Raw genomic sequence first — 141,934 nt, forward strand, 5'->3', positions numbered from 1 at the left:
GGATACGTGTGTGTGTGTATGTACAGATGTGTATAGCTTTATGTAAATACACTGTGAGAATACAAGTGTGATATGTTACAGAACAACTGGGAATAGTGGGATGTAAATAGGGAGTGAGGTATAAATACAGCCATGTACTGGAAAAGGCTTCTGATTTAACGAGGATTCGTTCAAAGATTTTGCCGTACAGTTAAAAAATGAGTAAAACACTACGTACGCGTGTAAAAGTTTGAGCTATAATTTGGATTAGTCCTCTACAAAAGAGTTCTACACTGAACAATAGAAATTAAATGTTAATATAACATTTTAGATGTCAAATTTGATTTTAAATAACCATATATTTGGTTAAAATAGCAGTACCTTTAACTAGCAGAGGTTAGTTTTCTACATATTTACACACTACCAGAGGGGGATTCGTTTATTTACAGGTGGGTAGCAGCATCTTAGAAACCACGACTGCTTTAAAAATTGAAGAATAAGTCGTGCCATCATCATTTTTTTTTTTTTTTTTTTTTTAATATTGTTGAAGAAATCTGTAACATTATCTCAGCAGCGACTCGGAAAATTGCTTGCCAAACAGAATTTAGAGGTTTGAGATCCAGCTGAGCTCAATGTGTAGTCGCAGAAGCCATTTAGGAAGAGGAGGAGGCAACAAAAGTAAATTAAAGTTGGGCTGAGAACACTTCGGAAGAAGAGGAATTTAAAGACTACAGAAGAAGATTTAAAAGAAAGAAGAGGCTGAACATGCTGCTTGACTCCCTGCAGTGAATTTGAATGTGTTTATGTGTTTTGTTAAGGGGTTGATGGGTTGTTTTTTTATCTTTGTTTTTGTGTGCACCACTGACATGTAACAGAGTGTTGAACAAAATTAAATGAAACCACAAAGTGTGTGCTGTGTCAAGACATGACCACGACAGTGTCTTTTACTGGGACATAGATAGGATGCAGTGGTGCACCGGGATCATTGGCGGGGAGGGGCTAGAACCTCTAGAGGGCCGTGAGGCGGCCGGTGAGCGCCGCCTGGAGCTCGGATGGGAGGAAAACTCCAAGCTCTGTGATGATGCCTCCTGTGATGAGCTGGTGAGGGGTCACATCGAATGCCGGGTTCCACACCTCGATGCCTGCATGGAACAGAAAGGAAGGTGGAAGATGATTCAGAATTAGGCCGGGGGTGGCTCTCATGATGGTTTTAGCAACAATTTCTTTTAATCAAATGCAGAACTAAATTACTTAAGATACTATAGCACCTCTTCATCAACAGCTGTTCATCAATAAAAAAGAAAACATACATAAGTCGCATTTATTTAGAAATTTATTTCACAAAATCCAAGACCAAGAACAAACATTTATTCTGGAAAGGCGTGTTATTCAACTACACAACAGCACATGAAACAACAGGCTGAAACGGCTAATTTCTTAGTTAGCCTACAATAGAAAAGCTCTGCTGCAATAGTTTTCAGTTGTTGTTGCTCTTCACAGAAGTCATATCGTTTTCTTCTTCCTCTCCCTCTTTCACACGATAACAGTAGCTAACAGAATTATATATCGTTCTGTACCACCTGACGGGACACTCCAACTTGTGCGAAATGTTGACATTTTCGCATTTCTGACTGTTCGTGGCTTCCGTAGTTGTAATAGCGCGCTTAGGCGGTGAGGTTCCAGAGAGCACTACTCGGTTGCTTGCATTACATTAGCGCACCACTAGATGGGAGTAATTCTTACACACTGGGGCTTTAATGAACAGCTGATTGAGGTGCTGAGAACGTACAAAAATTTATACATCACATTTGGCATTTAAAGACATCGACATGCACTACTCCGCCCTGCCACTGACGAAGTTTCACGTTAAATATGAAATAACCAGGTCAACTGTTCATTCCACATAAAGACACAGAGTTATCACAAGCCTACAACGCCCTCTTGTGGCTGTGGACGGTAATGCTCACTCCTTGGTTCATGTCAGTCGGAACGTTTAAAACATGTTAAAATTATATAAGTTACAGGACCAGCCAAACTATGAAAAAAGCGTGACTTGTAGTCTGTAAAATACAGATATAACAAATGCCGTTTTTTTTAGCAATTTTCACGGTGTCGTTTCTGCAGAACAAGCCCAAATCATCAGCCCTCCACCATCGTGCTTGACAGCAGGTTTGAGGTATTTCTGCTGATATGCTGCAGATAGTTTTCAGCAAAATTGCTGCTGTGCATTATGAACATTTATCTCCACGTTGGTTTTGTCTGTTCAATGCCCATGGTTCCCGATGCAACTGTGAAGCTCTGCTTCCATTGTTTCTCTCTTTAGTTAGATGAAACTTCTAAACAATCCATGCAGTTTTCAGTCTTTTCTAATTAAACAGTCATGAACTTTAACATTTAACTTGATAAATGAGGTTCAAAGAATCTAAACTGAGACTCTTGGTTTTTTTTTTTTGCAGTTTCTCTGAGCTTTGCTAAACTTTATATGCAGTTTCTGTGATGCTACTGATTAGTTTGTAAACTTCTTTTGAAGATCCAGTTTACTGTTCTTGTTTTCTTTTTTCTTGTTGACTTACGCTTATTGTTGCTTCCACCTTTTATATAGTTTGAGGTAATACCAAGATGGTTGAGCATGTAGGTCTGACTCACCATGAACTACAGCACTTGCAATATAAGGAAAATATAAGTGCAACAGTGTGGCTCACTGATGGGATTATTCTGGACAACAGCAGAGTGCCACAAAGGATTAAATTCATTCACAGCAAAGCTTAAAGGTCTATAATACAACCGAGGAAAAAACCTAAGTGTTAGTCTAAAACAACAAAACCAAATCTGTCAGTAAAATGTAGCTCGGAAAAACCAGAGCTGGAGCCGCCACACAGAACACAGAAGCTGGGATTACAACACACAAAGAAAGTAACAGCAATCTAAGGCCCTGCTTACACCAAAAGACAGATAGTAAAATGCACAATTTTTGTTGTGTTCTGGCCTCTCGTTTACACTGTAACAGAGTTTTGGGAGGATAAACCTGCAAAGATTTGACGACTTCCAGTGTGAAATTTTCTTGCAAGGCGAGTCCCATCAGTGCAAACTGGAAGTGAAATCTTTTGGCGACGATGACGTCTTTCACGTGCACTCAGACCCTGCTTAACCCGCGAAAAGCACAGCCATGGCAGACCTCTGTCATGGCTGTGCTTCTACATCTTTTTAATTAATTTGGTCTGTTGAAGCAAAACCTTTTTCTGGTAGAGAATTTATGCCATCACCAAAGACTCAGAGGTGAAATTGCCGGGTGACACATGTTGTTGTGTTGTGTTTTGCAATCTTATCAGGACGCTGTACACAGGTGTGTCACTGCAAAGTTTCACTGCCTACTAGAGGTCTGGCATGCACACCACATCGTTTCTGGTCCTCTGCGTTTTCTCCTGCACATAGTTTTCAATCAGCTGTTGTGTAAATGCTTTTTTCCCCCAAAAAACACAAAGGAAAGATATTTGTGTTTTGTGTGGAAACATTGTTGTGTAAACAGGGCCTTACTCGGGTTTGGTGAGAGAGCCGTTACACAGCAACATCTTTACACAACAAATTTCTTCTTACTGTTGTATTAACGGTCAAAGTGTTGAATATTTATCCTATAATATTAATGAGACAGATGATTGCCTTGGACTAAAATACCCGACGGACTTTAAAAAATAAGGCAAAAAATACTTTTAAAGTTATAAGGCAGGTCTGAAAGAATGAGAGAAAAGATGGAGATAGATGAGAGAATTATGCATGACACCACTCCTTCCTCTCCCTCTCCTGGGCCAGTGTCCTCATTAAAATGAGCTTAATTACTGTGATGTCACCCAGAGCCTCTCAGCTCTGGCAGCGTAATTAGAGATTTAATGAATCACGTCAGCTCTCACAAGTTCACCTAACACATATAAAAATCTACTCTGACCAACACCCACCCTGAAGACTTTATCAGCTGTTTGAACTCTTTCATATGTGGTAACTTTAAGCAGCTAAATTACCAGAGGAAAAAAAACCCTAATGAGCACTCACATGCACACTAACTGGCCTCAAAAATGCTTCTCCACAAGTAATAATCCTGTTCCTCACATGTTTACAGAGCATGTATTGTCTTTCACTCTTAAACTTTTGTTTTTTCTTCTTTTGACGCACATCTGTTTTTGTCACTTTATAGTCTTTAAAAAAAAAGCTTACCAGGGGCAGCGATGGGGACGCCATTTATACTGGTGAGCTCCTCAGGGGGGCGCACTTCGATGATGATATCCCTGCCGCTTTCCAGGCTCAAGTCACACGAGGTGCTGGGCGCGGCCACATAAAACGGGATCCCATGGTGCTTTGCAGAGATGGCCAGCTGGTATGTGCCCACCTTGTTGGCTGTGTCACCGTTGGCAACCACCCTGTCAGCACCCACCACCACAGCTGAGGGAGGACAAAACAACGTGGATGCGTCAGTGAAAATACAGTGAAAATGAGGAACCATGTTGCACAAACACACCTGTGATGTCCATTTCTCTCATGGTGAGAGCAGCCATGCTGTCTGTAATAAGCGTAGCAGGGATTCCCTCTGCTACCGCCTCATACGCCGTCAGTCTGGAGCCCTGGTTGTACGGCCTCGTCTCCGTGCAGTATACGCGCTTCAGCCGGCCCAGAGAATGGAGGCTTCGCACCACGCCTACAAACAGTCAGCATTACAGTCACAGTGATAGAAAACTTTGCACAATCCCCCCCCCCCCTCTGTTCAGATCCAAAACGGCAGTCTCACCCAGTGCAGTCCCGTATCCAGCTGTGGCCAGTGAACCGGTGTTGCAGTGTGTCAGAATAGTCACGGAGTCCCTCGGGACACCTGATAGGATGTGCTGGGCTCCATAATTACCGATCTTCCTGTTGTCATTGACGTCACGCTCCAGCATGTCTTCGATCCAGGCGATCACGCTGGGGGAGAGGGGGGCACAAGAAGAGGATTTATCTGACTCTGCTGTTTTAATGTATCCATCGAGTCCACAGCTAGTTGAAATTCTTAGTTCAAAATAAATTAAATCCTCTGGATGCTGAAGAGAGTAAGGCCTGGTACACACATAACAATTTTTTTTTATCTTATGAGATTTTTTATTTGGTCGAGACCTCACACGTGAAGATAAAAAAATCAGTTTTTAATCGTGTGTGGTGTGCTCCGAAAATGTAATCACAGAACAACACACACGACGATGCTGTCCAGCAAGTGATCTACAATCTAGTCCTCCGAGCCGGACAAACGTCGAAATGTAGAAGAAGAACCATAGCAACAACCGCTCTGTGATTGGCTACATTCCATTCCACGTCACCACCCACGCAGTCGTCGGGGTTCCTCAGAAATCGGAGCTGAAATATTAAACATGTTCAATATTCCCAATTGTCGGCTACGACCCATTTCAAACCGGATTATTGGGACAAATCGGCTCGTAACACACCACAGACCAAATGATAATTGGACAGGGAAATCTCACGATGATCGGGCGTTTGCCGTCCGAGGTCGGGATGAGGCAAAATTGGGACAAAAACAGTCCAAATATTGTTATGTGTGTACCAGGTTTACCAGGACATTACATCAACCTTTTATGTGGGACATATGCTGAATTCAGTATCAACTGGAAACTTTTTATTAGCATATTCTTACAAGGAAAATAAGGGGAAAAATACAAAAAGCGCCAACAAAAGTTACATTTCCTTGTTGGTAACTCAGATGAGGTTTGTGTGTGCTGATATCAAGCCCCACTTTGACAACACAGCTTCTAAAATTAATGTAAATGTATGGAATTTAAGCAAATTAATTGAAACGAAAAGTGACAACAGGACACAGTTCCTGACTAAACGTCTGACCTGTATAATGATACTTGGTACTTGATGAAGATAAATCACTTCCTCATCTGCAAAATAAACTTATTATAAATACGTGTCCACCTAAAAACCCAAAAACATGACAGCAACTCAACATTTCTGCACTTTGTTATTCGTTACTATCGTATTTTGAATGATAATGTTGAGACATACAGTAGCAGTTTGCATATGTGTACTTCTCGAGATAAAGAGGAAAAGAGTGGACTGGTCCTTTAAAATGGACAAGCTGGTTGATATTAACTGTAAGTTTGCATTACAAAATTATGTGCAGATGTATGTACATTTATCGCAAGTTAATGAAGATTTGTTTTGTGTATTAATGTGCACATTGGTCTCAATTTAAACTTTTGCTTCCAGTCAAATTCAGTCAAAAGGACTGAAAAAAAGAATTTGATTTGCAGTGAACCGTGGCCAACCCATCAGCAGGTCAACTAATGTTTCTTTATAATGACACAGAACAACATTACCAGAAGGATTCAGACTAACACAAACATGTTCTGGATGTGTTGCAGTCACATTTAAAGCTGCAATGTGACACTGAAAATAAATTTGGCTGCTTTCTTCTGCTCACTGATGACAATTGAACAGGATTTCTGTGCTCTTTGCAGGAATTTGCATCTTCCTGCAACTAAATTCTTATGGAGGTGCAGCAAAATATTCACCACCACCTTTTTGAGTGTGGCAACTTTAACAACTTTTTCAAGCATACACCTGGAGCTGGTGATTAATGAAAATGTGTCAAAGCAGCTAAACTACGGATGATACATCCAAGGGGAAGAGCTAAAGTTAGATCGACTTTACTAATGCAGATTTTTTTTGTTTGTTAGGGTAAGTGATTTTCAAAAGGTATCCTTCTTTTCTTTTCCATCAACATGACCATAAGCAGTTGGGTTCATTCCACCATAAACCTGCATCAGTCATTGTTTTAATCCCACCTTTCTCTGAGCTGCTCCGAGTTCTTCTCCATGCTCTCGTTCTCTGCAAACTCCATCAGCTCGCGTGCAGCACGGCCCATGTTGACGGCGGTTGGCCTGGCGGAGGTCAGATGACACAGGGACTCCCTGATGAAGTTCACAGGGTCATCGCCACCGGCGCCTGCCCGCAACTCCACCGCCAGGCTGAGACAGCCGACGATGGCGATGGCCGGAGCGCCACGCACCTGGAAGAGGAAGGGACAGGATGGTCAAGCTCTACCCTTTTTTTTTTTTTTTAATTATTTCTTTTCAGCACATATTTGTAAGTGACTGAGTCAGAATTTGTTACATCAGTCTTTACTGGAATGATATGATCTGTGTTGAAGTCATTCCACTCTGCCATTATGACATCACCCCCCTCTTTGTGGCACATCACTTTACACATGCAAAAATAATCAAAACTACCAGCAGTGTATGTGGAAGAAGGAGATTGAAATCTGCTCAGATCTGCTTTAAAACCAGAAAAATATCCCCCATCTGTTTCAGAACTTTAACATCCATCTCAGCATCTCTGAGGGATTCAGGTATGGAGAGATACAAGAGCTGGAGGTGTCACTGAGTGCAGCACGAGACCAAATCGCGAACAAAAACCCTGGCAAAGGTCATTAATAATTCATCAATAATCTCTCCCAAAGAAAGAGAGGGGGGTTTTCATGGGTGGATGGCTCTGCAGATACCTGCTTTATCGCACATGATAATGTGGAAACTATAAATAAAGGATGGTTTGGGGAGGTGCGGGGTTGAATAATCATATGGCCGTGGGAAGGTTGATGCAGGTGCACCCAAAACAAAAATACTGTTAGAGGCCGACAGTGGGAGCACGGCGGCGGTGAGAGTGTGGCAACGCATGCGAGCGCGGCGATGGAGGCACAAAAGAGCCGATGGAAACACATGCATGACGGGGGATAAATGCACATGCAAGCGGGCGCGCGGGGCAGCCGAGAAGAGGAGGACTGCATAAAGGGCATGATCGCCTCCCCCCTTACCTTCATGGACTTGATGGCCTCGTACGCGTCCTGCACGGAGCGGATGTCATCGTACACGGTCTGGTGTGGAAGCAGCAGCTGGTTGAGGATCTGCAAAGAGCCGGTCCGGTAGCGGATCGCTTCCAGCGTCATGACCGAAAAAAACGAAGAAGAATGGAGGTGGTGGGGGGAAATAACACCAATGGGCCGGTGGCGGAGGGGGGTGCGCACACACGCACGCGCTCACACACAACCTCACACTCACTTTCTTTCACACACTCGGACAAACACGTTGAAGTGACCGCGGCCTGGCTGTCGGCAGTCTTGGGAAGCGTCGTAAAGAGAGAAGGAAAAGTATAGCAGGAGGAGGAAGAGGAGAAGGTGCAGGAGGGGACGGAGTAAAAAAATAAAGAATAAAGAAAAAGGAGAAGGTATGCTCTTGCTGTATGAGAGGATAAAAGGGAGAAGAGTGAAGGAAGGGCAGGAAACCTTCACACACTGACAGACGAGCAGGAAGACAGACACGGAACCACGTGTTCAGCCGAGCAGGAAGCCCTCGGTTCGGTGACCACGCCCACCAGAGTCTCGCGGGTTGCCCAATTTTGATCAAGGCTCCCCTCCTCTTGTTTCTGTGCACCATCCCCCCTCTCATCTTACCCCCTTTTGTCTGGGGAAATTTCACACTCACACACGTTATTAGCATAACACCAAAGAAGCAGCCCCCCCACCGTAACAACAGCAAGCACGGATTGATAAAAGGGTCTATTTTTGGCTCAGATTTTTATTGTTGTAGCCAAAGTCTTGGAAATTCTTTCTCCCAAAAAGCCCACTGATGTTGGTTTAGCTTATCATTGCCAACCATTGTTTCCTCTAATATATTTGTTTTCTGTATTAAAAAGATAACCAGAATCTGGTTTATAAGCATTTAAAATTAATAATCAAAGGTGCGCTTTTGCAAACTGATCCATCACATCAGTACATTGGGAAGAGTGAGGTCAAGATTATATCTTTCAGGTCAATGACAACACAAACTCAAAGTAGTTGTTTCACCATTTTATTCATGTTGACACCAACCTCATACATATGATAATAAAGCCTTAACAATCAGGCCGTCACACATTCCCACTTTGAGCAGCACCAATCATCATGGCTAGCACTTAAAAATAGTGACAGGGCATATTATGCTGTATATATTCCATATATATAAATACTACATTTATATCGACTGATTAAAAAAATGTTACAGATTCAACAATGAATTAATGCATTTGCTTGATCAGATCAGGACAGCCTTAACAAAAAATGAACTTTTTAAAAGACAATGGAGAGTAGAACTAAAAACAGAGGAGGAAAAAGGAGAAAAAAAACAATTAAAGTAAGGAGTGTGTGTGTGTGTGTGTGTGTTGTAAATGCAAGAGTGTGAGTCACCAGCAGGACAAATTTTAACAATATGTCCTTCTTTCCCTGTCCTACCACACTGAATGCTGATGAGCTTGTTGTCATGACAACAGGATAGCCTCAGTGGCCAGGAGGTTATTTGAAGAGTGGGGTGATGCGGATTTGTTTGGGATGAGATGGGGGTCAGAGCTTTACTTTTTGTTCTTTAGTCGTTGCAATTATTTTATTTTTCTTTTTTTAACCAGGACATACAGCTGCTACATTCATGAATGTGGTATCCATCACTTGCATGATAAATCTCCATATTTGTGTTGACTACAGCACACAAAACCTTCATTTACAGCCTTTTACTGTTTATGAAAGTGCTACATGAGTCAAACAAGGAAAAAAAAAAAAAAAAAACATTGTTTCAGCTTCAGTTTTGCAAGCTACTTTGAGTTTTTAGTAAATGATTGTCAAGTTCAGAATTAGAAATGAAGACAGTACATCTGTCATTTTTATTACATAACTGCCAAAATAGTTTTGCATACCTGCTTTGATTTCATTTATCTATGTGAAACATTAAAATTAAATGAACAAATGTCACACTGCAATAATCATGTTCCTGTTGTTTACAACCTGCACCCCCTTCTCTGCGGTTTCACAGCAACTACTGTTCACCTTGAGGACCTGCAGCCAGAAACAGCCAAAAATGATAAATAAAAACAACATAACTCAAAGAAAAGTACCCTATTGTCAATTATGTCTTGCACCTAAAAGTGTGTGGTGGCATATTTTTCTTCAGGCTGTATTTCCATTGTTTCCTATTATTTAGCCATGGACACAAGCCAGTACCGACACACAGGACAATAGATAATATACATCGCTTTGATTTGCCAAAGTTATGCTGATTTGTTCTGCGACTGCCTGAGATGTCCCTTTCTAAACACACGATTTGTCAAGAAACAGAACTGAGGCTTTACCATGTTGGGGTGTTGCTTTTGTTTAACAGAAACCTGATCAGTCTGCCTGCTTTGGACTCTGAACTGCTTTTTGATGAGCATCTACTGACATCAATGTAATATATTTAGCTGCAAAACCCACCAAAGACCCAAGTATCACAGAGAGTAGATAAACTGAAGGCCAATATTATTATTATCATCATCAATTTCTAGCAAATGGTAGTGGTCAAAGTTGTCAAAACAATTAATATAAATCTAATGAAATGGGGGAAAAGGAAAATAGTTCAGTGAATTTTTTTCTATCAAAAATGATTAAAGACTACAATTAATCACCAAACCCTAAAAGTTAGTTGCAGACAAGATTTTTTAAATTAATTTTCATTTATATTTTCAAGTAGCTTTTGTTCTTCATTCATTTCTGAGATGTAAAAAACCTAAAAGCAAACCCTTGAAAACAGCTTCAAATGTGTAAGCACTGATTGTCAAAGTTACATTATTAAAATCTATCCTAACACAAACCTTCCCAGATGAATCAGTATCTAAACAGCAGGACTGCATAAATCCATCAAAGACAAATATTAATGAGGACTCATTTGGCTCCAAGTCAAGTTTTAAGAGCCTGTTAAACGATCTTTGCGCTACACTAAAATTAATGGAAATCATTGCACATGGGAGTATGGAAACTGCATTCCATACTGTAGTATCTATCACACAGGATGGAAACTGATCCAAAACAGGGTTGTGTTAAAAAAACAAAAACAAAAACAAAAAACTGGAAAAATGAGCCATTATGTTTCTTTAACTGCTGTCCCAGAATGAGCAAAGGATTATTACTCCACTATTGGCATCTTTGTGTTTTGTCCATATAAAAAGATCCGCTGATCAAAATAACATACACAGAGTCAGAAGAAATCTACTCTTGATTAAAAAAATGTGAGAGGGGGAAGGAGTGTTACATAAAAATCACTGCACTTTTGAGGGCCAACTTTAACCAGGATTATTTGCTAATGGAGCGAGGCGGATTAATTTGCACACGTGATTATCTGATGTCACATGACTAAAAGAAAAAAAAAAACTATTAGTAGAGTTAGCAGGCATTACAAACACATTAAAAAAATCACAACAAGAGTCTGGCTGTCTTTAAAGAAGTCTGCTACATCCTGGCTGGACGTAAACTCAGCTGCAGTCGGGTTGGCAGGTTGTCAAACATACAGAGGAAGCATCTGTCAGGAGTATTAACCACAGCTCAGAACTGTGGCATTTCCCAGATTACGTTTTTGTACATCTAGTGTTGTAACAAGTGATTCATTCCAGGACGTCTATGTTTGCCACGCGGACACATGCTGCAGCGTCTTCCTGTGCTGCAGCTGGAGATGTCGGTGGGACAGTATCGTTTTTGTAAACGTCAGCAGATTGACCCCAGCTGTTAATTATTTTCTAACTGACAGGAGACGGGACTTAACATTGTTTAGTGGGACAGCCAAATACATAAGATGGAATAATCTGAGCGTGTGCAAAAAATAAGTGTGAAGATGAGGAAAAATCGAGAGAAGAAACAGCTGATGAAGACGCAGCAATCCCTTTGCAAAGCTAAGCTTCTGCCACATCCATAGCACTCTGAAAACACCTCTTCTTCCAGCCCCTTAAAGCAACTTGACGTCTACATCTAGTCATCTCCTTTGTGACATAACACTAATCCTTCATTATGGGATGTAGATGCTGGCACCCTGAAGCCCCTCTTTTTACATTTTAGATTTTTTTTTATTCCCATATCACAGAACTCCAAACTGAGCAGATTATTGTAATCTGGGAACACTGGTGCAGACAGATTAGATTAAGCTCATTACACACTTAAAAGGTGGCGAGAAAGGGTTAAATCCACCTCAGTCTATTAGTTAAACACACCTCAGAGCACACACACACACACACACACACACACACACACACACACACACACACACACATTTTTGGTCATCTGTGAACACCAAAGGAGCTGGTGGCAAATGTAAAACAACGGATTTTCCCCTGGTAATTCCCAATGAAAAGCTGCAAAAGAAGTTTTCTGTAGTGTTTAAGTGCAAAAAGTCTGCATCTCCCTCAGCTCTTTGTCTTGAAATGCTTTCTTCTTCTGTGTCCTTTTTTACAGCCATTTGTTTTTTTCGTGGCAGGAAACTACTGACATGTGGGAAGTTATGCGAATGACAGAATTAGCGGGTTGGTTCATGCAGTTGTCTTAGACACAAGCAGCATAAAGATCACACTGAAGGTGCTTTTTGTACCAACTGTAGCTTTTGTATTTGAGTGTGTATGAGCGAGGAACAGAGATAACAGTACTCCAGCCAAGTCCCGACTTCCTTCTTCTCTCATCCAGTGCGTTTCCTTTTCAGCGATTCCAGCTGAGTTAGAGAAAAGAAGAAAATAAGAAGATCAGAGAATGCAGGGTTTTCCATACATGTAAATTACACAACTTTTTAATATTCTGATATATAAATAACATATATATGTCTGAAGCCATGAATAGCCAGCTTACCTCACTCTCTACCATCTTCATCCTGCCCAGTGCATCTTTTGCAGCATCCTATTAAAAATAGAATAAACATTTTTTTTACAATCCACACACACATTTCAGCAAAAGCATCCAATCCCGAGCCTGCACTCACCCTGTTGCCTTGACTGGAGAATTTCTTCACGGACTCCGAGAGCCCTTGCGTTAAGCGCCGCAGCACGTTTTCATACTCTGCACATATGATGGGAAATGTGGGTTAAAAGATGACACAGAAATGTCATGTGCACCTATACTCAGAAATGTACATGAGAACATCACAAAGAGGAATGTCATGTCATAATTGGGCCTTTTTTGTAATATGAGGGTAAAAAAATGTATAACTGGTACAAAGGTTTGATGCATTGTGGGTTTCATGAAATTTACAGTGAAAAATTATACATTTAATCTCCAAACTATCTATAAAGACACTTAGACTATTCATTCAGAGGTGTTGAAAGTTTAATAATGATCCACAACTTCATGTTTGTAATCATAAATGACCGTAGCTGCAGTTTCAATGACCAACACACAACACGGTGCTCAGTGCAGAGCTCAGGTCATGTCAGGAATGCCTCTTTGAGCCATTTCTAATCAACGTCTAAGATCTGCAAACACATGAGAACAAATTACTGCAGCATTTTACAAAGGTGTAGAAGAAGGACCAAAACTGTTTAATTCAGATGGTCAGAAACACCTGAGATTCATCACGGCGCAGGTCTTTAATGATGGGAAAGCTGCAATAGTATGCAATTTACTTCACCATCATCTGAGAGGCTGCTGTCCAAAATACAAGCCACCGCCCCCAAATCAATATCTTTAAGCTCAATTAAAGTTTGCAGCTGAATACACAGACAGTTAAACACTTTCCAGAGGAAGGTTTAATGGTCAGATGAGACAGCAACAGAGAGTTAAAATGAGGGTTTCAGTCCTAAGAGCCGTGCTGTTAATCATGGTGGTAGCATCAATTTTGCCATTGAATCTGGTAGATTGCACAACAACACTTTTCAGATTTTTCAAACCATCACCTGGACATCAAGACATGACAATCTTCTGTAACAAACATTACACCTGATGGTCAAGCAGACAAAGTTGGCTAATATTATGCTTTAGGAAAGATCCCAAAGTCGTGATCTCAGTCAAAATGTTGACTGATGTCAGGTCTGCTCCAGGAATGAGTCAAACTGAACCAAACTACCAATCCTGCTAAGAAGAGTGATCACACATTCAAACACAATTCTGAAGCTTCCTAAGGATTCCTAAGAAATTCAACTTAACATCAGGTGTTCTGGATTTACATTTCTAAGACTGGATCTTCTATCTAGCATTGATTTTCAGAATAAATCTACATTTGCACATTTGATTTTTTCCCCCCCTTTTATTCACCACTTTTTTGTTTAATCATTGAAAGCTTAAATTTTCCATGAAGTTCACATTGACATTAAATGTAAATAAACTTTTTAATGAGATTGCCTTACCTGTGAGCATAGCAGAAGAGCCTCGTTCCAGCATTGCTTTCTGCCACTGCAGTCTGTGTGTGATCTCTTTGTGTTGATGGATGAGGTCGGATGGGGGATCCCGCCGATTCTTTCGGTAATCTGTGATCTGACAGACAAACCAAATAAGCGAAAAGACCCTTCATAACTTTCAGCCATTACAAACGTAAGTAGATAAATGCAGACATACCTTCCTCTCCAACCGCTCCTTGTCATAGTTGAGGAGGCTGAAGCTGTGGAGTTTATACTGTGGATCCGAGTTGTTGGAATGACTGCTTCTGCTACTTGCTTCATGTTTGGGTTTAGACCGAGGAGATGGAGCCTGATCCAAACAGAAACACACAGAGGCTTAACTGAACTGAAACAATCAGCAAACATAGAAGGTTTAAGTTGGATCCAACAGGTGGATTTCTTGACTGTTATGCACATTAAGCCGTTTTTGTTTTGGTTTCAGACAGATTTCTTGTAAAGGACATAACACATGCCTGGAAAAGCCCTGAAAGTTGTCACTGGTGGAATTACAATCAAACATGGCAACATGCATATAACTGTTTGCCATGATTAAATTCAGGATGATTAAAGAAAGATGTCATAGATAAGGTATCGTGTGTTTAAGAAAAGAAACGTAAGTCTGATCAAAAGTTTTTATAAGACTCATGGAAAAAAAGTCATAACTGCAGGTGTTAGTTAAGCATAGTAATTTTCCATTACAGTGGTGGGTGGGCAAAATTGCACTAGACTGCTTACTGCAATACACGAGACATTGTCTGATGTCTGCTATAACCAGATTTCTCCTTGTAATTAGGTTGCTTAAGTGCACATAAAAGCAGTCAGGCTAATGGCATAGCTTTTATATCATTTAGAAGCCTTGCAGAGGAGCTGCAGAACACCAGCAGATTATTCAGAGGGCAGCAGATCACATTCTGAAATACAAACAAGTTAGTCCAAACAAATTTAAAATGCAGAGTGTCTTGAACATTTTCTCTAAGTGATAGTCAGCTGTCAGCTGCTGAATGGCGGATGCTGCTCCACTTTTTCCACTCTGCCTCTGTAATGTTGCTGTAACTGCAGCTGTTAGCTTGCCTGCTGCTTCTCACTCACTGGACAGCACAGGTCACACACAGCAGTCAAATAGATCCAATCTTCACAGAGCAACACTGTCAACACTCTGCTTTATGTAGTAATTATGTGGCTGACTTGTATCTGACACATTATCAAAATGCACATGCAGAATCTGCTGGTAACCCAACTCGATCATGACCAAAGTTACAAACACAAGTCTCTAAAACGGTGGTCCATGTCTTATTAAGAGTACTGTATGTTAAAACATTCAATTTTAAAACCTCTATTGTACAAATCATATTTATGTCTACATAAACGTTTTGTGTAAATCAAGTAGCAACTTGCTAGCTAACCTTGCTTCCACATAATAATGCATCTTCCCTTATTCCCAAAAATTTGCAGAACTTGGGATGTTTATTGAAAAGGTGCAGTATGTAAGAATTACTGTGGTAAAGATGGGCATAGAAATTTCAAATGCAAAGTACAGTTGTGAATGGATGGTAGGTCTAAGGGGCCAAAATACTTTCATACATAAACATGTTTTTATCTGTGTCTGGATCCAGGTGACTACTTCAACGGTGTGCTCATGAGTACTACTACATGTGCCTTTTAAGGCGTTACTTATCCCAAATGGTGCTCTAGTACCTATCAAAGCTGGTACTACAGTTTTAAAGCTGAGAGGGTTCTCACTTCACACAATGCTGTTTGTCCATTCACAGACACCATAATAAAAATGATGGCACAAATATTGCAGCCGCCATGAATGTAAACAGACAAGTTGATATGCCTAATTCTAATACCAATAGAAACAGTTTTTAATTATATATAATACTTTTCTGTCATTGACCTTTGATCTTGTTACATGCTGCACCTTTAAACTGCAGACAGAAAATGAGAAGAAACAAAGAAATTTAGTAAAAAATGAGGCTAAATTGCAGCAGCAATACCACAGAGCTGACAACGGATCCACTCACAACCAGATCTGTATTTGGGAGGTTGAAGGGCACTGACATGCATGCACCTGCTAGAGTTACTACACACTGGATTAGTTCTGTAAAAAACCAGCAACACTGCAGCTGTTTGAGAGAAGAATACCTATTCAGAGAAGAAAGGTTTCAGGAGTAACTACTGGTTAGAGAACACTGGCTATTTTCTCCTATTTCATTGACTTGGTGGCCGTTTTAAATGGCTGTGTTTGGGTGCGTGGTTAATAGCATGTCTGTGATGTGAGATGGATAACTCTACTGACCTGCTCCTTTTCTTTCTCTGGAGGAGAAAGTGGCGAGACTGGCTCAAGAACCAGCCACTTCTCTGTCACTGGATGCAGATCAACTCCTGACACAGGGTCTCTGATCTTCACCCTCACCTCCAACTTTCCACCTGTAGCTTTACGTCCATCCATCACCTGTAAATACACACAATGTCAGAGAGAGCTGGTGTACTTGTGTGTATACATTAAGTGAAAAACTCACTTCTATGATCTCTCTGACGTCACAGTGGTTTTCTAGCGCCTCCAGCTTCAGCTGAGCCGTCCCAACTACTTTGTCTGTTTTAAACAGACCCCTGTAAACACACAGGGAGACAACTGACAAAAGGTACAGCACACATGGTAATTACAGCATAGAACATGTAGATAAAGAGATGAGCAAATCCTGTAATGTTACCCTTTATGGACGATTTCAAACTTGATGCCCTTGGACTGAATAACCCGTTTGAAGCCTCTGTGGGCCCGGTTAATGTTAAGTTTGAACTGCTCTTTAAACTCTGGACTACTGGTGTTCTTCACTGTGCTGGTTTTGTCCCTCTGGGCCTCCTCCTACAAACACACACACACGTATGAATTCATTAAAATGTATCTACATTAAAGCGCAAGAGGAGGAGAATCTGCAGTCAGTGAGTGTGAAAGATTCTTACTGTGCTGGGAAAAGGAAACTCAAATTTTACGCTGGCATCCAGATCATTAGGGGAGAAACCTGCAGGGTGAGAGGTGAGTGAGAGTGTACACAGATTGTCAGATTACTGCCTTGTCATTTAAAAAAAAATGTAGACGGCTTCTGGACCTGGTGGAGCTGGTAGGTTGATGCCTCGGATGATGTACAGCATCAGTTCATTAGGTGTCAGGTTGGAGTAGATCCTATGTCAGAGACATTGAGGAGTCAGCATCACAGAGCCAAACAATTCTGACTGTTTTATGAGTCAATGCCAGAGTCATATAGCTGATATCATACTGGAGCAGAGGCAGAGTGAGTCACAGTGAGTCATTCATGTCCCACTCTAGTGAGGTAAAGCAATACTTTTCATGTCCAAAGGTTTTTAAACTAACTAATAAATGTGCAGAAAATTAAACTGGAGCAATCTGATGAAAGAGCACTCTAGAGATGGATGAACTGTAATTCTGTGTAGGGCTCAAACCCTGACACAATACCAGGAAACAGCTGGAAATAAATTAAATAAATATGGTTGAAGTTTGTGTTCTGTTCTTTAAATGAATACATTTCATTGTATGGCTCTCAACAGTGAAAAACATGTCTGTCTTTACACTATAGGGTGATCTAAATTTAATTTAATTTCTTCTCATTTCTAATTTGAAGAGAGGAGTATTTTTTTAATGAAAACATAATAAATGTAATCATACCTGTCTTACAATTAATTAAATATAGTTCAGGGTTTTTCCACCTCAAAGTAGGATTCAAGTGCTTGTCATCTTTAATATGAGCAATTTTCCAGCACTTCCCCACAGTGATAGACTTAACATTTATTGAAAATGTTAGAGTTTAAGTTTAAGTATTATTATTGATAAGGCATTTTTATTTAATTAGCTTTTAAGGAAGCCATCCATCGGCTTGTTGTTAACACAAAAGTTCAAACATTTGATTGTCTTGACAACAGTTTTACTGTCTTCCAGTAGTTGTCAAGATAAATAACTACAATATTAAAACATCTGCCTGTGTGAGGCACTAAAGAGATGCAAGGGGATCCCTACATTCATCCTCAGGAAACCCCAAAGTCTAGATCAAAGAAAAACAAAGAGAAAAACTGGATAGAGTGACAGACACTGCCATCAAATAAAGGATCATATATCTGATCTGAATTAAACAGACTGACTTGACAGAGTTGAAGGTCCTTTCCTCTGTGTGGCACTTGGGGACTGGTTGACCCTTGGCATGGGCATTCTTCAGAATATCTATACTGTTCATAGACTCCTCAACTAGCTTTTCAAACCTGAAAAGATAGAAACATGGATCGTACACATAACTCTTGCACCATAACCCATAAGTGTGATCTCTGTACAAACAACTGTCATGCTGCAGTGCACAAAAAAAACAAACAAACAAAAAAAAAAAAAAAAAAAACAAATTGTCAAAGGACATGTGTTAAAGAAAGATAACACATTATGTGAGCCAGAGTGTATAATATACGTATACATATTACGCGACTTAGGAAAAAGAATTAAGTGAAGGAAGCATGTGGAATATGGAGCATGACATGAAACACTGGGCAGAAAATCTGTAAGATCAATCTGATAAAACACCCCACATTTAAACCGAAATGCTTAGCTGAGTGATATTTACTGTATACAAGTGAAAAATAACTTAAAGTTATATGTTAATTCAATCTGATAAACATTTCTTGTGGCTTTAAAGCATTGAAAAAGATCTAGATTTAACATTTGTAACTGGTACTGCTAATCTGCCCAAGTGGAGAATTGAATGTTAACTTAAGTTTTGCTTGCACTTTACATAAATTAAAGAGCAAGTTTAAGATTCTGTAGCAGAAAATACGATTGCATAGCTGATAAAAAATCATAAAAACAAAATGCACCAAAAAATTGTGCAAAAAATAAATAAATAAATAAATAAAGGTATTTCTTACTTTAGGGCCTCGGCTACGTTGCCCGTGAGGGTGAACTGCTGAGAGAGGCCCAGACATTTCTGTGGAACAAGACCCAGAACAGGTGAGAATTTATTAGCAAAGGAAAATAAATCCTTAGCCTTTTTAAAACCCAGCTTAACCACATGAACGTAACATCAGTATGTCTATGGCTAAACAGACTGAGTTTTAACCTCATGCTGCTTTCGTAACAGATCCATGAGACCACGGTACTTCTCACTGGAGCGAGGGGAGACAGGGGAGGTCCGGGAGCGAGTCAGTGAGTAGTCTTCCTCACTTACTGGAGTGTTTGGAATCTATTGGTTTCAAGGACATTGCAGAAAAGTGAGTGTGAGAGAAAAGAAAATAAATCTCTCACTTTGAACATGAAATAAAAACAAAAGGCATAGTGTGAATCAAAGGAGAAATAACATTTTTTATATAATTTTCTTCAATATCCTGTCATTTTAATGAAATTAAATTACATGCTTTGGTCAAAATACCACAAAAACAAAACGCAACTGCCCCCTTACTCTGTTCTAACCTCTTCTTCAGTGGGGTCTGCCTCTGTTAGGATCAGTGTTGCACAATAACCCTTTAAACATGTTATTACAATATGACAGAGACTACAGTAAGTACCCTGAGTGTTTAATAGCACACAAAGCAAGCTCAGCCTAGCAAACATCAAATTGACACTTGACATGTAATTTGATCCTTCAGTGCATTTCTCTCATACTGCAATTCAACCTTAACATGTTGGCATTGATTGTTGAAACACCACTGTAACAGCCAGCTGGCAGTTTTGTTCCCATAAAAAACAGCAAAAGAAAGCGATAAAGAAAGCTGGGCAAGTCTAATCCGAAATAAAATCCACTGCAGTTCTGAAATACTCAAAGAGATATTTTAAAAACGAGGAGGCCCAAAATCAAATGAAACGGATTGTATTTATTCAGAGTTTCTGAGTTGGCTGGAATTTTAGAAACAGAAATATACACTCTGAATGGCTCTTTTCTCATAATATATCCTCATTTAATAAAACAATTTATTATTAATATTTTTGTGGGGTTTACAACGCAACCTTGAGAAACAGCCAATGGTTTTGCTTTAAATTCTAATTAATTCTCTCTTTTTTAAATCTGTCAATTAGAGATGAATATCTGCTTCTACACTTGTGTGATATCCTGCTGACAAAAAACAACACAAAGCAACAGAGGCACAGGCATAATATTCTTGGTAATTACACTGTGGGACTGAGTCATAGGGAAATAAATGGATTATATGAAGCAAAATAAATAAAAATGAGCCAAAAAGAACAAAAAAAAAAAATCACATGGGATAAGTGGCAATGATATGAAATATTATTATATTATTAGTGGAACAGCATTGAAAATGCACACACACACACACACACACATGCATGCTCCTGTATGGAAGGAAACACACAAAAGATGGTATTTTGATCTCGTTTCCTGTCCACAAACTTTTTGTGTCACATTATATTCAGCTGCTGCAATGATGTCTTCACCCCCCTTAAACATTTTGTTTAAGTTTATACACTAATTTGCTTGTGATAATAAATCCATAACCTTGGTGATATCAACAGGAAGGCCAGACTTGGCAGCAGTGATCATGGGGTCCAGTCCCTTGGCATGTCTGAGGTGCTGTGCTGCTCCAGACATGTCCTAAAATAAGCAGGTAACAAATGTATGAATACATCCACTCCAGGGCAACAGATGTTTAAGGTTCAAAGAAAACATCTGTGGTCAGTCCATCTTAAAAACATAATACATATTAGGAAACAACATTTGTAGTAAAAAAAGTAAAAATTAAATAAATAAATAAATAAAAATTAAATAAAATGATAAATTACCTTCATCTGTTTGGAACGCAGTGCTGCACGCAAAAAAGCCTGTCGTCGTAGCAACAAGAAGTCCACTTGCTGCTGAACTAAAAAGACAAAAGAAAAAAAAAACCTTTGTCTTGTACAATTAAAAGGATCATATGACATGTTTTAACCATGTAGACAGGCAGGCATGTGCAGGGCCTTGAACAGACCTTTAGGTCCCAATTTTGGAGCTGAGGATCCTCCAGGGGGCTGAGGAGCAGGAGACTTAGCTTTCTGGGCAGGTGGACGCACTGCAGGCTGCAGGAAGGTAGGATCAACAGACAATGAACAAACTGATGCAAGAAGACTGAAGGGGAGACTGAAAATTCTGTTATGTAAGCTGCAGCAGCTACAACGGCACACAATGAAGCATTTCTAAGTTTAATCCGCACACAATCAGGTTTCCTGACTGCACAAACATAATTAGACCATTTGGTGCTTTAATCTTTTTTTTTTTTATCCCAACCTTGGCAGCCTCTCTCTGTCCATCCTCTTCTTCACCTTCTGCTTCTGCATCCTGATTTGCTATTTTCATAGCAGTTTCCAGGACACCTATGAAGTTCTGCTGACTCCCCTCTGAGCCCTGAAGTGGTGGACAGCCTACAAGAGAAAAACACACATGAATAAATATGTCAAACAATCCTCGAGGCAAAGCCCAGACACACACTGCATTTAGAAAGTTACCTGGTGGCACAGGTAGATCAGACAAGTTGACAGGTCGGCCCGCTTTATGTGCTCTTATGGCATCTTGATATTGCTGTTAAATAAAAAGAAAAAAGAAAAAAAAAAAAAGAGAGAAGTTGAAGAAACTGATTTTTCACCTTCAGACAGACACTGTTCTTGGCTGTGTGTGTGATTGCTATTGCATACACACAAACACTGGATGTGCAAATTAAAAATATAAAGTGTATGTTTTGCATATGAACATAAAAAAAAATGACAGAACTCCTAAATGGAAAAAAACAAACACACAAACACACACAAACACACACAAACACACACACACACACACACACACACACACACACACACACACACACACACACACACACACACACACACACACACACACACACACACACAGTGTGGTTTTACTCCAATAAAAGCAACATACATTACACTCCCCACAAACATTTTCTTTCCTTTGATTAAAGGTCCAAGTTATCAGCTGTTAATGCAACCTGCAATCATTTATTTAACTTGTGCAACTCTGTAAAATCACAATTACAATCCATCCTACTGAGATGATGCATTAAGGTTTAGAATAAGATGTAAATGGTTTTTTGCTTGCAAGTTCCATGGGGAGGAAAAAAAAATCTGCCACTTTTGAAAGATACCAAACTACCTAACCTAACAAACTAACAAAACTTACTACTAAAAAGATCAACTCTTAAAGTACTTGTCATTCTTTATAATGGCTGGGTATTTTATGCAATGCCTAGTATGTAACAAGAAACACAATTCATACCTTGCCTGAAAAGATCATCTATAAAGTGTAGAGGCAATATATAGAATACATTGAGTACATTGACAGTAAAATTTCTGTTAAATTATCTCGTGAAATTCTACCAGAGGTGGGTAAAGTGCAAATAGAGGTTTAAACTTTTCTTGGCTAGAGTCCCTGTACAGGGGGCAGCATGAGGTTTGTGCAGTACAAAAGATCTTTGCACACACTAGGAAGCAGCAATCCTAACATGTAGTATACCAAAATGATGGCAAGAACCTTGAAAGACTCTACCAAGCACTGCCATGCAAACAAAACAATTCTAACCACAAGCAATTTTGTGGGGACGAAACAAAAACGTAGCCCAGAGTCTTGAACAGACCAAATCACACAAACAATGTGTCTCTTGATAACAAAGACATCTGTCTCGTCATTGTGGGACAGAAACTCTGCGAGCTAACAGCCAGAGAGTAGCAAACACAAAAATCACAAGGTCACAGATCATGTCTTACTTTTGCTGTTTTATGGTGAAAAGTTTTATTCCAGCTAAAAAAAAGGAAAAACTCAGCTACTGTAATGCGATTTCCTACCACTCTGCCTTCATTTGAAATGATGATAAGCATCTTGGTAATTTCCATGTAGATGAAGGCGGTTTTATAGTAAAGTATTAACTCTGACACAGTAAAATATTATCTTGATTCTACAGTTCTTTAATAATCTCACACGTATCATCTTCTTTTTTTTAGATCAAGATTATACACATAGTCCTTGTAGTTGTGAAGATATACTTAATTCATTTTGTGTATGTCATTTCAGACAGGAGGCAGAAGAAAAATAGGCCTGGTCATGAAGAGGTGAACTGTCTACCAGATTAATTTGCCTTACATTTAAAGGACACAGATCACATGAAGGACAGTGAAGTTGTGACATACACAAGCAATGCGTTAGCTCAATCTAGGGAGGTGCCCATGGTTTGTGGGGACGGTTTGAAAGAGAGCGACTCATTAAATTGGTACAAAGTCATTAAAACTTTGAGAAGTCCTGTTTTCAAGATTTCTTGATAATTGTTGTTTCATGAGTGCATCTAATTTAGAGGTTTAAAAACTTAGTCTCAGTGATTTTTAACAATCCTGATTTTTCTTCTAGGTAAAAACATGATACTCACTGTTAGACTTAAAGCAAAGGAGGGAATGTGCTGTTAAAATAAGTCACAGAAGGCATTCAGGAAAATAACAGAAACACGCCACCAAGCAGAAGCACAGAGGAGTAAGATTAGAGACGAAATATAAAGTATTTTATAAAGGTGAGACAAAAGACATAAGAACAACTTTCCCTTTGAAAACACTAGTCACAATGTTTACAGGGAACATACTTTCAAAATGCGCTGGTGCATGCGAGCCTTGCGTTCGTCTCCTTTGCTCTTGGCTCCCTCTGCTGCCTGCTTATAGATGTCCATCCTCTGCTGAAGGGCCTCTGCCAAACTACTGGGAGCAGGAAGGTCTTTACAAAGCACAAACAAAGAGTCTGAGATATAAACGAATGATAAATAAATAAATGTGTTAGACAGCATCAGAACAGTTGGAGTCTTACCAGCGGTGGGCACCTGGGTGGGTGCAGGAGCAGCAGTAGGGGCAGCAGGAGCAGCAGGTTTAGATGAAGACTGAGGAGGAGCTGCATGGTGCTCTGCTACAATGTCTCCTGAAGATGAACAGAGAACAAGCAAGGGCAAACATTCAGTACTATTAGAATTTAAATGCAAGTCTAAAAGGTTAAAAGGTTCTGTTCTAGACCTGGGATGATACTTTCTATACAGTCCACTCACAAAAATATTGCAGAGAAAAGAAGTTTTAAAATGAAGGAAGTCAGATTTTTTTTCTTGGAGCCACAGAGCAGCAGCACTTTTATTATTGTAATACAGTATTTAAAATATCTCTTAGTATCTCAAAAATAAGTCAAGCTGGTGCACTAGAAAACATGCTGCAAAACATCTCAGCACTCATCCACAGACAAGGTGTTTAATTGCACAATGACTTTCCACCTGATGCAATCTGTCTGTGCTGCAGTAGTACTATGTTTTATATAGTTGAAAAATTATATTTTGCAGCTACAATCAAAGTCAGAGTCACAGGAATTAAAATGTGGGGTTATTCCACTGGGGAATAACCTGTACATGGGGCGGCTGCTCAACCAGTTGAGCTACACACCTCCCCAACCGGCAACAAATTTGTGTGCAAAAAGGTAAAATAATTCCCATGGACCTATTCCTGCATATAGACATGGTCCATTCATTTCAGGGTATCTTTATTTCTAGATGTTGTTCTGAACAATTGTCTTTTTTTAGTTTGTGTTGCCTCTCCGCTGTCAATCACATCAGTGCACAATCCAATGACCACATCAAGGCAGGTGGTTGTGTCACTGGACAAGACTGCTTTTCTGTCAATTTAAAAAAAAAAAAAAAAAAAACAGACTCAAATGTTACGGTACAGCACTGGTCACCAACTTCGGTCCTTGAGATGTACCATCCTACGGGCCTTAGAGCAGGGGTCTCCAACTCCGGTCCTCGTGAGCTACTGTCCTGCAGGTTTTAGATGTCTCCTACTACAACACACCTCTGCACAAGCCTGTTAATGACCCAGTGATCTGAGTCAGGTGTGTTGCATCAGGGTAGAATCCAAAACCTGCAGGACAGTAGCTCACGAGGACCGAAGTTGGAGATCCCTGCCTTAGAGATTCCCTGATGTAACACACCTGGCTCATATCAAAGCTGGTAAAGAAGTTGACAAGATGTTGGAGAACCTTTCCATTTAACACTAAAACCTGCAGGATGGTAAATCTTGAGGACCAGAGTTGGTGACCACTGCTGTCTGTGTAAAGATTTCTCAGAAGTTTTGAAAATTCTATATAAAAACAAAACAAATGTAAACAGTTGCATTGCTTGGATAAAGTAATTGAAGTAGTTACATTTAAATAACATTTAAACAGAATTATTTGTAATATGTGCTCATTCAAGTTCAACTGCATAAATAAATACTGTTCCCCAAAGAAGACCACATGAGGGTGTTCAATCCAAAATATGCTTGTGACATAATAATTACAGAAAACATATGTTTGAGACAAGCATGTGCCCAAACATTGATTTGAGATATTGAGACTCTTTTATAACTTCTTAAAATTTATAAAAAATTCAATGGTTCATTAACCAACATTACTAGATTAAACTAATACATACCAGTGGGTTGGTAACTGCAAGTAAAAAACCTGAGATAAACTATTAGTTAGACTTACCAGGAGGAGGAGGAAGTAAGCTCAGCTGTACTGGTTCACCTTGGTCCAGTGCTTCCAGCAGCGAGTCGAGATTCTGCACGGATGAAAGACAGCATTGTTACAGCTGACTCTCTGATGACTATTCACAGACAGATTTGTTCAAATCAGCTGATATTGACAATGTTACCTTTGCAGTGAGGTAATGCTGTTTGGCCCGGTCAATATCACCGTTCTGTTTGGAGTGTATGGCAGCCATCTTGTACTCTCTTTGTCTGGACAACACAGCCTGTTTCAGCTCTGAATGAAGTGACACACATTCACATCAAAATGACAAGGAGAATAAGAAAGCTAAGCAATTAGTTTTTAAGAGTAGCTAATTTTACTGTTTATGGTTTAAACACTGAGTTATATAATTAACACTTTATATAATGTCAAATACACAGATCTGATGTGAAGTATCAAAACCACAGAATATATTTTAAAATAGTCTGATTAGCAATTAAAAGACCTACATGGAATTGTTTTAATGAAGAAGACATCATCAAAATTCAGTGACTTTCACAAAGCAGCACACCCTGTTCTATTATGCATGTTTACCTGAGTGCTGGGCATCTGGCTGGCTGGGAGTAAGGGGAGAGATAGCAGGTGTGTCTGGAGTGATGGCAGCAGCAGGCTTTTGGGGAGGGGTCAGAAGCTTTGGCTTAGTGTTCGGAACGGTTGGCGCAGCCTCTCTCAGAGGTTTCTGAATGGAGGAAGGGGAGGGCATAAGTGCTGGCCCTGGCACTTCTCGTTCCTTCTCTGGTTCATTTGACTTTCCCCCAACAGCAACAGGGGGAGGGATCTCTTCTTCATTTATTGGCTTTCCTTTCTTGACAGACGTTAACATGGATTGTAAAGTCTATGTTTGAAGAAAACAAAAAAAACAGTACGTTTTAAAAATTAAGGAATGTGTATGAAGTTGGACGAAGAAGGTGTTTATCCTTTGCTTTATCAGTTTACCTTTAACCCTCGGTCATATCTTCGAACTTTGCTAGTCTCGCCTGCTGTCTTGGAGTTGCATATGGCAGTCTGATACATTTCAATGCGCTCCAATAGGCGGGACTCCAACCCAGATGCACCACTGGGAGCACAAGGAGAAGAGTGGGATGTGATGCTCACTTTCGGAGCAGTGGGTGTGGCAGCAGGAGGTGTTGGAGCAGGAGTGTGCTCTTCATCGTCTTCCAGAACTTCATTCAATTCTGCCTATGTATAGAGACAGAAATATACTGTATGAACACTGCAAATGATAATATAGTAGTTCAACAGTCAAGCTTAGCACAATAATATTGTGAAAAATTAGAAGATTAGGTATGCAGCTTGCAATATTTGCAACCTCTTTGAACATCTGTATTATTTCTTCAGATATTTAGTTTGTGAAATATACATAAAAAATGGGAATGTCACGATTTCAAAGTAAAGCTCTCAGATAGCATTTCTACATCTAAATACAAGCAGAAACATTTTAACACTGGGGGGAATCAATATGGTATTTTTGCTTGAATGATATACCTCATTGTCAAACCAGCTACAACTAACTGATAAATTCAATCCAATAGTTCAATGTCTAAACATAATTAAAAGTGTATTTGTTTGTGTGAGCTACCAGGAGATCTTCATCATCATCCAAATCCTCATCCCCCATTTCTTCTTCATCCAGATCTTTCATACAAAGAGCTGTCATTCGCTCAATTTCAGCCATGGGAACAGGAGCTAAACAAACGTAAAAACATCACAAGCACCAACCAACATGTCAAATTTTAAGAACAAGCAAGTGTGTGAGGACATTAGTTGCCTGCTGTCTTCCTCACCTCTCCCTTCACCTTTTTTCCCTTGTGGTCTCCCACCTCCTCCCACCAGACTGAGGAGCTCTGACTCAAGATCCTCATCATTTCCATCATCATCCATCCCTCCATCTGGGGTAAGGTCAAGGAGCAGCCCCATCTGACACACAGATAATCAGAGAGTTGATGAATCATACCCATTGCTCTATGTTAGCAGAGGACATATTGTGTCATTAGAAGAGGTGACAGGTAATACCTGTTTAGCACGCGCCGCCCCTTGACCCCTAGCAGGGGGGTTTCGACTGCGACTCATGGACTGTTAATTCCTTGAAGTAAAGGCTTAAAACATTAAATTTAACGTTTTATAACCAAATGTAAGTACAATAAAAACACGCGATACTAAATGTTCTTCAAGTTAACGTCTGTGCTTGTGTTAGCTAACAACAGCTAATACAATACACAGCACAATTCACGTAGCTACTGAATGTAGACAGGTTGTTTACCTTGACAGTTTCACGGAGCCTGGTTTTCGCCGAGTCGCTTAAGCAAATGGAAAATCGCTTAGAAACAACAGAGGACAATACAGAACAAAAATGCGAGCAGAGGTCCACCTATTTTAACGTTAAATTTGAGCTATCAAAGCAAGATCACTAAGCTATGAAAATTACTTCCTAGACTGTGTCTCCCGTGGCAACGCGCTTTACGGCTGGACGAAACACGCCCACTGCAGACGTAAAATTCCAACGTAATGTTCAGTCTGTCAGGAGACAAAAAAAAAAAAAATTCAGGTGGGTAATTTCATATCCGTGGAAAAGAACATTATTTTACAATTCATTACTGACCGCTTACCAGCTACTTTGGTTATTGACGGTAATGAGTATAAATTAACTATTTAAATCTTAATTGGCAAGTTGATTTAGTATTATTCATACTTTTCTCTTCATTGAGTAAGCTAAGTAATTTCATTAGCTAGCTAATAAATATGTGTATTTTGACTAGTAGGATACCTTCAGTAGATTGTATTTTCTTTATACCCTGCTTTAAGGTATTTAGGTCAATTGCTTTTAACCCTTTAGGAAGAGGAGATGGTCAAAGGGAAAGCACAGCTCAACAGCAGAGGTATTGTCATATACCAGGATCCAAGTTGTATTATGATGATCGATTATTGTTTAATCAAATTTGAGAAATTTAGATCCTGAGGTGAATTAGAGTATTTATTTGCTTATTAATATATCTGAATTTATGTACAGCACAGTGCAAAAGTCTTGAGCCACACCTCATTTCTTACAGGTGCCGGGATAAAAGGAAATAAGTGAATCAGTTTTTTAAACATATGCAAACATAAATAGAAATACAGCATATAAGGCAAAAAATAAAAACAAACAAACAAAAAACAACAACAACAACAACAACAAATTAACTGAGTTTATAAAGCTCTAGCAAGCTCAAAGTCAACATATGGTATGAGCACCTTTATTCTTTACCACAGCCTTTACCGTCTTCGACAAGCTTCGGGAATAGTTCTCCAAGTTTCTTCAAGGACTTTCCAAAATCTTCTCTGGATCTTGGCTTTTCTTCTGTTTTCTGTCAGGATGATCCCACACTTAATCATTAATATTGGGGTTCAGACTCTGAGGAGGACTCATCACTTCATATAATCTGCTGCCACTAATTTTCAGTCTAGTTCTAAATTGGTCATACCTCAAACTATGTTATCTTTGGCTCTTTTTTTTTTTAAGATGCAAATGAAGAAATGGGAACAAATGATGTGTCTCCCAGAGGCAGCTAGTTACAAATTACTTATTGATGTAGGTTCTTTGCTGAGTTTTCTGCTATGCGTAGACAGAAAATTTATTCATTCCAGCAGCTAATGTTCAAAGAAAAACTTTGAAAGACATTCAGAAAGTTTTAAAAACTTTTGTTTAAGACCCCTTTAAAAGATTATAAGAAAGTCTGGTTTCCTGTGAGAAAAATGTAGAGATGAGGGATGGCTTAAGACTTTTGTATTGTAAGTTAAGTTGCATCAGGGTTGGAGTTAATTAGCTACGACTCCCACTTACAGTCTTTGACTGAACAAATGTGTCCTTATGTTTTAAGAGGATATACCTCCACCCCAGACTCGATCACTCAGGTCAAGAAAGAGGGAACATCAAAGTGATGAAGCTCCTGAGACTGATAATGTTCCAGCTGCTCTCCATCAGAAGGTATTTAGATAAACAAATCAGAGCTCATATTCATATCTCATTGAAGCAAACTGACAAGCCGCTATCCATTTTAAATTTCAGGAAAATGAAGAAGATGTCACAGGGATCGTTGCTTCACTGCTAGAATCTCTTCTGCAGGAATGTGCAGCAGTCACAAACCAACAGAATCAGGCAGCAGAACAAATCTGTTTTAAAAAAGTAGAAAAACATGCAGAAACATCAAAAGTAAAAACAAATATGGCAGCCACAAGGCAAGAAGTGGAGACTTTTACCAGTTCCAACAATCATTCTCGGCTGGAGAGCTGTGGATTACATACTAGTAATGATACACAGAAAAGCAGAAAGAATAAGGAAGAAACAACATCCGAGACATCAAACATCTCGCCGAACCAAACACCTGCTGATCAACTCCAAGTCATCTTGCCAATCTCTGAAGATGCTGCTGAGTCCTGTGCAGCTGCTTTGGAGAATCAAGTAGACGGAGAGGAAAATTCAAGTTTGGAGAGAAACCAAGATATCAGCAAAGACCAATCCAGCACCATATCTTTGAATGATGTCAAGGAGCCAGCAGTGGCGTTACCGGCCAAGAAGAAGCGAAGGATGGGGATGTGTGGTCTAACAGAGAAGAAATGGAGTCAGTTTTTACAAGCACAAAAGCATGAAAATGGCCTGAACAGAGGAGAGAAAGTTGAGAACCTGATCCATAATGAAACTGCTGACTTTATGATTTTGGAGGAGGATTCATCATCCACTTTACCACCCTCACCTTTGTGTATCAAAGCAGGCTGCATCACAGATCAGAGCGAGGCAGAGCTAAAACTTCAGTCTGGTCCCTGTGGAGAGAATGACAGGTCAGGATTACGTTATATCTTGCATTGTAATGTTGTCATTTTAATGTTTACATTTTCATGACAAACTACCAAAGGTGGGAAGAAATTATGTACCACTGAGATCATTTTAGCTCTATTTAAGGTAAAAGATTTGGTTAAATATATTGAAAAGTTGTTAAAGTGAAAGTATTTGTCATTAGTCCTCACATAGATATTTGTAGTTTAACACTTTTATGACTCTAAGGCAGAATTTAGTTTAAAGTAATAATGTCATTGTTGTAAACCCCGTAGGTGTATTAGTTATCAACAGCATTTTGCTATTATCAATTAACTTCTGACCAAGTTATAAACACTTCTTCAATAAACTTGGAAACTTTGAGAAAAGTGAAAATAATTCAAAATCCCTGCAGTATGTCTGTAACATACAAAACAGATGTTCTGTTGCAGTAAAATTAATAAGTGCAGTTTATTAAATTCTTTAATGACTATATTTTTGTCATTACAGAGTGGAAACTGAAATCCATTTCACTGTCACCACCTCAGATGGGACCGGTACGTCTGAAGTAGACACAGTATCTGTTACAGAACCAACAGCTAACCCAGAGTCATGTCAGCTTGTAGAGAAAGACGAGGAGGAGGGGCTTGTTGAGAATCTGGACATGCCGGAACTCAAAGAACCTACAGCTGAAAATTTGGCTGAAATGTGTAAGACACAAATTAAAAAGATGGAAGAAGGACCAACAGAAGCTCACTTAAGTTCTGCCATAACCTGTCACAGAAGTCAGAAAGAAGAACCTAACAACCAGAATGCAGTCAAGGCTGCTCTTCCACAGATGATCGGCACAACCGTGACAGATGACAGGAAGGAAGAGGTGACTGGTGCAGCCAATTGTAATGCCGCTGACACCAAGTCCCGAGGACCAAACTGCGACTCTGTGGAGCTCTGCGAGGCTGCAGTGACACCTGGCGTCCCAGAGAAGGAAAATAATGTGAGTGGTGGAACTGCAGTATAATCTAATAACCAGAGGTGCTCTTTATCAAGCTAACTTTTACTTCTTCAAGCCTTTCCTCCTTCCACACCCCAGAAATCTTTCCCTCTCCACCATATTTGAATTTTTTAGTCACATAAATATGTGACTTTTTTTTTTTAGTCACATAAATGTAGGAGAAATGATACAGGAGATTACCGTTTTTTTTTTGGTGACATAATTCTCGTCTCTACACATTCAGACTTAGGCAAGGCAAGGCAGTTCATGTACAGGACAATTCAAAGTGCTTTACATAAAACAAAAGCATTACAGATATTAAGAAATAGTAAAAGGCAGCAACACATAGCAAGAATCACAATAAAATAATAAATTACATTTAAATGATTAAAAGCAAGATAAGTTAAAAAAAAGTTAACATGCAGATTTCATGCATAGGCGCATGAGAAAATAAATGTTTTTAACCTGGATTTAAGAGTTTCTACATTTGGTGAAAATTTAATCTACACTGGCAGTTTGTTCCACTTGTTTGCAGAATAACAGCTTAATGCTGCTTCTCCATGTTTAGTCTGGACTCTGGTCTGGACTCTAGTCTGGACTCTGGTCTGGAGTCTGGTCTGGAGTCTGGTCTGGACTAGTTGACCAGAGTCTTTGGATCTAAGAGCTCTGCTAGGTTTATATTCTCTGAACATATCACAGATGTATTCTGGGCCTAAACCAATTTGGGATTTGTAAAAAATCTGAAGGGTTTTAAAATCCATTCTGTGACTGACTGGAAACCAATGTATAGATTTCAAAACTGGTGTGATGTGTTCAGATCTCTTAGTCCTGGTTAAAACTCTAGCAGCAGCGTTCACTTAGACAACAGAACTTTAGGTTATTTACATAACCCCGATTCTCTGAGTAATATGAGCGAGATGTCTCACTATGGGATGCAAGCCTCTCTGCAGTCCTCAGAAGCATTAATCTCATTACGCCAACCCTGATTGGCTGATGAACGTGTAAACGTATCCGTCCACATCACGTAGTGCCATCTGCCTTAAATAGCTCATGCAGACAGACCAACTCATTCAAGATAAGCGCCTCTTCTCACTCGCCCCAGCAAGAAGGGTTGTCTGGTGAGACATCTCGCTCATATAACTCAGTTATGTAAATAACCTAAAGTTCTCTTTCATAATATTCCGCTTGATGTCTCACTATGGGATGTGGTAGCTTCCGTATTGCCAGACAAGCTTATCTAGCGTCCACCAACCCACCAAGAAAAGAAGTCTGATCCGGTCAGAACAGCAAAACTGTGCGTGCCACTCACGAAGCAGAGACGTCCAGCATAAAGAAACGGACAAAGGTGAGAGGCGAGGACCAACTTGCCACCGCACAGGTGTCCTGTACGGAGACCCCTCTGAATAGGGCCCAGGAAGCGGCCATGCCCCGAGTCGAATGTGCCTGCAAGCCCCCAGGAGGCTGCAAACCCTGACTCGTATAGGCCAAAGCAATCGCCTCCACCACCCAGTGTGACAGGTGCTGCTTTGTGACAGGTTTTCAGGAGACGAACAACTGATCGCTCCGCCTGAGACCCCCAATCCTATCCACATAAGCGCGCGGTGCGCGCACTGGACAGAAGGCATGTGACTGCGATTCCCCTGACAAGGCAGGGAAAACCACAAGATCAATAGAAGAACATGAGCCCACCACCTTAGGCACAAAAGCTGGGTTGGGCCTCAAAATCATTCTCACACCGCCTGGGAAAAACTGGGCGCATGTCGGGTGCACTGAAAGCGCATGGATGTCGCTGACCCGCTTAGCTGGCGCCAGAGCTAGCAACAACACCGTCTTGAGGGAAACATGTTTTAAACCTGCCCCCTCCAGTGGCTCAAAGGGAGGGCCCTTAAGGCCCTCCAGAACCACAGCCAGATCCCACGGTGGTACCAGCGGTCTGGACACAGGAAGAAAAGGAACGTGGCCGTGTCTATGACACCACTCCACGAAGACCCCCCACTTAGAGCCATACAGAGATTTAGTGGAGGGGCCCACTCTGTATAGTGGAAATCACCCGCTGTGGGAGTCCCACAGCTGACAGACACTCAGGAGCCTAGCCCACAGTGCCAGGCGTTCCGGGTGTGGGTGGAAGACAGTTCCCCTCCCCTGAAGTAACAGGTCCCTGCGCACAAGACGCAACAGGGATGCTTGTGTGAGCATCCTGAATTTGTATTTCCGGAGATATCTGTTCAGAGCACGAAGATCCGGGATAGGGCGAATCCTACACCCCCTGTTTGGGGACCAGAAAATACCTGGAGTAAAACCTACTCTGACACTGTGCAGGAGGTACAACACAAATTGCTCCCTTGTTTAACAGGGAGTTGATTTCCGCTTGTAAAACGTGAGCTGACTCCCCTCGAGCCTGGGAATGCAAGATGCCGGCGAAACGAGGGGGAACGGTGGCAAACTGCAACCTGTGTCCAGCCTCCGGAACCACCACCGCAGCAGCTCCCTTCTCCTCCTCCTCTTCGACTTCAGCACCAGGGGAGGGGAGATAGGGGTCCTGTCCAGACAGGCTAACTTGGCGGGCTAGCCGTCTGCGGAGACTCTTCATGGTGAACACCGAACAGTGTTGACAAGAGCTGGGAACATTGATAGCCAATCGGGCATGTTCCAGCCCCGGGCAACTCGAGCAGACCTGATGTGGGTCTCTGCTTGATATTTTGTTCCCGCAGCGACAGTGACGAGCCCCAGAGTCTCCGATCCCTCTGGTGTGTGGGGTTTTAGCCTCCATTCCTCGCGAGCTGGTGTGCAGGCAGGGAGTCGAGGCAGCTAGCTGGTGTGCTAACCGTGGGGAGGCCTAGAAAATAGCTGGTGTGCTAACACTCGGTGCTCGAAACGCCGTGGTGGGGCGACAAGGGTAGTGCGACCGAACCGTGGAGGGGCAAGGAAGCACTATGGTCTGGTTTGACCAAAAGAGCCAAGAGTCCAAGCTAGGTAGCGCTCGGCGACCGAAGCCAAGGATCAGTCTGTGAACAGTTGAGCTTGCTAGCCGTGGACGCGAGATATGCTCCGAGTGAGAAGAGGTTTTTGAATGAGTTGGTCCGTCCGCATGAGCTATTTAAGGCAGATGGCACTACGTGATGCAGACGGATACGTTCACATGTTCATCAGCCAATCAGGGTTGGCGTAATGAGATTAATGCTTCTGAGGGCTGCAGAGAGGCTTGCATCTCATAGTGAGACATCGAGCGGAATATTATGAAAGAGAACTGTGGATTTCTCAGGTGGCAGCTTTGGCTCTCCTGTCTTCACATCTCTCGCTGTACTGGGAGGAGTTAAGATTCAAGTGAAGCTTTTAATGATTTCACTGGTGTGATCTGATATATCAGTTTAAATCAAGGATAATAAGCAAATGGATAAATACAGTATTTCTGTGTTTTGAATGTAATGTGTAACATAACTTTGCAGTGATATTAAGCATTATGATAAAAATTGGTAAGACTGACTAAAAAACAAAAGTTATTGAATTCTGAGGGGAAATCTAAATAAGTTTACATTGAAAGGGTTAAAATATGTTGAAAGGAAATATGTTTTTGTTGCATACAGTGTGATCTTGATGAGCCTGCTGTTGGTACTACTACTGTGAATGCTGAACACACTCAGACCAGAAACCCAGATGACACCTTTGGATCTGGATGCATAGACTACGTGTCTGACTCACAGCTGAACACCATTATTCTCAAGTAAGAAAAATATAAATTGGGTTTCAATTCTTTGAAAAATCTGACAATGTTGTCTGAACAAGACAGAACCTTGTTTTCAAAAAAGTTTTAGAGTGTGCAATGTAAATAAAAAATAATGCAACCATTTTATAATGAATAACTAAGTTATTGAAAATGGTAAATGAGTGAATAAATAATGTGGATTTTTTTTTTTAAAGAATAGAATAAGAAATGATTATTTTGAATTTAAAGCCTGCAACATGTTTCCAAACAGTTGTGAATGAGCTTGTTGAACAATGTATTTCATTATCTGTTTTAAGACCTTATTAGACAGACAGACAGACAGACAGACAACTTTATTTATCCCCGAAGGGAAATTGCGTTGTTACAGTAGTCCAGTAATAACATAAAAAAATCCAGAGTGGAATAAGTTAGAGAAAAAAATATAAATACAGAGTGAATTGGCAGATAAAGTGCAGTGGCAAGATGAAGTAATAATGTAAATAGCTATCAGATATTGATATGTAAATATGACTATGTAAATAAAGGAAGTGCAAAGATAATACAGAATGTTGAATGATGTGCAAAGGATACAAATATTATATTATCAGAGCGACAACTATAGGTTGCAGTAAGTACAGTGATTGACTTAGTCCAGTTGTGTGATCATGTCTCTGGCAGAGGTAGATGAGTTATGGAGTCTTATTGCAGCAGGAAGGAACGATCTCCTGTACCGTTCCTTAGAGCAGCGGGGTTGGATCAGTCTGCTGCTAAAACTGCTCTTTAGCTTGTCCAGTGTGTTATGGAGGGGGTGGGAGGGGTTGTCCCTGATTGCCAGCAGTTTTGCCAGCATTCTCTCCTCCACCACCTCCTCCAGGGTGACAAGTTTAGAGCCGACAGCAGACTCTGCCTTCCTGATCAGTTTCCTCAGCCTGTTGGCGTCCTTTGCCTTGATGCCCGCACCCCAGGACACTGCAGCAAAGAAGATGGCGCTCGCCACAACAGACTGATAAAACATCTGCAGCATCTTATTGCAGACGTGAAAGGACCTGAGCCTCCTTAAGAAGTAAAGCCGGCTCTGCCCCTTCTTGTAAATGGCATCTGTGTTGGTGGACCAATCCAGCTTATTATTAAGTGTGACGCCTAGATATTTGTATGAGTCCACTGAGTCCATATCTGTCCCATTGATGCAGACAGGAGAGGGCAGAGGCTTTTTCCTCCTAAAGTCCACCACCATCTCTCTCGTCTTCGCCACGTTCAGCAGTAGATGGTTCTCCCCACACCACCTCACAAAGCGGTCCACCAGGTCCCTGTACTCCGCCTCCCTCCCCCCCTCCACACATCCCACAATGGCCGTGTCATCAGAGAATTTCTGCAGATGACACGATTCAGTGCAGTACTTAAAGTCTGATGTATATGTGGTGAAGAGGAAGGGAGACAGCACAGTTCCCTGGGGGGCCCCAATGTTACTGATCAGACGATCAGACACACAGCTCTGTAACCTCACAAACTGCGGTCTGCCCGTCAGATAGTCGTCTACCCAGGCGACGAGGGGAGCACTCACCCACATGTCCAGCAGTTTGGCCTTCAGCAGTCCAGGCTGAATGGTGTTAAAGGCGCTGGAGAAGTCGAAGAACATGATGCGGACTGATGTGTCAGGTCTATCCAGGGAGGAGTAGGCCCTCTGCAGCAAGTAGATGATTGCATCATCCACCCCAACATGGGGCTGATATGCAAACTGGAGGGGATCTTGTGATTGGCTCACCAGTGGCCTGAGGTGCGCCAGAACCAGTCTCTCCATGACCTTCATGGTGTGAGAGGTCAGTGCTACTGGCCTGTAGTCCTCCAGTGCAGTAGGACGTCCTTTTTTGGGCACTGGGACCAGGCACGATGTTTTCCAGAGCACTGGCACTCTCTGAAGGCGTAGGCTCATGTTGAAGAGGTGCTGGAGAACTCCACAGAGCTGACCGGAACATGCTTTCAGCACATAAGGGCTGAGTCCGTCCGGTCCAGCGGCTTTCCTCTGTCTGAGTCTCTCCAGTTCTCTCGTTACCTGGCTGGATGTGATGTGGAGTCCAGACTGGGGGGTAGGGGGTATAGCAGGTTCTGAGGTGGATGTAAGCAGTGGGCTGGGTGGTGGAGGTGACAACAGAGGTGCTAAGAGGTGTCTGCAGCCGGAGGTGGGGAAGAGCTGTGGGGGCTGTGAGGAAGTTAGTTGTTGGAAAGTGTGACAGCAAATTGCTGCAATTTTGAAAATGAAATGTTTCATTAGACACCAGTTCTCACCAGTTTTTCAATAGGAGGGAAATAAAAATCTAAAGACCTTACCAGGTACCAGTACCAGGTTGGACACCTTTTGCTTTCAGAACTGGCACAGATTCAACAAGTTATTAGAAACATTCCTCAGAGATTTTGCTCCATATTGACATGACAGCATCACACAGTTGCGGCAGATTTGTCTGCTGCACATCCGTGATGAGAATCTCCCCTTCCACCACATCCCAAAGCTTCTCTTTTGGATTGAGATCTGGTGACTGTGGAGGCCACTGGAGCCTAGAGAACTCATTGTCATGTTCAAGAAACCATTTGGAGATGATCTGAGCTTTGGGACATGGTGCATTATCCTGCTGGAAGTAGTTATTAGAAGATGGTACACTGTGCTCATAGAGGGATAAACATAGTCAGCAACAATACTCAGGTAGGCTGTGGTGTTTAAACAATGCAACGTTGGTGCTACAAGGGTCCAAAGCCTGGCAAGAAGATATCCTCCACCCCTTTACACCACCAGCAGCCTGAACTGTTGACATAAGGCAAGATGGGTCCAGATGGATTGTTTACACCTACCATCTAAATGTAGAGCTAAAATAGAGACTCATCAGACCAACAACATTTTCTAATCTTCTGTTGTCCAGTTTTGGTGAGTCTGTGTGAATTATAGCCTCAGTTTCCTGTTCTTAGCTGACTGGAGTGACACCCGGTGTGGTCTTCTGCTGCTGTAGCCCATCTGCTTCAAGCCTGGAAGTGTTGTCCAGAGGTGGTTTTCTGCTTACCTTAGTTGTAACCAGTGGTTGTTTAAGTTACTGTTGTTTTTCTATCATCTCCAACCATTCGCTCATTCTCTGACATCTACAACACATTTTTTATCCAGACAACTGCTGCTTACTGGATATTTTCTCTTTTTCTGACCACTCTGTAAACCCTAGAGATGGCTGTTTGTGAAAATCCCAGTAGATCAGCAGTTTCTGACATACTCAGACCAGCCTGTCTGCTGCTTAAATCTCCTTTGTTCCTCATTCCAGTGCCAAGTTTGAACTTCAGCAAGTCATCTTGACCATGTCTGCATGACTGTTTGCACTGAGTTGCTGCCACGTGATGAGCCGATTAGCTTTTTGTGTAAAAAACCAATTGAACAGGTGTACTTAACAAAGTGTATAGTGTATATTTCTTAGCTTACATGTCAATGTACTAATGTTTAATCACCTATCTTATCCATCCAAAACTTTGACCATTTGTCATTCAGTGAGGAGGTGGTGAAGGAGAAAGAGGAAGATCATTTTTCTTCAGACTGCACCGAAGATGCCACAGGCCTGATCTGTGGGCTAATCGGAGAACTGTCCTCTCTAAAGTTAGTACACACCATTCTCCTTTTCCGTCTTATATATTTTTAACCTCTTTTCATTTTATACCTTTTCCCTCCCTAACATTCTTCTGTAGCTGGCTCCTGTGTCTACTCAGAACAACTTTTTTTTAACTATTGGCCACTTTAATCCACATTACACCTGTGCTCTAATTGGCTCAAATATTTAATTTGTCATTAGTAAATCTTCTCTGCCAAAATACTGAATGTTAAAGGTTTGCAGATTACACACTTTGAACTAAGTCGTGGCTTAATTTACGCAAAAAATAAACCTTTAGGCCAAAACATCTTTACTGAAAGTGGAAAAAAGAAAAATATTAAATATTCTATTCTCCCTATCACTCATTAGATATCTACAATCTTCTTGTGCATTTGTTAGAAAAGTTAAATATTGTAAAATAAAATTACTTAAATTGTTCACAAAACTGAAAAACTTCCTTTTTTTCCCCCCAGTCGAAAGGTCATGGCTGCTCATCGAGAGCTTGAGAATGTACGGCGAAGCAGTAAAACCTCCAGGAGCTCTGCACGTTAACTTCTTTCAAGTGCTTGCTGCCCTCATCTTACAGTTTCCCTATGAGTTCATGGGTAAAAAAAAGTCACAATGACAGTTCCATATTTCACTATCAAAAGGCTTTCACTCTTTAGTTTAAATTTCCAGTTGCAACATTTAGTTTAATGACATTGTTCTGCTTCTTCGCAAATAAAGTGTTGAAGCCAGTCTGTCTGCAGTGTTTCATCCAGAGTAAATATGCTCTAGACCAGTGGTTCCTGACCCATTTTCCTCCATGCATACACTAAAAAGCCATGGACCTCCTGCCCCACCCCATGCTGAAACCATGTTTGGTTTTATGCTTTCAAAAATTAGATTCTTACCATAAATAATGTATTCTGGTCGAGTTCTGTGCTTCGGTGAAGCCAAACTTTAATTAACATATAGCCTAACCCTTTTCCCTTAAAATACGGACAATTTGGCTTTTAATGTTCAAAGCCTCAGGTGCCCCCTTTGCTCATTGGGTAAACCCAGGTTGGGAACCACTACTCTCTCAAATAAAACATGTAAACGTGCAATGAGAATGCAAACACAGATTTAGCCATTTTAGACATTTATAACTTTAAGCATACAAACGTTCACATTTTCATTTTCTCTTTTCCCTACAAATCGCTGGAATGTTTTTTTTCCCAATAGAACCCAAAAATAAAAACATACCTCAAAAACAATAATTTCACACACCTCAGCACAAGAGCAAGTCACACATTAAAAGATTAAAATAGTCCCATGATATTAACGCAGGGTATTTAAGTTATTTCTGATGTCTGTGGAGGTCTTGGGTTTGAGTGTTAGAATCCTTAAATGCATCAACAGGAATTATGAAAATTGACACCAGTTTTAAAAAGTACATAAAAACAAAACCTTTCTTTTGTAACTTGTTTTTTTCCTCCGTACTCTCCTCCCAAACATAATATCTGGCAGTCGTTCTTCAAAGTAAAAAATCCAAACACCAAACAGACGCTGGGAAAGTAGGCTTGCAAAACACCAGCTGGAAATCAACCCCAATAGGCCTTACAGAAAACATGCCAAAACATGCAAAAGACTAAATAATAAAAACACAACAAAGCACACTTTAAATAATAATGCCAATATTGATAATACGAATAATACACTCAAAAAATGGCTGCTGTCTTCTGTGCGGTGTCTTGTTGCGACCTGTGGATTCAGCGTCTTGACTTGACATACACAGAGCTGTACGTGCTGTCCACTTTGGGACAGAACCGCTTGGTGTGAGCTTTGGTCCCCGTGGCTCCGCATTGAGGACACACATACTGCCGCAGGTAGGGACATAAGACATCTCCTACCTGGTTCTTCAGCCAGTGGGATCCGTACACCAGCTCAGACTCCCCGTTGTGCTTGCAGAAGCTGCAGAACATGCGCTCAGAAGAAGGAGGCAACGCTGGCGGCTCGGGAGTTTTGAAACGACTCGTCTTCTTGCGGTCCTTTGGCCTCCTGGGACTCATCAGGTTTGGCACTGGCTTTAAATCCCCTGCGTGCGGCGCATCAGGACCGAATGAATTTAATGCGTAGCGGAAATTGTCGGCCGGGCGCTCAGGTACCATTAAGTCTGGCAGCGAGTATTCAATGTGGACTCCTGACGCCTCTTCTCCGGTGTCATTCTGGCAGACTGCGTTAATGTGCATGGTCATTAGAGTTTTGCTCAAATCAACAGGCGGCGAGGGATGAGCCTTGCACTCTGGAAGGGAGGACTCAGCAGCGGTGTTCCGACCCAGGATTTCTCTGATTGTGTCCGACAGTCCCATATAATCCCTCCAGGGCTGGAAACTTTTGCTGTTTGGATCCATGAAGCGCGGCGGGTGATGGGAGAGTCCCCACACCATGCCGTTCAATCGAATAATTACTTCGACTTTACAAGAATGAGCAAAGAACTGGTGAAAAACTGCGATGGACGCGCACCAAAACACCTGATTGGTAATTAAACACAAGTGGTGATCAAACGCACCCGTTCATTGGCTGCCGGGAGCCCATCACATGGCCGCATGCACAGCACGTGAAGATCTCTGTTTCTTCCAATCAAAAAGTTAATGGCGTGCGCCAAACATATGGAGCTAAATTAGGGCCAAAATGTTTGTTTATTTGAAAAAAAGTTTTGAAATTAAGAAAATTTAAATTGAAAATGAAAGTCAAGTTGTTATTGTGAACTTTGAAAAAGAAATAATTGTATTCAAGATAAAACAAAGTGTACCAAATGTTTATAATAAATTTAATTACAATTGGATTATGTTTAGCATTTTTTAAACAATTTTTTAAAAATTAATTTTTCATATTGATTTTGTTTTCCATGTTTGAGCTTTTTTTTCTATCAGCTTTAAAATAATCTTTTTTCAAATTAATATTCTTTCTGTAATGTTCAAAACCTTATTTACAGTTTCAGATTTTTATTTCACCTTTAGATCATTTTTTCAAACCTTCAGATTCCTGTTTTTCAGTTTCAAACTTTTGGCCCTGATCTGGCGTGATGGGCGGGGCTAAAGAAAATAAGGGCGTGAAATCATGACTGACAGCACAACTCAGTTGCCTCTAACATGTTGCCTTCAGGAAACGTGGAAATTGGCAAAATCTACGAAACACCTTCTGCACATTATTATTATACAGTTGATAGAAAATACATCATGTGCCACCAGTAAAGCTCAGTTATTAAAGCTGTTCCAGTTAGTACTGTGTCCAAATCACCCTGTAAGAATGATAAATTATTAGCAGTTTCCTCAAACACACGCTAGAAGTTGACATTTCCCATGCCCCCCAAAGTGACCTTCAGTGAACGTTGTACTTCCCTGAAAGATGGCGTCCTCTTCGGGTAACGATGTCGGCGCGAACAATCAGGTAAGTGTTTAATTTTCGAATAATTACACCGCGAAATAGTTCTAATTGTTTTAATATTTGTGACACAACGAGATAAGTAAAGGGAGAAGTCCAGAGTATGCATGTGCAGAGCCGTTAGCACCATTGTAACTTGAAACCTTTGATTCTCGTACCTGTTGCTCTCGTCAGCCGACATCGGATTTACTTTGTAGATTGATTGATAAGGACAGGCGATCTTTGAATGATAAAATTTATATAAGTATAATATATAATAAGTATAAGTTTCTTGTTAATGGGATGTTTGCTAATGGTATAGCCACAAAGGAAATTGAGAGAAATGGAAGCTGACCATCCCCACAAATATGCAAACTTTTGCACTGACTTGATTACAAACACTGATATGTATTATTAACATAATTAGGGACCTTTTGAGGGTCTGTCAAGAGCTCATTTACAACTATCAGTATTGCTGTAGGAGCAGCTGAATACAGCACAGGTCCTTCCTTAGTCTTAATACAACACAGAAAATTGTAGAAAAGCAAAAACTGTACCAACTATGTAGGTTTTTTTTTTTTTTTTTGTTAAAAAAAAAAAGATGATAACAATTGAGTCCCTGCAGGATCTTTGTTTATGCAACATCCCATATTAATGCTTAATGTTAATGCTTACTTATTGCAAGTTGTACAGCCCTCATAATTTCCTTATGTTTTCTCTACATATGGATTACCTTTGCTGATATCTGTTTGTCAGAATGTCAACTACAGCTCAACAGTGGCAGCAGCTGCACAGAACCTTATTACAGTGCTCACTCAGAACCCTTCTCAGGGACAGCACCAGCCAGCACAAGGAGCTTAGATTGCAGCCAATGCTGGAACAACTTAGGGAAGGTTTGCAGCTGTATGACCTTCTTGAGCTGATTAAGCAGCACCCAGATACCTGCCAGCCTCTCTTTGTCCAAAGGGAAGATGTTAAAGTGAGTCCAAACTTAGTTTCTTCTTAAAATGGATTTGTCTATAAAGTATTTACCTTTTGTGACACAGAAAAATATAAAAGATTAAATAATTTGCTTTGTAATCTAATCATAGGTTAATGCAGAGTTTGTCATGGCATCCATTCACCCTCAGCTGAGTGAAAAGGGAACCACCAGGCATCAAGTTGAGCTGGAGATGCTTAATTTCATCCAAGACTTTCCTTACGAATCATTCTTACAGGGTGATTTGGACACAGTACTAACTGGAACAGCTTTAATAACTGAGCTTTACTGGTGGCACATGATGTATTTTCTATCAATTGTATAATAATAATAATGTGCAGAAGGTGTTTCGTAGATTTTGCCAATTTCCACGTTTCCCGAAGGCAACATGTTAGAGGCAACTGAGTTGTGCTGTCAGTCATGATTTCACGCCCTTATTTTCTTTAGCCCCGCCCATCACGCTAGATCAGGGCCAAAAGTTTGAAACTGAAAAACAGGAATCTGAAGGTTTGAAAAAATGATCTAAAGGTGAAATAAAAATCTGAAACTGTAAATAAGGTTTTGAACATTACAGAAAAAATATGAATTCGAAAAAAGATTATTTTAAAGCTGATAGAAAAAAAAAGCTCAAACATGGAAAACAAAATCAATATGAAAAATTAATTTTTAAAAAATTGTTTAAAAAATGCTAAACATAATCCAATTGTAATTAAATTTATTATAAACATTTGGTACACTTTGTTTTATTTTGAATACAATTATTTCTTTTTCAAAGTTCACAATAACAACTTGACTTTCATTTTCAATTTAAATTTTCTTAATTTCAAAACTTTTTTTCAAATAAACAAACATTTTGGCCCTAATTTAGCTCCATACAAACATGCCATACGTCTCGTGCGCAATTGGGGACAGGCTGCACTTAAAAGACTTTAGTCCATTTTCAGTTACCGCATTTGGTTTGTTAATGTAACAAAATTAGGGAGAGGGAGAGCGAGAGAGAGAGAGAAAAGATATGGCATCAGAAATTTTATGCCAGGATTACACTGCTGCCATTTCAGCAAACATTTGTGATTTATTGGAGCTAGAGGCCTAGTTACAGTTTTGAAAGCACACTCATTTAATTACAAATTTATATAGCTAATTTTGCTCAGTGATTTAAAAAAAAAAAAACATTATGAAACCATATAGGTAAATTGAGAGCAAATTATAATTAACAATGACGACCTGGCAACTGTAAAACGTAACATTGGTTTTAAAATAATAGATTTTGTGGATGGAATTTAATTTGAATATAGTTGTTGTACTTTAGAGAAGTCACATGTACTTTGCACTCCAAAGCACATATGATTTATTTAAAATTAGTACTAATAACAACAAATAGTACTAATAACAATGAACATTAGATTTGTGTGTCTGTATTTTCTCTTATGCTAATTTCCAGTCCCAATCAAATCAAAAGCAAAGTGCTTTAATAAAGACAAATTCCGAATCTATCTATCTATCTATCTATCTATCTATCTATCTATCTATCTATCTATCTATCTATCTATACTCTGACTTCTAGTTTCTGTCTCCTTAACTGAAACATCAATATAAAACCATAACTAGAGATAAACATCTGGAAATAAAAATTTGGCCTGACACTGAGGTGAGGAAACAATATCTGTCCACACCAGGAGCCGCCTCACCAAGGACCACAGATGGCATCACCATAGGAAACCGTCCAAATGAGGGCATGCGGGGGCCCCACACCACAGCCAGGGCTGCAGTGCAGGACCCCACCAACCACCCCAACTAGTGCAGTTTCTACAGCAACGACCCGCAGACCAAGTAGACATCGCCCCTATTGCGGAGGATCCCCATGATGAAATCACTGAAGTTAAAAAGTTAAAACAAGATAAAAAATAAACCTAAAAACAATAAGAACAAATAAGAACCCCCCCCAAATAAACCTAAAATAGTAAGTACATAACAAATAAGTACACACACACACACACATATATATATATATATATATATATATATATACATATATGCTTATAAGCTCTGCTATAAGCTACGCTAAAAAGGTAGGTCTTGAGCCTCTTTTTAAAAACATGAACAGTCTCTGCAGCACCAGTCATACAGTGACTGGACAGCTCGTAGGGGTCCAGCACTCCATACTCCTGGAAGACCCCCACAGGAGTCCCCAGGGGACACGGTCAAACGCCTTCTCCATATCCAAAAAGCACATGTAGACTGGTTGAGTAAACTCCCATGTCCCATCCAAGACCTTGTAGAGTTGGTCTGCTGTTCCATGACCAGGACGAAAAACCACATTGCTCCTCCTCAATCCGGGTTTAACCATCCAACAGACCCTCCTCTCCAGCACCCCTGAATAGAACTTGTTGACAGATGCACCCAATTATTGTTTTGTGTTTTGTAGACTTGCGACCATTCTTGTTTTATGTTATTGTTTATTGATTTGTGAATGTGTATTTTCACTTCCTAAGTTTTTTGTCTAAGATTTATTGGTAAATTTAGTTTCTGTGCTTTACACGAATCTTGACTCAACGCGGAACCGTTGTGAAGTTTGGATCTTCCAACAGACCTTACCAGGGAGGCTGAGGAGTGTGATCCCCTTGTAGTAGGAGCAAACTCTCCGGTCCCCCTTTTTTGAAGAGGGGGGCTACTGCCCCAGTCTGCCAGTTCAGAGGAACTGTCGCCAATGTCCATGCAATGCTGCAGAGGCATGTCAACCAAGACAGCCCTACAGCATCCAGAGCCTTAAAGACACTGGGCAGACTTCATCTACCCCTGGTGCCCTGCCACTGAGGAGCTTTTTAACCACATCAGCGACCTCAACCCCAGAGATGGGAGAGCCAACACCAGGGTCCCCTGACTCTGCTTCCTCGTCAGAAGACCTGTCAGTGGGATTGAGGAAGTCTTTGAAGTATTTCTTCCCAAGTTGAAGTCAGCAGCCCCCCATCCCTACTGTACACAGTGTTAATGGAGCACTGCTTCCCCCTGGTGGACCAGAATCTCCTTGAAGCCGTCCGGAATTCCTCCTTCAGCTTGACGACATCCCTCACTGCTACTGTTCACCAATGATTTTGGGGATTTCCGTCAGAACAGGCACCAATGACCTTACAGGTACAGCTCCAGTTGGCCGCCTCAAATATAGATGCACAGAACACAGCCCACTCTGACTTAATGTCCTCTGCCTCACCCGGGATATGGTCGTAGCTCCATTTTTCCATTTAATTTAAACTTCATGCATCATTTTTGTCCTTTTGAGAAAATTCTTCCTCTTAATCATCATTTCAGATGTGTTAGTGCTTATGGCACATTTTTTGGCAGCGTCTTTCTTCACAAGTTTTATAATACTGCTGTTAATTTCATAAACAGCATTTCATGCATAGGCCTACAATGCGTCTGATTTGAATGGTGAACAGTAAAATGTCCTATTTTACTATTAACTAAAAAAATGACACCCTGACATCACAAAATGTATTTCGATTATATATCTTTTAGATTAAAACAATGTGGGTTTTACGCAACTTAATGGGACACTATGGTCCCAAAACAAATTATGACAGGGATTGGGGTGAATGACAGCATCATCTTCTCTTGATACTGAGCTCGGTCTCACCTGAAAAGACTGGAAGCACTGTGAGAATCATTGATTTCTTCAGGGCTTTCAGCACCACTGCCTAACAAACTGGAGCACACAGGGGTGGATCTGCACCTCACAGCCTGGATCCTGGTCTAACTCATCAACCTTCTATATTATGTCAGGACATAGGACTGTGTGTTGGACTAGCTTGTCTCCAGTCCTCGGGACCTCCCCACCAGCAGTGGTTCTTTCCCTCTTCATTCTCTACTTTGCAGACTTATCCACCTGTAATCCACACAAGTTCTCTGACCGTTTTCACAGCCTCACAGATGAAGATGGCAGGGAGTATGAAGAACTCATGCAAGGTTTTGTGGACTACCTCCAGATCAAAGACAGAAAACCAAAGGACTAATGGAAATGGACCAACTCCTTTCCAGCACCAGTGAATATACAGGGAATGGGCATTGAATATAAGTACCTGGGTGTTCACTTGAACAATAAACTGGATGCTGAGCACTTTACAGGAAAGGCTAGAAAAGACTAAGGTCTTTTGGAGTGCTGTGGGTGCTTAAAGACCTTGTATAACTCTGTAGTGAACTGAATTGAAAGTATTACTTGAACATAAAAACAAATTAACAGGAAAACAAAACCAAAAGGAATATACAAAAAATGAAAAGTCTTTGTCCAAAGGGAGCAGGAAGAAGCCAGTGCTTAATGAATCCCACCCCCTCGCAACACACCATGAACTGATATACCTAATATACTTATCACAAAGATCTATGGCTCAATATCAATGGTATCAATTGCAATGACATCAGTAATGTAACTACTCATACACAAAAACTTACATTTTATAGCCCCCCCCCCCACCCCACCACCAGCTCTCTGGTTGAAAAGATTTGGGATGTTGAATGTTAGTACATGTTTTAACTTTAAACATGATCTGTGCTGTGAAGAACTGAGCAATACAGAATATGGAGTGAATTATAATAGAAAAGCAACTTAATTTATGACTGCAATGTTTTTTGATACTTTGTGTCTAATGTAAGGCTTCCAGAGTTTATCAAGTATTAAAGTTGACATGCAGTTGGAGTGTGATGGCTAAGCTACATACAGTATATTTAAAGAAAAAAACAGCAGTGAAAAACATAAAATCACTTTATTATGTTAAAATAGGAAATATAGTAATACAATTTAATTTTTGGGGTGCACCATCAGTACTCTATTAAAATGACAAGTCCATATGTTGAGCCCAAGGTGAGCAAACTCTCCTACATACCCCACTATCCCACATCTCCAATTGGTGGTCAACATCTCTGGACCTGAAAGAAAGAAGTGAATAGAAGGCGGCAAAGTTAAATTAGAACAGCCAATCCAATGTAGTTTGAATATGAGCAATTTTGATTTATAATAAAAAAAAAGGAAAGCCATGGATCGTATAGATGACATTTGCTAATGCGTACTAGTGAAACTCAAACATGCATTTTATTGAGGCAATGTCTACAGTATTAGTGCAGTTAGGAAGATTTTAGGTACTCTAACATGGAAGCTGAATGTCCACCAACCTGCCATCAGACATATTGAGGGCAGCATACAACTCAGGAGTACTGGGGGTTTGCACTCTCACGGTTCCCTCATGTAATCCAGGAATGGCCACATTGCTGGAGTCAGCAGATGATGGAGTAATGGGACGACAGCCAGACATGTTGGCGGGTCCCATGCAAGAGAAGTCTGAAGTCACATGTGTATTTGTTTTATTTACAGACAGACACCATTTTACTACATTAAAAAGCTTAACCTCACTCACTGAGGACAGTGCTCTCTCTGCTGCTGTTTGGCACTCCTTTGCACATCAGAGGCGAGTCACAGAGATATTGCTGCTTTACAAAAGAAGCTTTCTGTTGTTCAAAGTCTCGGCGCTGTAGATGCAAGAAAAATAAGCATGTCCCCAATAAGAAGTAGGATTTATGCATGAATGTGCTATTTAAATAAGGAAACACTTGAAAACCAAAAACAAAAAAAGAACTTACAGTTCACACACTAATGGACACGATGTCCCAAAAAGGCCACTACATTGTTGTCTCACTTTCTTACTTCGTGGCTTAGTCGGATGGCGGCATCAGTGAAAGCCTTGCGCTCTCTTTCAAAAGTCCTCTTCTGATGATGCAGCTCTCCCCAGCACATCTGAAGACGCTCCCACTCTTCCAAAAAGTAGGAATCCGAGAGTTCAGAAGGGACGGGAGATGCAAGGCTATCCTATAGGATTAACCCAGAATGGATCTCTGGGTCTGACATGAGTAAGATGTCACTTAAAGATACTGATAAGTCATACCTGCAGCAGTTGCTGCTGTAATCTGACAAGTTGGTGACTCCCTCTAAGCTCAGCTTCTAGTTGAGCCAGTAGCTTGTCATGGTCGGTACCAGCAGCAGTTTGACCTGCAGACAGTGAATTCCTTCGTCATCACTGGTTTGGCCAAATTTAAACATTTACATTTAACTGCTTTGAAGCTTTAACATAGAAGTTTACCATCAGACAGCACGCCTTGCAGTTTCTTCTGTACTTGCCTCCAACTCTGAACAACTCCTCCAGTCACATGTTCACCAAGTGCCACTTCAGTTTGATCCAGCTTTTTATCTCCATCTTGGGCCACATTTGCCAAGTCTGACAGGGACTAATACATTGAAAGTATTTGAGATGGTTTTCAGTGATTTCAAGAAACATTCAAAGTCCAAAATAAGGGGTTAAATAAGTACTTTTTAGGGGGGGCAAAAGTCAATCATTTCCAGGGTCAACAATAAATTACAATAGTTATACTTTGATACGATTCCATACCTCCTGAAAGTCATTTTCTCTATAGGACTTTTCAGATTGCAGTTAACTCACTTGAAATGATCCTTTTTGGCTACATTTCCTGTGACATTTGTTAAGCTCTCTCCTGACCTGCTCCATATCCTTTCTTAGCGCATGCAGTAAAGTGGTTAGACTGTGGCGTAGCTTCATCGCCTCTCTTAGCTCTGCCTCTCTGCGCTCCAGCATCAGCTGAAGCGCTGCTTCTTCTCGTCTACAAGTTTGCGGGGGAAAAATAAAAAAAAAAAAAAAAAAAAAGTAATGACTGAAAAGGGCAAAAAAATGAAAAGTTATGAGAACTGCCTGCCTGCTTACCTTGCTGCAAACCTGAGAGATTTGTTCAACTGCTCCCTCTTGCCCCTGCCACTGGGTGGCAAGTTTAAAACTTCTAAGGCTGGATAGAAAAAGCACGTGTTAGATGTTTAAGCCATAAGCTAAAACATGATTGTGGATTATTGCGTGAGTTTGACAGGAGTCTCACAGGGTCCTTTGTCTCTGGGTCTGTCAACCAGCTTTGATAGCTTCTCCTTCAGCCTATTACTGAGCAGCTCTCGACGTTTTAGCTCAGCCTCCTGCTGGTTAAATTGGAGCTGCAGACGGGAGCACTGACCGGAAGAAAGAGCTTTTTAAGAAGAGGACAGGACATATTCAAATAGTGATCATTCACACATCCATACACCTCACCTTGACCCATTCACATCTCAACATGTCCTGAAGCCTGGCCACATGCTCATCCATCTCTTTCAGTTGCTCCTGCAAGATATAAGATTACTTTTCCTGATAATCTGATGTTCTAATCAGTTAAATTAATCTAATGTTTCCCCTCACCCTGAGAGATTCTCCTTGATCAATGTGCTCCTCTCTCTCTTTCAACCAGGAGGGGCTCTGAGGGTGCTCATTCAAGGGCTTGCTATCCATTCGCAGATAGGAGTCTAAAGTGTGGCATACAACAGAGAAACACAATAAAAAGAAGATATTGAATTTAAAAAAAAGGGGGGGAAGGGGGTTTGAAGAGTTTAGATAATAAATGTGCATTTCAGGTAGAAATTGAGGCAATTACAACAGTAATCCTGCTCTTCTTCAACTTTCTTCGGGCCAAACCTGGAAGCCATCTAGCTGCTAAACTCACACAAAGTAATTTTACACATACAAATTCAGATGGTGTGCATATATTATTCCAGTAAACACGGTTTCATAATCATTTACAAATATCCATACCTGAGGAGCCAAACCTTCCCAGCTGGAAGCAGCTTCTTTTATTTCCAGGTGACAACACTTCTAATTACTCACAATGGACCATGGGTTGATGTTTGGATGAACTAATCAGGTTTCCTCCTAAAAACTCATGTTCAGGTTGATTATTGTGTCAAGAGATCATGGACTTGAGCAAAGTTGACATTTAAACCTTCATTAATATCTTTAAAACATAAGCATTACAAACATTTTGATATAATTTTCTTAGATCTTTACTTAGGCCTTTTCTGGGGTAATTAGCCAAAATGTCCACATGGGAGGAGCAACCCCTACACAGTGACGCTTCCAGACTGTTTCCTTTAGGTCAGTATCTAAATCAGGAATACTCAATTTAGTCCCATGAGGGCTGCAGGTTTTCAATCCGTCCTTGCACCAACACACATGAATCAAATTAATAAGTCATTGTGAAGAACTTCAAAAGTTGTTGGATCCATTTGAGTCAGGTGTGTTGGAGTGGTGACTAATTGAATACCAGGAGAACTGCGTCCCTCATACGACCAAATTGAGTATCCCTGATCTAAATCTTCCATAGAGCTGAAACACTATTAAATGGCTAAATTCCTACCATGCCAGCATGTGGAATCACTGAGTCAAATGGCTGAGTTCTCTTCTTTTTTTTTTTCCAGAAAGCACAAAGAAAATAAAAACAGGATGCATTGCCTTTTTTTTTTTTTTTTTTTTCTTCTTTACAAATATATCACATTTATCAATAAATCGGTCCAAGCAAGTTCACTTAGTGATTCTGGTGATGTCCTGCAAATTTCTGGCATGTCAACACAAACACATACCATAGTACATTTTTATTAGATCAAATAAACTGAGTTCAGCAGATAACTGTCACAAATGAGAGCCACTCTATCCAATTACCTCTGATTCTTCATGGATGATATTAGTGAAAATGCTCCAATTCATGTGACTGCTTTCACTGAAGCACTAAACTGAGGGCTTATGTCATAAAATGCACAGAAAATTTGAACCACATTACATGTTACATTCAAATATTTTTCTTCTTTTGCTATTTGCACACAGGTTTGATTTTTAAAACCACATGCAGCATTTTATCAGTGTCTGGAAAAAGTCATTTAACTTTCAGAAAGATACAAGCTGACAGCAGTAAAGGATTTGGTTGATTGGAGTGTGAATCCAGTGTGGAAAAAAATTAAAGCAACAAGCCACTGCAGCACGATTCATTAAATACATACAAAATATGAAGGATTTCAACAGGTAGAAACATTTTTGCATCTAAAGTGAATTAAACTCGCTACCACTATCCAAACTGTGAAAGGCCTTATTTTCTTCACAGAGATGCAACATGTACACAAAAAGAAAAGAAACTTTAACAGGCTGTTGCATATATTTATATATAGAAAGAACATTGGATTAAAGTTAATTCATCAATCACATACCCTTAGCAGATGGGGTTACTCTATGTTGTAGTACCTCAAGATTAACATAATGCATTTAACATAGTCTCTAATATGGGAGCAGCTGAAGGCACCAGTTTCGTTAAAATGGTCCTGGGATGTCAGCAAAACGTTACTAGTTTTTCTGTAGTGTTTTATATGACATGTTTCTATTCCTTAACAGCACCTGGATTAAATCTATGTGATTATTCCTTTGCATGCCACTCAAAATAACAGAGGAAAGTTCCTGTTTTACTGACTGAATACAGACCATGTTGAAGTCAGTAAATCAAGCATGGACATGTTGAGCACTGGGTAAACCAAAATTAATCATTAATCAGGTTAGTGTTGAGAACATTTTCTGTTCGTCATTTGTTGAACATGTAGAGTTTAGCTCTGCTTTAAGGTAACAGATGGGAGTTGTGATACCATTAGTTTTGGCAAACAAATGCCCCCTCCCCTTCAAACCCATGAGCACCATGTGCATCATCTCAAGATGAGGTGTTGACAAATCTGCGTTGACATCATTCAGAAGTGAAGAGAGAGTTTGCAGAAGAATCCAGAAATCCTTCATGTTCCTCGTGCTGCTGACAGAAAACAGAGAAAATTGAAGAAGACTTATTTTCATGGCTGAATTATATTCTGCTCAAGTGGTTTAATGTCAAAGGGGGACCTTAACCCCTTGAAATCCTGCAGTTTTCTCATTGTGGACCAACATTTTTAACTGAACTACTTTTTTTTGGCCCATTGCTAATGTAACAGGACTGGTTTTATTACTGGAGTACAGTTTAGCTTCAAAGATTTGCACCTGGTCTGAAATAAATGTTTACTGAATCTACAGTTATGATTGTAGTTTGGAATGATATGCATCATTCAGATCTCAAGAATTTGAGCTTTTCAATGATGTAGGAAAAGTGTAGGTACTTAGAAGGCAGATTGAGTAAAATACATATTTATTTGTCATGTTCCACCCATGGGACGTCTGGTACCAAGAGCTTAATGGAAAAAAAATATTTCATTTTATTAGTAACAGCTAGTGTGATGACAAGACAAAAATGTAACTTAAAAATGTCATAGTGTTACATACCAACTACAAAACATTACAAGAGGATAACTTCACTTAACCACTTATACATATACAAGTGATTTTAAACTAAGAGTAAGCTGTTTGTACTAAGCAACATTTCCTATTTTGTAAGACAACAAATCAAAACAAATTAGCAGGGATATGTTCTCTTTCTGGCCTTGATTTGCAGCTATTTGAAAGAAAACCTGGGCTAAAATGCTGAGCCGAACAGGAAAGGAAATTCTACACTGCAGCAATTTTCTTGAAGAAAAATCTACCGTGAGAGTTGAGAGTCTTTCTGGAGAACGAAGTTCCTTATATATACTAAAGAAATAAACCCTAACAGTGACTGACAGTCATCTGGCTTCTGTCTCCAATGAAAAAGGGTACAGTTGGTTTTCCTGTTTCATCAAATGAACCTTTGCATTTATTGGCTTCATCTATAATCAGCACTTATATAAATATAACACCCAGGTGGGCACCTGAATTTTCACTGGGTGCTATATGCTTCAGGCTACAGGCATATGCAGTGCCCTTATTTAGATTTGATAAGGAAAAAACAAGTTTTCTAACTGCAGGGTCTCACATGGAGGCATAAGAGTAACATGAGTACAAATCGAGAGATAAAGAGAGACATGATGGATCCAATTTACCAGCCGGCATGGAAGCCGGCAGCTCAGTCCAAGTCTTGAGGACTGAGTCCTCTGATCTGACCAAAAACATACTTTTTGTGTGTGTGTTTGTTTGTTTGTTTTTTTTTTTTTTTTTTTCTTTTGCTCCCAGAAAAACATTACTTGGCTGTTTTGGTCCTGAGGTACAGCTTTACAGGACTGTCCCTAAGAAAAAATTAAAGTGAGTAACTTCAGTTCTCTGTAATAGAACTGAAACAGGAATAAACCAAACAGGAATACTGGGTTGTTTGCGACTATCTGAAGCAAAACTAGCCACAACTTCAGCATGTCCTGATCCCTCCTTTAATATTTCAAGCCAAAATTTACAGGGATTGAAGCATTTTTAAAAAAATAAATAAATAAAGATTTTTACAAAAATGACATTTTCCTTAAAAAATACTTAATTGATAACGTATCCAAATCGTTACTGTGCTTTGGATGTTTGTTCCCATAAACCTCTAAAATCACATTAATTCTCTGTCGCACACATAAAAGACAAAAATAGTACATTTACATCGCTCACAAAAAGTTGGTGATATTTTAAATTTTTTGGTAAATTGAATGTGGAAAACAATGGAAAGCGAATGTGGCATTTGTGAGTAGAATCATGTATTATTATTTTCTTAATCTGAAAAAATTATTTAACCAAAAGCTTACAACAATGGTGGGCATAACACATGATAAAATGTAAATTTCTCAATAAATCGTCATGTGTTAGGTGCTTGATTCATGCTTCAGACATTTCTCTAGGATCACCTTGTTAGAGAACAGCATGTTAAGCAATAAGTACTGAAACTTTGAACAGATGTACATGTGCATTTACAAGTTTAGAGGTCAAATTAAGTTCACTCGTAAAGGGTACAGTACATTTTAGGTGGATTCTGACAACATATAAAAAAGATGAATATCCTTATCTTTTTGTGAATAGTGTATATGAAGCATAATTACACTTAATGCAAACAATAGATTGATTAAATACAAAAAGAGAGTCCAACCAGTCCAAACAGCAACAATAATAGCTCAAACGGAATTTAATTAGTCAATTGTGACAAGTTATTCACCAAAAATTCAACTAAAAAATTTGAAAAATTTAACTATGTATTAAAAATGTGTTAAAGAGACTTTAAATATCCCTTCATCCCAAACACCTATCCATCCATCGTCTATATCGCTTCATCCAGTTAAGGATCTCGGGGAAGCTGGAGCCTAACCCAGCATTTAGCAGATGAGAGGCAGGGTACACCGTGGACAGGTCACCAGTCCATTGCAGGGCCCCAAATACATAATGAATTAAAATATAAACTGAAAGTGAACGTGGCATTAAGCTCCTTACTAGTGTAATAAACTGTAGAAATTAGGGTTCTTCCATCTGGGAACCTTGCTGAAGCAATAGGCCAGCCTACCTCAGAACAGTGAGCAGGATTTTGGGGGTCTGAAGGGATTATCACTGGAAGGGACTCCCATCAGAAGAGGGTCCTTGGAAGCATTTTGCAAGCAGAAGTTTCTCAGATCAGCAGCAGCCTGGGACACCTGCAGAGTCGCACATATGGCGTGAGTGTGTGAAAACATCAACACTATAAACAGAATATTCGGCTCCAAACTCGGGCACAGCTCATTTTCTCATTTCCCTACGCAGACTAACGGCTCTTTTCTTTTTTGCATACTATTTGCAAGCAACGGAGTAACACACACGGGCGGGTGTGTCTAGTCTGGCATTTTCCCCAGAAATAAGTTAGCTCGTTTCCCTTTAAAACTAAAACAAGGAGATTTTGACATATGAGCGTTACGGTTCTGTCGAGAAGTGGCTTAGTACATAAACAGAGAAACTAATTCCTATTTTACACATGACAGAAAACAAAAACCTACATATATTTATTGGGTGCAACTTTTTGTGACAAACTGTTGCATCTATGACGAACGGAGTCTGCTCTGTGACATTTCCACTTTGTCTCCGCCATTCAACACAAGTCTTCCGTGTTTGTGTGTCATTGGGGAGTTCGTACCTTGATCCTCCGAATACTGGCCTCTAATCGAAGCTGCTTCACGGCCCTTTGAGCAACAATTAAGTTGCTGCTGGCATTGTTGTTGGACATGACGGCAGTTGTCGGTCTTCTCTTCTTTACAAACGGCCACAACAGAGCGGAAATGAGCCCAAACAGCTCTAAGCCCCTGAACTCGATTGGGAAATAACGTTTATATTTTGCCCCGCCCCTTAACAATTTCAAGCCATCCTAATGGAGGTCAAATCCGTCAATCAAAAGTAAAGTTAAAAGCCACACCCCTGAAAACACAGGCCACTATTTTGAGTTTCCTAGAGAGCAGAGGAGGGTAAATCATGACCTTCAGGCAAAACATAGTGATTTACCACCTCATATAACTCACGCTAGTTTGGCGGCACTTTCATTGAAATGTGAAATGTTGCTTTGACCACTTACGTTTGACCAGTCAGACAGTTAGAAATGACTGCAACAGGCTTAGCTGTGATGTCAAATTCCTGATATTTTATCATATTTTGCATATTTATGTGAACAACAACTATGTTTTTACCAAGAACACATCTAACAAAATAATTGATAATAAATGTAAGATACTACAGAAGCGTAGAGCTGTCACCCCAAATTAAAAACAAATTAGGACTTTAGCTTGATAATTTTATTGTAAAAACGTGAAACATGTCACGTTATAACATGATAGTTTATTGTAAAAATGTGATCAATCTTATTGTAAAAATGTGAAATGTATTTTGTTCCCATTTATTTATTTTATTTGGGTGGCAGCTTTATGCTTCCATAAATTATGCTAATTTTCTTGTTTTTTATTTTATAAACATTGCTTTACATTGACATCTAAATGAATTTCCATAAAGTATGCATAGAATAACCATATATATAACCATACTTACCTCAAACAGTTTTTATAACAAAGCGTTTTTACCTTAAACATGTATCACTGTACATGAACATTTCTTGATCCCAGTGATCAGTAACTCGGTAAGTACTAGGTGAGAGGCAGGGCACATCCTGGCCAGATTGCCAGTCCACTGCAGGATGTAAAAGCAAACACTCAAAACATACATATATACACACATTTACAAAGAAAACAATCAATACAAAAAAACAAAAAAACAAAAAAAAAACAAGGTCATATAACCTTGTGCACATGCTACAAGAAAGTGAATAAGAGCCTGTAAGGATTTCCATTTCCAGCATCCTTCTGTCAGAATCAAGCACGTAAGTTCGAAAGCAACATGCTTATAGACTGCAGTGGGTTCTTCAAGAGTGCATGTGTTAATAGTTCCTAAAAGAAAGGGAAGAAGCAGTCAAATTGAAAAAAAAAAATATAAGGCGACGGTTTATAAGAATCTTAGCAGCCACTCCAGATAATGGATGCAGCTGACAGCCAAAAGAGGTCGCCAAAGCTTACTGCTAAGGCAATGAAAGAAAAACTAAAAAAGGTTTAAAGCTAAAAGGAGAAGAAAATTGGCTCAACTTACTCGTAAAAAGGACGAGGTAGAAATGCTAGAGAAGGTCAGAGTAAATGGCCAGGTAATTAAAGAAGAGTTTTTGCACATCTTTGCTACATTCTTTAGAGAATTCAAGCAGCCCAATGCAGAAATAGATTTTGATGACGATAACAAGGAAGATAATCAGACTGGTTTGTCAAGAAACAGGATTGGGCCCGTCAGACATTGCAGTGTTCTTAAGGAAGATGATGTTGAGAACAAAGAAGGAGCTGGAGACGATGAAGATGATGTAAAACCTAGTGATAGCATCCCAGAAGTACTCATGTAGAAGCCAAAATAAGAGCTCATGCAGACTGTGAAGAAAATAAAAATGGCATAAATGAATATGTGAAGAGAGGCCAGGGTAGGGATGGCATGGAGGACTCTTGTAAACTGAAGGTGAACCTCTATGTGTATATACAAAGTCATGTATATGCACATAGAGGTGCATGAACCTTACCTCACCCCCACCCCCACAAACTGTTAAGCAGGAAGTCAGGGTTTTACCTGTTTAAGCAGGCAACACAACAGCATCCCTTCCTCAGTCCCAGCCTGCTGGTATGTCCGATGGCCTGTGCAATATGCAGCGGCAAAATGAGATAACAAAAATGCTAGTTAATCAGCAAAGCATGTCTCAGACTAAGATGAGAGACGTGGCTTTTATGGATGAGAGAAACAGCCCTAGTAATATGAAGAGTGTCATCTATAAATTCCAATTCAAACTGAAAGAACGGTGGCCATGTCACACATATGAAATCCAAAACAAAAAAGGGAGTTTGATTTACAGACCTAGTAATTTTCATCAGCTGGCAAGCAAGAGTTAGTAATGATTCACTTTTTGGAGATGTCTTGGAATCAAACTCTGAACAAAGACAAAGTCGAAGCCAACAACTAAGAAACACAATCCCAGGAGTAGCAGTTTTGCTACAAGTGTCATCTCAGCCAGCGGACATGCCGATGGAGAACAAGCATGGGAGAAAGGTCAGGGTACAGCCAAACTAGCTGATGCCTTGCAAACCCCCTGCACTTGTTGTCAAAAAGCAACCATATTTTGGAAGCTTGTGAAACGATAAAGAAACAGAGTCTTGAAGACAGAATAAAATTTCTAACATTCAAGGCCCTCTATTTTGGCGATTAATAGACAATGATGTATATATATATATATATATATATATATATATATATATATATATATATTAGTGCTGGGCAACGATTAAAATTTTTAATCGCGACTAATTGCATGACATGCTGCGATTAATCGCATTGTTACGCACAAAATGTCTCTTTCCTTTAAAAGAAGGCCTACAGCTACATAAAGAAAATGCAGTAATATTTGTTTTACAAACACTACATCAGGGGTCTCCAACCTGCGACCCTGAAGCTGCAAGCGGCTCTCTGGACCTTCCACAATGCCTCTAGATATGTGGCTAAAATATTTTTTTAAATCTGTCTTTCTTGTCATTAGGTTGGAAACCAGGGACTTTTTTTTCTTGTACATCATTTTCCACAAATATCTACATCTCTTAGAAGAAAGTCTGTTTATCCGCTTTTTTATAAAGGTTTTATGTTTTTCTTCTTTCTATCTTTCTATCTATCTATCTATCTATCTATCTATCTATCTATCTATCTATCTATCTATATATATATATATATATATATATATATATATATATATATATATGTATTAAGTTGCCTTTGCCTTGCAGCTCTAAAGGAGTTTTATTTAGCTGGCTGAGGGAAAATGGCTCTTTGGATTGAAAAGGCTGCAGACCCCTGCACTAAACACATAAACAGTAACAGTTAAAATATTTCTTCATATGTATTTATAAAATCAAATATGTATGAGAAAGAAGGATAAAAATTTTAGGATTTACTAACTAAAAGGTAAAAAGTCAGCAGGATGAATTTAAAGCTGTGAAGCTGCTTCCTTCTAAAAACAGAAGGAACAATATGTGATGAATATCAGCATCAGGTGAAAAGACAGAAAGCAGGATTAGAATCTCACAGCTTCTAGATGGTGAGGAGAGCGAAATATTCACAATATGCACAATAACTTCCATCCATGCACCTTTAGTGCTTCATTATGCAGATTGTTGGCCTATAAATTCTCTAAACTTTCAATTTTAGCTTGACTGCACCTACAGCCTCCGCTGCCGGGAGTTAAGGGGTTAACCTCTTGTTTCCGGGTGTTACGTCAGATGTGCAACTAAACATGTGTGGTAACCACAGAAAGTCCAGAATCTCAGCTTCTAGCTCAGCAAAACCATTTCTATCACCAACAAACACAGTTAAGACAACAAATAATTCAAAGATCAGTTTCACAAAGTCCGAAAAATATGTAAACACAGATGGATTTGATGTATCTTGATCAGGAGATGTGGAAAAATTGGCTTTCAGGCAAAAACGTCTCTGGACACTGACTTGAATAATAAAAAGAAGTTTGTTACAAAAGTTCAGACATCAAAACAGTTTTCTGCAGCAAAATCTGGAGGTCCCAAAACCAGAACGAAGACCTAAAGGCCTGATGTGGCGTTTTGTCTTATATAGGGTTTAAACAAAGAAAATTCCTCAGTCCTGTGTCCTCCAATCATAGAGTTTGCCTTTAGGATTCTCATTTGCATTGAATACATGTTCATGTGTGAATCCAGTCTGTAGGACAGAGAACTTTATATGGCAAAACCTGAGTGTGTATCCTACAAATGCTATGCTTAGATCCCTCAATGTCTCCCTTATCTATGACCCTTATTTATTAAATGAACGTACGATGGAAGTCTGTGCACACGACCATTTCTACGCATGGTTTGGCATTCATCAATTTGGACATGAACGTACAATCAAATCTCACGACAGATCTGAAATCATGTACCCAAATTTGAGTCAGTGTAGATTAGCGGTGCAGCACAGCAGATGCTAAAAATAATTACTGAACAAACCTCAAACTGTCATCTAAGTATTCAATGTTTAATTTTTAATTAATTTGCAAAAAAGGACATTAAAATGGATTTCCAAAACGAATAAAATAGCATACTGAAATGCTTGGAGTGCAGACCGATTCAAATGATTTGGGAAAATATGATAAACAGCCTAAGCCCCCACATGACAATTAGAATAGAAAGTCCTGTCCAGCATGGTAGCAGACAGAATAAGGGTCTGGCTGTTGTGTTGTGCCACAAAAATTTGCTTTGCCAAGGGAAGGCTCATCCTGATAATCTTATTTTGAATTATGAAGCTTGTTTAATCTTGCTGGACCTGACCAGAGGGGACAGAAAAAAGGAGATGTAAAAAGGAAATTAAAAGAAATAATCATAGAAGGCGCTGATCCTTCAATCCAACCTAACACCAGTTTGCCTGCCAGGAACACTTAAGTTAAAGACACTGTTCTTTACAAGCTACTCTGGGCGTACACCTACTAGGATGTGCCTGGTTCTTTTGTGAGGATCATGTTATTTGACTTCAGTGCTTTCAATACCCAAAGGCCTCCCATTCTGATTCTGTGTCGCCAGGGGACAAATTACCCAAGTTTGCCTACCTACCATACAGTGACGTGCGGTCAGGGGAGGCAGGTGAGGCACTGCCTCGCCTGTCAAGATAAAGAAAAAAAACACAATAAATATTAATATTTTTCAATCAATTAGTAGAGCAGGCCAATATGGTCATAGAACTTGCTGTTTTTAGTAAAAGAAAAACAGGCATGCATTATCTTACCATTACCGTGTGTGTTTGAGTGTGTGTTAAGTGTTAAAAGTGAAATAAGTATTGGTTCCATTGATCAACTGAATTCACTAAGAATAACTAAAAGGCCACCAGTAATCGCTCAATTTAGTATTTCTAACATGCTAACCTTTCTTTTTATTTGCTTTTCAAGGACACAGAAGAGTTTGAGGCAGGCCTTGTTGGGCATGTGATGAAAATTGCTATTATCGGTGACCGCTCCACCCCAGGATCTGACCACAAGACAGCAACCATTGTGGTTGAGGGAACCAAAATCCTGGAGGTAAAAGGATATCCCAAGGTGCTGTGCTTTGCTGATGGGCATAATATATGCTCTGAATTTGTGCTATAGCAAGGAACATAAATACACATTTGAAGTTTTTCAGAAGCTGTTCCTTGAAATTGATGGACTGCAAGCCAGTGCAAAAGTAATGAGTCTCAAGAATGGTATTTTCTGAACATTTCCCGTGTTTCACAGCACTATCAGATTATGTTGTTTTGGAGTTTGAAGTCTACTGAGGACGCTTTAAAACTGATGGTGTGACAGAAAAGGAAACACAAGGCAAACTTTGAGATTGTTTCTTTGTCAAGTTGCGTTTGAAATGCTGTATATTCATATGTATTTCTTGTATTGACAGCTGACAAAACAAAGATGTTGTTTAAAGAAACACATATTTTAGTCCACGGAGGGACTTTTACAGGGTAAGATACAAAGAATACAGTTTTTTTTATTTTTGGGAATGAATGCTATGGGCTTACTACGTATAACAACTTAGGAGAGTTTCATCACACATGTCTTGACTTTGATGTTATCTCACTGGAGACTCAGGTTTTGAGCAGGTCACAATTGTTTAAGATGTTTTGAGCTGTCCAAGATGTAGTATCTTCTATACTACCCTTAGAACCAGCTCAGTCTTTTATACTACACCATCATTTCACCCTCAAAGTGGTGTACTGATAGATGACCAAGCGTTCTGTTAACATTTTTCATATTGTTTCAAAGAATTATTTTTTTTTTGGACCTTTAGAAGATTGGTGGCCATTGAAAGTTAATGTTTAAAGAGCACTTGTTAAGAACTTTACTGTATTATTACAAAGTGTTTAAATATGTTTCACAATATGCTTTTAAATTTAACAGATTTACAGGTTAGGCACTGTGATTTTAAATATGTAAAGGCCTATAACTTTGCTGTGATAGCATAACTAAGTGTGCTTACTGCTTAATTTCGCAAAGCAATAAGGACAGTTTTGTTTATCAATAATTTCTGGGGCACTTTAAATCTATGTTGTTGTTGTTTTTTTCAAGATTTAAATGTTGTGTGTTCAAAAACACAGCTACAGTTTAAAACAAAAAAGTTAATTGTCAAACAATTTTGTTGTTGAACCAATTGATTTCTTGCAAACTAATGCAGGAACAAAAACATGAAAAAGTTCAAATTTGCTGAGGAAAATCTAATTGGAACAACTTTTATTTTAAATGGTAATCAACTTAAAAACCTCTAGTTCAATTTAGTTCATAACACTTAAAAATTCCTTTTAAAGAATGCAGAAAACATTTTGGCACACCTTGATTTTTATGAGTAATCAACTTAAAAACATGTGTTTATGCTAGTAATTATTGAGTGAGTGGTAATTAAAAATGCCTTTGATTATAGAGGAAAAGGTCATTTATTTAACTTAATGTAGTATGTTGGTTGAAAATAATTTCACAAGAAGTTGTCATAACTCAAAAACACTAATGCAAACTGTTGAGTGTTTTTTTTTTTTTTTTTTGGATCCAAAACATTTCTTTTTAGAGTGTATGAGTAATGGGGGCCCCTGTATAATCCTATGTCTAACAACGCCCCTGCCTTCAGTCTGTGTAGGCATAAGTTATTGATCACGAAAGTCTTTTTTCAGGCTCAACAGATAGATCTCGAATAAGCTCAGCTGTAAGTAATGAGTGACTGATATTTATTACTGCACATCTGAACAAAACAGGAAGCCTTAGTGTTAATATTGAAGGGGCTCCTGTTGTTTAAACAACACAAAACTTAAATCTAGCAGCAGGCAGACAGAAATCACTTCCCCAAAAACCAGTAACATTGCTACACATACAGGATCCACCAGCTCCACATTTTATCCCACTGATAGCACCTGGTATTATTCCTGCCTGCAGCACCAAAGGACTCAGAGTAACATCTGTCTCTGCCCTAGCAGCACCTGTCTGCCTCCTCTCCTCTTTAGCTTCATCACATCTGCTTTTGTGTTATGGTAGATTCTCTGATGTTTAATGAAGTTTGTTGGCTTCACACACACATCAAACTGCGCATCGTTGCTGTTCGTGAAGCTGAAATATCTCCACTAATCACTGCGTGTTGGACTGATCGGTGGATGAACCACGCTGCTGCGACGCGACATGCCTATGACACGCACAAGAAGTAGTAGTTCCTCCTTATCCTGGAAGTTTAGTTATATAAATGTTGGTGTAGGATAAATAGATATTTCACTATTGATCCGTACATCATTATTATTTATCCTTCTCAGACAGATCATATCGTAGGCCCATTCCCACCTACTTATTTAGTTGTTTCACCAGCCTAAAAGTAACGCGGGCCACTGAATTTCCAGAACCTCTCGATTAGCCGAGTTTGCTCTTGATGTACATTTCAGCATGAGAAATCAGAGGATTAGCGTGAGAGTGTGAGGATTCACTCAAATGCGTGAGTCTCACGGCCAATGCGTGAGAGTTGGCACTTTTCCTGGGTCTAGAAGTGATACAACGCTAATGAAACACACAAGAGGTGGATTTCCTTTTATTTGTTTATTCTTGCACAATGCTTTCTTATTGTTGTCCTAATTTCTGTCCAGACAGTCTTTATTTCTCGCAACTCTTTGGCCACCTCGTTAATAGCGGTGATTGTGTACCTCTGCACCGCCCATCCAGCTGGAGCACCCAGCAACTAGAAAGAAATATTATTTAACACTAACTAAACTGGTACCAATCTCAGATGTATCTGTACATATTTATTTTATAAATTTAAACAAATGACTAAATTACCGCTACCCTTACTATCATTTAGCAGACACTTTTCTCCATAGCGATTTACCACTGTGGGATTCGAACTTCGGTCTCCTGCATGGCAGACGGATGTCCTACCGACTGAAATATCCAGCCACACGTTCCAATACCTCTGGCGTGTCTTCCCTTCTGACACTGCAATGACAGCATATGCCACTGGCTGCCACTATTCTGCCTTTCTGACACAAGCAATGCCCACACCGTGCCCACCTTTTCAACATGATCCATCAGGATCTCAGTCTCATACCCCAAATAATTCCAATTCTTCCCTCTTTTTCCCTCCCGAGCCATCATGAAAATGATGTGATAAATATTATTATAGGTGTTCAGCTGACCATTTATAGCCACCATGTGGGTGTGGGAAGGCGTTCCCCCCATGCGGCCGCTTTAGAGTTGTTTCTGATTTATAAAAGGAAACAGGCGTAGGACGTGTGTGTCCACACTTTCATAAATCTGAAAGATGAAGGGCGCCACATTTCCTTCTTGCGCCGCAGATGCCACCTGTAGTTTGCTTTTCTACGCACAGTTTGATAAATGAGGCCCCAGGTCCCTGTAGAAGCCGAGCATTCAAAGAGGTACCTTGATAACCAGCTCCACAGTCTAACACGATCCTGATTTTTCATTCCTAGTGGGATGGTAAACACTGTGGTATGATATACCATCATTACGATCCAGCTCCTCTTCAGGCACCTTCTCTGCATAACTTTTAGCCAAAAGTTCATTCATGAATATTTTTATTCTGAATAAAATGGTGCATCCCTCTGAAATCTACTTTTAAGAAGGCTTAAACATTTTTGGACAACCTTCTTGGACACTTAATACTGAATACTCATGGATATAGAAAGAATATGTTGTTGTGATTTTGATTCCTTTCTTTGACTTTACTTGAACTGGCACAATGGGGAGTTTACATTCCTGGTCTCCAGTCCCTGAAAAACCACTTGACAACAATATATTGTCCACGTGTGGCTGTGTATTCCTAGCAGTCTGTTCCTAAGGTACAGCTTCTTTGTGGAGGATAGTTTGATGTTTCTGGCCACACTTGGAACAGGAAATCCTTTTGCTACAATTTTACTGACGTGTCCTATACACAAACAGCCAAACCAGATGCCATTTTTCTTTAAGAAGGTTATCTTCTTCTCGTGTACAATTTTTCCAGACTGTGCACATACATCCAGCAGGTGTCCTCCTCCACAACAAATACACATTTTTCTTCCAGCTTGATTGGTTTCTTTTTCCTTTTTCACAGACTGAGGTTTGTTCTCTACAGGTTGCACAGTGGTGGCGAAGCTAGTCCCTTTATTTCCTGGGCGATATTGGGATTCAGGTTTGTTCATTCCTTTAGTGTGTGGTGAAGGTGGAGAATCTTGTGTTTTGAAATACAGAATCTGTCATTATTCTCATTTGTTTTTAAATAAAGTCTGCAACATCTGTAAATTTGGCTCTTCTTTTGTGTCTTTCCTGCAGTTCACAGATGTGGTTCCTCCATCAGTCTCTGAATTTATACAGGAGTTTTTTAATGATGTTCAACATGTTAGAGGGCATGTCCAAATCTTGCAGATAATGCAAATCCTCCACAGAATTACAATGTCCTCTAAGGAAGAGACTGTAGTTCTGAAGAGTTTTTACATCTTTACATCCGTTTTATCAGAGGCCATGTTGCGGCACATCAACTTCAAACCATCGGCTAAGACTTGAGGACTTATATCCAAAACGCGTCACGCTAAAACAGTGCACATGTCACGATGCTTTATTGTTTTATATCCATGTCACAATCTCAAGAAGGAAGCACTTACTTTGTTCGATGAGCTTCAGGATGTTTACGGTTATATCAAAACAGTGCATTTAGATGATGCTGATAGTGGCAGTGATGATTATAATAACGATGACGGTTAATAGAAAATTTCTCCCCAATCTCACCCTGCCTCCATGCTCCAGGCCCCAAACCCAACACAGGTCAGCGTACCCATTAATTAAGATAACACACTCACAGTGCCACCCACAATCACCGGTGATGTCACCACACATGTGCACACATACATTATATGGGAAAATAAATAACCTGACATATGGCTCCTACAGGCCATGAGAGGGCTTTGTCCATATAAGCAGCTGCGACCTTCTGTTTATTGCCATAGTGCTCCTTAAACAGGAATTTTTCTTTGAGATAGCTGCGGTCTGGGCTGAAGTGTTGACTGCTCACCAATTCCATTACATGGCCTTTAGTATCTTGCTCCAAAAATTAGAAACGATCACAGTTATTGGTTGTATTGCACTCAACTCCATTATCAAAGGCCTTAATGAATGAGTCAGACTTAAGTGCATCTCCATCAAAAACAAGATTTTTTCTCTTTGGGAGGTGTTAGGAAAATCCTTCCCAAGCCAGTCACACCAAGCACTGCACAGCTAAACCTTCAACACAAGGGAGAATCACAAAGAGTTATTCAATGTATACAGTTTTACTTGCAAGGAGTGTGCACCATGCAAGTGTGATACACACACTGAATTATTTTACACATCACAAGACATTAAAGGGAGGCTCATGAAGTCCTTCCCTTGTACATCAAACACTTACACAAGTCTCAGGTTACAGCATTTTTCTACTAAAGATAAGACATAAAATATAGGAGGCATGGGTAGGTTTGTGTCTGGTCTTCTGGTACAGTTATGTCCTTTCATCTCATCCATGACCTTGACTTTCTGTTCTTTCAGACTCAAGCATAAAATCAGCACACATGCACAAAGAATGCTCCTGAATACATTTCCTAAATCTTAATACTTAAAACATAATTAATAGTACAAAGTATAATGAATCGCATAATAGTGAAAAATAATGATAATATACATGATTCTTCTTAGTTTTCCCAGGACTGGCCTTGTACATTTTTTGTAGCTGCCCTCCTTTTGATTGAAATCATGACCTCTGACAGTCATTAAAGACAAAATAAGCCCTCTAATTTAATGGCTTATATTTAAAATCAAACAGTTTGAAAATCTACAGTAAAATATGATGAACGCAAGACATGCTGTGTAAAGGAAATCAAGAACTATGCAAAGTAAAAGTAAAAGGTTGCAGATGTTAGTCGTTGCTCGTTAGAGAAAGGTCTGAATCTCAGTGAGCAACTAACTCTTTGGAAAAAATAATCAATTAAAGCTGATGAGCAACAGCTGTGCCATCTGAAGCCTGAGCTTTATTTAAACATCAGCTAGGCTGCTTTCCTTCAGTTGGTGATGGGAGCAATGGGAGTTGTTCAGATCCTGCTTATTTGTGGCCTGACCAGTTGGCTTGGACAAGGTTTTGTATATTGTTTGCTTTTCCATTTAAGTTCAATTGCATTGTATAAGTATCCTCCCTAAATAACTGCTGACATTGTAATGCTTGCAGGGTCACCTGTGCCAGTTGATGAAACAAATGGAGATACTAAAATGGGAAAAATGAGAAGTAAGTACATGAAGATCTGTTTTTCTTTTTGTTGGGGGGGACAGGAATCTTTAGTCTAAACTTCATTCATTCTGTATTGCAGCCCGTTCACCTAACGAGATTTCTTTAAAGAAGACAATAACTTTTCTCCAGTCACTGGATTCCAAGTGGAAGCAACATGATAGCGGTGAGCAGCCTGTCATACCGAAGACGTATGTTTCACTGGGGTCTCAGTCAGTATCTTGACACTAGAACTTCCTGTATTTCTTTTAGTGCAATTGGAAACCAATGAAGTGGAAGCTGAAATGGCATTTGGATTTGAGGCAAATGACCAACTATCCAGAGAATCAGGAGTTGTGGTGATTTGCGACTCTGGCAACGCCACGGCCCACGACTCTGGCAACGCCACGGCCCACGACTCTGGCAACGCCACGGCCCACGACTCTGGCAACGCCACGGCCCACGACTCTGGCAACGCCACGGCCCACGACTCTGGCAACGCCACGGCCCACGACTCTGGCAACGCCACGGCCCACGACTCTGGCAACGCCACGGCCCACGACTCTGGCAACGCCACGGCCCACGACTCTGGCAACGCCACGGCCCACGACTCTGGCAACGCCACGGCCCACGACTCTGGCAACGCCACGGCCCACGACTCTGGCAACGCCACGGCCCACGACTCTGGCAACGCCACGGCCCACGACTCTGGCAACGCCACGGCCCACGACTCTGGCAACGCCACGGCCCACGACTCTGGCAACGCCACGGCCCACGACTCTGGCAACGCCACGGCCCACGACTCTGGCAACGCCACGGCCCACGACTCTGGCAACGCCACGGCCCACGACTCTGGCAACGCCACGGCCCACGACTCTGGCAACGCCACGGCCCACGACTCTGGCAACGCCACGGCCCACGACTCTGGCAACGCCACGGCCCACGACTCTGGCAACGCCACGGCCCACGACTCTGGCAACGCCACGGCCCACGACTCTGGCAACGCCACGGCCCACGACTCTGGCAACGCCACGGCCCACGACTCTGGCAACGCCACGGCCCACGACTCTGGCAACGCCACGGCCCACGACTCTGGCAACGCCACGGCCCACGACTCTGGCAACGCCACGGCCCACGACTCTGGCAACGCCACGGCCCCACGACTCTGGCAACGCCACGGCCCACGACTCTGGCAACGCCACGGCCCACGACTCTGGCAACGCCACGGCCCACGACTCTGGCAACGCCACGGCCCACGACTCTGGCAACGCCACGGCCCACGACTCTGGCAACGCCACGGCCCACGACTCTGGCAACGCCACGGCCCACGACTCTGGCAACGCCACGGCCCACGACTCTGGCAACGCCACGGCCCACGACTCTGGCAACGCCACGGCCCACGACTCTGGCAACGCCACGGCCCACGACTCTGGCAACGCCACGGCCCACGACTCTGGCAACGCCACGGCCCACGACTCTGGCAACGCCACGGCCCACGACTCTGGCAACGCCACGGCCCACGACTCTGGCAACGCCACGGCCCACGACTCTGGCAACGCCACGGCCCACGACTCTGGCAACGCCACGGCCCACGACTCTGGCAACGCCACGGCCCACGACTCTGGCAACGCCACGGCCCACGACTCTGGCAACGCCACGGCCCACGACTCTGGCAACGCCACGGCCCACGACTCTGGCAACGCCACGGCCCACGACTCTGGCAACGCCACGGCCCACGACTCTGGCAACGCCACGGCCCACGACTCTGGCAACGCCACGGCCCACGACTCTGGCAACGCCACGGCCCACGACTCTGGCAACGCCACGGCCCACGACTCTGGCAACGCCACGGCCCACGACTCTGGCAACGCCACGGCCCACGACTCTGGCAACGCCACGGCCCACGACTCTGGCAACGCCACGGCCCACGACTCTGGCAACGCCACGGCCCACGACTCTGGCAACGCCACGGCCCACGACTCTGGCAACGCCACGGCCCACGACTCTGGCAACGCCACGGCCCACGACTCTGGCAACGCCACGGCCCACGACTCTGGCAACGCCACGGCCCACGACTCTGGCAACGCCACGGCCCACGACTCTGGCAACGCCACGGCCCACGACTCTGGCAACGCCACGGCCCACGACTCTGGCAACGCCACGGCCCACGACTCTGGCAACGCCACGGCCCACGACTCTGGCAACGCCACGGCCCACGACTCTGGCAACGCCACGGCCCACGACTCTGGCAACGCCACGGCCCACGACTCTGGCAACGCCACGGCCCACGACTCTGGCAACGCCACGGCCCACGACTCTGGCAACGCCACGGCCCACGACTCTGGCAACGCCACGGCCCACGACTCTGGCAACGCCACGGCCCACGACTCTGGCAACGCCACGGCCCACGACTCTGGCAACGCCACGGCCCACGACTCTGGCAACGCCACGGCCCACGACTCTGGCAACGCCACGGCCCACGACTCTGGCAACGCCACGGCCCACGACTCTGGCAACGCCACGGCCCACGACTCTGGCAACGCCACGGCCCACGACTCTGGCAACGCCACGGCCCACGACTCTGGCAACGCCACGGCCCACGACTCTGGCAACGCCACGGCCCACGACTCTGGCAACGCCACGGCCCACGACTCTGGCAACGCCTTTTTTTTAATAAACATTTAACTTAAACATGTTTTTGTGTGGTGTGTGTGTGGGGTTTTTTTTTTTTTTTTTTTTTTTTTTTTTTTTTTCCCCTCCACTCCCCAGAGTGGTAGGGTGTGTAGGTAGGAAAACGTGGGTAATTTGTTCCCTGGTGATGCAGAAATGGAGCAGAATTTTAATCCCAATGGCAGTCTCTGTATTAGAACTAGTCTTGAAGCAGAATTTGTAATGCAATACAGGCTTTCATTACATTCCTGACCAAGTCACCGTATCCTGAGATTGTTGGATGTGTATTCTGCAATGAAGAATTTATGTAGCTTGGTCCGATTGGCTTCTAGTGCATAGGCCTTCCAATTCCAAGATAAATGGAATGGTGTAGAAATTTCCACAATGCAAGGTTTCACTTCGTGGCTACTGTAAATTTGATTTTGAATAGATTTGTAATCAAAGATGTCTACAGAATAAAAGGCATGTATTTGGATATAGCTCCCTCCAAACTAACTTGAATAGCCAAACAAGACAGTTTAAATGTTGGTAGGGTATGTAAGATGCTTGATATACCCATGGAGTAAATTCATTGTCCAGCTGCTCACAAAGACTTGAGTAATTGTTTCCCATTATAGGTTGAAGGAACAAGTTGGAAGTCTGTTCAGTGTAACTGCTCTTGAAAAATGGGGACAATCTCTCCATTTTTTTTTTATAAATCCATTCTCCTGAATTTGTTCAGATCACTGCAGCAGGACGAGACATGGAAGTAGCATTGGACTGCAAGCCTCTGCAGGTGGCCAGTGAGCAGAAGTTTGAAAAGAAACAAAACCAAAAAGTATTAAAACTAATGCGTTAACATGCTCCGCTCTTATATGTATATACATGTGTGTGTGTATATATAGATATTGTGACTTCCACAGCCACTTATGAGGCAGAGGATGGGTTTGGACTATTTGTATGACGCACTGTTGATGTCCTAAATAACACACTTGACCTGATGCATTTCTCCCTTTTATTAAATATATTTCATTGTTCACAGACGTAACGTAATGGGCAGAATGCAGCTGTAAACTTGTGTAACTTAAGTCAATGTAGGATATTTAAGCTTAGCATATGCAATCTTTGAGCTATGAAGTAAAGCACTCCACAAAAAAATTCCTGTCTCTGGAAAAACCTCTGAATGACTGACAACTCCGTCTTGACAGTTCAACCCTTCACCTACCACATCCATGTGACCACAGGTGCCACGTCACCATGACAGCCAAATAAAAAAAATCATTCACACAGTGATCATTACCCAAAACACTTTTTATGGCCACTACACACCAGCCCCTTATTATTGAGATATCTCATAATTATGTTAAATTAAGGAGACACCCCAGGCCTGTTGCTCATCCACTTTGTTAAAGGAAATCCTTCTTAAGAGCACAGAGACCAACTCCTGATACAGTGAAACTGCTTCCTCCTCAGTTGCTACTGACACAAGACAATTGTCTGCATAAAAACAATCATTTGTTCAGTTTCCTCATTGCAGAGATGTCCAAAGTCCTCTGGACACTTTCTGAGTGAGAAGTTGTCAGAACTAGTTTATGATGTTGCCCCAAACAGATGTACTCTCATCCAATACTCATATGGTGGTTGTTCAAACCTTGCCACTAGAGGAACCTCAACAGGTCTAAGTCATCAGACAGGACCAGAACTTGGTGGATCATGAACCCAATATTAAGGCCTTTGAGAAAAGAGTTGAGTGCAATACAATCAGTAACTGTGATCATTTCTATTTTTTGGAGCAACATACTAAAGACCATGCAACTGAACTGGTGAGCAGTCACCAAATCAATCCAGACCGCAGCTATCTCAAAGCAAAATTCCTGTTTAAGGAGCACTATGGCAGTGAACAGAAGGTCGCAGCTGCTTATATGGACAAAGCCCTCTCATGGCCTCTGATAAAAAGATAGGATGTAAAAACTCTTCAGAACTACAGTATCTTCCTTAGAGGACATTGTAATGCTATGGAGGATGTGCAGTAGCTGCAAGATTTGGACATGTCCTCCAACATGGTGAACATCATTAAAAAAACTCTTATAAATTCAGAGGCTGATGGAGGAGTCACATCTGTGAACTGCAGGAAAGACACAGAAGAAGAGCCAAATTTACAGATATTGCAGACTTCACTGAAAAACAAATAAGAATAATGACAGATCCTGTATTTCATAATATACAAGATTCTCCACCTTCACCACAAACTAAAGGAATGAACAAACCTGAATCCCAAAATTGTCCATAAAATAAAGGGACTAGCTTCGCCACCACTGTGCAACCTGTAGAGAACAAACCTTAGTCTGTGTAAAAGGAAAAAGAAACCAATCAAACTGGAAGAAAAATGTGTATTTGTTGTGGAGGAGGACACCTGCTGGATGTATGTGCAGTCGGGAAAAATTGCACACGAGAAGAAGATAACCTTCTTTAAGAAAAATGGCATCTAAATAGTGGCAGCAGGTGACATATATTGTCATTACAGTGTCAGAAGGGAAGACACACCAGAGGTATCGAAATGTGTGGCTGGATATCTCAGACAGTAGGGCATGTGTCTGCTATGCGGGAGACCAACGTTTGAATCCCACAGTGGTAAATCGCTTTGGAGAAAAGTGTCTGCTAAATGACACTGTTGCTGGTAATTTAGTCATTTGTTTTAATTTATAAAATAAATATGTACAGATACTGAGCTGTTAGCTGAGATTTTCAGTGGATACCACACATGTTTACAGTTACATTTACAGACCTGATGCTACACCAGTAAAACCTGATGCTAACCCCTGAACTCCCGGTAGCGGAGGGTGCAGGTGCAAAGGTTCAGCTAAACAGTCAAGCTAAGAATGCAAAGTTAAAGAATTTACAGACAAGAAATATGGATAATGAAGCACTAAAGTTGCATGGATGGAAGTTATTGTGCATATTCTGAATATTTATCTCTTCTGAGCTGTGAGATTCTAATCCTTCTTTCTATCTGTTCACCTGATGCTGATATTCATCAGATATTGTTCCTTCTGTGTTTAGAGCAGGGATCACCAACTCCGGACCTCTTGAGCCAGTGTCCTGCAGGTTTTCAATATCTCCATACTGCAGCACACCTGACTCAAATAATGGGTCTTTAAGAGGCTGGTGTAGACCTTGACTATTGACTATTTCATTTGAACCAGGTGTGTTGCAGCAGGGATGCAGTGAAAACCTGCAGGTAGGGATGGTGAAACCGAGGCCTCATGAATCATCGAGCCAACTTTGACCCAAATGCTTGAAAATGGCTTGGTGTTCTGAATCATTTGACCAAACCAAAGAGCTCCATCTGCTGGCTGTGGGAGTCTGATGTATGAGAAGGACAGCGTTGACACCTCACATATCTGAACTTTGAATACGTGTTCAATAAATGATACGTAATCTACCATCTGAGTGAATATTTATTTGCTGTTGTTCATATAAATAACAAGGAGGGGTATTAGGTAACATTTGTTTAGGTAACAGAATTGTGGTGTAACTTAAGTAAACAATCTGTAATGATGGTAGTCTACACAGTGGGAAGGCATGAGGGAAGGGTGTTTGTGCAACGGGTATAGTGACTGTGTTAGTTATTTTATACAGTTGTAATAAAAGTGTTTACTGTTTTATGTGTCTTATTATTTATAATAGATATTGCAAATGCATGTTATCTCTACCTCATGAGTTGTTTTCTTTTGTATAGCTGATCATTGTTGAAGGTAGCACAACAGTTTATAGCACACTGCACATTCATGTACATAGATTATTTACTCAGTTTTTTATTTTATTTATTTATTTTTGTTTATCTTCTATCTAGTTTTTTTTCAAACTGTTCATTTTTATTTTATAATGTTTTATGGCATTCAGGTTGGACGGCAAAGTAAGATTTTCATTGTTCAGGGAAACTTGTTTCCTTACTGTGCAAATGACAATAAACACTTTGAATCTTGAAATGTGTTATGAGAAAAAAAACTTTGGTAACTTTGTGATGTGTCATAGATTTTTATTTAAAAACGTATTTTCTGTCAGGCTTCAGTCTGCTCCTCTTCTGGAACACTACCTCTCCAGCTTTGGAGAGGTTGCACCTGAAAGAAACACAAGAACAAAATTGTAATTAACCAAGTTTAAAATCATTAAATTCTCTGCTGATGGTGATCAGAAACCAGCTTGGTGTCTAAGGTCCTGCAGGTGGTGGTTTTTCCTCTGCAGCTGTAGACTGAGACGTTTCCTCTGATGCTTCTGGTTGAAGTTTATGATTAACTTTAAAGTCTGCTCTTTGCAAGGCTATTTAAAAACATCTATATAAAGAAAGGGGAATTAAACTTACCTGTGATGTTGAAAGCACCGCCTGCTCCGTCCTTCTCTCATATTACGAGCTCGTTCAGCAGTTACCATGGCAACGGCGTCTCGCACAGACTTTTGTTTCCCCAAATCTCTAAAAGCTAAATGTGATTCAATATAAGCTCATGCTGATGTGATGCTTTTCCTAAATTTGTTTTCAAAATGCAATGTCGTACAATCGCTACAGAGTCTCCTCAAAAACCCGCGATCTCCTCAGCGTTTGGAATCTCTCATTGAGAGGCTGAAGCCCGGTTCCTTCAAAGCTCCCGCTTGCTGCTCGATACCCGCTGATGACGTAACGAGGCCTCGTTTGGTCTATCACGTGACTTTTGGCATGCTGAATCGATGCTCAGAGACAATGCTCAGAACACTTCAGTGTCACATGCTCGACACGTGATCGAGCAGACGGCTCGAGCATAACATCCCTACCTGCAGGACACTGGCTCAAGAGGTCCGGAGTTGGTGATCCCTGGTTTAGAGGGAAGCAGCTTTACAGCTTTAAATTCATTCAGCTGACTTTTTACCTTTTAGTTAGTAAATCCTGAACATTTCATCCCTCTTTGTCATAAATATTTGATTTAATATATATATATATATATATTAAGTAATATTTTACTTGTTGCTGTTTAAATAAAAAACTGCTGCTAAATCTGTTTATGTGTTTAGTGCAGGGGTCTGCAGCCTTTCCAATCCAAAGAGCCATTTTCCACTCAGCCGACTAAATGAAACTCCTTTATAGCCACAATTGTTACGAAACCTTGTTGCAAAAGACAACTTATAATTTCTGATAAATATCTAATATAGGAAATTTGTTGTTATTTTTGAAGGACCACATTTTTATTTCTATTTTTAGGTTTTAAAATAAAGAAAAACATACAACTATTGCAGTAGTGTTTGTAAACCAAAGTTTAGTCCATTTTCTTCATATGGCAGCAGGCTCCCTTTTTTTTAAAGGAAAAGGATATTTTGCATGTAACAATGCGATTGATCGCAAAATTGTAATTGTTGCCCTGCACTATATATATATATATATATATATATATATATATATATATATATATATATATATATATATATCTTTGTTTTACTATTTTTAAAAAGTCATTTTAACGAAAAAATATGTATACACATTTTAACATCATCTAAGTAAATCACACCTGTATTAAAAGAAAAACACAAAGACAATACTTTAATTTCATTACAGGTCCTTTAATACCATACTGATTATTTTTACAGCGTTAACAGATGAAAAGAATGATACAAAGATTAATCATGTTACATTGTTTTAATTTGTGTCATTAAGAAGACAGCAAATTTTCACATGGAATGCATTTTGTTTTTTGGGGGGCGGTTTTGCATTTCTTTTCTTGTGGTGAGCATCTTAATAATTTGATGTGTCCCCTGGAGACAAAGAACAAAAAACAAACAAAAAGACAGCAGTTGTTAATTTAAGATCTCATTGTGTTGAGTGAATAAATATTAATGACACTGTTTTGTTAGTTGAATGTGAATCACAGCAGCTCCATTTGTAACATATCAAAAACACAATTTTTAAACAGAACACTTTCTTTTTATTTTCATTCTTAACCTTTATTTGGCCCATACGACAGAGTAGGGCCACACTGAGAAAAAAAATTGTGGAGCATAATTTTTTTTCTCCCTGCCGCACTTAGAGAATAAAGCCAAAATGTTGTGAATAAAGTCGAAATGACAAGAATAAAGTCGAAATACAGTTTCGAGAATAAAGTCGAAATGTTGAGAATTGTCATGGCTTGCTGCTGTAGAATAATTTTACCACACAAGTTGTGTGGGAACTGCCGACATTAGCCGGTTCTTTATTATGTGCTCTCGGACTCGGACTAAGGAAAACAACTTTACATGCACAACCTGCTGTGGGGCTTCACATTTCAAAATAAAGTTCCACCTAAAGCAGTTAACCAAAACATTACAAGAATAAAGTCAAAATACAGTTTCGAGAATAAAGTTGAAATGTTGAGAATAAAGTCAAATGTAAATAAAGTTAAGAGGAAAGTATAAAGTTAAAAGGGAAAGAATTTCTTTGTTGCTAAAGCCCACTCTGAAGTTCTTTGACACTTAGCATTGTGTTTTATAGAATAAAGCTGGTTCAAATTAATCTTAAAGATTTGACTTTATGGTCAACATTTTGACTTTATTCTCAAAACTATATTTTGACTTTTTTTTCTCAGCATTTTAACTTTATTCTTGACATTTCAAGTTTATTCTCTGAGTGAGGGAGGGGGAAAAAATCATCCTCCACATTTTTATGTTTGTCAGATCTGAAAATTTGTGTTTTGTGTATGAGGATTATTTGATGCTCATACAACTGATTCAGCGTAATACAATACTGCAGAGTATTATTTCTCTATTTGTTATTCAGAATATTTTATCATCAATCTTTTTTAGTTGGAATATATATTTTATATTTTAGAGCTCTCAAAATATCATGTTTTAAAGAGGAGAAAAATTATGTGCTTAGTCACCGCAAAAGACGAAAGATGCTGAAGAAAATATAGATTGTAATCAATACTCACAAATGAGTGGTCCAAAAGTAATGACCTTTATAGGGGCAGAGCTGGAAACAGAGCGAGGCCTCCTACTTATGCAATCCTGTGACATAGGAAAAAGTGGAAAGAACATAGCACTAGTGTTTAAGAAGCACTGTAAATATGAACCACTAAAAAGAGTAGTATGTAACTTACTGGGACACAGTTGGTGCTCATCCGATCACACAGACTGAGACTGCAGTGAAGATAAACATCTCTGGTTTTGTCCTGGAGCAGGAACAGCAGAGCAGAGAAACGAGCCCGAAGGGATGAGCCACTTTCAACCACTGATACCTGTCTGCGGTCGGTGGGACACCTGTCAGAGAGGATGTAGGAGAACATGTGGGTCACACACATCGTCACTGTATTCCAGACAGCTTCTGCTGAAGCTCAGGATGTGCACATACTTGTTCTGAATGAGAGGGTACTGCATGGAATCTTCAGGGTTTGCTGAGTGAGTAGCAAAGCAGTCTTCCAGAACAACTGCAAAGCTTGGGTCTTCCTTATCCACAGAGACACCAACATACAACGGTGAGCCCAGTGGGAGGGTGACCTGTCCTGCTGGATATGTCTCGGAGTAGTTAGAGTAGCGGTACAGAGACATGGAGGCTCTACCTTTTGTACCTGAGCCTGAAACACCACCCGCCAACCTGTTCAGAAAAATGTACTTTTTCAACACGACAATCCAGTCAGATTTTTTACAGTTGTTACCAGTGATTTCAACTTTTATTCTGCCAGAAAGATCAGTTTAATTTTATTTAGAATCATGGTCCTGCAATATTTTAAAGGAAGAGGGCAACTATCTCTAAAGTGGCAGATGTGCTTACATTCATTTTACATTTGCATATAGTAACTGATGGTACATTTATTTTCAGTAATAGGCAGCTTACTCCAGAGATGGTCTGATCGCCTCATTTAGGCTGACGTCTGTGTCCAGGGGATAAGTGCAGGAGAAGGGAAAATTCACAGGAAGAATGAAGGATGCATTGCTTTCTGGGTAGACAAACAAGCTGTTGGCATAAGTTGCATGTGTGCGGTTGATCTGAAACAAAGATGATTATCAACTCGGTTAATATGTCGGGTTGCAAAGGTGTACTAAACACAACAGTGGTTTTGGAAATTGGGTTTATATCATAATTTACCAGGCTGTCTTAGAGGATGAAAAAGGAAGAGAGAGTTTTAATTTGGGGAGCAACAACACATTATTCATTAAAGCAATATATATATATATATATATATATATATATATATTTATATATATATTCTGTCCAGATAACAATACAAGTGAAATTGGGCAGATTTTTTTACTAGATCTTCCCACCACAGCCAAGAATGGTAATGATCAGTGCTAGTGAAAGAACAACTTTTGGAAAGCAGTGAATTAGAGAAACTGTTGTCAAATCTTACCATGAGTATGTTTCCACAAGCACCTGCCCGGGCCTCTACTTCATACCAAACAATGTCATCATGCACTCTGACCCAGGTACAGTTGCGGACAGCCAGGTTGCCAGAAAATGGATCCAAACCAGAGACTGTTGTACTAGTCAGATGCAGACCCACTTGGAGTTTATTGTGGCCACAGACAAGCTCTAAAGACTGGTGTGGAGGCTGGGCTAATATATAAAAATTAGATATAAAGTCAGGAAATTAAAATAAAGGATTGCTGGTGACAGAAGCAATTAAATGAAACCATGATGTGGACATCCATTAAATGCCATCTTTGTAAATTATATATGTACAAATTGAAAACATAATATAGAAGCAAACTTACTTTCACATACAGCACTGGCATCTTCTTGATGACCACAGTTATGAACCCCAAACCCTGAATGTCTGCAGTCTGTTATTGATGATTCATTTCCAAAACATCCAACATCGTCCAACCAGATGGGTCCGCTACCCTGTCCAAAGGCAGCACTTTGTGGTGCTGAGCGAGCCCTTCCACAGCCCAGCTGTCTGCACACCACATTGGCATCGTTCAGGTCCCAGGAATCATCACACACTGTCCCCCACAGTCCACTGTGGAAGATCTCCACTCTGCCAGAGCAGCGGTTGCTAGAGTTGACCAGCCTCACTGGTGCAGCAGCTACAGAAAAACAAGTAACACATTGCTGTTCAATTTTGGTTTGACATGAATACAATTTTTATATCTGGGCTACAGATGCAAAAGGTTTTGCATTTTTTTGAATTGTTGGGTTTTTTTTTGTTTTGTTTTTTTTCACCTTCACAGACAACACCAGCGTCCTCATTGTGACCACAGTTGTGAGATCCAAAGCCTCGATGGCGGCATTCTGAAAGCTGTGATTCGTTGCCTGTACACATGACGTCATCCAACCAGATGGGTCCTATGCCCTGCCCAAAAGCTGCACTTTGTGGTGCAGAGAGGACTCTTCCACAGCCCAGCTGTTTACACACCACCTGAGCATCCACCAGGTCCCAGGAATCATCACACACTGTCCCCCACTGTCCACTGTGGAAGATCTCCACTCTGCCAGAACAGGAGGTGTTTCCTCCATCAGCCAGGCGGACTTGCCCCTCAAAGCCTGCACTGCTGTTTACAGTTGTTGGTTTGATTTCAGTTGTCACCTGGGTGGTAAGGGTCTGTGGTCTTGGTGTGGTTGGCAAAACTGTGCTGTTTATTCCTGGGTTAACTGAAAGACAAATCTCTTTAAATTCATAATACAAGCACAATTTACACAATCATTAAAGTATTAATGAAGAATTGTATCTGTTCAAGTTCAACATGCTTGTTTTATCACAGGGCAAAAATTCAGTTTGTGTCATAATTAACAGTACATTTGACTTGTGTCATAAAATTTAAAATTACATGACAAAGTTTTTTTTTTTTTTTTTTCATTTGAAAAATTGGTATTTATTTGGAATATATATGAATATTTACCTTCACATACAGCACTGGCATCTTCTTGATGACCACAGTTATGAACCCCAAACCCTGAATGTCTGCAGTCTGTTATTGATGATTCATTTCCAAAACATCCAACATCGTCCAACCAGATGGGTCCGCTACCCTGTCCAAAAGCAGCATTTTGTGGTGCTGAGCGAGCCCTTCCACAACCCAGCTGTCTGCACACCACATTGGCATCGTTCAGGTCCCAGGAATCATCACACACTGTCCCCCACAGTCCACTGTGGAAGATCTCCACTCTGCCAGAGCAGCGGTTGCTAGAGTTGACCAGCCTCACTGGTGCAGCAGCTACAGAAAAACAAGTAACACGTTGCTGTTCAATTTTGGTTTGACATGAATACAATTTTTATATCTGGGCTACAGATGCAAAAGTTTTTGCATTTTTTTGAATTGTTGGTTTTTTTTTGTTTTGTTTTTTTTTCACCTTCACAGACAACACCAGCGTCCTCATTGTGACCACAGTTGTGAGATCCAAAGCCTCGATGGCGGCATTCTGAAAGCTGTGATTCGTTGCCTGTACACATGACGTCATCCAACCAGATGGGTCCTATGCCCTGCCCAAAAGCTGCACTTTGTGGTGCAGAGAGGACTCTTCCACAGCCCAGCTGTTTACACACCACCTGAGCATCCACCAGGTCCCAGGAATCATCACACACTGTCCCCCACTGTCCACTGTGGAAGATCTCCACTCTGCCAGAACAGGAGGTGTTTCCTCCATCAGCCAGGCGGACTTGCCCCTCAAAGCCTGCACTGCTGTTTACAGTTGTTGGTTTGATTTCAGTTGTCACCTGGGTGGTAAGGGTCTGTGGCCTTGGTGTGGTTGGCAAAACTGTGCTGTTTATTCCTGGGTTAACTGAAAGACAAATCTCTTTAAATTCATAATACAAGCACAATTTACACAATCATTAAAAGTATTAATGAAGAATTGTATCTGTTCAAGTTCAACATGCCTGTTTTATCACTGGGCAAAAATTCAGTTTGTGTCATAATTAACAGTACATTTGACTTGTGTCATAAAATTTAAAATTACATGACAAAGTTTTTTTTTTTTTTTTTTTTCCATTTGAAAAATTGGTATTTATTTGGAATATATATGAATATTTACCTTCACATACAGCACTGGCATCTTCTTGATGACCACAGTTATGAACCCCAAACCCTGAATGTCTGCAGTCTGTTATTGATGATTCATTTCCAAAACATCCAACATCGTCCAACCAGATGGGTCCGCTACCCTGTCCAAAAGCAGCATTTTGTGGTGCTGAGCGAGCCCTTCCACAGCCCAGCTGTCTGCACACCACATTGGCATCGTTCAGGTCCCAGGAATCATCACACACTGTCCCCCACAGTCCACTGTGGAAGATCTCCACTCTGCCAGAGCAGCGGTTGCTAGAGTTGACCAGCCTCACTGGTGCAGCAGCTACAGAAAAGCAAGTAACACGTTGCTGTTCAATTTTGGTTTGACATGAATACAATTTTTATATCTGGGCTACAGATGCAAAAGTTTTTGCATTTTTTTGAATTGTTGGTTTTTTTTTTGTTTTGTTTTTTTTTCACCTTCACAGACAACACCAGCGTCCTCATTGTGACCACAGTTGTGAGATCCAAAGCCTCGATGGCGGCATTCTGAAAGCTGTGATTCGTTGCCTGTACACATGACGTCATCCAACCAGATGGGTCCTATGCCCTGCCCAAAAGCTGCACTTTGTGGTGCAGAGAGGACTCTTCCACAGCCCAGCTGTTTACACACCACCTGAGCATCCACCAGGTCCCAGGAATCATCACACACTGTCCCCCACTGTCCACTGTGGAAGATCTCCACTCTGCCAGAACAGGAGGTGTTTCCTCCATCAGCCAGGCGGACTTGCCCCTCAAAGCCTGCACTGCTGTTTACAGTTGTTGGTTTGATTTCAGTTGTCACCTGGGTGGTAAGGGTCTGTGGCCTTGGTGTGGTTGGCAAAACTGTGCTGTTTATTCCTGGGTTAACTGAAAGACAAATCTCTTTAAATTCATAATACAAGCACAATTTACACAATCATTAAAAGTATTAATGAAGAATTGTATCTGTTCAAGTTCAACATGCCTGTTTTATCACTGGGCAAAAATTCAGTTTGTGTCATAATTAACAGTACATTTGACTTGTGTCATAAAATTTAAAATTACATGACAAAGTTTTTTTTTTTTTTTTTTTTTTCCATTTGAAAAATTGGTATTTATTTGGAATATATATGAATATTTACCTTCACATACAGCACTGGCATCTTCTTGATGACCACAGTTATGAACCCCAAACCCTGAATGTCTGCAGTCTGTTATTGATGATTCATTTCCAAAACATCTGACATCGTCCAACCAGATGGGTCCCCTACCCTGTCCAAAAGCAGCATTTTGTGGTGCTGAGCGAGCCCTTCCACAGTCCAGCTGTCTGCACACCACATTGGCATCGTTCAGGTCCCAGGAATCATCACACACCGTCCCCCACAGTCCACTGTGGAAGATCTCCACTCTGCCAGAGCAGCGGTTGCTAGAGTTGACCAGCCTCACTGGTGCAGCAGCTACAGAAAAACAAGTAACAAATTGCTGTTCAATATTGGTTTGACATGAATACAATTTTTATATCTGGGCTACAGATGCAAAGGTTTTTGTAATTTTTTGTATTGTTTTGTTTTTTTTCACCTTCACAGACAACACCAGCGTCCTCATTGTGACCACAGTTGTGAGATCCAAAGCCTCGATGGCGGCATTCTGAAAGCTGTGATTCGTTGCCTGTACACATGACGTCATCCAACCAGATGGGTCCTATGCCCTGCCCAAAAGCTGCACTTTGTGGTGCAGAGAGGACTCTTCCACAGCCCAGCTGTTTACACACCACCTGAGCATCCACCAGGTCCCAGGAATCATCACACACTGTCCCCCACTGTCCACTGTGGAAGATCTCCACTCTGCCAGAACAGGAGGTGTTTCCTCCATCAGCCAGGCGGACTTGCCCCTCAAAGCCTGCACTGCTGTTTACAGTTGTTGGTTTGATTTCAGTTGTCACCTGGGTGGTAAGGGTCTGTGGCCTTGGTGTGGTTGGCAAAACTGTGCTGTTTATTCCTGGGTTAACTGAAAGACAAATCTCTTTAAATTCATAATACAAGCACAATTTACACAATCATTAAAAGTATTAATGAAGAATTGTATCTGTTCAAGTTCAACATGCCTGTTTTATCACTGGGCAAAAATTCAGTTTGTGTCATAATTAACAGTACATTTGACTTGTGTCATAAAATTTAAAATTACATGACAAAGTTTTTTTTTTTTTTTTTTTTTTCCATTTGAAAAATTGGTATTTATTTGGAATATATATGAATATTTACCTTCACATACAGCACTGGCATCTTCTTGATGACCACAGTTATGAACCCCAAACCCTGAATGTCTGCAGTCTGTTATTGATGATTCATTTCCAAAACATCTGACATCGTCCAACCAGATGGGTCCCCTACCCTGTCCAAAAGCAGCATTTTGTGGTGCTGAGCGAGCCCTTCCACAGTCCAGCTGTCTGCACACCACATTGGCATCGTTCAGGTCCCAGGAATCATCACACACCGTCCCCCACAGTCCACTGTGGAAGATCTCCACTCTGCCAGAGCAGCGGTTGCTAGAGTTGACCAGCCTCACTGGTGCAGCAGCTACAGAAAAACAAGTAACAAATTGCTGTTCAATATTGGTTTGACATGAATACAATTTTTATATCTGGGCTACAGATGCAAAGGTTTTTGTAATTTTTTGTATTGTTTTGTTTTTTTTCACCTTCACAGACAACACCAGCGTCCTCATTGTGACCACAGTTGTGAGATCCAAACCCTAGATGGCGGCATTCTGAAAGTTGTGATTCGCTGCCTGTACACATGACATCATCCAACCAGATGGGTCCTATGCCCTGCCCAAAAGCTGCACTTTGTGGTGCAGAGAGGACTCTTCCACAGCCCAGCTGTTTACACACCACCTGAGCATCCACCAGGTCCCAGGAATCATCACACACTGTCCCCCACTGTCCACTGTGGAAGATCTCCACTCTGCCAGAACAGGAGGTGTTTCCTCCATCAGCCAGGCGGACTTGCCCCTCAAAGCCTGCACTGCTGTTTACAGTTGTTGGTTTGATTTCAGTTGTCACCTGGGTGGTAAGGGTCTGTGGTCTTGGTGTGGTTGGCAAAACTGTGCTGTTTATTCCTGGGTTAACTGAAAGACAAATCTCTTTAAATTCATAATACAAGCACAATTTACACAATCATTAAAGTATTAATGAAGAATTGTATCTGTTCAAGTTCAACATGCCTGTTTTATCACTGGGCAAAAATTCAGTTTGTGTCATAATTGACAGTACATTTGACTTGTGTCATAAAATTTAAAACTACATGGCAAAGTTTTGTTTTTTGTTTTTTAATTAATGATGAATAGTCTATGTAACTGCCATATGATACAGTTGTGACAATATTTTACTGAAATGACTTGAGAACTGGGTGGGTCTCTCTGGCACTGCACTACACTGGTTAAAAACATACTTAGAGAATAGGAAGTACTTTGTGTCAATACGTAATCTTACATCTGAGCAAAAAAGGATTACATGTGGAATTCCCCAAGGTTTCATTCTGGGGCCTCTTCTATTTAACATCTCCATGCTCCAAGTGTCACAGGTCATTAAAAAAAAAAAAAAAAAAAAAAAAAAAAAAAAAAGTTACCATTGCTATGCAGATGACACATTGATATTGCAATGTTACCAGGAGATAGACCCTGTACAGGCTCTTGGTAAATGAGCAGATTAATGATTGGATGTGCCTGAATTTTCTTGAGCTAAACAAAATAATACTGAGGAGATTGTCTTTGGAGCCAAAGAGAAAAAATTAAAGGCCACCACAGAGCTTCAGTCTATACACTGTTGTAAATATTTTTATATTCCCTTGCTTAATCTAACTCAAACTTATGATATTAGTTGGCTGTTTTTTATTTTTTTTTTATATTTCCTTACTCACTGTAACTTAAGGTTATGAAGTTGTGGCTTGCCTTATAACTTCAAAACAGCTTACTTATCTACTCATTCCAAGCAGAGCAGAATTTCCCAGTAACCCAGAAAAAATTATTAAAGAACAGCTTTTGTGTAAAAACTGTGGGAAAGGCAGAAGGGAGTCAGGCACAGAGACAGGCAGATAACAGGACCGGGAGAAGTGTTTCTTTTCCCCTCAGCTCTGACGCACCCCAGAAGGAGGACCTGGAGGAATCAAATTCCCGGAAGGAGGAGGGACTACACCTTTGCAAAAATACACATTCACATGAATGCGCACAACATGCACGCACATAGCCACATGCATTGTATCAGTATAAAATGAGGAGGATAACTTAGGTAGGCGGGTCTTTTGGCTGAACCAAAGGTCCCAACACTCCGTGTATTAGTGGACCAGAAGCTAAGGCTAACGGACCTCCTCTTAAGAGATATGTGTTGCTTTCTTTTTGCTGGCTAAACAAAGAATTGTCAATTCCACTCTGGTGGTTTCTGCCTTTCTTTAAAAGGGGATTTTTGAACAAACTCCTTCTGATGTAATTTTAACAGGTTGTGGAAAAAAATTGAAAACTTCAACATAGGTGGGTCCTCACCTTGCAGGCATAGAAAACCACACCCACCAACGCAAATGAAGGGATGTGAGCTTCTCTGGTGTAGATTTGCTAGTTTCAGACTTTTATTCTTTCACAGAGTTTCTGATAAAATATTCCTGCAATGGGACGGATTCGAACCTTGAAGGTGGTGGCCTTTCTGTGTGGAGTTTGCATGTTATCCCCGTGTATGCTTGGGTTCTCTCCGGGTACTCCTGCTTCCTCCCACAGTCCAAAGACATGCTTGTTAGGTTAATTGATGACTCTAAATTCTTCCTAGGAGTGAGTGTGAATGGTTGTTTGCCCCCCATGTGTTGGCCCTGCGATGGACTGGTGACCTGTCCAGGGTGTACCCTGCCTCTCACCTGTTAATGCTGGGACAGGGTCCAGCTAACCCATGACCCGTAATGGACCAAGCGGTACAGAGAATGAATGAATGAATGAACCGAATATATATATATATGATGCTGTTTGAGGAGAACATTTGATTACTCTCTTGACTGCTTTCTCCTCATTTTTGAAAAACATGAGGAGGAGACAAAACTGTATGTAATTGTAATGTAATGTAATTGTATGTAAATGTAATTACAAAATGGAAAAAGCACAAACAGCTTACCTGAACTGCCTCTTGTGAAAAGCTGGAAAAAAATTAAGAAAGAGATTTCCCTGGGTACTCTCATTGTGGACCAAATCCTTGTCACAAACTTGCTGAGACAGAAAAAAGATACATTTTTAAAAAGTATAATTTCTAATAATGTTGCAGAACATCTCTCATTGTATTGGCACTGTACTTACCCTGGAGAAATTGTATGAGCGTCTGTTTGACTAAAGCTCCCAGCAAAGGACCGCATGAGAATTTATGGGCCTGCTTTTATGTGCAAAGGACAAGCGGATGCAATCCTTTCATCTGTGTCACATCACGAAACAACTAGATCAAATTCAGATAGAACTGGCACACAAAAACCTGTGTAAATATATTTTATCTTAAGTCACAGGTTAATGTTTTAACTGAAATGAAATGGCCTAAGTCTACCATCCTGGACTGATTTATCCTGTCATTACCCACTTATCTGACAGAGAGTAAATCATTGTGCATGGATGAAAACCCCTGACAATGGATAAATTCTTTTTGACAAACCGCGGAAATTCCAAATTGCAATGGACTGCAGAAGCTAGAGATTAAACAATCAACCATCAGGTTGATGGCTCGCATCCAGAAATGTCAAATGCAAGTTTTTATAAAAGAGAATCATTAACATGCAAATAATGATTCCCTGGATGTAATGTGACATCAGGCACATGCTTGTATCTCTTTAGGAGCAAGCTGAAATTTGCTTGGTTATCAGTCATGAGTTAAATGAGTTAAACTGACTGAACATTTCTAAGGAGCAAATATCACTCTTTTGGATGTGCATGTTAAAGGAAGCCTTGATTTAAAAAATAAATAACTGAAATCTCGTTTGATTTTACTTCTGTTGATTTGTTTACACTACATTGTTACTTTAAATGTCTCTAAATTCTCCCTTAGGAGTGAGTGTGAGTGATTGTTTGTCTTTATGTTTGCCCTGTGATGGACTGGCAACCTGTCCAGGGTGTACCCTGGTAGCTGCTGAGATAGACTCCAGTTCCCCACCATCCTGCATAGCAATAAGCAGGTATCAAAAATGGATGAATGAATCTATGAATAGGCCTACTTTCTTTGAAAGAAGATGCAGTCTACCTTAAATGAACACTTCATGGATCAATCATGCAAAACATTAGACTAAATAACCTTATTTTCTGTGTGCTTTGTTGAGTTTGATCAAATTAGCCTGTCACTTTTTATCATTTCTAGGATTCAATGTAATATAATACAGTATATTCTGGTGCCCAGACTTCCTTTTATTTTTTCAAGATAAATGATTGAGCCAATGCTTTGTTTTTCTCATAGAAGTATGTAATAATATTAATAATATTTCTAAGCCACAAAGAGTTCCTGTGTTCAATTATGTACTTACTCAAACTTAAACTTTGCACACACTGGCAAACACAAGGAGGGTGTTTGTTTGCCTAGATGGGTGCAGTCCATAGCGATACCTGAGGTAGTGGGCGCTGCTTATCTGGTCCAAGGATGGTAAAGACCAGTTTGTGATTTTCTGTGCCATGTTTATCACCCACTGCACCAGGACATTCTTTTGTCCAACATTTTTTCAGCCTGTCTCAATAAGTGGTGTTGTTTTCACTGCAAAGGAGGTGTTGGCAACCCAGTTGAGCTTTTCAGAGATGTGGCTGCCTAGAGATTTAAAAGTTCGAGCCTTCTCCCCATTTTTACCTTCTAGAAAAAGTAGGGAAGGTCTGTCCTGCGCTTCTTAAAATGAATGTCAATTTCAGTGGCAATTTTAGTTTTTGTCTTTATGAACAGATTTTCTCCTAATCCTCTGAACCTTTTAAGATCGTGCTCCACATACAATAACACATCAACTTCTCTCTAAATGCTATTTGTTCTTTCTTGCAACAGAGTTTTATTGTTTTTGTTTTTACAGAAATACAAGACAAATTTTGCCATTTATAGTGCCATAAACATTACATAATAACTAGATAATTGAAACTTGGTTTCACACATACCATCATACCTCACACAAACACTATTGTACTATCACTCAAACAATAGTATTCTCTCTCACAAATACTTGGATGCTCTCTTATATGGATATTCATACTCTCACACAAACAATAGTATACTCTCTTATAAGTACATCTACTAAACATGTATATGTAAAATTAACCAAAACTTTGTTAATTTTCATATTTTATTTTCTTCTACAAACCAGTGTTCTCTCTTGCAAAGTGAACTGTGCATCATACACATTACACAACAGTAGATCCATCCATCCATCCATTTTCTGCCGCTTATCCGGAGTCGGGTCGCGGGGGCAGCTGCCTAAGCAGGGAAACCCAGAGTTCCCTCTCCACATTCACCAGCTCACCTGGAGGGATCCCGAAGCGTTCCCAGGCCAGCCTGGGAAATGTTGGAACAAAGTCAGCAGCCGCCATCCACAGGGACATTTTCTAACAAAGAAATTGAGCAAGAAATGATAATCAGGTCATGTGCTAACTTTTGTTTCATTTCCAGTTAAAGAATGATAAACCATTCCTGGACATGATTTGTTCAACGCAAATAATTAACAAAGGACAATAGAGTTTAAGCTGTCAAGGTCAGATTGCTGACATTACATTGCCAATAGATAGTTCACTGCCAAAATAGTTAAATCAAACAAAACAATGAATGGAAATAATTTGTAATGTCGGTATGTTTAAATACTTTAATTATAAAATGCTTAAACTTCAAAGAAATTGTACATTGCCTAGCCAAAAATAAGCAACATTAATGTTTGAGAAACTTAAGCTATGATCACGGCACACAATTTCCACAACATTGTTCCATTAAACCTATATATATATATATATATATATATATATATATATATATATATATATATATATATACTTTCGTCTCATACAGTACAGCATGTTAAGTCTGTTGCTTTTTTGTTTTGTCTCTGCCATTTGTTTAAATTAATTTTTCTTCATGCTCTTTTAGTAATTGACAAAAATGCTATTATCTTTACTTAATTGAAGCTAAAATGACTAAATGGTTTTCGGTTTTAGGCCTTTACCTTTATTTTATCTTTAAGAAGGATGTGGTATATTGCCCAGTCCTGCATGGGATAAAGTGTGCAAACATAGAACAGAGAGAAGACTTCATGAACGTGGCTACACTTTAAGTGCCTTTGAATTGAGAAGTGCATGGGACTGTAAGACCATCATTGCAGAGATAAAAGAAGCATTCAAGGATAGAACTCCTGAAGATGTGAGGTATGATATTGGTAGTTTAATAAAGAGACAACATACACTGAAGCTAATGTGTTTATTATGTTTTTTTTTCAGTATTCAACTTTTGATGCCAAATGGAAACAAACTTGTTTCACCAAAGTTCCATAAAGGCCAGAAACTGAATGACTTTATGACTCACAAGGTATTCAAATCGAAGGCAGTGTATATAAAGACAAAAAGGGATCTTCCTTGTACAGTAAGCTGTCATAAACATTTAATGTAGAGTGCATATCACAATTTTAATATGCTTGGTTTCATGGTTTGGTAGTGGACTGAAAATAAGGGAAAAAGTAAAAAAAATGTCCAGAGAAAAACTTTGAAGACCTTCCGAAAGATGGAAAACTACTGAACTGAATAAATTAACATTGCACCAAGACTGTATGCGCATATCAGCACAAGACAGAAAAGTAAACATGCTTACATTTATCATGTGCACGTTATTCATACACTAACTTTTTCACACTAACATGGTACTACTTAGACAAAGTGGTAAAAGATTAAACAGCTATGGAGCTAGGATAGGAATGGCCATAATGATCCCTTATTGTCAACTCAGTCAATTCCACAGGAGGATACTCAAGCATCGAAGACCAAACATTAGAGAAGGATTTCTCTTCACCATTCACAACTGCACTGATTCTTTTATTTGGAAGGACCTTGAGTATTTTTTATCTGTAGTTAGTTTACAAAGCACTGTATTTATATAGCGCTTTACTATACCTGATACGATACCCAACGTGCTTTCCATACACCTTAACCTGAGCTCTCAAGAGCCAGCATTTAACAGGCAACCCTCAGGCTAAAAGGTGACCACTTTACCCTGTGAGCCATGCCACCCCATACTGCCATACATCAATCAAATACGGTCATAAAGCAGCCAATGTCCTACAGCAAGCTGCAGATTAGTCCTGTTCAAAACCTTATTTCTTCCCTTCATTGTTTTCATTTATTTACTCTTTTCCTTTAGTTTACTGACAGTTTATTCATCACAACTCTTTGTTCAGGGTTAGGTAACAAAGTTATAACACCTTGCTGATCGTACAGCCTGAATAGCAGCTACCTACTGCCCTATATGGCCAAAAAGCTAATTAATAACTTCCAAAGAATGTTATGAAAATAACAAAAAATGACTGTATTAGGTATAGGAGTTTGATTACTGCTTTTAATGTGCAGGAGGTTCACAGAGGTTCACAGAACAGCAGCAGAATTCACAACAAAGATAACATGCCATGATGAGTTCAGGGTCCTTGCTCTAGTTTTGCTACTACTGACAGCTGTTCTGAGATAAAGCCTGGACCCAGTAGGATTCCTGTGTTAGTTAGTAAAACAAGGAATCGAACACGGTTAGTTTGTGGGGTGAATCGATTTAATCTGTTAACTGTACCTTGTATAACTCAGAATACAACAGAGACCAGTGTAAACTTCATAAAGTTAGCTGTACTAAATGTTAGATCTCTGTCCAACAAGTCACTGTTAGTTAATGACTTCATCATTTCTCACAGTTTAGATTTTCTTTTTCTGACAGAAACATGGTTAACAGAAGACACAAGTGCAACAGTTCTTAATGAAACGGCACTCCCTCATTTTAGTTTTATGAATAAATGTCGAAACAGGAGGAAAGGGGGAGGAGAAGCTGCCTTATTTAAAGATCTATTCCAGTGTAAAGAGATTTCATTTACTGATTTTACTTCTTTTGAATATCTTAGTTTTATTTTAAAGGGCATTCCTAAAATCCTATTTCTAATCATCTACAGACGTCCAGGACACTGTGTAAATTTTATTGAAGAATTTTCTGAATTATTGAATTATCTCTACTGATTTTAACCATTTCATCTTAACTGGGGATTTTAACATTAACATGATGGATGGTAATGTCAAGGAATTTTCTTCCATATTGGACATGTTTGGTTTGTGGCAGCATGTAAAAGAACCGACCCACATTCGAGGTCACATTCTGGACCTGGTTATTTTAAAGGGTGTTGATATTTCTTCTGTTGCGGTCACTGACTTGGCCTTGTCTGACCATTTTTGTATTTTGTTTGATTTACTGATCACTCAGAATGTCCAACCAACCTGCTCCTCGGTTAGGAAGAGGTACATTAATGAAAGAACAAGTGCTAAGTTTGTGGAGGCCATAGCTATGTTACCAACAACCAGTGCAGAGTCAGTTGATGGACTCCTGGATCATTTCAATCTGAAAGTCTTGAATGTAATGGATGCTGTTGCACTAATAAGAATCAAGAGCACTTTGAGCAAACAGAAAACACCATGGAGAAACACCACTGTGGTTACCAGCCTAAAAAGAGAATGCAGAAAAACTGAGCGGAAATGGCAGAAAAATAAACTTCAAATTCACTATGAGCTGTACAAACAAAGCCTGCGTAACTATAACAATGAGCTGTGCAAGGCCAGAGAGCTGCATTTATCTGAAATGATTAACAGGAATGTCAACAATTCTCACACTTTGTTTGCTATGATTGAAAAACTTACAAATCCTCCTATACAGATAAGCCCAGAGCTCCTTTCCACTGAGAAATGCAACCAATTTGCCAACTTTTTTAGCCAAAAAATTAAAACAATTAGGCAAAATATTAATTCCACACAGTCACACAAGTAAAGTAGCCTGTGTCAAAACCCGGAAATAATTCTGATGTTATGTTGCAATTTAAAATGGTTGATTTAAAAAACCTACAAGAAACAGTTTGGCATTTGAAAACAACAACATGCACTCTGGACATGATACCATCCGACTTTTTAAAAACAGTTTTTACCTCAGTAGAAAATGATCTCCTACTGATAATTAACAGCTCACTGACATCAGGTATTTTTCCCAAGTCACTAAAGATAGCTGCTATTAAGCCACTCCTAAAGAAAAGGACTCTAGACGCCTCTATAATGAACAACTATAGACCTGTCTCTAACCTCTCTTTTATTTATCTCAAGATTATTGAGAAAGTTGTATTTCACCAGCTTAATGACTTTTTAAATGAAAGTGGAAATCTTGATAAATTTCAGTCCGGCTTCCGACCTCATCACAGCACTGAAACAGCTCTGGTAAAAGTGTTAAATGATATTAGGTTGAATACTGATTCTGGTCAAGTATCAGTCCTGGTTCTGTTGGATCTCAGTGCTGCTTTTGACACTGTAGATCACAGAATCCTGTTGCACAGGCTAGAAAACTGGGTTGGACTTTCTGGAGCGGTCCTTAACTGGTTCAGGTCCTATTTAGAAGGCCGGACTTATTTTGTTACGATCGGCAGCTATGAATCTGAGCGAGTGGCCATGACTTGTGGAGTCCCCCAGGGGTCAGTCCTTGGACCTCTTCTGTTCAACTTGTATATGCTCCCTTTGGGTCAAATATTACAGAACTATAGCATTAATTATCAAAGTTATGCAGATGATACATAACTTTATGTGTCTCTGTCACCAGATGACTGCAGTCCAATAGACTTAATGTGTCAGTGTCTGGAGCAAATAAACACCTGGATGAAGGAGAATTTTCTACAATTAAATGAAGACAAAACTGCGATTATTCTGTTTGGTAGCAAAGAGAAGGGGGTTAGCATTGGCAAACACCTGGAGACTCGGGCTCTTAAAATCACTGACCAAGTTCGTAACCTGGGAGTGTTGATAGACTCAGATCTGACTTTCAGCAGCCACATCAAAGCTGTCACTAAAACAGCTTTTAACCAGCTCAGAAACATCAACAGAATTAAAAGTTTAGTCTCCCAGAAAACCAAGAGAAACTCATCCATGCATTCATCTCCAGTAGGCTGGATTACTGTAATGGTCTTTTAGCAGGACTTCCTAAAAAGAGCATTAAACATCTGCAGCTCATCCAAAACGCTGCTGCTAGAGTTTTAACCAGGACTAAGAGATCTGAACACATCACACCAGTTTTGAAATCTTTACACTGGCTTCCAGTCAGTCACAGAATAGATTTTAAAACCCTTCTGATTGTTTACAAATCCCAGAATGGTTTAGGCCCAGAATACATCTGAGATATGTTCAGAGAATATAAACCTAGCAGAGCTCTTAGATCCAAAGACTCTGGTCAACTAGTCCAGACTAAACATGGAGAAGCAGCATTTAGCTGTTATGCTGCAAACAAGTGGAACAAACTGCCAGTGGAGATTAAACTTTCACCAAATGTAGACATTTTTAAATCCAGGTTAAAAACATTTCTTTTCTCATGCGCCGATGCATGAAATCTGCATGTAAACTTTTTAATTTATCCTGCTTTTAATCATTTTAATGTAATTTATTATTTTATTGTGATTATGTGTTGATGCCTTTTACTATTTCTAAATATCTGTAATGCTTTTGTTTTATGTAAAGCACTTTGAATTGTCCTGTACATGAAATGTGCTATACAAATAAACTGCCTTGCCTTGCCTTGCCTTTAAATTTAGAGAATGACTACATTTAGGCGACATCTGTGTCCAAGGGATAAGCACAAGAGAATGGGATTCTCTCAGGAGGGGCGAAGGATGCCTCCTTTGCTGGGTAGATAAATAAATACTTGGTGTAGATGGCATGTGTGCTGTTGCTCTGAAAGATTATTAGATGAAAATGAATTTTTTCACTGATTAGGTGTTGGTTAGATCCTTTGTCCCTATACCACTTCTTGCTGACCCGATCTCCTTGGTGAAATGTAAGAGAATAGACATCTCTGATTTGGTGACTAACAGCACAATGTTAATTATACATTTGGAGGAATAGAGCTGTCATAAATTAGGAAACTGTTAATTATCAAGGATATATTTGACTCAGATGTTTGATTGTGCTGTGTTAGCTTGTGAGTATTAAGTAGTATATTATTGTTTGTGTTTTGATAGAATTAGATTAATAACAGAAGAGGTAGAAGATGTATGAACAAGTTCAGCCTGCAACCATATAAGCCTTTTTGAATCACGAAGGAGTAATGAACAAATGGAAAAATAAAATAAAACAAAAGATTTATTTAAATGCAGGATGTTACCAGGAAGAGTTAACATTCAGTGGACACAAGCTGTAAGCACCACCTACAAATCTGCACCTTATGCTGTTGAGGTGACCACATTTCTGGATTCAGTATTAGTGAGATGTTTGGCACTAAGAGGTTGTGTAATCGGGAGAATCAAGAATCAGATCTCCAACAGGCATGGACAGGGTTCAAGATTTAAACAAGATTTAAACAATATAATACAAAGTTAAAGAAAAAAAAAATTAACAATAATGTAAAACAATTGAATTAAATAATGTAGATATCAAACAAAGAAAAAGCAAGTAATATTATTTTTCTTAATTTTTGTTTTTATTTTTGCTCTTCAGTGTTTTCCAGTGTGAATGAGTGTCATCAACGTTTTAAGGGGCTTTCGACGTTTCCTCAGTTTGTACCAAACTTTCCCACAAATATGTATGAAGCTCTTTTAATATATCCTTGTTCTTTAAATAAAGGACCCAGTCAAAGCTGATTGTCATGCCAAAGTTTGAAAACCCCTGATTCTAGTTTCACTTTCATATTGACTGCTTTTGACTTTTATTCATTGATTGTAAATCCAATTTCAGATCGTTGCTCTTGTGTTTCTGTTCCTAACAACAACAAACAAATTACAACAAATTAATGTTTTGCATGATAGGATCAGAAGAGTTCTCTGAGCAATCATTTAAATAATCAAGGTGGCTGACCTTTGTCTTTTCCTTTATTAGATTTATTGTTAGTTACTTTAATTACTCTTATTAAAAGTTTGTAGGAATAAATGTGTCAGATTCATCTCTACCATTTGTTTTGATTGACGTAATGCCAAAAGTAAATATCTGTTATCCCATCACAGTTTAATGTTTTGACCATTTCACTACTACATAGCTATCATTAACAGCTACTGTATCTCAACTATTATTTTAAAACATTCTTATAATTATTGTCTAAAGGAAAAGGAAACATGCAAAGAAACATTTTCTTTGCAATTCTCTCATACATTTAAAGCAGAGTTGTATGAAGTTCTCTTATCTTGAAGAAAGCAATAAAGCTTTTCTTTTTTATTGTACTATGATACTTAACACACTTAACTAATTTTTAAACTTATTTCAAATGTTTTCATTTGTTTTGGGGCTGACTGTAGCTTAAGAGGAAGACCTGTCATCAGCTAATGAAAAGCTTGGTGATTTGAGCCTGGGTTTCTCCAGACCACATATTAAAGTGTTCTAGGGCAAGACACTAGCCCTAAGTTGCTTTTGATGCATTCACTGACATGTGTGATAGAACAAAACGAATCATCTTTCTATTACCTGTGATACAAGACAACCAGAGGTACAATACTGGTCTTTCTTAGGTACAAACTTCAAGGTTACAAATAAGTACCCACTGGTGAGAGTACAATAGGAGTAACTTTGAAGGTACCAACCAGTGACAAGTCTTTAAAACCCCTGAAGATGCATATGTATATATATATATATATATATATATATATATTTTTTTTTTTTTTTTTTTTTCTCTTCTTCTTTTTGAGTGTGGGGCCTTATTGTAATGATGTAGTCACAAAATTGTAGGACTTCAGAAGAGCAAAATACTGTGAATTATAGAATAAATACAATTTTACCAACTGAAAAATGCATTCATCCACAGACACACATACATATATATGTGTAGATATACATGTATATAGACAATAAAATGTAAATGCTTTATTCAGTAAAAATCCCTGATGAGGTTGTGATGACAACATATATCTGACATAAAAATAGTATAAATGTCATCCTCCATCAAATTTCTTATAAATAACAACATTTTATGAGTGGCACATGTGTTGGTTTCAATCTGTTCTGTTCATTAATTACAAATCTTGTGAAAAAAACCTGATTTGGTCCATTGTGTGATAAGAATTACAAGAATGACTTGTAAATTCATGAGATGCGCACAATTGTTTATAAAAAGTGATTAATGTATAATGATGATGAGAATTAAAGTAAAATGGGGTCTGAGGCGCACTTGTTGGGGATTAGCAGCTGTTCTTGGGAAAGAAGAGAGAAGAAGAGAACATGAAAAAGAAGAGAAGAAAGGCAAAGCAACAAAATGGCCAAGTATGCAGGACTGGAGGAGATTGATAGACCAATGACAGACAGGAAAGAGCTTGGTGTGGGGTCTTTCATCAGCTGAAAAATATAATTGCCAACAAAATTATATAGTCTTTCCCTAAAAAATACTTTAGGGTACAACACAAATATTAGATCTATTAGGTCAACTCTGGTCATTGGTGAAGTAGTGTTTTTTACTGGAGATTGGACGATACATCAGTGTAATTCGGTACTTCAATAGTACACAGATTAACTTAATTTTTCCCAGGAAATCAGTGACTGCAGGCAGTTTTAAAAGTCATGACAGAATAATAATCCCAGAAAACCGAGATCATTCATCAGTGTTGCTTCTGCAGCTCTGGACTGGGATTTGACGGGTTTGATTGTAGTCAGTAAAGAGGTTTCCTAACTCCATCTGAAGTGCCTCTTCCACGCTGTTGGTAAACCTGAGGCCCTGCAGATCAGCTGCAAGGAGAACCTTCAGAACAGAAGGCTGGAAGAAAGAAAGAAAAAATAAGAAACAAATAATAATTACTATAGGCTCCCTTAGTTCTCTAGTACATATAGAGATGGGTCAAATGCAGAGCTGAATTTACCAGTCAGAATTAATAAAGTACAAATGATCATTATTTTTATTATTGTTAATACTCAGAAAAAGGCTGTAAAAACTTAAGGGCAAACCTGCAATCTAGAAAACACCAACTGGACTTCTCGAAGGTTAAACTGCCTCAGCAGGTCCCTCAGCTCGCTGATCACTGTGTAATCTATGATGCTGACATGATGGCAGTCCAGCACCACTGACCGCGGAGGAGACACTGTGGGAAAAATGGTCATTATATGGCATGAAAGAGAAAAGGCCACAATTTACTATTACAAAACAAAAAAAAAGTGTTTACCCTGCAGAGCCTGAGTGTGCATAACATGACTGAGATATTCCGTGGCAGGAAAACTGAGGCCACTGTTCAGCTCCATCAACAGCGCGCCATGGTCAGAAATCTGCAAACACAGGCACACCTGATTAATATGGTTTACATTATATTGTTGAACTGACAGGGGAAAGTAAAAGTGCTGCATGTGTGACTAATGTCAGCTTTAATTTAAATATTATGTGTTAAAAGAAATAAAATGTACAGCAACAAAAAAAAAAGCAAAAAGCAACAAAATCTGATCAATTTCTTGCATGTTCTGGCTCAATGACAAATGGCTGCCCTGCTTTGAAATATTGCCATACTGCCATTAACTAAAAGTGGAGATTATATGAATGAAAAGAATATAAAATTAAATATTACACTATAAGTCTACATCTTAATCAATGTCATGGAAATTAAATGTAGAAACAAATTTTCAGAGATCGCCTGAATGAGCAAATTAGATGCTTATGAAGTTAACCTCCCTCAGACATTGAGACCAGAATTTTGTTATTCTAGACTTCTAGTTAATTTCACCATCAGATTGGATGATCTGTTTTCTATTATATTCAGTGATTAGCCACAACAAAAACCACTGACAGCTACAGCGAGTCACACAGCTCATTTTGTAATGATGTGATCTTCTGCTGGGAAAACCTGCATCCTGGCTTTGGTACGGATGCTACTTTGACAGACATGTCACCACCTTAAAAAATCTGCACAAAACAATTTGCTTAGGAAGGACTCAAACAACACAACAGACTCTAAGGCAGGGATGGGCCATGTCAGTCCTCATGTGCTGCAGTACTGCAGGTTTTAGACATTTTCCTTGCTTCAACACACTGGATTCAATTAATGGGTCATTGTGCAGAGCTTGGCAACAAGCTGTTAGATCCATTTGATTCGAATCAGGTGTCTTGGAGAAGGTATACATTTAAAGCCTGTAGGACTGTGACCCTCGAGGACCAGAGTTGCCCATCCCTGGTCCAAGGTGTTCTACTGGCTTCTAAACATAACAGATAACCAACATAGGTTGAGTCAAGTTAACTATTTCACATACTGCTTAAGTGAAATCTCACATTATTTCCATCAGAACTCAAGAAGCACTTCTGAATGAAAAGCAAAACATCTTCAAGAAACTAAATCCAGTCCAGCTGACGTAACTCAAGGAGAACCTTCACAGACTTCCCAGATACCAATCTGATAGGGTCTGATGGCACCTGTGAGAAGCACACCAAATTTACAAAAACCCCCACCCAACAACCCACAGAGCATAAAGAATCAATAGCTAATGTCCCCGGGACCAAACACTCCAGAACACCATCTTAGCAGCATGAAGAGGACCGACTTTATATTAAACAGGTGGTATACATTAGTGTCTAGCGTATCGGTGGTTTTGTGAATATTCTTAATTATGATCTAAAATTTCAAACTATTCTTTTCCCCTTTAAAACAACATAAGTTTCGAACTTTAAAACTCTGGGTTTCAAGCTCGTTTTGATGGCACAGTTACATTGTTCATTGCCCTGTAGTATCCCGAAGCTGAGAAACTGCACTTCACAACTTTGTGACCCGACAGCGTCATATGTGCCTTGCTTTACGGCACCATGTCACATGCCAGCAACTAGATATCAACACACTGGCCGCTTTAAATGCATGGCTGAGTCAGTAAAGACACGCATCAGCATTTTATCAGAGGAAAAGACAAAAGAAAGGCAGAAAGGCACAGATTAAGAGATAAGAGCCAACATCAGACTGGCTTTACTGGCTGGATAAAGGTCAGAGAAGAGACAGGATGCAAGATGGATTCCGAATTAGCCGTCATTAGGTGGCACTAAAGTGTAAAAAATCTGCCAAAGTTTAGTAGTGGGGCTTTAAAACAATTACAAAATGTTAATGATTCATCTTGAACTTAGTCAAGATAATTTGATGTATTGCCAACACTTTACTAACCATAACAGGACTTGCTTGAGTACTTTCCCAGAATAACATCTGAAACTTGCGTAGCTATGATGTACCAATCTAAACTCAGCTTCAGTCAGCAGTATTATGCTATGTACTATGATTTTTCCTGACCGCACCAATCAGGGTTTAGTCAGGCTAAGTATGGATTATATGAAAAAAAAAACTGACTAAAACTAACTGAGATCAATATGAAGATAAGGACAAAAACTGATCTTGTGTAAGAGCAACATTATGTGACTACAATGAGGATACAAAAACTTTAATATGTCACATTTGCTCAGCTTGCAGTCTTGTTTGTGCTTCTGTGTTTTCCTGACACCTTTATATTTGACAAAACAAACAAAGAGCTTGAACCAATCCTGTTATTAACACAGGACACCTAACTTGGTTTAAAACAGAGGTGAAATTTTTCTTTTAGTTGAGTTGTTACTGTCACATGTCAACATTTTGTTGCCCAAAATTTTCATTCAGAAATGTTGTAGGTGTATTGACTTTCACAGAATTCTGGATTGTAAGACAACAAGATTAAACCTCAAATCCAGATTTTGTAACTGGATGCAATCAGTGAAGGTCATTTATCACACATTAGATGTTGGTAAAAAAAAAAAAATAAAAAAATAATCTTGTTAACAAGTTTATAAAATGCTAAGGATTTCAATATCCTGAACAAAGTCAAAGTCAACCACCTACATCATAACGCCACCTGCAGTCTCAGATAGGCAAGGTCAACACTGTACTCCTGACTACTTACAGGGCTTTTCATAAACTGTGAGGAACTGATGAACGAAAAGCTAATGCCTTTCTGTGTTTTTTACTTTTGTTAGGAAGATGGCTATTATGACAAGTTCTGTTAATAGAAATAAAATCAGATTTTACAAGCCTTCATGTTTTATTCAGAGATGTTAGACTACAACAAGTTCATCTAGAGCAGGGGTCTCCAACCCCGGTCCTCGTGAGCTACTGTCCTGCAGGTTTTAGATGTCTCCTAATACAACACACCTCAGCACAAGCCTGTTAATGACCCAGTGATTTGAGTCAGGTGTGTTGCATCAGGGTAGAATCCAACACCTGCAGGATAGTAGCTCACGAGGACCAGAGTTGGAGATCCCTGATCTAGAGACATCACTGCCTAATCTAAAATACCCCTGAGGATACAACTTTCCATTTGTCAAATTTGTCCCAAATTTGCTGTGTTTTGATATGAAAACAACTGCAAAGTCTGATACTGCTACAAGCATTTATTCAAAAGATACACTATGTTAGAGTGAGCATGTCAGCCAAATTGTATGTTTGTTTCTTCTGTTCTGGTTTCATTTGCAACTTCTGGACAAAATGCTATTTTGAGGAAATCAGAGAATTGATAAATGTTTGAATGGAACATTTAGAAAAAGGTTTAAAATGCCAGTCATCTTTTGAGTATCATACACTTGTCTGAAAGAATTTTCTAGTACCTTTATCTGCGGTCTGGCCATTCTGTACAGCAGCAGCACTCCAGACACAGCTACACCTCCTATGATGCCATACTGCACCTCCCAGAAACTCATTAGGAACGTCACAGCAAAAGGCAGCAGGTCTAGCTCTGTGAAAGACACATCCACAACCGACTTCCATAAACAAACAAATAAATTTCAGATACATTTACAGAAAAAATACACATATTTTACACCTACTATATATCTTCCACATCTTCACCACCACATGGTAATCCACCATGGGAGCAACAGCACAGATGATAACAGCAGCTAGCGAAGCTTTAGGGATGTAGTAGAAAGCTGGCATGAGGAACGCTAAAGACAGCAACACAATCACACCTGCAAACGTGCGCAGAGAAAGTAGAAAACAGTTAAATACTCAGAAACTCAAACAAGTAAAATAAATACATATGTGGCAAAATTTGCAGAGTGAAGTTTTGCATTTAAGGGTTCAAAGAAAATTGCTACTTTAAGCTAGTTTAACCACAGCATAAATGCTAGCTAAACAGCTGCTTGCATGAAATATGCTCGCTTTAACCATTCTTTTCCATGCTTCTTTTTAAGATAATTGACTAAACAACATAGTCTATTAACTTCTGTGAAAAAGCACTATAATGATGAAAAAATCCTGCACAACCCTAAGTGTTTTCTTTCAAATGTACATGACTAATTAGCAACTGCTAAACAGCTGCTAGCATAAAACATGCTAACTGTAATCATGCTTTTTTGTTTTACTAATATCAGTTTATCTGACAAAATGTAATAAGAACTTCCAAAAAAAGCCAAATGCTTTTACAATGTAAGGGTTTTCTTTGAATGTTTAAGAGTTCGAGAAAAATAGCTACTTTAAGCTAGTTTAACCAAAGCATAAAAGCTAGCTAAACAGCCTCTAGCATGAAATATGTTCATGTTATCCATTATTTCCAATGCTTAGTCTTATGTTAGATTAACTAAACAAACATAATCCATTAACATTTGTGAAAGCCACCACATGGAAGAAAAAATCCTGCTTAACCTTAAGTGTTTTCTTTGAAATTCATGTTTTAGGATTTAGAGAAAGGATTTTGGAACTAGTTTTATACATTATCTTTCCATACTTGTTCATTTAGTAATGTCAGAATAATAAACAACCTTCATCCATTAACTCACGTAAAATGGCACTACTAGGAAGAAAATATCCTGCTCAACCCTGTTTTCTTATAAATGTACATGAACAATTAGCAACTGCTAAACAACTGCTAGCATAAAACATGCTTATTGTATTCATGCTTTTCTGTTTTACTAATATCAGGTTATCTGACAAAATGTAATAAGAACTTCCAAGAAAAATCCAAATGTTTTTGCAATGTAAGGGGTTTTCTTTGAATTTCATGTTTAAGAGTTTGAGTAAAATTGCTACTTTAAGCTAGTTAAACCTGAGCATAAGAGCTAGCTAAACAGCTGCTAGCATGAAATATGCTCATTTTATCCATTATCTCCCATGCTTGTTTTTATGTTAGATTAACTAAACAAACATAATCCATTCACTTCTGTGTAAAAGCACTACATGGAAGAAAGAAAATCCTGCTTAACCTTAAGTTTTACTAATATCAGGATATCTGACAAAATGTAATAAGAACTTTTAAGAAAAAGCTAAATGCTTTTACAATGTAAGGGTTTTCTTTAAATTTTATGTTTAAGATTGGAGTTTTTGTGTATTTTCTGCTGTTACGACATTGACAGTCAAGAAACGTATAGTTTAAATAAATAAAAGGATGCAGTGTACCAACCAGAGTACCAACAACTTGCAAATGATTTTTTTGGACAATATGTGATATCTTATTAACCAGAGAAGTAAAAATTAATCTTCTTTTTTTCACCATGACTTGTTGTTTTCTTAAGTAAACTAAAGCTTGTTCTTCATGTCTCTTTTAACCCTAATCTTCATGGCAACACTTTTTTTTTATCTCAAAAGGGATAAACAAACAGAAGTGGAGATAATATACTGTTAGAACACTGACTGCCACAAGAGGGCAGACAAGATTAAGTTAAAGTGGGGACACTCACTGGTGATGATCCCTCCAGCTGGAGTGCAAACTCCGGTCTGAGAGTTCACTGCTGTCCTGGAGGTGAAGACAAAACATGATACTCTGAATAGGGGTTAAATTGGGGAGGTGTTAGAAGAAAATAAAGTTCATAATTTCATAGTTTCAATGAAGTTCATAGTTTATAGTTATAATTGTTTTCTTCTTAAGACTATTGCAAGAATATTCTATGAATTATGATCATATTCTGTTAAACATATTTTATGAATCATATTATGTGAATCTTACACTGTAGCTGTGACTGTGTGTGCATATATCGTCAGTGGATACATAACTCATTTTTCTCACGGGAAAGCTGAACTTGACCTTGCTGAGAAGATTATGCAGTTTTAACACTTGGACTGAACGATTGCATCTTCAGTTTACATTTGGCTCTTTCAGTTCACAGCTGGCTGTACACTGCTCACAGCTTGTTTGTGTCTGTTTTTGTGCTAAATTGAACTCCTTGCAAGTGAATTTGACTCTACCAAGATTTCGTTGGGCTGTCGTTCCTGATTTAAAGTCTGAGATTATTTTTATCCAAAAGCAGGTCTAGAAATATTTTGATGGGGTGTTGTGAAAACATCGAGGGTACAGACTGGAAAAATAGTGGCACCGGTAAATGAAACCTTAAAAAAAACAGTAAATGGGAAAAAGCTCTAAATTCTAGGAAATAACCAGTGTTGGGCACGTTACTTTGAAAAAGTAATTAGTTACAGTTACTAGTTACTTCTCCCAAAAAGTAACTGAGTTAGTAACTGAGTTACTCCACTATAAAAATAACTAGTTACCAGGGAAAGTAACTATTTCATTACTTTTTTAAAGTTTAAAAATGTCAAAGAAGTTTGATTTTTTTCAGAACAGGTTTCACAGGCCAGGTGCATAGAGTAGAACAGCAAAGACTGGTACCTGAACAGACGTTTTAATATTTATTGCACCTCAAAAGACCACAACTGGTACAACTGTACTTCAAGAATTTTCTTCATCATTTCCACCTCGAAAACGCCGTCTTTCCCTGAGACTCCGGACTCGCCATCTCTGATTTTTTGTGTGTGTGCTTCTATGTGCTGGGTTTGTGTGTAAACATCCGCCCACCTGGTGTCTCTGATTGGCTTATAAAATTTTCCTCCAATCATCATTACTTAATCGCTTACCCCTGTTTTCACTACAGGGGAAAACACACACACATTTGGAGCTCCTGTGTCTGTGAGCCAAGCTAGCGTTAAACCAAGTGGGACGACCACTTCGTAGCTTCACTCAGTAACTTGTAGTAACGGCATTTTGGTAATGGTAACGGCGTTGTAACGATAGAAAAAGTAATTAATTAGATTACTCGTTACTAAAAAAGGCAACGGCGTTAGTAACGGCGTTTATTTTAACTCCGTTATTCCCATCACTAACCAGAAATAACTAATTGATTATTACAGCTAAAGTGGCCGTCTGATATAAAGAGTAAAGCAAAACGTGTAAAAGCAAATAGCCAGTGATATTTTTTAAATCAGCAATTGTTTATGGCTTTAATTCAAATTCATTAATTCTGAATGGCTTTAATTCAAATTCAATCCAAATTTTATTTAATAAAACACTTTTCATGCAAAAAGAAGCACAAAGTGCTTTACAAAAAAATGATTTTGGCACATTAAAAGCACAAGTCTTCACACACCCAAATATATGACCTAACAATTTTAAAAATATTCACCTAATCATAATCTCTCTCTCACACATGCGCTCATGTACACACACACACGCACAACATGCATGCACCCCCGCCACCCACCACCACCACAACCACCTACATCCCCCATCCTATTTTGCACACTAATCACTGCTGTACAGACTTGTACTTCATAGATAAAGAGAACAACTTTGACCCAAATCACACATTTTATCAGTGTTTCCTCAGCGTTCTTGGCTGTTTAACTTTACAAAGTCATCACGTCTGGTGGTTTTAGGACTTTTACATCCTCTTCATAAAATGTAAATAGTTTGGACAGATATCATATCATCCCTTGCATAGGCAGTTGGTGAGATGTTTCTGTATGAATGCTGCATTATGAAAGAACATCACATTAAATGCATTACATTACATGCTGCATTCATTTGCTCTTGGGCATCTTAGTTGTCATCTGGTAGAGGTTAGTTTAACAAATTGTTGAGGTTAGTTTACCAAATTGTTATTGAATCAAATAGTCTGTACACACACACTCACACACACACACACACACACACACACACACACACACACACACACACACACACACACACACACACACACACACACACACACACAAACATATACACATACCAAATCACAATTTAACTGTTGACTGTATTTCACTTAAGCTCTCTTTGAGTCTTTTTTTCCATCAAACAACACACACACAAACCTTCCAAAGCTGCCAGTGATGGGGTACGCTGACACAAAGGAGCCCATGATGTTGGTCACACCAATTGCCAGCAGTTCCTGGTTGGCGTCAATCCTGTAGTCATTCTGACTGGCTGAAGGGAAGCAGGATGTTAAAATCAGCCATAAGCAAATGTAGCTTAAACTGTCTGACAGCTTGTATGGAGTGGAAGCTGACTGCCTGATTACTTTCATTATAGTCACATCTTTAACATGGCACTCACCAAAAGCTTTTGCAATGGCAATGCTCTCCAGCAGACCCATGAAGGGGATCACAGCGAGTCCTCCTCCAAAGCCCTGCATAAAACACAGGAGGAATCTGCCTGGTCAGGCGTTCTTTCAGAGAAGATTTGAGGAAGTGAAACCTGCAGTCCCAGTGTATTCCTGCTCCTCCTTCTGCAGCTTACCTCTACAATTTCTCCAAAAGAGACCACGGTGCCATTGGCTATGGTGTCTGAGGTGGGCGGGGGCCTAAAAGGTGGCAGTCCTTGAGTGGTGCGCCCAGTGATTGTGAACACATGATGACCATAAGCTTCCCAAGAAAATGCTACAAGGGATGCAGCTATGACCACCAGGGCATTACGCACTAACCAAGTGAGAGAGGAAACAGAAGACATGTTTTTAAAAGAACAACAACAATGTACCAGTGGTTATGTGATTGTTTGAGACCAATACTGACTGGTAGCAACAGCCCACACGAGTTTCCTGGCTGCTCTGGTGCAGGTGGGAGCAGAATCAGAGCCCAGGCTTGACTTCATAAACATCAGTATGATCAGCAGAGTGAGACAAAGCAAGCCCAAGACCACATCACCAACTCTGGCCTCTGGGATCTTGTAGAAGGTGTAGTAAACCTCCAGAAAAAACTGCTGGGGTACACCCTGGATTCCCAGAATATTCTACAAACAAGACCAGCAAGGAAAAGCACAGATATTATAAACATAAAGGGTAGACAAGAGGGGTTAGGACTAGATGCTAAACCCAGATCACCTTCTCTTTTTAACATATTTGAGGTTTTATTTTTGGACCTGACACACACCACACATACACCTTATATAAAAATACAAATTATAAATCATGAAGGCATTCACCCTTAGCAACATTTAAAGATGCAAACATAGTTTATGTTACCAATTATTCTTTTTTAATTGATAGATACTTAAATGATATTAAGGTGCAAAACCTTACACTGACAGCCTTGTACTTACCTTTGTTGTTTGTTTGTTTTTTGGTAATTCTGCTTTGAGCTCTGTGCCTATATTTAGGCCTCTGCTGGAAAATTGCATCCTCATAATGAAATAACTATATCTTTGCAAACATAAGGTCTGTTTGAATAGTTCAGAAGTCATAGTAAAGCTTGTGAGATTTGTTAAAATGTGTATAAATCAATATATGTGTTATTGGTGAAGAATAAATGAAGCTGACACATAGCACAAATGAAAAATGTTTCAGGCTTTCCTTAAATACTGTAACAACAAACACTTCCTTTGAAATGATGCAGCTGTAGCTCTAAACCTCTGTCATATCGTAGTACAATATATGAACATTATCTCTGCAAAGGCCAACTCTGATAAAGTGAAGCAGAACAAAATTTGAGGTTTTAGTACAGATAGCTTAGGCAAGCGCTACAAAATGGCCATTTTAACATAGTTTTGCTGTTCTCAAAGTAACCTAATTGGGGGAGTTCAGGTTTTAAAAGGTTATCAAACAGCATGTAATCATTTCAGCAAACTGTCAGCTAAATTTCTGTCTAATGACAAAATGATTGTTCTATTTTCTGTTTGTTTAAGCTATACAGATTTTTAAATTTAGAATTTTTAAGCTTTTTTTGAATTGTAAGCTTAATACTTTCACTGAACAGCACATTCCCAAACAGATAAATTTGTCAGTGTTCTCTGATGGACAAACAACTCCATTTTCATATTAAAGAAGATACAGATTATAGCTGGATGATAGGGTGGTGCTATCTTCTCTAAGCATGAGCTAATATGAGAAAAAATTAGGTGAAAATGACAAACCCATCGCCAATTTGAAATAATTTCTCCAAGGAGAAAAGGGAAAGGAAAAGTGTCATTATTAGCGCACAGTTCAAAGCCAGTATTTGTGGTTTCACCACTGAAATCAACACATGAAGGTTTTGGAGCTACGTCTGCAGCCATTGCGATGTCTTTTTAAAGATGGCCTTGATTATTTCTGGAAGAAAATACCAAACTATATTCTGCATGTGGTAAAGTCAGTTTACAGGTTATGTATATGTGTGACATTAATTATGTAATCCTCACTAATCCAAAAAAATCATATAACAACAAAACAAACAAAAAAATGTGTTTGCATTTAGAAAAAAAAAAACTATACAATGATTGTTTCCTTTTTTCACTATTTACAATAAAATTTAGGGCAAATTATATTAACTATATACAGGTAATCGCTGTGTAAGAAGCAATGTTTTAGAGATGTATATTGGAGTTTTGTGTGTGTTTGTTTAACCTTACTTTGACCTGGCCAAAGCCAATGGTTACCGCAGCAGCACAGGTGAAGCCTTTTATTACAGGGTAAGAGACAAAGTCCAGCAGGAATCCTGCAGAATACAATGAAAGCAATGATTTAAAGAAGCCTGACCATAGCTAAGACACAAATTTCACACACACTGAGTAAAGATAGACACTAGATGTTCACTGTAAATGTGGTGGAGGAGCTCTTACAGTCACCAACTAACAAATCTTAGTCCCAATACATTATAAATCAATGCTCTTTATCTGTCAAAACATATTTATTGTTCACTGTAAATTTTCTAAACTGACAGTCATCAGTACTAACAGGTCTACAAAACGCATCTTGTTGGGAACAAAGTCTCGTTTTTATTTGTTTCACAAGTTTTAATTAAGTTCATAAATTCAACAAAAGTGGAGTCACAAGATTTCAACGTGACCTCAGCAACAGCTTGTCTCACCTAATCTGAGTAATGCCATCACAGCCTGGATGAGTCCACACAGGAGGCTGAGCAGCACAGCTCGGTGGGGCTGACCCCCGACCACTGAGAAACACAGGAGGGACATAATAGCTGTGGGACCCAGTGTCACATCCTTAGAGGTTCCCAAGAAGGTGTAGATAAATCCCCCCATGAAGGCAGAATAGAGTCCATACTGTAGACAGAAACACTTAGATTAATGTCCGAAAAGACCTGTGACTAAAGATTAATTTAATTCAACTTTAAAATATATCTCCACTCAACAATGAGCTTCTTTTAAAATGTTTAAGATTTACTACATTGTTATATATTTATTCTTAAAATAGGTTGATGTTTCTTTCTTTTTAATCCAGTGGGATTTTAATTTCATACATTCTCTTTACAGGGGTATTTTATCTTGATTATTTTCTCAATTCTGCCAATAAAGAAAAGTTCCCCTTACATTTCCCACCAAACAATAAAAGAAAACAAAGTGAAGTGTCACATTTAAGAGGCTGAAACCAACAAATATTAGAGTTACATGTTAATATTCTGTTAATAACAAATACACAAGCATGACAGTCTTACACTAAGTCACTAGTACAATGTAAGGGTTATGTTATTATCAAGGAAATTCATCAGTTGAATCTCACCTGCACAGGAAGGCCTGCTACTTCAGCATAAGCCAGTGCCTGTGGTACTGTTGTCATCCCAACAGTGAGCCCAGCAAGTAGGTCCATCTGCAGGTACTTCAGCTTGTACTGGGGCAACCAGGAGAGGATGGGCAGCCAGGCTTTCAGAGTGCTGTAGGAACAGCAGCCATGGGACAATTCTCTTCCCGTCAGAGACTGATCCATCCCACCAGACTGAAGATAAAGAGTGACGTTAAATGGTGCATTACATGTAAAAATGTGTGCATGAGGACTGTGATTATGGGATAAAAGACACTTACATTAAGTGATTAAGTTTTACTCTGTTTTAAATACCATCAGCTTTGGTATCCTACTTGGTTTCTTTGGCTTTTCCTCCTGAGATGCTCAGCATTCAGGACTAAGTGACAGTGATGCACTATGTGCATGCATGTGTTAGCTTGCATGTTTGTATTCCTTCAAAGTGGTTGGACTCCATAGATTCAGATGAGTAATACAATCTGTGTATGACAGAAAAAACAAAACAAAACAAAACACAAAAATGAACTTACAACAAGCTGCCTGGTTTCACAGTTTGCTCCAGTATCTTCAGGTGTATGGCTTTTAATAGTCATATGAAGATCACATGAGAGGCTGGTGCTTTACATGCACCTCTATTTGCACATCCACAGCGCTTTTTACACTCACCTAAAAACCATAAAACTCCCTGATAAGGAAACACTCTCACTAGTGTTCCCAAGTTATGTGAGCTAAGAGCAGCCTGTTCTCACTTTGTATTGATCTCCCCTTTATCTAATGACTTGTCTGTTATTCATCCCATAATTATCTCTGAATCATCCATGTAGAACTACATTTGGACTAAAACATTGTAGTGTAGAACAGAACAGAACAGAACATGGCAACAGAATTTAAAAAATAGAGAGAAAGGTTAACAGAATAGAATAGAATAGAATAGAATAGAATAGAATAGAATAGAATAGAATAACCTTACCCAGTGTGACGTTTACCTTTATCATCTGTCAGCTCGACTGTGATTTTTCAAGTCCGCTGCTGTTAAAACAGCTTCCTAAAATGCCTACATTTCGCTCATCAGACAGGTTCCTCTTTTCTTCCGTCATGTGACCGCTGTCATGTGACTAAATATGGGCGGGGCGTACGTTGTTTCAGGAAGAAGTTTGAAAGATGGCAGTTTCGCTTTACTGACGGCAATGTAGTTGTAAACATTGTTAAATAGTTAGTTTTGTGACTCTTTTCTTTCTTTTTTACTTACTTCTTTTTTTAATCAACGTGTGTTAGAGTTTTTACTGCCCGTCAAATTTAGTGGAGCTCATCATGCTGTCTCACATTATTTTTCTTATTTTAGTATCTTGTTGCATCGTGGAGTCAAAGAAAAGAAATGTACTGTTAATAATCGGTGAGTAAATATTTCCATTTCTGTGTGATGGTGAGAAAATAATCCTGATATTCTGTTCAGCTGTGACTAGAAAACTACACTGCTGTACAATAAACTTTAGTTGACACTTACATGAACACAGTAATTCCTAAATTCGTTATTGTTATTACGGCTTTACGGGCAATTGTATTAGGTACACCTGTTCAGTTGCTCGTTAACACAAGTACCTCTACCTTAGTGTATTTAAGATGTATGGTCAACACGACTTTCTGAAGTTCAAACTGAGCATTAGAATGAGGAAGAAAGGGGATTTTGAACGTGGTTTTGTTGTTGGTGTCAGTTGGGTAAAAAGTGCTTATAACCTTTTTCTAGTCATTTTGACCACTCGCAGTGTTTTTACACTGCAAGTAATAGTCACCCATTCACGTACACCACTTTCTTGGAATTATCTATTAAGTGTTTTCCTGTATTACACACATTCAGACCAATGAGCACATTGGAGTCAAGGATACACTGACTTTTAAATGGACAGATAACCTCTTCCCCTGAGCCACAGCTGCCCCAGTTGAAGGTCATTTTAACACCACAGCCTACCTGGGTGTTGTTGCTGACCATGTCCGTTCCTGTATGACTACTTTCAGCAGGCTAATGCACCATGTCACAAAGCTCAAATCATCTCCAAATGGATTCTTAAACATGATAATGAGTTCCCTGTACTCCAGTGTCTTCCACGGTCACCTGATCTTAATCCAATAGAGGACCTTTGGGAAGTGATGGTACGGGAGATTCTCATATGGATGTGCAGCCGAATGATCTACACTAAATTTGTCATATTCAGTTTTATTTATACAACACATTTACAACAATATTGGCCCAAAGTGCTGTACAATGAAACTATTAAAAAACATAACACAAAAAAAACTGTGTGAACAATAAAAACATTCATTCATTCATTCATTCTCTATAACGTTTAGTCCAATTCAGGGTCGTGGGGCAGCTGGAGCCTGTCCAGAAATTTGCAGGTTAGAGACAGGGTACACCCTGGACAGGTCGCCAGTCCATCGCACAATAATAACATAATAATACAGAAATATGAAATTTGCAGAAAAAAACCCCCAAACATTTTAAGCCCACATAAACTCTGAGATATCAGGTTGTGTCACCCAACTGATCTTCTTACAAGAGAATGAGCTGCTCAGAAGCATATCGATGCCTCGTGTTTATGTCTGTGTGATACAAAAGTTCTCATGGTGAATTTCTGTTTTTGTTTTTTGTTTTCTCCAACAGCTGATGATGCTGGTTTTGAAACGGAGGTATATAATAACTCTGTCGTCCACACCCCCCACCTTCGCTCTCTGGCCCAGCGCAGTGTGGTGTTCAGTAACGCCTTCACATCTGTGAGCAGCTGCTCCCCTAGCCGTTCCACCATCCTCACCGGCCTGCCGCAGGTAACAAGCACACCCATGCTTCTTGTTTGGATGTGAAAGGCACTGTAGTTAGTTTGTTTTGTGTTTTCAGCATCAGAACGGCATGTACGGACTTCATCAAGGGGTTCATAACTTCAACTCCTTTGATGGAGTACAAAGTTTGCCTCTACTCCTCAGCCAGGCCAACATACACACAGGTGAATAAAACAAGATCAGCTTACACTCTCACAAATTCCCCCTTTTCGTCTGTTTTCTCAATATGTTTTTTTGTTTGTTTTTTTTTTTCTTGTCTGAACCTTACAGGTATAATCGGAAAGAAGCATGTCGGTCCTGGATCAGTTTACCCTTTTGATTTTGCCTACACAGAAGAAAACAACTCTGTCCTCCAGGTGGGGAGGAACATCACCCGGATCAAACTTTTGGTTCGCAAGTTTTTTCAGACTCATAAAGAGGAGGTTTTTAAACGAAGGGGAATGGAAGAAGAGACAAATGGCAACAATAGGAATATGAAACAGGAGGAGAGGCCATTTTTCCTTTATGTAGCCTTCCACGACACGCACCGATGTGGCCATTCACAGCCCCAGTACGGAGCTTTCTGTGAGAAGTTTGGGAATGGAGAAATGGGGATGGGTAGAATCCCTGACTGGACTCCAGTATATTACACACCAGAACAAGTAAAGGTAGGTCATTAAATGTTTTCTTGTGTTTAAAGAGCTCCCCATTATACAAATCCTAAGACTTATCCTAATGTATTTAGGTGAATTTAAATACTAATTTCTCTTTTGCATAGTTGCAGTCCACCAACCACCTACCTGCAAATCAAAATCTTTATAAATAGTTCTCTAGCAAATCAGCGTCTAAGCATTTAGGGCCCAATTTACTAAAATTCCTGAAGAAGAGCACAAAATTGCCTGTCCACGCAATAGATTGCACGTGTTTGTTTATGATTTGCAGGTGATTAACCAAGAATGTTGGCGTAATTGATAACAGGCGCAAACAGTAGTATGCAAATGAGGATTTAGCATGCATGTGGTGTTGTCATGGAGAGTTTAGAAGCAGAGCAGGACGATCACAAACGGAAAATCAAATTCAACCTGACGGAGATATAAGTGAACGAGGCAAATAAAAAAATTGCTGAGCTCCAGCAAAGTAATCTAATGTCACCAGAATGACTTCAGTATGGAAGAGTATTAGCTAAACAGTAAATACAGTTGGTAAAACCACAAGAACACCAGATGAGGTTGGGGGCTGTTGCCGAGGTGGGGGGGGTGGGGGGAGTGGGCTGCTTCGTGTGTGTGTGTGTATACATGTGTGTGGGTGCGAGTGTGTAATGTATTTCATTGATTCATGATTTATGTTTTGTTTTTATTTGTTTTGTTTTTTTTATTATTTTGTTTTTGTATATTTTTTAATGTGTTTTTTCTTATTGTGACTGTATTTAATTATCAACTGTCTTTTTAGTTCTTATACACAAAGTTCTACGAAGAAATTTTTTAGAAAAAAGAATAGAAAAGATATACACTGATTAAATTGAAGCAGGGAGCAGCTAACTCATGATTACTTGACCTCTCCTCATCTCACGACTTCAGGTTCCTTCTTTTGTGCCGGACACACCAGCAGCTCGAGCCGACTTGGCTGCACAGTACACCACAGTCAGCAGGTTGGATCAGGGTGTGTAACACCACCCAGACACACACATACAATGGTGTTGATGAAGTATCCAAAACTCTGGCGGTGCAAATTTCCTTCCCAGGTATCGGATTAGTTCTGCAAGAACTCAGAGATGCTGGTTATGAGAACGACACTCTGGTTATCTACAGCTCAGATAACGGCATCCCCTTCCCAAATGGCAGAACCAACCTGTATCAGTCCGGGACAGCAGAGCCCATGCTTGTGTCGTCTCCAGAACAGAAGGAGCGGTGGGGAGACACCAGTCAGGCCTACGTCAGCCTGCTGGGTAAGAAATAGATGGTAAATGAATATGGATTAGAGTGAAAAGGCAAGATCTCAAATGTTAAGGCAGATAAATTTTAGCGTTTTTGACATGTTATGAAGCAACATTCACACTTACAGCATGATAAGCTTCTGGTTTCAGTTTAGTCTTTATACCAGTAATTTCCAAACCCTTTCAACTTAAGAATATTTAGAAATTTTCTTTAGTTTATCTAAAGCAGGAACTTTCACCTCTGGTCCGAGGGAACCACTGACCTGCAGGTTTTAAGTGCCTCTGTGCTGCAACAAGCGTGATTCAGATTAAATGGATTCAATATCTTGTTGTCAAGTTCTAAAAAAAATCATCCATTAATTTGAGTCAGGTGTGTTTAAGCAGGGAAACATCTAAAACCTGGAGTACAGTAGACATGTGTTTGAGACCCCAGGTCTACAGAGGGGCAAAGAAAGGAAGTCAGTTTATCTGATTTCTTAAACGGCCACAAGAGGGAGACGGAACAAAAGCTGTAGCAGACCTCAAAAGAAAATGAACTGAAACGTTTTATATGATTAACAAAATAATGCTCATTCAAAACCAGTAATTTCACACATTTGCAACAGATTCAGACAGATAATTGTAACACAGTGTAACAGATTGAGATTGTGTAAAAATTCAATAAATTTATCATGTTAAATATTGTTCCTGTGAAAATCAGTTGTCTCTGAGACGAGCTTACTAAAAAAAGCTGATAAGGTTCTGAGGTGATTATTTATTTTTAGACCATCAAATTAGTTTTAAATGGTGCATGCATTCTCAAAAAAAAAAAAAAAGAAATTTACTTTTATTATAAAGAAACACTCAGTTCTTCTTAATTCAAAAATAACATTACCTGGAAATAGGTGCAGTGATTTATTAAAACATCAACCAAAGACAAAAACAGAGATTGTAGTATTTTAATCAGCTTGAAAGTAAATATTACATCTGACCGCCTTTGTTCTTCATCACAGCCTGAATCCTCTTATCTATCTTTTTTTGGCAGACATCACTCCCACCGTTCTAGACTGGTTTTCTGTGTCCTACCCCTCATACAGCCTCCCTGGTAGCCCTACCACACAGGTCCTCCTCACTGGTCGCTCCCTACTGCCTGCTTTAGTCTCCGAGCCCAGCAGCTGGCACACAGTCTACTCCAGCCAGTCCCTGCATGAGGTCAGGCCGTCACTGCTGCTCACATATACAGTACGCTCTTAAAAAGAAATTAAACACCAGCCCTGACCACTCCACTCTCATTTCAATTACAGATAACCATGTACTACCCGATCCGTTCTGTCCACCAAGGGGCGTATCGCCTACTTCACAACCTGCATTACCGCATGCCTTTCCCCATCGATCAGGATCTGTACGTGTCGCCCACCTTTCAGGACCTGCTGAATCGCACCAGGCTGCATCAGCCGACACACTGGTTCAAAAGCCTGGACCAGTATTACTACAGAGAGCGCTGGGAGCTGTTCGACACCAGGTCTGTAACAGCTGCACACACGTTTACCCTCACTGTGAAGATTCATCATTAAACCACATTTTGTTGGTGTTAAAAGATCCTCACAATCACAGTATTTTATCCAAACCGCTGGATGTCACAGAACAGTTTAAATTAGACATGTGTGTAACGGTTTAATGAGTTTAGTGATGAGAATAACTTGAAGATGTTCACATTTTCATGTTCAGAAGAGGAAATTGAGGTTGCTGTAAAAGACATAAATACAAACTCTACAAAGTCCACATTTCTCCAGATCTGATCTGGAGAAAAGACTTAAAGGAGACTTAAAGGATCTTTTATGAGGGAAATTTTATAAATCAGTAATTAGCTCACAGGTTTAAATACATTCTACTCATATGTAACCCGTTTAGACTTTTAAAAACACATTAGTTAAAGAAGTGGTTCACAAATTTCTTTAGTTGGCTCCATTTCATCTGCAGAGTCAGTGTTTTAGGGTTGAGATCTACTGGCTTTCTCTCCACATCACTGAAGTTTTCTGTATGTATCTCTTGTTGTAAATTGGGCCTGCTGGTTTTTGAAGACATCATCTCAGGCTCTGGCGAACTGTGATGATCATTTTTCATCATTTAAATGACAAACTGATACTTCAAAGAAATATGACAGATAAATTAATAATATAAATGATCATTAGGAGTAGACTTGCTTGCAGAAAAACACAAAATCTACCAGATTTGCCTTTTTTCTCTCACTCTCTTTGATTTTGGCCAGCATGCCAAAACAAAGGATTAGCATTGAAAAGCTTGGTCGTCTTGAAATTCAACATTTTTAACGACAATTCAAAACAGTATTTACTTTACATATAAATATTTGTTTAAGTTGCATAACACTATAATGCACTTTTGCACAAGGAAAAAAGTAAAAGTTTGTCTGTGTTGTGTTTTGCAAGAAAAGTACAATGTGAAAACATTTTCTAAAGACATTTAAAACCCAAAATTACTAATATATTTGTCAAATTTTGATTCTATCTAAATATTGATTAAGCCAACAAGCCTCTTCAGGCTGGTAATGACAGTACATATGTGACAAAAGACTGGCAAACATGGTGCTGATATAAAATATTTGCAGCTCCGTTACACAACACGATTTCCATTGCTAACATCTGTTTGTACAGAGTATACTTAAATTAAAGTGTTTTCATTTTGATGCTTTGTTGTTGTTGTTTTGTGTGTATTTTTAACCTAAGTATATTTCAAATTTGACTACAAAATATTGACTATTTAAACATCATGTTTTGAATAAAACTTACAGAAAACAGCTTGAGAGTGGCTACATTAGAACATTAATCCAAAAAAAGTTTCTTTTTCTTCTTGGTGGTGGGGTTTGGAGGGATGGACATTGATTTATTCCCTCATTATCTAAAAAAGAAATTAATGATGCTTTAATGCTAAACACAGGAAAGATCCCCTGGAAATGAAGAACCTGGTATCAGACCCAGCCTACAGCGACGTGCTGGAGAACCTGAGACAGACTCTGCAGAAGTGGCAGTGGGAGACAGGAGACCCTTGGGTCTGTGGACCAGACTACGTCCTGGAGGACAAACTGGTGCCACACTGCAGACCCCTCCACAATGGACTCTGATGCTACTTTGACTCATCTTTATTGAAGTGATAAAAGCATTTACCTACAAATCCATGACATTTATTTAAATTTATATTTTTCTATGCTAGCACTGCTTTTAATGACAGGAAATAAACTATTTCAATTCTTGACATTGTTTCAGTTTAACCTTCCTCAATATTTCCGGATACTTTTATCATTCCAGTCAGTGATCCTCTTTTCTCTTTCTATACATTGAGGGTACACTTTCCATCCTCCAGACTGCCTCATAAATTTATATATTAGAAAGAAAATGTAATTGCACACCATTTACTGTTTTTATTATTTAGCTGAGCAGACAAAGACTAATTTGCTAATTACTGAGGGGTTTGTGACGCATGACTGGCGAAGTCACAAATCAATCTTGAAAAGGGTTTGTAGTGATAATGCTGTTTTTCCTTAAAGCTTAAATCGAAATAACATCCATCAAGGAAAGTTTTAAAGATTAGGATCAATTATTCACTCATGATAATTAGATTTTTCTTTGATGAAAGGTTTTATTTTTCCTGAACGGATTGAATAAGTAAGGCTGGTTTACATTGTTTTCTGGACATTGTGCATCTCGTTCTTTTTACTAAAACCATTTTGGACTCAAAAGTTATTTTGGGGATAATCCACCGTGGCACTGTGTATTAAGACGTCTTATACATCCAGGTAACTGACTAACAACTAGTTTGTCCAACTAATTAAACACAAAATGTCTTTAAGCTCTGTCCTCATCTCACTGTCATGGTCGACAGATTTTTAATCTCTTGTTCCTTTGATCACATCCAAGTGTCAGAGAAGATCTGACGTGCTAAACCTCCTTCAGCTCTGATTTGACGAATGTCTGTAGGTCACGATAACGTCGCCTGACCAGCCTATATAAGCAGCAGAGAGTTTGCATAGAGCCAAGCAAAACAAAGTCTCCGCAGACAAAGAACGGACGAGATCTGCGCCGTTTCCCTCTGCGTAAAACTAAAAGTAGCTCGCCCAGGCGATCCAAGACATGGAGAGGTCTGTCAGGTTTGCAGTGGTTTGCGTCGGAGTGTCTTTACTCATCTCCTGCCATTCAGTCGAAGCCTGGTACAAGCAGTCGACTGGACCCAGCTACTACTCGGTGGGTCGCGCCTCCGGTTTGCTGTCCGGTATCAGGAGGTCACCCTACGTCCGGAGAGCCGAGTCTGAAGAGACGCTGATGGACAGCGGGGAGACGCCAGGTAACAACGTGATCCCAGAGGCTAACAAACAGGTCTCCGTCCTAAAAAATATGGTAAGTAATGCTTAAAAAACTAAAAAGAGGAGATGCGCGTAAAGCTCGCTTTCCATTCAGCACTAGAGACACTTAGGACACTGTCATAGCCTACAGAAAGTTAGATAAAGTTTTGTTAATAGATGCTTTTTATTGAGAAAAAGGGCTTAACATTGAGATTAAATTGTATTTCAATAAAGATTTGACATTTGAAGTTTTGCGTAGGTAAATAGGAATACAAGTAAAAAATATTTAGTATTTTTTGGAACCAAACTATTTCCAGGTCTACAGAGAAATCTGATGGTGTTTAAAAAGAGACGCACATTAAATGTAAACATCACTGATCACATCTACAGGCAATCTGCGTGAAGGACGTCTCTCCAAACCTGAAGAGCTGCGAGTTGCTGCGGGACGGGACGGGCACCTTCCAGTGCGAAGCCGAAGTCTTCCTCACCCTGGACTCCTTGGACTGCCTGTCCGCGTGAGTCCCGGTCCGACCACGCAGACAGTCTTCCACCTCCACCAAAATCCCAGGAATCGCTTCTCTGGAAAACTAAAACTACGGAACGGAAAATGAGCATGGGGTGGGGTTAGGAACGAGAAAGTCTCTATTATTGTTGACGATGGACGTTGCAGACTCAGAATGTTTTCCTTTATCTTAGAAAAAAAAAAAAAATCTTTGTTCACATTTGCTTTGGTTGTGTAGACAGGAGTAAAAAAAAAAAAAAAAAAAAAAAAAAGCCAGAATTAATTGAAGCCATTTTCATCCCAGAAGACTTTCCATCTTTAATGTTTAAACTTGAAATGTACCTGCGTTATCAAAATGTATTAAATATTCATAAAGTTAAGTTCAGATTTCCTGGAAATTACTTTTAATTTATTTTATTTATTAAAACGAACAAACACTGATAATCTGCTGTCTAGTCTGAATTTACTGGGAAATGAATGAAAATATAAATGAGACCCTTGGATTGACCTTTAACATCTAATACGATTATCACCAAAGACAAGTTCAATAAAAATGCCTTTCATTTATTTTTGTATTGACTCAGTGCAGTGCACAATATAATAACATAAAACAATATGAGGTTGTGGTCCACAAGGTTTAAAAAGCATACAAGCGATACAGCATAAAACATGAAAGTGGGGAGACAGGTGCACATTTCTTACAGGTATTTGAATTACACATCAACCCCACTTTATTATAAGGCACTTGGGTGTGATTTTCTTTCAGGATTCAGACTATGAGTCATTACTATAGCTTGTTTATTACTGGAGTCAGAGAAGCTGGTGTGATAGAAGTCAGTCGCTTAGAGGGTTCCCTCAAAACAAACTCCAGCAAAGTTAATGCCACTAATCAAATGCAGGAGTCACCACCCTGTTGACAAACCAGTTTATGTGTCAGAGCGGAAAAATAACCATCATAGATGAAAGAAGGGAAATTAAATCCAAGTCAGATGCTTCAGGGATGTTTCTATCATACACACTTCCATTTATAATACATTTTCCGGCGTCATCGCTAAGCAATAATATTCATGGGGACAATCAAGGGCATAGTTTTTAAAATGCTTGCCTCATGGGTGATTTCAAGTAAACGCAAACCGGTTGTTTTAACAGTGATCACATCCTCATTAGGTGGGTGTGACGCACACAATCTGCACAGCAGAGACACAGTGATAAATGAGCGGAAAACATGATGGTATGCATGGGTGAACCCTGCGCCAAGGAAGTTAATGAACAAACAGTAAATCCTCACCTTCTCCCCGTCCTGCTCCCTCCCCACAAAGAAGGACACAAATACATGGTCCAAATTGTTTTTCAAGTGTTCATAAAAAAGCAATTTATCTGTTTGTTGTTTCATTTTGCAGTACAGTTAAAAAAAAAAAGCCCATTGTTTTCAGAGCCGAGTTTAAAAGTCAACATTTAGGACTCCAAATGAAGGTAAGGTGAAGCCTCTTTCAGCTCCAAACCAGGAATCACAGGCTGCACCTCATGTAACAGACAGCCGGTAACATGTTAGGAAGAGATGATCTTCATATTCTGTTTACTGCCTTTTCTGTTTTTCAGACTGTTTCAGTCTTTCTACATGAGACATCATTTGAGGTTTGATGAGATCTCACTTAGCAGCAGCTCATACGGATGCTGACAGTCAGGCTACAGGAGCGATACAGCTTCCAGGTTCTCCTTGATTATTGTGTCCATGACCACCTGGAAGACGACTTGGATGTTGGAAGTGTCAGTTGCCGTGGTGAAGTGATGGTAGACAAGTTTGCTGGGTGTGTTGTTGAGGGAGACGAAGGTGGCAGCGATGAAACGGGCGGCTGAGTCCACATCACAGTCTGCGCCTGGAAGGGAGATGAACGAAGTGAGGCCAGTTCACCAAAAACAAGGAATCTCAGGGAGCTTTATGTGGAAAGAAACCAAACAATTCCCTCTGAATAAACAAACCCTGGGAAACATCTGGCTGTGACCTGTCAGTGAAAGTTGTGGTTTAAATATTTGTGATGAAAATAAACCCAAAATAGAATTAGAAAATCACAATGATGCCGACTTTCACATCAACTGCAGGAGATAAAACACTTCAACTTAAGTAAAGTGCAGCTTAATGTAAAATTATTCCACAGGCCAGGCAGTTTCAGGAGGAAAACATCAGATCATTTGAATGAAAATAGTAAAACATTAATATAATTATTAATGTTCACTAAAATTCACACCATCTACATCTCAATTTAGAGTGTGTTCTGGAGTAAAATGACCTTGTGTTAAGATATATTACACCACACATCATATCACATTAGCATGTAAGCAGATTTTTTAAGATGTAAAAACATGAGGTAAATGAAAAAGAAGAAAACTATTCATAAGGTCCCTGTAGAAGGTATAAAGTGCAGCAGCATCAGGCAATACAGTAAATGAAGAAAGATGTTTAGAATAAAAAAATAAATTAAATTCAAAAGCACAAGTAAGTATTTAAAATTTCACAATACTAATAAATAAATACAAATAAATATCAATACATACATACTATAAATATGTTAATGCACATTAAAACAGGAAATGAATGTTTAAAAGGTGCCACGAGTGGAGCGCAGCTATTTTAGTTAAAGTACATTTCTACAGTTTTGTTGTTTATTGTGTTTCCACACCAGGAACAGGACTCCCTCAGAGTCACAAGATGGTACGTAGGAGAAATGGTAAGATGCCTTACCTCATATTCAAACTATATTTATATGATTCCTCTCAATTGCAGGTTGTGATTCAACAGAAATGTTTACTGGTGTATTTTTCAGAAAACTCCTCTGCCTCTATTCCTCAAGTTTCTTTGTATTTAGCTGTTTTGGATGTTTGGGGGATTTTTTTTTTTACCCTAAAACCTTAAAACATAAAATCCAACAACACAGCACGTTTGTAAGATTGCACAGAGGTGTGTAGTTGTGTGGACGCATTTATTTGTGCTTTCAAACATAGCAGTGAGACAGCTAACATCATATTTCCTTAATTTAAAGCTTTTTTTCTAAAACCAACTGCACTTTGTCTCATCTTTCTTTATTCACAGATGTTACGCTGTGGTGCAAAGGAGGATGGGAAAAGAATTTATGAACAACTGCTGGGAATATTTAGATGGAACAATATGGACAAAAACAGCAAAGTTAGATCCTCTGACTTCTTCCATACAAACATTTTAAAATATCTTTTTTTAAACATGTGACTTAAGTAAAGCTCCTGAGCTAATGCACCCATGGTTCCTGCTACGACTGGTCATGTGGGGAAGCTGAAACAAAAGGCTTGAAATAACGGAAGATTGGTTCAATCATCGCAGCTGCAAACATGAGAAAAACCACAGAAAACGATATTGGATTCATCATCATATCTGCAGTCAGGATCAAATGAGCGATTGCTCTGCCGGCTGACCCCAATCCCAAGTGTGTTAGCATTTTTATTGACATTTGCATGAGAGCAGAGGGGGCATGGCTCCCGATGAGTCCAGAGATATGGGAAGTAAAATGCTTCGCAAATAAAATATCTCCCAAATGGACTGTGTGTGTGAAACTGAGAACTTTTTTATCAGTCTGTCTTTTAAAGGTACTTAGCTTTAGAATTTGTTTGTGTTTTTGCATCTGAAATAATACTTTTTAAAAGGATTTCGAGTTTTACTGGCAACTCCTGATGTTCCAGGGATTCAAATTTTAAAAATGGGGAATATTTCAACGATATCTATGGATTACTGAAGTTGGTTCTTTTTTTTATTTTCCTCCAAAGATGTTTCAGCGTAGGATTAATAATTCTTAGCTTAATTTAGTGAACATCTACTTTGCTGTGGCCCTGCTCACAATAGTTCTTAGTTTACATGTCTATAATGTTTTTTTTTTTTATTATTTTTTTTTATGGCTATCGCTAGTGAGACTGACAACGCTGTGCTGTGTTTTGGTCAAGAAGTTAACAGCAGTCTAATGAACAGAATAAAACAGAATGACTCAAGATTTTCACCAACTCTGAATAGATCTGGAAGGATTTTTGTCATAATTTCATTCACAGAGTTTGTACCGTCCCTGCAGACTTAAAATTAAACCCTTTTTTCTCAGTATCGTTGGGTTGTTTTCTCTCTGTCCTGTTATTGTCATGTTTGGGGATAGTAGTGTCCCATTATGGTTATGAAACAAAACAAAAAACAGGAAAAAAGTCAGGATAATCTATTTGGCCATCTAGAGAAAAACTGCATTCAAGATCACTTTTTTCAATTTTCTCAACTTTTCAGCCCTCTTAGTGTAGCTTTAGTAGAGTAATAATTAGGACTATTAAATGATTAAAAATTTTTAATCAGATTAATCACAGCTTACAAAAGAATTAATCATGATTAATCACTATGCGCATGCATGCCTGAAATGACTGTTTTTACTGAACTGTATCAACAGAAAGAGGAAGCCAATGGTTAAAAATATTTAAAGTTAACTGACCTACACTTGTATTTTTCTTTGCTTGTTTTTCACATGAGATGATTACTTTCGTTGTAATATGAAGTTCAATATTACCTAAAACCAAGACCCCCCCCCCCCCCCCCCCCCCAAAAAAAAAAACTTTTCTAGACCCGCCCCTGCATAGCTGAAGTATTAAATTATTAAAAATTAAAAGTTTCCAGCTCTGATTTATATCCCAGAACTTGTTGATAATTTCTCTCACCACATTCATGGCTCCTGAATGATCAGCCCCATCTCCAACATCTGCTCAGCAGCAATGATTTAGAGAAGACGTTTCCTTGCTTCCTTTTGCTGTTTCACTCTCTTTAGATATCTGAACTTGATCTCTCTTCATAGATGTGTGCATGGCTCTCCGATGACTAGTAGATTTTACAGCTGTGTCACTAGCAAACCTAATTAATGCTGAAAAGTTATATGAAATAAAGGCAAACAATATAACTGAAATAGGCTGTTATCAACATTTTTTATTCTTCAGCTTCATGTGACAGTGACATGGATCTGACTGACATGAGACTGATAAATGTTGCCTACTTCCATGCATCCAAAAACAATACCTTGGTGTAAGTATGTGCCAGTGTGAACCCTGAACCGCTAGTTTCCTTCTTATCAGCCGAACAATAAGCAAACGCAACCAGAGAGACGGTACCAGCAACAGATAAGCTGATCAGCTGATCACCGACAGCCTCATGATCCACAGAACAGGAGAGGGGGGAGAAGAGGAGGCGTCGCAGACACAGAGAGGACCAGAAAGCATCTAGAGCACTGATATTTGTGCAAAACTGTGGGAAAAGTTTTGTTTTGTTTCTTTTAAAGTGTGTTGAACCCTCTCATCGTCATAAATGAGGGATGTATGAGGATTGTCATTAAATGCGATAAAAATGTTAACGCAATTAAATACATAAATAGTTACTAACCTTAGCGTGTCATTTTCTGAGAGCCTTAGTAATAGTATAACCATTTAAAGGCTCAATTTTTCAAATTTTCTTAAAATCTTTTTAAAGACTAATGTTCAAGAGCTCAAATTTCAACTGATTTGGGTCACAGAAGTTGGTTAGAAACAGCTCTCAGTAACTTAGTAACATCAGTCTTACCTTTGAATTGTGGTAAATATAACCGTAGATGTCGTCCAGAGTGTAAAATCTTGTCTTGAAAAAGGTCTATCTTGTTCATGAATAAAATCTGCAATAAAACAAAAGCATTCAGCCGGACACACAAAAACAGATTCCTCTCTGAGAAATTTATTATAAGAGATAATAAGCAAATAAATAGGAAATGTTGATTTGCCTGGAATGTCAGCACAGTAGTAACTACCAATAACAGCCAGATTTATTGCTACTTGGGGAAAGTCACATAAAATGCAAAGATCAATGGTTGTATTGACACATGCACGAGAGGATGATGGTGGATCAATAACGTCACACGTCAACATGGAATCAATCCCTCATGAAGTTTTCAGTGAACGACCACGTTCATAAATCTGTCTTTCTGCTTCAACTTCTGCTGCATGGATACTTCTGGCTTTGTACTCAGCCAATTAAAACCATGACTATTCTCTTTTTCCAGCCAGTCTGATCACAAAAACCAAACACACACACACACACAACAGCTCCTGATGAACAAAACAAGGGAGAGGGAGGAAGTGGAGCAGATTTTCAATAAACAGGACACAGAGCAACACCTCACTGTGTAATTATCACTGACCAGCCACAGTGAAAAGTTAATTGCGGTGTAGGTTACAAATTTTCCTCCCACATAAAAAAACGTATCATTAAACACTTTTGTTTAATGAGCCTGTTAGCCATGTTAATGTGCAGGCCCACACACAACCCTGCACATAAACACGTCACACGCAGGCATTTTAATTGCCCATTTGGCTCTAATGAAGCTTTAAATAAGCTTTTTTTATGGTTAAAAAGATAACCAACTGCAAAAGATGGTTTGATGCAATGCTGAAACTTTGTAGGGGCTTTTCTGCAAAAGCAAACATGTAAAATTATGTCTGTGATGTTACCATTGTTGTCATGACCAAACAGCATGAAACACTGGGCTTTAATTTGATTTAATCCACTTTCTTTGGCTACAGACTGGGGTAATCTTTCTGCACAGCTTAATCACAAGCGTTAACAGCGTTCATGGTGAAAGGTTTCTGGAAAAACATGGCCAAGTTCACAGCAGTTGCCGCACCAACATGCAGCGACTTGTGTCTTAAGTGGGCTTCAAATACAAGTAAATTGAAGAAGCTCATTATAGGGCAGTTTTAATGTGATCACTTACCGGAAACAGGAATGGAAAATTCAGAGAAGGGAAAATGTCACCTCGCCAGAGCTAAACCTAATTATGAATGCCTGTTTAATTGCGAGTGACAGAGAACTTGGACACAGGGCCAAGGATGCGATTTGCGTGAGGAAACAGCATTTATCAAACAATGTCCTGTTGTGTCTTAAAGAACAATGAAGAGCTTCAAAGAGATTTATCTAATTTATCCTTGACTAATACAGCTGCTCCACCCACCTGAACTTTGAGAGGACCCATCTGACTTCTGACTTATAAAACAGAACTATAGATGCCGGTTTGAGATGTTAAAACAGAGTAGTATGGAGGCAGCAGCAGTTTGGGGCTTTCCATGTCCAGTCAGTACTGACTCCTTTTGCTCAGAGTTGCTTCTAAACACATTTTGGAAGGTGGATAAAGAAAATGTTTACATAGAATTCTTCTACAAGCCTTCTTCATGGAACTAAGATTTTAACTTTTGCTCAGCCCCCTTTGGCTGGTACAGCTAAGGGGCTTGAATGAAAGGATTATCAGTGAGGTCCTTCTGCATTTTAAGCCATAAACAGCTTATTTAACAGACAGAGAACTGAAGGTTTTGACACCGATAAATGAGGCTCACACATCCGGCTGTCCTTGTTTCTTCAGCTCTGATACTCATGTGCCAACAGGAGGAGGCATCTGTGGCGGGTAGAGGTCAGCATGGGTAGTCAACAGCTCTGCAGGACTATCTCTTCTATTCTAGCTTATTTATATCACAACATTAAGGTTTTAAAACCAGAAGTCCCTTTTTGGGGGGCTTTGAGAACACATGTTGACAAACTTTTTTGGGCTAGCCTGAAACTTTTTTCATTTGTGCTATGTGCCATCTTCATTTATTCTTGTAATACATATACCGATATTAACAATGACTCCACAAGTATTTAAATAAGCCTTTGTGTTTGCACAGATTTACGCTCATTTCCTTATGGGTATGCAATTTTGGAGCATGGGTCTACAAATAGGCGCAGGGGTCACAAAGGTTAAGGTTTTCAGTAGGTTGTGCTATCAGCATTAGCTAGCCTTCATTCCCCACATGCATCAACGCATGCTTCTTTATATCAATGTTGCAACAGGAACACACCATGAACCCTTTAGTTTTGGAGTACTCTGACCCAGTCTTTCAACTGTTACATTCTGACTTCTTGTTTGACTTAAACCATTAACCTCCAAACCTGATAGTTTATCTGCTGCCTCATGAAAGGTGCCACCGTAACAAAGTAATCAATGTTATTCATTACACTTGTCAGCGATTTTATTGCTGCAGCTGATCACTATATATATTTCATCATGTTGACAGCATTAGCTAGAGGGTCAAGCCACTGGTCCCAGTTATTGAACGTCCTACTGTACATCTTTATCTGCAGCTTCTTAAGTAGGTATGAAACTACTTTATAAGATAAAGCTCCTACAGTATAAGACAGCACACACAGTGTCAGACACAAAAACATGATTCTGCAGCTTACAACATATTTCTCATTCCTCTGTAAACAGTAAGTCTCTCGTGTGGGATCGTATGTGTTTGACTAAAACATATTAAACAATACATCTTTACTGATGGGGCTCTTGTTATTTAGCTTTTTTTCAGAAATAACTTAAGAAACTGACTCTACAAGACAAAGAAATTTAATTTGTTTTGTTAAATGTATATGTCCTCCTGAGGTTAAGTGAGTAATAAACTTCTCACCATAGATGTGCTCCGGAAAAAGACGTTATTGCAGATGGAGGAGAAAAGCTTCATACTCTCCTGAAGACGGTTCTGTGGGGAGCAGACAACAACTGTTTAACAGCTGCAGAGGGACACGGAGAAGAGAAGCTTTGTCATTTTACTTTAAAACTTGGTCTTTGAGGACAAATCACATAGTTCTGACTGCCAACAAAGTTCTAAAGCATGCCATGTCATAATGTTCTGTAATGCTGAAACCATTGCTCCTGAATCTTTTGTATATCATTCATGACTGTTCAGAGAGTTGATCTCAAAGCAAATATGCAGGAGTGGTAATTGAAGATGACAGACAACATTGTCTGTGTCATATTCAGTATCTGATTGCAAAAACTTATCTTTATCTTTAACATTAAGTCTCACCTTCCTTTGAGGCCAAAAAAAAAGCTTGTTTTTGCCATGTTTGTACTAGACTAAGACAATGTAATTTATATAATTTTCTGTTGCTGTCTTGGCTAGGGCACTCTAGTAAAGAAGATTCTTAATCTTAATTAGGTTTTTCCTGGTTGAATAAATAAATAATGAGTCTTCTTCAGAGCACATAGTTTAAAATCTTACCACCGTTTAATGTATGCTCAGGTGGCTCTAAAGTCTTGTACTTTTTAAAGATGAAAGGGAGTTTAAATGTTTTTTCCCCTGTACCGCAAATCAGGTCCAAAACCATCTAAATCGTATGGAGCTGGTCTTTCTAAAGCCCCTTTCGGATATCAGTCACTTTCCATTAACCTAATGGGAACCGAATGTGCCAGTGTCAAGTCTAAATGAACCCTTCTGTAACATTTTATAACAGCAATCTGACTAAGACAGAGTTGATAACATATGCATCACTTTCAGTATGGCACTAGTGTTTTAACAGCTCCCATCCACCATTGTTCAGATTAACGCAATGCAGTGTGCTGTTCAGCTTATATGAATTTTATGGGATAAATGCATGTTTTGAAAAAACTGTGACTCTAGGACTTGCTGTGTTGTGTAGAGGTGCAGCTTCGCACCTGACTAACAGCAGCATTCAACAAGTTTTAATATGTCCAAAAATTTTCAATTACTTCCATCTTTCATTGCTATAATTTACTAAATTATACTAAATACTAAATTATAAAGAGTGCTTGGCATGCTAAATATGACCTGCTATAGCATTTTATGTTCTGTGTGATTTACCTAACTTGATTTACAAATCCCTCTCATGCAAATGGTTAAAAAGTCTGATGCTTAATTTTCTAGAGTTATTAGTGTTTCTAAGTTTCTTTTTTGATGTTCAATTGATATTGAATGCAAATATTTTGAGTATATTATTAGGAGTATTCTGAGAGGGTACGAGATTGTCCACCCTTTTTGCTTTAATACTTTAGGAGGAGTGATTTAGTATAACTCATACCATGGAGGAGTCTTCCACCAGAGTCATGTCATATCCGCTGAGCGACACCACAAACAGAACTGCTCTGACATCCTCAAAACACCCGATCCACTTCCTTCTCTCCGTTCTCTGGCCTCCAACATCAAACATCCTACAGACACAGAGAGGAAGGAACGATGAAGACAAGATGAAGAGATGGGTACTGGTTGGGGATGACAGTCATCAGGTCTTGTTCGAGGTGAGTCGCGTTCACATAAACCGGTGTTGCGCTGAGGTCTGTTCTCCCATCCAGTTTCGCTCCGTCCACACTGAAAGAAGCATCTGCTCTCTGGAAACACATTCCCTACGTACTGCGCTCATTTCACAGAATTACTACGGTAAGTGTGACGTCCAAAACCTTTTTTACAACGTTTCATATTATTTATTTTGAATTTACAATATTAATCCCCCCTTTGTTTAAAAAGAAGGTTTTGAAATTCATACCACTGACTGTTACATTTTAACAAATAAATCATGAAATTTCATCCTTCTGTCAAATATTTTTGATTCTATTACATTAATGTTTAAGTTGAGAGAAGAAATATTTTAACTGCTGCAGCTTAAAGAGGTTACTGCTGTTCAAAAGCAGTTTGTTTAAAGTGATTTTAAACCAAAGCTTATTTGACTTTAATTCATAGAGCAATACTTTTTTTAAGAAAAAAATTCATAACAATCAACAGGGTTAAATAAAATCTTAATCATTACCCAGTATTAATAAATTTGCCTCCCATTTAGGAGCTGATACACCAATTTTGATAAGTTGTAAAACCCCCTTTCAAAACTTAAAACTCTAAATTACTTTTGTGAACCTTTGTCTGAACATCATCTGTACCAACCTTGAAGGGGAAATGTAACATGGCTAAAATCAACATCTGCTTTGATCTCTAACTGGTAAAAATTAATCAAACAGTACTAGATTTTATAAATTAGACACATGGTTAAAAAATACCAGGCATCAACATACCTCCAACTTCAACCTATTAGTGGATACTGCACAAAAGGCAATGGAAAAAACTTTGGACAAGGGTGCTTTAATTTACTAAAAATGTTTCTAAAATAGCATAGCTATAAGGATGATGGAGATAAGATATAAAAAAACAGGGTAAAGACAAGTTGGTACAAAATTTATAGAAACAAAATCTGTGTAGAAAATGTGACGTACGATGTGGAAAATAGGAACTAAAACCAAAAAGCAAAAATGGCTGCACAAGTGTGGAGAAATAAAAGATTCATATTGTTATCTTGGGCTCAGGTGCTGCTGATTTAGAGAAAAATATCCACTCAATCAGGAAACTATAAGACAGAATACAGACAGACACACACACAGTAAGTCACACCAACATTACCATTGTCATACTTAATATTACCGTTATCCAGATCCCCTGTGTTTTATAATATTAATAATGTACCTATGTGTGTGTGCTAGCAGCTTCACATAACAACAACTCATTGTGACTGACGTGTCCTTTATCAACATTCAAGTTCCAGCAGAAACTCAAATTTAGTCAATAAAAGATGCTACTGGTTGTAAAATATCTAAGGTATTTCTTAAACATGTGATTTAAATCTTCTAACAGGAAGTGGAGTGTGTCACACACATCTCCTGGCTGGGTACCCACCATACCCTTTTCAATTTTCACCAAGACAATCGCAACATTTTCTGGGAGACAATCACAACACGACAGCACAGAGAGCGTAAAGGTCAGCTTTCTCCAGAAGGATGAAGCAAAACGCAACAGCAATAAAAGCAGACAAACACGAAGGCGCATATCAGACCATCCTACTTCACTCACTCCCACAGCCAGATGTGCCATCTCCTTCTTTTCCTCTGAGTGTCCATTGAGTTAATGCAACTTTTTATTGAGAAGGGGAAAAAAATGTGGAAATGCAGACCCACAACAAGAGAGACGGAAAGGAAAGGCAGTAAAAGGTAAAGTTAAAATAAAAAAATTACTTTTCCAAAGATACTGAAGTAAAAGGGTGATGTAACATTACAGGAACCAAGTCTAAACTATACTAAAACTATACACGTCTAATAAATGTGATTCATGTGTTTTAAGTACACACACTGAGTGTCCATATCAACCTGCAGCCTGCCTTCAAATGAGCCACAATCCAAACTGGAGAAATCTTTGATTCTTAGTGTATAATCAGATCTGATTATATCTCAATCGTTTTTAAAAAAACGTATTGACACAGGAACCTGTCAATAAAAGATTGGACATAACCACCATGATGCCGCTCATTAATTGTTTCCTTTTTCTTCCCATAAAAATATTTATTTATATGTTTAAATACTAGTGCATATGAATACTTAAATAGGTATACATACAACTAAAGGTAAACAGAAAAAAACAATTAACTAAATGAAGGAAAAGAAAGGAAATATCCCTGTCCAATCAGTACCAGCAGCCCATGCTCCATGGTGCTGATTCTCCCCCCAACCATCCCAGTGGTCAACCAACAGGCCACATTTCTCCCAAAACACACAGTATTTCTTTATATTTAGATTTAAATTAGACAGTTTTTTTGTAGTCTTTTAAAATGATCATGACCAATAGTTTTTAGGCTTTCTGAGCATCTTTTTTTTCTTCAAACATTGTTCGTTGCCATTTCTTTGGTTGAATCTAAAACAGGAACATTATAATTTGACAGTCATGAAATAAGAATTTTGAATGAAAACTTGCCATCTTAGCATAGTGATTAGCATCCTTTTGTTTTCAAACAGATATAGTGCTGCACACATGCAACAGTCTGATGAACAGCTAAAGTAAAATAGTTGCCAGATTTTTTTTTCCTTCTTTGTTTTCTAAAACTCATTCTAGTCCATAAAAATTCTCTGATATGATTCCTGGAAAACATCCATGTAACTGGGTTTATGTCAAAGGAAATATAGTCATGTAGATATTTAAACAGGATTTTGCAAACTCAGTTTATATTGAATTGAATCCTTGACTGTAGACACGTTAGATTTTTATCATTATTTTGCTAAATATCTGTATAAATTCTGTTAATTTTTTTAAATTTATTTAACATATTACTCAGGTTTTTAAAAAAAGACAAAAAGGTTGTTTGTGTGCATGATGGACCAGAAAGTCAAATACCTTCATTTTTAATAACAAGATTTAGCTGCAAAATGATACATCCTGCAAAAATCTAAAAAGAGCCAGAAAAATCTGAAGGTCACACTCCTGGTAGCATTCAAGTTGAGACATAAACAACAGAAATAGTTGGAGAGCAGGGCACAGATGCTCTCACAGATGAGAAACCTTAAGTATGAACCAATAAGAGACACTTTGACATTGCTCAGTCCAAGGGTAGTCTCAATACGAAATAAAAAACAAGCCAGAGCAGAAAACTCCATTTTCAAATTGACTCTGCAGTTAATTCTAAAACCAAATCCTAAGTGTAATATTTAATCTTAAAAACTCAGATTTCTACTTATAATCAGAAACAACATTCATTAATTAAACAATATTCTTTTTAAATAAAAAGCTAATCATTCATCTTTACCTTTTCAAATCCCTTTAGGATCCATTTTTTTTTGCAAATTAAGAATAATTACATTAAATTATGTTAAGCTGCTTATCAACCTCGAAGAGCTGATCTTTTCTAGACATACACATAAACCTTGACATGCTTACACACAAACAGACCAACACATGCTCTCATGGCGCTGCATGTCAATTATCAGAACCCAGTAATTTATCTTCTCATGAATTCAGGCAGATAAGAGAGGGTATGTGAGTGGTCCATCTTTCAGCACCACCTGAGACTCCTCTTCTCCGCCCCCACCCTTAGCTTAGATGTGGCACAGTCATACAGTCCCTTGATAAGTGTTTCAGAGAAAATAAAGAAAACATTAAACAATCAAAAGCTGGCATCGTGAGTGACACAATCGTTAAAAAAGAAAAACCTTCATGTAAACAGGACAACAAACTGGATTATGATTAAAGTGTTTTGACGTGGTGGAAATTACCTGTGGTTAATCACTTCCGTCAAATCCGGTCAGATGTGCAACAAATCAGCAGCATCCAGAGACGCATAAAAAATATATAGATGTCATGCAAATAACTCGGACTGAAGTTATGAGCCGACAGACTGGTTCTCTACAATGTTTATGTTAAATAGAGATCATACGAAAAGCAGCTGTAATGAGTTTTATTATCATACTTTCACATGAGATTTAACATCAGCATGCGATGAAGGACAGGCATATTATGGTAGGATGAAGGAGAAGGAGCTCCTCAGGTAGAGATTACTCAGAAACAGGGGGGAAAGTAATCAAATTTCCATGAATATCAGCTTCTTGTGTGTCTGCAGTGCAGACAGAAGACGTGCTTTTGGACCTCATGCAGCTTTTTTTACCTTGGAGGTAGCTCCCCATCTTCTCTTTGCTCACAATGCATGAAATTGGTCTGAATGTGTAACCCAGTTCCAAAAGACTTGTTACGCTGTGTAGGTGTAAATAAAAACAGAATGGAATGGTTTGCATCAGCAACATGTCTCCAAAAAGTTGGGACAGGGTCATGCTCACCACTGGGTCAGCACTGTATCTTCTTCTATTAACTACAGCCCATAAGCATCAGTGAGACTAATATGCAGTCATTGATGTTATGCAGTTAAGCACTGTCTTGCTGAAACATGCAAACCCTTCCCTGGAAATAAAAAAAAACATGTATTGTTCTAAAACCTGTATATACACCCTTCAACATCAATGGTGCCTTTCCAGATCTACAAGTAGCCAGTTCTATACACACTAATACACCCCTATACCATCAGATACAAAGGCTTTTTGAACTGAGTGCTGATAAGAAGTCCTCTTTAGTCTGGGGAAGATGTCGTCTCCTAGTTCCTGAAGTAATTTCAAATCTTGACTTGCCCAACAATATAAGTTTTCCATTTTGCCCCAGATCATCCTAAATTAACTTTGTTCCAGGAAAGTTAAAGATGCTTCAGCATCGTGTTCTCATACAGCTTCTACTTTGTACGACAGAGCTTTAACCTCCATTTGTGGATGTAATGATGAACTCTGTTCAGACAATGATTTCTGAGAGATTTCCATGTCTGTTTGCACAAAACAAAATTATCAGTGGTCACTTATATAAAAAAGAAAGGGCTACATATTTAGATTGCACCATACAGTACATCATTAGAAGTGATGTAGGGGTGATTTTAGATCTAAATGCAAATATGCGAATGATGACCACAATAAAAGTGAGGTTAAAGCCCCACTACCAAACTTCAACAGATTTTCTCAGTGAAGCGCCCTTAAACTGCGGCTAATCCGGTATCCACCTAGCATCCTGTCTCTTCTCTGAGCTCTTTCTAGTCAGTAAAAATCTGTCCATCTTATCTCTTGCTCTGTCACTTTTTCTCTTTCTTTTCCTCGCGTTTTCTGACAATGTCCTCTTGGGTTTCGTTAATAAATCAGCCACGGTGCACGTTTAAAACAGCCAGTGTGTTGATATCCAGTGGTTGGTGTGTGATGCAATGCCATAAAACGAAATTCAGCTGTCACATGATACCAGCTGATACTTGGACTCCAACTTTAAAGTAACAGTACTGACTTTTGCACCCTCTACCGAAGGCTAAATCAACACTTGTCTTACATCTTGTCTCTTCTCGGAGCTCTTTCCAGTGAGTAAAAGTAAGTCTGATGTTGATTTTTGTCTCATCTCTTGCTCTGTCACTTTCTTTCTTCTTTTTATTTGCTTCCTATGATTACTATTTTCATGAGTTTCTTTGCTCAATCAACCATGATGCACATTCAGAATGGCCAGCATCTTGATATCCAGTTGCTGGTGTGTGAAATGGTGCCGTAAAGCAAAATGCAGCTGTCACATTGTCCTGGGATGCTGCAGGGCAACAACTGATCCAGGAATGAACACAATCAATGTCAGTGTGCCATCAAATATATGGCACACTAACATAAATAATTTATATCTGAAATCTTTCCATTTTTTAATTATTTTATTTAACTAAAGCATCTTATTTGGAATTTTTTTAACTTATTACTAAAATTCAGATGTTTCTACAAATCTTTAAAAAGTTAACTGAAAACAAAAACAAAAAAAAAACTAGTACATCCTCAGTTAATTTAACCTTGTTAGTGTTTTATTATTTTACCTATTTTTAATGCTTTTCTCTTTTATTTATAATAACGTTGAATTTAAGTTTATTACCATCTGTCCTGTCATGGCCATCACAAGCTTCAGCAAGTGAATCCAGCCACTGGAAGATGATAAAGAAGGTGGTATTTTGTGAAACAAGTTCATTGATCACAGATGAATATGGTCATCTCACAGTCTCCTCAGCTTAGATACCTGCCCTCTGCTGCTCAACTGATAAGACTGAGCCACCACTGCCTTTGAATATATGTGTGTGGTGAGCAGATGATGACTACCAGACATATCGACATATCGAATGAAGACGGCCATCTCAATCTCACATCTCTGGCCAGTCACATGGCTGTAGACAGAGATAAGAGCTTTGCAGATAAACAAGTGAAGTAAGTTAGTAGGACATTCCCTGCAGAGATCGAACTCAGCTCTAGTGATGGCAGCACTAAAGATCCTAAACATGCATCATTACATTTTAATAAAAAAAAAAACATGTGACAAGCATCTACCTGAAAATCAGGTGGTTGACTTTAAACTGGGTCTCTATCACACCCGTCGTCCTCAGTCGTACTCGCAGGACGTCTGTCTCTGTGGGCACATAGTCTGGAGACATGATGCGGGTCATGTTGTCAAAGAAACTAGAATCAGGAGGGGAAAGAAAGAGAGAAAAGGGGATGCAAAAAGATTAAAAACCAAAAAACAAGACGCATAAGACAGCCAAAGGAAAAAAAAAGCAACTTGCAGTCAAACTTGAGATCAAAAGAGAAATCAGGTATCAGTTACTGGTGTGAAGGCTGGTGCATTGTGTGTGTGTGTATCGCAGTTGTGTCAGCTGCCATTTGGTGTGTAGGGTGCACAGTGATAAGGCAGGAGCCCGAGGGGGGCAAAGCAGCTCATCACGATGAATATTTACACTGTTGTTTACCATAATAAACACACCGAGGCTAAGCTTTCAAACCCTGATTAGCTTTTAACACAGCTGAGTTCAACGAGGCGTATCATGTGTGTGCACACTCAGTGTAATGTGATCTTTTACACACACACGCACAAAAACACACATGGAGGCATCTCACGTATTTGAACTGACTGTGACATTCTCAGCTAGTCATCCTGAATCAGTTTCTTGGACAGCAACACACATCCTGCTGCTTAAGCACACGAAGCAGAAAACACATGAGTCTGTTTCGTATTTCTGTTGTTGTGAGGACCATTCAGAGATTTGGAAAGATTAGAGGACATTTCACAGTTAATGATGCACTTTTTAAGTAAGTATTTATCATCCAGATGCAGCAAGTTTGAGCATCTCTATAAAACAGAGGCTTTGGCAGTTTGCTGCTCTGGAGCATTCAGATGTGTGTGTGTAAACCCAAAGCCAAGGAGGAAAGACATCAGCAATGTTGTTGATGCCCTTCAATCTGTGAAGGGCCATTTCCAAAATATTTCTTTTAAATTTAAAAAGAAAAATCAGATAAACGAAAAGAAAAAATAAATAAATAAACTCATCTCAGACTTTCCATGCCTTAGTTAGTATACTAAAAGTTAAAGTTCATGAGAGTACAATTAGAAAAAGACTGAACTTGTTTGGGTTATTTGACAGAAGAAAACCTTTTCTTTCTTAAATAACATGATGGCACAGGTATAGGCTATAGATTTATGTTCAGTTTATGTACATTAATAGGTACATTCGTTCAAACCTTGTCAAGCATCAGTGCCCACATCCTCCCATGTGTGCTTTATTTTAGAATAGGAATGCATCCACTAGAGGGCAGTGCAGAGTTCAGTTTCAGACACTAGCAAACATAGGAACCGTGATAACGGTACAATCCCAAAAGAAGTTTAGCCATTTGTGTTCTTGTAATTCTGGTCGTCCTATTCTTCTTCGTTCCTCTCACTGGTTGTTTGGCTTGTGTTTTCACTGTAACCATTCCTTAAAGTGGCTCCATACCCTCGTGCTATGACAGTGAAATCACTATTTTGGATTTTCCCTCACCTAAAATCTTTGTGGCACAACCCGAACAAATCAGGCTTAAATTAACTTCCATACAAAACAACTTCACTCCAAAATTTTCCACACAAGAACATTTTAGTAACGCAAAAAAAATTAATATAGTAAAAATTTAAATAAGAATGGAATAAACCTGAGTGACATCAGTATAACATTTAGCAAATGTTTTGGATAAAACTCACTGTATTTGTTTTCAAACAATACTTTCTGCCCATAGATCACATGAATGGAGCGTGATGGACATCAGACTCCTATGATGGCACCACGCGTCACACGAAGGGAGCATAGATAATCTGTATATAAAAAAGAACGGATCGCAACTGCAACTTGGTTCTCATCGTTCATTTAAAAAAGCTGTTTAAAATAATCGACTCGTTAATGAACCACACATCTTGACAAAGAACAAACAGAAGGCTCTGTCCGTTGCAGCTGAACAAACCACAAGACTTGTAGAGTACTGCTCTCTGAACAGAAGAGTCTCTTCTGTTAGGTAGGTAGGCAGCGGCAGAGGGAGTGATAGCCTAGTGGTTTCAGAAGTGGGCTTGGGTCTGGCGAACCTGTGTTCAAGTCCCTGGGATGGCACCCAAGGTAAAACCCATCGCTGGAATCTGGCAGCCGGCCCTTAAAAAGGGGAGATGTTGGTCATAACGCAAAGCCTCACGTTAAAAACCAGAGGAAGAGGGGTGATGATTGACTACTTTTGCCAGAACAAGTCATTAAGATGGCAATGAATTTTACCCAAATTTCCCTGAAGACTCTCCAAAGGGATTAATAAAGTATTTCTATTCTAACTCTTTTATAAACCAAAGTATTCTGAAGTCAAATGTGTCCGACAGCTTTGGGCCAATTTGTACTTGTACGTTACCTGTTTGAATCAACCATGTAAGGAAGAGTGGGCCAAAGTTCCTCCACAACAATGTGAGGGATTGATGACATCATATGGAAAATATGGTGTTATAGTTACTAAAGGCTTTTTTTTTTAATTACATGTGACGATAGGTAAAACTTTAGATTCAAAAGAGGTTGTAATTTTTTTTCTTTGTGAGTCATTGAGCCATCTTGGGTTAAAGAATTTGAGAGTATTTGATTTCTTACTGTTCACAGAATGCAACTTGCTGAAAAAAAATCTCCCCTTCAACAATGATTTTTTTTAGATTACCTACAAATATTGAGATCTAAGTTTAGCAAAAGGGTCTGGAGAAGGCAGAGTCCTCACACGTAGTGTATTAGTATGAGGAGTGTGTGTTAGAGAAGAACAGAAAGTGATGTTGATGAGTTGTGGTTCTCAGTGGGAACAAGGGGACTTGTCGGTGTAGATAACCCCGTAGCCAAGGCCTCTCACTGGGGCAGAGGATGAGAATGGACGGCCTCCTGGTGGGCATCCGTTCTGTCTTACCACCACATCACACACAAAAAAAAAAGATGAAAAACATCCCCTCTGTAGTTGCCTCTAATTTTCCATCTTTATCATCCTCACCTCTTCCACTGGTGCCAAAACAAATCAACCTTTGATTCAAATGTACCGGTGTTTCCCAGGTTCACAGCCCTGGGGTGAGCTGGGGTTATGGCAGTATAATGGTAGGGGAAACACTGTATACACATTTTACTAAACATACCTGAGGTTTAGTTTTTCCTCTTTATTATTTTACTAAACAGACACGTCAAACACCAAAACATATTTTCAATATTTGTGTTGAGGTTTGTATTTACAAACTACTGTGTCCAGTCTCCCTGCTTTTGTCCCTTTCTGCCCTTCTGATGTTGACTTCAAGTGACAGAAGGCACATGGCAGAGCATCAGCTGCTAAGTCGTGCTAATTAGACCCCTGCTTCTCCTCCGCTCAGCATGGGTGTGTGCTGGGAAGTACTCACTACAGAGCAGAGTCATTGAGCTCGTACTCGTAACCCCGGGCGGCTGCGGCCCTCACCCCCTGGTCAGCCCACAGACAGGACAGAGCGTGGCTCAGGAAAGGAAACAGCACCTCTTCTTCATCAAAACACCGTCCACATGACAGGACAGAATGGGCGTGGACCTGCGAGGACGACACAAAGACAGAAATGCAGATGAATGATCAGGTAGAAGCACAGGTCAGATGGAAAAAAAGATGCAAGTCCAAGCAACAGAAAAATTTATGAGTCTGTCTCTGCTTCCCAGACTAGCTCATCAAAGGAGATGACATTTAATACAGGAAATGCTTTGGTCATCATCTCCCTGCAGGATGTGCTGAGTGGGTGGAGAGTGAATGAGCTCTAACAACCAACAAAGTTCAAATCAAATTAAACCTCACATTTCCACCATCCACCTAGTGCCTAACTTTATAACTGTCTTTTATTCAAACAATGGCTGTATATGTTGCTGAACTCAGTGTTGGGATGCTGCTCTCTAGTGGTGATCGGTAGAATCACAAGAAATACTAAACCACTCCATCTGAAGTGACCTAAAGAACTAAGAACCATGGAGAACTTTCTCACCACTACCTTGTTCCTGCTGTTGGCCAAATTGATTCGGAGGACACCCATCCCATGGAGGACAAACTTCATAGAAGTCAGAAGGTTATCCAGCACCGCAGGCTGCCAAAGATCAGAGTTCACAAGGCAAATTTAGTTCTCACGAATAAAAATTGATGCATATCTCACATTACAATAATGCTAAACATGGCTGAGTTTTCTTCACAAAAAAGCTTTAACTTGTGTGTAATGTCGGTATTTCCTCATATGCATCACAGACATTGAAGGAAGAGACACCAACTTTTTAAAGTATCCCTTTAAATCAAATTTGGTAATTAAGCTTTTTCAAACGATTTGTCTTAAAAAATGTTTCTCCTAAATACAAACCAGGGCCAAACAATGAGAGAAAAGCTTGTCTGGTAGGTTGTGTTGATGGTATTTAGAGTTTGTAAAAAACAAAATCTTAACAGAACAAAGAATGAAACAAAAAACTGTTCCTAGTCTGGTTGACCTGAGCTGTTAATCCAATAATGTGATCAAGCAAAATAATTTGGCCACATTGGGGCAGCAGCCCAGCTGCAAACAAAGCGTTTTACCAAGTTTTTATGTTGATGCAAACAGTTGCTTATTTACACTTTCAGTGGAAGTAAAGACCAGAAAAGGACAAAAACACATTGTAGTCATCTTTCAGATTACACACCATCATTTAACCTATTGTCTTAAAAAGATGTTAATGCAACATGAAACACCACCTGAAGACTGCATAATAAATATGATATGTTGACTCCTAATAAAATCAATGATGATGCAAGGATCAATAAAAATTTGATAAATAGCCCTAAAACTCAGCCAAGGGCCAACCAATCCAGGAGGAGAGACTAAAATTTCAAAACCAGGAGGACTAGAGAAGCTATTGGCGCCTCCACACAAAAAGAAATAGACACAATTCTGATTGGGGACTCTATAACACAGCATGTGAGGATGGCAAAGACAGAAAATCTAACATTTTCTGATACATCAGTCAGGGAACTGATATAGATCTTGCAAACCATTCAGTCTTCACATCCAGAGGAATGAAGATTATTGTCCACACAGGGTGTTTTGATATTCTGAGGAGGAAAACTGGCTCTGAGATCCTGAAGAAAGACTTTTCTCTGCTGTTGGAGAGACTGTGTCAGTATGGAGCACCATGTTTACATTTCAGGACCCATTCCTACTGCGGGTAAAGGAATTTAACTTTTCAGTCGACTTCTTGGTTGTTAAATGCATGTATCGCCCATGGGATAAAGCTCATTGATAACTTTAATATCTTTAGGAGCGACTCAGACCTGATGGTGCACATCCAAATCTAACTGGATGCAGATTACTTGGTGCACACTTGCATTATGCTCTTGGGATGGCAAACCCAAACATTAGTGTACAGATAAGAGCAAGAGTAGGTGGCTCTTGATATGGACAACAGAAAACCATGTAGACCTGGAGGGTTGTGACTTAAGCTCTGCCTATCTTTAAGCATAATCTGTTTTGTTTATTTACAGTGCTGACACTTACTTAACCCATTGAGGCCCAACCCATGAAAAAATGGTAAGAAAAGTCCCATTTTTTCATATGAGGTCTTTATTTGGCCCTTTAACAAAATGTAAAAAAAAATTAACATTTTTTGGGGGAGGATATCTACCATTTATTACCATGTGAAATATTAAAAATATTATAATATGGTTTTCTGCTTCTTGGTATCAGATTGTGTTCAACAGGATTTTGAGCAAACTTTATACCAAAAATTGTAGCAAAATGTTTCAGAAACTGTATGTAACAAATATGTCATGTCGGGCTCTTATGGGTTAAGCAAGTTGTCCTTTTATTGCCAAGAAACATGAAGTAATTGTAGCCATGTCTTTAAACACATGCAAACATAAACAGAAATACAGTATAAAAGGTAAAAACACAGTTTGTACAGTTCTAACCAGGTTTCCTCATGGATATTGGATGTTAGGAGGAAAGGAAGATCATTTTCTCAGACATAAATGTGGATTTACGTACATAAGTCGCCCCCTGCTGGTCATTAGGCAGAATGCAAATTACAATTCCTGTGATGGCTTTTTTTTTTTTTTTGATAACTTGACACAATGTCCATCTTCCATGTCATATTTTTATTAAAACATTTCCATTTCTTTAGTTTATAGTTATATAGTCATTAGAATATATATAAAATAAAAATAAAACAGACAATTCTAATGTGGACTTTCAAAATGTGCAAAATATTTCTCTTGTGTTTGCCACCTATTTCTTACATTCAAAAAAGGAGTTTAAGCTCAAGTGCTGGCTTGGATCCATAACAACCCATGGACTAATATATGTCAGGGTGTGAAAAACCAGTGAAATTCACACAAAGTGAACTCATGTCCTCATGTACCTAAAACTACAATAACTTCTGCAGAAAGGTGGGAGGTGTGTGAGTGTAAATGTGTGTGTGCTTTTCTCTGTCACTGCTACCAGCTAAAGACAAGCTTCACATTCCTTCATGATTCTATCACAGTCTGTTCGCTCCTCTCTCTGCATGCATAATCCACATGGAGATCTGCTGCT

At 39.4% G+C, this 141,934-nt stretch overlaps 11 protein-coding genes across 25 annotated transcripts in view; 3 read left to right on the plus strand and 8 right to left on the minus strand.

Moving 5' to 3' along the window:
* Positions 1-446: 446 nt before the first annotated feature.
* Positions 447-8,372, minus strand: mri1 (methylthioribose-1-phosphate isomerase 1). The gene is made up of 6 exons (XM_041983386.1): positions 7,826-8,372; positions 6,801-7,024; positions 4,754-4,923; positions 4,487-4,663; positions 4,186-4,410; positions 447-1,121 (listed from the first exon to the last, which is right to left on the minus strand). Exons 1-6 carry the CDS (start codon positions 7,955-7,957, stop codon positions 988-990), a joined length of 1,062 nt encoding a protein of 353 aa, XP_041839320.1. The 5' UTR covers positions 7,958-8,372; the 3' UTR covers positions 447-987.
* A 472-nt stretch (positions 8,373-8,844) lies between these two features.
* On the minus strand, positions 8,845-28,203 carry cc2d1a (coiled-coil and C2 domain containing 1A). 3 transcript variants are annotated; one of them, XM_041981933.1, is made up of 28 exons: positions 28,030-28,203; positions 27,783-27,852; positions 27,554-27,686; positions 27,349-27,455; positions 26,706-26,948; positions 26,304-26,604; positions 25,894-26,003; positions 25,728-25,800; positions 24,033-24,140; positions 23,815-23,942; positions 21,683-21,755; positions 21,465-21,598; positions 21,169-21,256; positions 20,984-21,060; positions 20,700-20,795; positions 19,308-19,430; positions 19,117-19,175; positions 18,349-18,465; positions 17,304-17,377; positions 17,158-17,216; positions 16,908-17,059; positions 16,716-16,806; positions 16,493-16,648; positions 14,372-14,503; positions 14,164-14,290; positions 12,804-12,880; positions 12,674-12,721; positions 8,845-12,539 (listed from the first exon to the last, which is right to left on the minus strand). In XM_041981933.1, the coding sequence occupies exons 2-28, from the start codon at positions 27,837-27,839 to the stop codon at positions 12,507-12,509; spliced, it is 2,976 nt and encodes a 991-aa protein (XP_041837867.1). In that variant the 5' UTR covers positions 27,840-27,852; positions 28,030-28,203; the 3' UTR covers positions 8,845-12,506. The 3 variants fall into 3 exon arrangements, with proteins under 3 accessions (XP_041837867.1, XP_041837868.1, XP_041837866.1); XM_041981934.1 differs by having other exon boundaries at positions 27,566-27,686; positions 27,783-27,865; XM_041981932.1 differs by having other exon boundaries at positions 27,783-27,865.
* nanos3 (nanos homolog 3) lies at positions 24,410-41,352 on the minus strand. 2 transcript variants are annotated; one of them, XM_041981940.1, is made up of 2 exons: positions 40,449-41,350; positions 24,410-24,419 (listed from the first exon to the last, which is right to left on the minus strand). In XM_041981940.1, the coding sequence occupies exon 1, from the start codon at positions 41,272-41,274 to the stop codon at positions 40,597-40,599; it is 678 nt and encodes a 225-aa protein (XP_041837874.1). In that variant the 5' UTR covers positions 41,275-41,350; the 3' UTR covers positions 24,410-24,419; positions 40,449-40,596. The 2 variants fall into 2 exon arrangements, with proteins under 2 accessions (XP_041837874.1, XP_041837875.1); XM_041981941.1 differs by lacking the exon at positions 24,410-24,419 and adding an exon at positions 39,952-40,090 and having other exon boundaries at positions 40,136-41,352.
* Positions 28,243-62,058, plus strand: LOC121637708. Of its 4 annotated transcripts, none has more exons than XM_041981936.1 (8): positions 28,243-28,314; positions 28,603-28,645; positions 29,624-29,730; positions 29,812-30,581; positions 31,066-31,549; positions 35,131-35,267; positions 38,767-38,871; positions 39,337-39,600. In XM_041981936.1, exons 2-8 carry the CDS (start codon positions 28,612-28,614, stop codon positions 39,413-39,415), a joined length of 1,716 nt encoding a protein of 571 aa, XP_041837870.1. In that variant the 5' UTR covers positions 28,243-28,314; positions 28,603-28,611; the 3' UTR covers positions 39,416-39,600. The 4 variants fall into 4 exon arrangements, 3 of the variants coding, with proteins under 3 accessions (XP_041837870.1, XP_041837869.1, XP_041837871.1); XR_006009928.1 differs by lacking the exons at positions 38,767-38,871; positions 39,337-39,600 and adding exons at positions 61,434-61,562; positions 61,918-62,058 and having other exon boundaries at positions 28,269-28,314; positions 28,572-28,645; XM_041981935.1 differs by having other exon boundaries at positions 28,269-28,314; positions 28,572-28,645.
* si:ch211-286b5.4 (afadin- and alpha-actinin-binding protein) lies at positions 47,965-51,553 on the minus strand. Of its 2 annotated transcripts, none has more exons than XM_041981939.1 (13): positions 50,891-51,553; positions 50,733-50,791; positions 50,501-50,604; positions 50,357-50,425; positions 50,154-50,277; positions 49,988-50,066; positions 49,766-49,886; positions 49,352-49,496; positions 49,157-49,260; positions 48,919-49,080; positions 48,632-48,743; positions 48,390-48,555; positions 47,965-48,146 (listed from the first exon to the last, which is right to left on the minus strand). In XM_041981939.1, the coding sequence occupies exons 2-13, from the start codon at positions 50,782-50,784 to the stop codon at positions 48,050-48,052; spliced, it is 1,335 nt and encodes a 444-aa protein (XP_041837873.1). In that variant the 5' UTR covers positions 50,785-50,791; positions 50,891-51,553; the 3' UTR covers positions 47,965-48,049. The 2 variants fall into 2 exon arrangements, with proteins under 2 accessions (XP_041837873.1, XP_041837872.1); XM_041981938.1 differs by having other exon boundaries at positions 49,709-49,886; positions 50,891-51,427.
* On the minus strand, positions 51,720-56,223 carry si:ch211-286b5.5 (uncharacterized protein LOC100003596 homolog). Of its 2 annotated transcripts, none has more exons than XM_041981944.1 (3): positions 56,070-56,223; positions 55,470-55,596; positions 51,720-52,916 (listed from the first exon to the last, which is right to left on the minus strand). In XM_041981944.1, the coding sequence occupies exons 1-2, from the start codon at positions 56,157-56,159 to the stop codon at positions 55,471-55,473; spliced, it is 216 nt and encodes a 71-aa protein (XP_041837878.1). In that variant the 5' UTR covers positions 56,160-56,223; the 3' UTR covers positions 51,720-52,916; position 55,470. The 2 variants fall into 2 exon arrangements, with proteins under 2 accessions (XP_041837878.1, XP_041837876.1); XM_041981942.1 differs by having other exon boundaries at positions 51,720-52,913; positions 56,070-56,222.
* A 14,081-nt stretch (positions 62,059-76,139) lies between the features above and the next one.
* On the minus strand, positions 76,140-86,818 carry LOC121638722 (deleted in malignant brain tumors 1 protein-like). Of its 4 annotated transcripts, none has more exons than XM_041983666.1 (18): positions 86,704-86,818; positions 86,525-86,616; positions 84,073-84,501; positions 83,637-83,951; positions 82,954-83,382; positions 82,518-82,832; positions 81,835-82,263; positions 81,383-81,697; positions 80,702-81,130; positions 80,251-80,565; positions 79,574-80,002; positions 79,123-79,437; positions 78,759-78,964; positions 78,242-78,393; positions 77,759-78,001; positions 77,508-77,667; positions 77,340-77,415; positions 76,140-76,188 (listed from the first exon to the last, which is right to left on the minus strand). In XM_041983666.1, exons 1-18 carry the CDS (start codon positions 86,757-86,759, stop codon positions 76,169-76,171), a joined length of 4,725 nt encoding a protein of 1,574 aa, XP_041839600.1. In that variant the 5' UTR covers positions 86,760-86,818; the 3' UTR covers positions 76,140-76,168. The 4 variants fall into 4 exon arrangements, with proteins under 4 accessions (XP_041839600.1, XP_041839601.1, XP_041839603.1 ...); XM_041983667.1 differs by having other exon boundaries at positions 86,525-86,612; positions 86,704-86,740; XM_041983669.1 differs by lacking the exons at positions 79,123-79,437; positions 79,574-80,002.
* A 9,607-nt stretch (positions 86,819-96,425) lies between these two features.
* On the minus strand, positions 96,426-110,356 carry slc26a11 (solute carrier family 26 member 11). 2 transcript variants are annotated; one of them, XM_041983670.1, is made up of 15 exons: positions 110,235-110,356; positions 109,546-109,743; positions 109,247-109,459; positions 108,597-108,789; positions 108,139-108,224; positions 106,329-106,545; positions 106,057-106,235; positions 105,874-105,946; positions 105,633-105,744; positions 103,229-103,284; positions 101,381-101,521; positions 101,162-101,289; positions 97,734-97,833; positions 97,519-97,652; positions 96,426-97,330 (listed from the first exon to the last, which is right to left on the minus strand). In XM_041983670.1, exons 3-15 carry the CDS (start codon positions 109,448-109,450, stop codon positions 97,169-97,171), a joined length of 1,785 nt encoding a protein of 594 aa, XP_041839604.1. In that variant the 5' UTR covers positions 109,451-109,459; positions 109,546-109,743; positions 110,235-110,356; the 3' UTR covers positions 96,426-97,168. The 2 variants fall into 2 exon arrangements, with proteins under 2 accessions (XP_041839604.1, XP_041839605.1); XM_041983671.1 differs by having other exon boundaries at positions 110,251-110,352.
* Positions 110,357-110,413: 57 nt separating this feature from the next.
* On the plus strand, positions 110,414-117,257 carry sgsh (N-sulfoglucosamine sulfohydrolase (sulfamidase)). Its single transcript, XM_041982535.1, has 9 exons — positions 110,414-110,657; positions 111,924-112,084; positions 112,155-112,260; positions 112,367-112,743; positions 113,653-113,734; positions 113,817-114,020; positions 115,033-115,199; positions 115,292-115,509; positions 116,943-117,257. Exons 1-9 carry the CDS (start codon positions 110,576-110,578, stop codon positions 117,124-117,126), a joined length of 1,581 nt encoding a protein of 526 aa, XP_041838469.1. The 5' UTR covers positions 110,414-110,575; the 3' UTR covers positions 117,127-117,257.
* Positions 117,258-117,765: 508 nt separating this feature from the next.
* Positions 117,766-119,088, plus strand: npb (neuropeptide B). Its single transcript, XM_041982539.1, has 2 exons — positions 117,766-118,396; positions 118,732-119,088. Exons 1-2 carry the CDS (start codon positions 118,133-118,135, stop codon positions 118,858-118,860), a joined length of 393 nt encoding a protein of 130 aa, XP_041838473.1. The 5' UTR covers positions 117,766-118,132; the 3' UTR covers positions 118,861-119,088.
* Positions 119,089-119,358: 270 nt separating this feature from the next.
* The window catches only part of gnav1 (guanine nucleotide binding protein (G protein) alpha v1), a 31,306-nt gene continuing 8,730 nt past the window's right edge, over positions 119,359-141,934 (minus strand). Inside the window, exons 4-10 of one of the 3 annotated variants that reach the window (XM_041982536.1) lie at positions 139,373-139,471; positions 138,773-138,933; positions 135,406-135,534; positions 128,757-128,886; positions 127,346-127,417; positions 124,443-124,530; positions 119,359-120,720 (exon numbers count right to left, since the gene is read on the minus strand). In XM_041982536.1, coding sequence (XP_041838470.1) covers positions 120,530-120,720; positions 124,443-124,530; positions 127,346-127,417; positions 128,757-128,886; positions 135,406-135,534; positions 138,773-138,933; positions 139,373-139,471 — 870 coding nt within the window. In that variant the 3' untranslated portion in view covers positions 119,359-120,529. The remainder of the gene's footprint in view (positions 120,721-124,442; positions 124,531-127,345; positions 127,418-128,756; positions 128,887-135,405; positions 135,535-138,772; positions 138,934-139,372; positions 139,472-141,934) is intronic. The other 2 variants (XM_041982537.1, XM_041982538.1) reach the window with 2 other exon arrangements.

Source organism: Melanotaenia boesemani, chromosome 4, assembly GCF_017639745.1.
Source record: "Melanotaenia boesemani isolate fMelBoe1 chromosome 4, fMelBoe1.pri, whole genome shotgun sequence".
Taxonomy (NCBI): domain Eukaryota; kingdom Metazoa; phylum Chordata; class Actinopteri; order Atheriniformes; family Melanotaeniidae; genus Melanotaenia; species Melanotaenia boesemani.

Bases quoted from the DNA above. Each gene is read 5' to 3' on its own strand.
- mri1 (XM_041983386.1), bottom strand. From the start codon at position 7,957: ATGACGCTGGAAGCGATCCGCTACCGGACCGGCTCTTTGCAGATCCTC. The intron at 4,411-4,486 runs GTGTGTTTGTGC...GTCCTCCCTCAG, and splicing joins GAGAGAAATGGACATCACAG to CTGTGGTGGTGGGTGCTGAC. The intron at 1,122-4,185 runs GTAAGCTTTTTT...TGTTCCATGCAG, and splicing joins CGTCCCCATCGCTGCCCCTG to GCATCGAGGTGTGGAACCCG.
- cc2d1a (XM_041981933.1), bottom strand. From the start codon at position 27,839: ATGAGTCGCAGTCGAAACCCCCCTGCTAGGGGTCAAGGGGCGGCGCGT. The intron at 27,687-27,782 runs GTATTACCTGTC...TCTGTGTGTCAG, and splicing joins GGGCGGCGCGTGCTAAACAG to ATGGGGCTGCTCCTTGACCT. The intron at 19,176-19,307 runs GTTAAAACTCAG...CTTGTTCCACAG, and splicing joins TGTTACGAAAGCAGCATGAG to AAATGTCTGGGCCTCTCTCA.
- LOC121637708 (XM_041981936.1), top strand. From the start codon at position 28,612: ATGGTCAAAGGGAAAGCACAGCTCAACAGCAGAG. The intron at 28,646-29,623 runs GTATTGTCATAT...TTATGTTTTAAG, and splicing joins AGCACAGCTCAACAGCAGAG to AGGATATACCTCCACCCCAG. The intron at 38,872-39,336 runs GTTAGTACACAC...TTTTCCCCCCAG, and splicing joins GGAGAACTGTCCTCTCTAAA to TCGAAAGGTCATGGCTGCTC.
- nanos3 (XM_041981940.1), bottom strand. From the start codon at position 41,274: ATGGTGTGGGGACTCTCCCATCACCCGCCGCGCTTCATGGATCCAAAC.
- si:ch211-286b5.4 (XM_041981938.1), bottom strand. From the start codon at position 50,784: ATGGCTTCCAGGTTTGGCCCGAAGAAAGTTGAAGAAGAGCAGGATTAC. The intron at 50,067-50,153 runs GTGAGACTCCTG...TTTTCTATCCAG, and splicing joins ACCCAGAGACAAAGGACCCT to CCTTAGAAGTTTTAAACTTG. The intron at 49,887-49,987 runs GTAAGCAGGCAG...GCAAACTTGTAG, and splicing joins TCTCTCAGGTTTGCAGCAAG to ACGAGAAGAAGCAGCGCTTC.
- si:ch211-286b5.5 (XM_041981944.1), bottom strand. From the start codon at position 56,159: ATGTCCAACAACAATGCCAGCAGCAACTTAATTGTTGCTCAAAGGGCC. The intron at 55,597-56,069 runs GTACGAACTCCC...GCGACTCTGCAG, and splicing joins CCAGTATTCGGAGGATCAAG to GTGTCCCAGGCTGCTGCTGA.
- LOC121638722 (XM_041983666.1), bottom strand. From the start codon at position 86,759: ATGCGGTCCTTTGCTGGGAGCTTTAGTCAAACAGACGCTCATACAATT. The intron at 82,833-82,953 runs GTGAAAAAAAAC...GTTTTTCTGTAG, and splicing joins CGCTGGTGTTGTCTGTGAAG to CTGCTGCACCAGTGAGGCTG. The intron at 81,698-81,834 runs GTGAAAAAAAAA...GCTTTTCTGTAG, and splicing joins CGCTGGTGTTGTCTGTGAAG to CTGCTGCACCAGTGAGGCTG.
- slc26a11 (XM_041983670.1), bottom strand. From the start codon at position 109,450: ATGGATCAGTCTCTGACGGGAAGAGAATTGTCCCATGGCTGCTGTTCC. The intron at 101,290-101,380 runs GTAGGTGTAAAA...TGTCTTTCACAG, and splicing joins GAAGATGTGGAAGATATATA to AGCTAGACCTGCTGCCTTTT. The intron at 97,331-97,518 runs GTTTGCCCTTAA...TCTTTCTTCCAG, and splicing joins TGGTGTTTTCTAGATTGCAG to CCTTCTGTTCTGAAGGTTCT.
- sgsh (XM_041982535.1), top strand. From the start codon at position 110,576: ATGCTGTCTCACATTATTTTTCTTATTTTAGTATCTTGTTGCATCGTG. The intron at 113,735-113,816 runs GTGTGTAACACC...TTTCCTTCCCAG, and splicing joins AGTCAGCAGGTTGGATCAGG to GTATCGGATTAGTTCTGCAA. The intron at 115,200-115,291 runs GTCAGGCCGTCA...TTTCAATTACAG, and splicing joins CCAGCCAGTCCCTGCATGAG to ATAACCATGTACTACCCGAT.
- npb (XM_041982539.1), top strand. From the start codon at position 118,133: ATGGAGAGGTCTGTCAGGTTTGCAGTGGTTTGCGTCGGAGTGTCTTTA. The intron at 118,397-118,731 runs GTAAGTAATGCT...TCACATCTACAG, and splicing joins TCTCCGTCCTAAAAAATATG to GCAATCTGCGTGAAGGACGT.